The sequence below is a fragment of the Nannobrachium achirus genome (genome assembly GCF_963921795.1).
Source record: "Nannobrachium achirus genome assembly, chromosome: 18".
Classification (NCBI taxonomy): Eukaryota; Metazoa; Chordata; class Actinopteri; order Myctophiformes; family Myctophidae; genus Nannobrachium; species Nannobrachium achirus.
In genome coordinates, this window is record NC_137825.1 from 37385317 (window position 1) to 37529495 (window position 144179).

At 40.9% G+C, this 144179-nt stretch overlaps 9 protein-coding genes across 10 annotated transcripts; 6 read left to right on the forward strand and 3 right to left on the reverse strand.

The window, feature by feature from the left end:
* Nucleotides 1–5536: 5536 nt before the first annotated feature.
* On the forward strand, nt 5537–22644 carry LOC308303256 (DDB1- and CUL4-associated factor 7). The gene is made up of 7 exons (XM_080747585.1): nt 5537–5947; nt 15119–15277; nt 18135–18246; nt 18866–18984; nt 19639–19848; nt 20589–20706; nt 21838–22644. The coding sequence occupies exons 1-7, from the start codon at nt 5810–5812 to the stop codon at nt 22008–22010; spliced, it is 1029 nt and encodes a 342-aa protein (XP_080603711.1). The 5' UTR covers nt 5537–5809; the 3' UTR covers nt 22011–22644.
* A 1342-nt stretch (nt 22645–23986) lies between these two features.
* kcnh6b (potassium voltage-gated channel, subfamily H (eag-related), member 6b) lies at nt 23987–34882 on the reverse strand (the record flags this gene model as incomplete). Its single annotated transcript, XM_080747397.1, has 11 exons — nt 23987–24262; nt 24791–24995; nt 25544–25727; nt 26165–26425; nt 26888–26993; nt 27366–27559; nt 28464–28716; nt 28870–29069; nt 29457–29856; nt 30934–31365; nt 34736–34882. 11 exons carry the CDS (start codon nt 34880–34882, stop codon nt 23987–23989), a joined length of 2658 nt encoding a protein of 885 aa, XP_080603523.1.
* A 1873-nt stretch (nt 34883–36755) lies between these two features.
* taco1 (translational activator of mitochondrially encoded cytochrome c oxidase I) lies at nt 36756–40535 on the reverse strand. Its single transcript, XM_080747699.1, has 6 exons — nt 40472–40535; nt 39825–40162; nt 39585–39694; nt 38889–39022; nt 38001–38163; nt 36756–37289 (listed from the first exon to the last, which is right to left on the reverse strand). Exons 2-6 carry the CDS (start codon nt 40156–40158, stop codon nt 37080–37082), a joined length of 951 nt encoding a protein of 316 aa, XP_080603825.1. The 5' UTR covers nt 40159–40162; nt 40472–40535; the 3' UTR covers nt 36756–37079.
* Nucleotides 40536–42568: 2033 nt separating this feature from the next.
* Nucleotides 42569–54154, forward strand: pth3r (parathyroid hormone 3 receptor; the record flags this gene model as incomplete). The annotated part of the gene is made up of 13 exons (XM_080747398.1): nt 42569–42634; nt 46136–46241; nt 47659–47769; nt 48146–48270; nt 49017–49108; nt 50565–50700; nt 51137–51293; nt 51760–51820; nt 51950–52016; nt 52107–52201; nt 52984–53125; nt 53495–53536; nt 53654–54154. The coding sequence occupies 13 exons, from the start codon at nt 42569–42571 to the stop codon at nt 54152–54154; spliced, it is 1701 nt and encodes a 566-aa protein (XP_080603524.1).
* Nucleotides 54155–57743: 3589 nt separating this feature from the next.
* On the forward strand, nt 57744–66844 carry rundc3ab (RUN domain containing 3Ab; the record flags this gene model as incomplete). The annotated part of the gene is made up of 11 exons (XM_080747877.1): nt 57744–57850; nt 60695–60822; nt 61175–61302; nt 61542–61627; nt 62005–62094; nt 62383–62463; nt 63295–63460; nt 64535–64692; nt 65175–65294; nt 65612–65715; nt 66705–66844. The coding sequence occupies 11 exons, from the start codon at nt 57744–57746 to the stop codon at nt 66842–66844; spliced, it is 1308 nt and encodes a 435-aa protein (XP_080604003.1).
* Nucleotides 66845–71093: 4249 nt separating this feature from the next.
* LOC308303079 (protein FAM117A-like) lies at nt 71094–82527 on the forward strand (the record flags this gene model as incomplete). The annotated part of the gene is made up of 8 exons (XM_080747399.1): nt 71094–71220; nt 71982–72127; nt 74461–74556; nt 75226–75342; nt 77896–78024; nt 79950–80151; nt 81222–81393; nt 82266–82527. 8 exons carry the CDS (start codon nt 71094–71096, stop codon nt 82525–82527), a joined length of 1251 nt encoding a protein of 416 aa, XP_080603525.1.
* A 5434-nt stretch (nt 82528–87961) lies between these two features.
* LOC308302795 (cytochrome c oxidase subunit NDUFA4-like) lies at nt 87962–92849 on the forward strand. Its single transcript, XM_080747085.1, has 4 exons — nt 87962–88067; nt 90191–90279; nt 91824–91884; nt 92561–92849. The coding sequence occupies exons 1-4, from the start codon at nt 88020–88022 to the stop codon at nt 92615–92617; spliced, it is 255 nt and encodes an 84-aa protein (XP_080603211.1). The 5' UTR covers nt 87962–88019; the 3' UTR covers nt 92618–92849.
* Nucleotides 92850–96229: 3380 nt separating this feature from the next.
* Nucleotides 96230–120059, forward strand: LOC308303248 (speckle-type POZ protein). Of its 2 annotated transcripts, none has more exons than XM_080747575.1 (10): nt 96230–96345; nt 108109–108323; nt 108792–108913; nt 110562–110713; nt 113358–113485; nt 114379–114556; nt 115142–115197; nt 116145–116267; nt 117772–117914; nt 118300–120059. In XM_080747575.1, the coding sequence occupies exons 2-10, from the start codon at nt 108246–108248 to the stop codon at nt 118442–118444; spliced, it is 1125 nt and encodes a 374-aa protein (XP_080603701.1). In that variant the 5' UTR covers nt 96230–96345; nt 108109–108245; the 3' UTR covers nt 118445–120059. The 2 variants fall into 2 exon arrangements, with proteins under 2 accessions (XP_080603701.1, XP_080603702.1); XM_080747576.1 differs by having other exon boundaries at nt 96301–96339.
* Nucleotides 120060–123047: 2988 nt separating this feature from the next.
* LOC308303080 (neurexophilin-1-like) lies at nt 123048–124153 on the reverse strand (the record flags this gene model as incomplete). Its single annotated transcript, XM_080747400.1, has 2 exons — nt 123048–123791; nt 124094–124153. The coding sequence occupies 2 exons, from the start codon at nt 124151–124153 to the stop codon at nt 123048–123050; spliced, it is 804 nt and encodes a 267-aa protein (XP_080603526.1).
* Between the last annotated feature and the right edge of the window lie 20026 nt (nt 124154–144179).

Genomic DNA, 144179 nt, shown 5'->3' on the forward strand with positions numbered 1-144179 from the left:
CGACAGGATTTATTTTGGGGGGGAACTATCCCTTTAACGTGTTAATAGCCAGCCATAGGAGAATGAAAGCACATCAGTGGTGAGTTTTAACCTTTACCCTCACCTTGACTGAGTCTTTCCTCAAAGGCAGACACATTTAAGATACGTCGTGGTCTTTTTCTGCGCAGTCCCCTCACCGACTTGTCTGTGCCGGGCATAGGAACATAGGATAAATCCAGCTCCGACTGCCCAGAACTGAAACACAAGCAAATAAATGAACCGGTTAGAAAATGTGTTCCTTCTGAGAGCTGGGCAATCAAAACTAAATCAGAATATTTTTGACCAATTATCATGATATCAATATTGTCACAATATTTACACATGGAGAAATCTCCATAATCAGTAAAGCTTACAAAATAACTATGTTGTAGGTAAAAGCAATGACTAATGTAGCCTCCCAAATCCCAGAAAATATCTATCCCCATGTCAACAATTTGATGTACAGTATGTATAATTAATATTCCCAGTCAAATTCGCAATGAGTTTGAGCATGTTAATTGACAGTCTACCTAGGACTGATGCCACATATGATTGCACTAGCTGTAGGCATCGCTGGCTCCTTCCTTGCAGCTTCCCCCAGGGACACTGCAGACTCTGAATGACATAACCAGAGAGGCAAGGGTTAGGGAAACACTTAGTCAATGGTCAATGAAATTGCAAGAAATACAGGAAAAGACCAAGTTCACCCATCTGCAAAATGTTCCCGAGGCACACAACCTTGGACATTCAGGTCATAGCAGCAACAGCAGGGTGAACACAGGTCAAAGTAAACCTGTGGTTGTTTAGTGCAAAATGTGTGTAAACTGAGTGCCACGTGTTGGGGCAATCTTAAGTACATTTTGATGCCAATACTTTTGTACTTTAACTCAAGTACATTTTGAATTCCAGACTTTACCTGTGACAGAGTATTCTATATTGCAGTATTGATACTTAACTCATTCTCTGCCGGTCAACTGCCTGATCAACAATTTAACTAGGGGGTTCCCTGCCGATCAACTTTTATCAACTTTTTTATAAAAAGTAATTTTTTAGATATTTTTTGCGGAGGAAACGTGTGTTTCCCGTGAAACACTTGTTAAGAAAGAAATGTGAGTACCTTTCCACCACTGTCTATCATCATTACACTCCAAAGATATTTTGACTTGCCCGTTCTTTTTTGTGTGCGCACACACGGGATACTGCTGCTGATGTGCCTTGTGCACCGCATAACAAAAGATATATTGTACACAATTGTATTTTTTAGTTTATTTTTCATAGTTGACTATTATATTTTTTATATCGGGTGTGAACACTGCTGTCCACTTGACTTTGATACAATTTTAAACTATACTTTCAGTTATATAGTGCTCAGCTTCGCTACGAAGGGTGCGCCCCTTACAAACGCCTTCTTATAGCAGGTCTGCAGAAGCTCTGGAAGCTTTTGGGAAGGGGGTTTGCTCCATTTGTAAGGCGTGCCCTCACCCATCGTAGCAGCCATTTGTACACTCTCAACCCGTTTCTTGAAAGCCTTCGTAGCCTACAAAGGCTCTTGATTGACGGGAGCCTTTGTAAGCTACGAAGGCGTTCGGGAAACTTGTAAGCCACCTCTGGATAAAAGCATCCGTTAAATGCCTCGATTGTAACAAGTCTCCCATGTCTTAATAACCAGCCATGGGGGAATGAAAGCACACAATTCATTGGTTACGTTTTAACCTTATCACCTTGATTGAGACGTTTCTCAAATGCAGTTATATCTATGATACGAGGTGGTCTTTTTCTTTTCAGTGGCCTCTCCGACTGGTCTGCGGCAGGCAAAGTCACCCTGGAAAATTCCAAATCCGACAGCCTAGTACTGAAACACAAGCACAAATTAACCAAAGCAGGAATATCAAAGACATTCTGTTATTACTGCTGACAGAAATACAGTAATATAACATCATTTTAGAGAAACATGTACTTATTATCCTATCATTTCCCCAACAACATTTCAAGCATGTCATGGTTGACACACTGCCTACCTAGCACGGCTGCTTCCCCTGTCGGAGGTAGCTGCAGGCTGCACTGGCACATTTGCGGTGGTCTTTCTGTTGCTACCAGGCAGCGATGTCCTGGCCGTGCTCTAGAGAAATTGGAGCTTGATTAACATATTGGTTGAGTTTAGAGCTGCTGCAGTAGTACTTATTCTATCGATAGCCTTGTTCAATTAATTGATCAAGAAACACGTTCTTAAGTTTTTATTTTGTAATGTACATACATTTTTATACTAAACTAAATCAGTTAATTTGATTAAGCACTTAACACGGGCCCATTTTGTACAACCAACCAAAAAAGTCAATAGCCAATCTACAACCTCACAACTACTTTGCATCACGACTCCTTTTGAGCTTCTAGAGCTGCCATTAAAAAGAATGTCAATTTAAACCCCCAAAACCATACTGCACTGGTGTCCATACAATTCCTAGGGGGTTACATGTACAGTACGAGAGTGAGATAAGAGTATTTTAATAAACTATGCTCCATCCTGACCTCACAGAGCTTCTGTTTCAGGCTGCGTCTCAGGGCTTCCTGCGGGGTTAGGGTAGGGGCCCCAGCGCCACCTCTCAACCTGGCACTTTTCCGTGTACTTCTGCTGGTGCTCTGGGCACCAGAGTCACTCCTCAACCCAGCGCTAAGCCGCTCACTGTTGCGGGAGCGCTGTGCTTCAGCAGAAGTCCTACAGAAGAATTAGGTCATATTTGAATGTGTACAACAATTAACAGTAGGTCAAAAAGTGGTTTGGTACATCATGTGTGACAGAAGAAACCCACATTAAAGATGGTTTTATTAAAACAAAGTTGTTGTTTTTTTGTTTACCGTAAAGCCAAAGAATTGATATGAATTACTGAGACCAACTAAAACGATAACCACAAGAAAGCGTTTGGCTTCTTTAAATTCTGGTCCCTTTTTACAATTCATACAGGTTGTACGTAGCGACTAATTAAATTATTGTGTGCAGAGCCCACCCAAATGTGCATTCTGGGATGGCATGAATAGAACTTGTTGCAATGTTACAGTTCGTGTGATTCAGTAGCCTGATGGATGCTATGGCATTGGTCCGACATCCCATTGTTCCTACGTCCCATTAGTCCGACACTAGTGAATGTTAACCTGCCGACGCTGGTGAATGCCAACTTGGTGAAAGTTACTATGCCAGCCTAAACCTAACCTCAGTAAAACTATGCCTAAACCCAACCCTAACCCAAGTAGGTCTAATGAGTTCAAATTGGGTCCATGAATGAGTCTTTGTCTATCTGTGCTGGTTATGTTGTTAAAGTGATCCCTGACTAATACGACAAATATGCCTTAATACATTATAATTGTCCTCTATAACTACAATGTAAAATTAAAAACACCTTCAATATTTTATTTCTTCAAGAAATAGCTAATCTTTCACTCAATAGGGGAAATGCATGTCGCAAGTTGATGTCATAAATGTCATGTGTGATCTATCCCTATGGAATTTATGGAATGCATGTGCAAAAAACACATTTGAAATATTGAGTTGATGCTCATATTAACCATATGAAGTATTAAGTTTGTTTTTATTTGCACATGCATGCCATAAATTCCATAGGGATAGATCACACATGACATTTATGACATCATCAACTTGCGACGGGCATTTACCCTGTTGAGTGAAAGATTAGCTATTTCTAGAAGAAATAAAATAATTAAGGTGTTTTTAATTTACATTGTAGAGGACAATTATAATGTATTAAGGCATATTTGTCGTATTAGTCAGGGTCAGGGATCACTTTAAATTACAGTAAAATAACTACAAATGTAATATTTTACAAAAGGGTCACTTTAACAAGGTATTACAATTATATTCTCCACACTTGTAGTCTCCCCATCTTGACAAAATGGCATATTCCCAAGTTCCGTAGGTCAGCAGCACAGGTGCAATGCATTATTGTTAATTGTGGCACAATTAACATGCCAAGTTTAGCTGCACTTGAACCGATGCCACTGACTGAATGAGTTGTAGGACTTATGGGCTGTCCCCACACACAAGTCTTACGTAAGACATACATGTGGTTTATATTTGTGTTGTGTGTCATCAGACTTTTCTGTGCATTTTAGGCGCCGTACAAACATTTACGGGAGCTATCGTGTCCGTGTCGTCTGAGAATAAGGGGGGAGGGTGGGTCCAATTCATTCTCAATGAAGGTCACGTGGTTTTTTGTCTCTCGCAAATCTCTTGGCCAAAAGACAGCCTTCGGTTGAGCAAGAGACACGGCAACGACATGAAACCACGTGACTTACATAGAAAATGAATTGGACCCCCTCCAGCCCCTCATTCTCAAACGATATGGAGATGTCTCACGCATATGTGTGATTGCGGCCAGGGATTTTGACTCCAAGATCGCCCACCTTGTTTCTTGAAGTCCAGACGATCGGTAGCATAGCCATTTGAAAATACACATTTTATAGACATATGAAGGACAGTTTGGTGAGTTACCTTCGTGTGACTGGGGATCTGATGCTTAACAGATCATTGTTCAAGATTCCTCTTAATAGATATCGAGGAGTGAGGTCTTCCTCAGAGTCCATGTCGTGATGTTTCTGTAGGAGTAGACAGTAGGCCTACTATTTAGCTCAACTGAAGAATAGTAGTGAACGTTTACGGTTTATATATCCGCCCACCATCCGGCCTCGGCCTGTGATAGGCTGAGACGATAATTGACCCTTTGTCAGCCTTCTGATTGGTCCCTGACTGGCCAACCAGAAAAATCATTCTCTTTTGCTACCGGGGGCGGAGTTATGCAGTGGGACAAAGTCCACATTCTTCCATTAATATTAATGGCAAGAGTGTAGTTTTAAATTGATATTTATTTATATTTTTATTTTATTTTTTGCTTTGTCGTGATAAATAGGAACATTTTGATTAAGATTATTTTTTTCGGTCCCCAGCCCAGACCCAGTTCTTTTAAATATTATTTTGGGGGTCCACACTGACAGTCCAAATTATGTTGGGGGTTCCCCACTGCATTGCCAGTGCCACGCGACTGGGGAGAGAGAGAGAGGCGGACTGTTATGGTCAAAAGGACCAAAGAATCCTCAAAAGTGTACCTCATTTAACTATTGCACCAGGCAGGTCAGAGGAGGTTCAATGTCGTCGTGACCATACCAGAGCAGTATAATCAGAGAGTGGTGTCACCGCGGGGTCAGAAACAGCGCTGGTCACGTGGTTCATTGTCACTTTACACCTCATAGACTTCAATGCATTTTGTAAACTTCCGGTTGGCCGTTTGTCACTATACGCCAATAGATGTGTGCGTAGAAGACCTGGCCCCATGAAGTGAACGGGAGTGACGCAACTCTCCATACCATCTATTGTGCACTGTTCCATAAGCAGTGCCATACAGTCAATAGGGGGCGCTGTTTTGCTTGTTAGGCACACGACACGATGAGTGACCATAGCGAGTGACGCTTTTCCGTCGGATACTTGTGTTTTTGTGCGCCGCCGCCATTGCTCCAGTGTGTGGATGTCTGTTAGCAGCTGTCCGTGTACATGACTATTACCATGGATTATTTCAACATTTAGCAAAACCTCCCGACGGAATTTCTACAGGAATGAGCCTATACGTTTGTACAAATGATTTAAACTCGCATATAATCGGTTGCATTTGTGGTTTTTAGGTCATTGTTTAGGACGACCCGTCGCAGCAGGGTCTCATTGTTTACCCCTGCTGGTAAACCTTCGCAGTCAGCCACGCAGACATATTGATATATTTATAGGGGCTTGAAGATGTCGCTCCATGGTAAACGCAAAGAGATCTACAAATACGAGGCGCCATGGACGGTGTACGCCATGAACTGGAGTGTCCGACCGGACAAGCGATTCCGTCTGGCCCTCGGCAGCTTTGTGGAGGAGTACAACAACAAGGTAACGAGAAGAACGTTACGTTAGCTCTGGTCCATAGCTATGTCACTGATGATCCCTGCGCATCCTCTCGTCTGTAGTAAAATACAACAATACAGTTTCGCTACTCGCCAAAACAAAGACGGCTTTAGAGAGTTGAAAGCCTACTGTCCTAAGTGGGAACACTCTGAGCCCCCCACCTCACGTCCAAAATACACTTTTTAGCCAGACAAGAAAATAATTCACCGGAAGGCAAAATCTGGTCAATGGAATTTTCTATGGACAAGATCTGTAGAGGGCGGTGTGGAGTAGCTAAAACCTCCGGTGAAATGTTTTCTATTCTGACCAAAATGTGTATTTTAGACGTGAGGTGGGGGGCTCCGAGTGTTCCCACTGAGGAAAGTAGGCTTTAAACATCTTTGAACCGTCTTTTTTTTGGTGAGTACTGAGTAGTGAAAGTATTTATTTATTTTACTACAGACCTCAACACCGTCGCACTAATGTACAGAGTGTAAATGATGCTTGACCACTCAAGTAGCTGAGCTCTATTCTTAGTGAATCAGACCCGAGTTGCAACTGTATTTGGACCAGTTTTTCCATGTACACACACAATCTCTGCCCAAAATAGCTCGTGGTGAGCCTTTAGATTGTCTATTCTTGTATAATGTTCTCACCACTATGGGTGATGGGGTTCAAGTTGTTAATAAGTAATACTCAATCATTGATGATCCATACGTGCAGGAGGATATTCAAGTCATAGATATATCAATGATCTACCTTCACCACTTTTTGTGGTTTTCAAAAATCCCTCTGAGCGCTAGTCGAAAATTATTCTAAAAGTGAACGTTTTTTAAATGTCTATGCTTAGATTAGACGTTGATTAGATGTTATTTCAATGGCTATATAGATGGTCTATATATAGACGTCTAAATAATCAATATCTAAAAAACTTTAACTTTTAGACCAATTTTAGACTATTGGTCAGCGGGATTGCTCAAAACGGGCCAAGTACACACACACACACACACACACACACACACACACACACACACACACACACACACACACACACACATACTGGTAGATGTGGTTTAGCAGGACCCTTTAGCTCAAACCTGCGGTTTACAACATTAGCAGGACACCACTTTCCACTTGCTTTACTAATATGTGGAGCATGTCAAAAAATCTATTTTGAGCCATAGAACACATATTTCACTTCAAAAGTTGAATAAACTCAACACAACTCAAGTTTTAACAATCTGACAAAATCCTACATTAGGAGGACATTAGATAATTAGGTTCTAAGCTCCGCCCATGTGAATTAACAGGACTAACTACATTAACAGGACAGCTGCAATTAAACACATGAAAATATGTCACTGCAGGGTATTTAAGGGTCAAATGTGATTAAATGTGACATAGCTAAACACAAACAAGGCATTCTATTGATGTTTTTAAATCTCTTCCTAAGACACATTTGTTTTTTCGCTGGCTTTTAATGTTCCTTAATTTTCCTGCGCAAATCGCTACACAGTATGTCTACACTCATGTCATCAACATGGATCTGTCCCATATAGCGCCCCCATCAGGCCGATTTTTTCAAACACATTTTTGGACACTGCTCCTACAAATGTTGCCCTAAAATCACGAAAATCGGTACACCCCACATTCTCTGAGCCGACCAAAACTATACATTGTCCACACAACTAGGAACCAATGCCAGTTACATCCGTCTTTGTGTATACATGTGACCTGACGGTCGCTTATCTCCCGATTAGGGAGTCTTACTGGTAGGCCTGTTTGTAATTTATGCACCATGTACAGCACTTCGGTCAATGTCTCTTGCCTACAGTGGTGTGTTACTGTTTCAACACCTGACTTGCCCTCAGGATCAACCATACAAGTGGAATATAAGCCAGTAAACATGCAGGACTGGAATGACATCGATACAAAGCTCACTAACTAAGTGTTGTTGGTGCCACTGAGATGGTAAACTACAATTCAATGCAATATGACTACTGTGTGTGACTTAGCAGGCCTGAGAACAGGCTGAGAGATGTGATTTCAACATCTTCAATGTTGAGCTACTGTTAATAAAGTTCTGCAGTGAACAAACTAGCATTTTCATCCATCTTGGTCGAAGGGGGACATTGAAAATGTCATGACTGAGGGGTCAATAGACTTAAGCTTTGTGAAGTTAACTTTACAGCTCGTCTGTTATTCTTGACTTCTTTAGAGATTTTCATAAGAGATTTACTGGAAGGGTTATAAGACCAAAAACTATAGCTGAAAAACACACCAATCATGAACAAGGTTCAACATTTATTTTTTGTAGGACACAGGAATGTAGCCCTGCCCCGCTGTAATCAGACAAAATTCGGGGAAGACCGCCAAAGCACCTCAGACCGTAGGGATGGGACAATATACGATATTATCGTTTATCGTGATAAAAAACACTCACAATAATCATATTGTGGAGATTTAATTTATCGTGATATCATCCTCTGTCATACACTGGGATCAATTCACCTTTTATTTGCCGAGCTGCATATCCAGTACTATTTAAACCCTCTATAATTGGTAAAAGGTACATAATAAATTATGTACTTCTTTTCACTCTCTACCAAATCTCTTTGCCAAAAAATAGACGATCTACAAGCTCACAATGCTTCGTGCTGCGAGCTTGTAGATCTGCATGATTACTGCATGATTGATCTGTCGCAAAGCCCTCTCCCTAACTGTGAGGATTGGACGACAGCGTAGCAAAACACTTCCACCCAAAGTTGGCTCCCATAACCCGCTAAAAAGCCCGTACCTTGGCCCCCCATCGACCGGGAGAGACGGGGCCAGCACCCAGGGGGTACCCAGGGGCCCAGCCACCGCCAGGGCTCCCCACGGACCCCCTGGGAAAAAAATATGGGAAAATAGTCAAAAGTAGCCGATCATAAATGTGACCCGATTAGGGAGTCTTACTGGTATATAGGCAAATTAATATCAAAAACATTTATATTACATTATTACGGCCATGGTGAAACGTTGCTGCTGGGGGACCTGCTACAGTGATTATAGCTACCCAGAACATTTGAAGGGAGCATTTTTCAAATCATTTTCCGAAACCAAAATCTGCCTTAGACTGCAGCCTGTCGATTGTAGGTATAAATTATCGATACATTTGTTGTTTTTGGGTCAGTTTTAAGTGCACTGCAATTAAGCAATGACATTGTTTTTTCCAGCGGGTAAATGCACAGGAAGAAAAATTAAGTGAATCTTTAAAATATAGCAGATCCACAAGTCTAGGTATGCAGGTCGCCGGTTCGATTCCCGATCCGGACGACCTTTGCCACATGTCATTCCCCATCTCTCTCCCCATTTCCTGTCTACTATCCTAACAAATAAAGGCATAAAAAGCCCAAAAAACTGATCTTAAAAAAAAAGAAAGTCAGGTCTGAGATTTATCACCCAGCCCTACTTTAATGTTGAGTTACATGTTGTATGACATCATTTTTGTAGCTGCAAGGAATAATTATGGCAATTATAATTTGATAATTGATTTGCAGTATCTCATAAGCTACAGTGCGTTACTGCATCCCCATTATTCAGTTGCCTGCAAATGTATAAATAGGCTACTTTTTCCAGAATTATGTTTAATACCAGCGTTAGTCCAGAAACCCCCACATTTACATAAATCAAAACATCTATTTTCAATAAAGTAGTAAATGAGGATCTCCCTCAATTGATCTTTTCGAGAAATTAAATAAAGGTTGAATGAATGCAAATCTTTTGTATTGCTAAATGCTCATGATGTCCCCGAACATGCCATGACAAGGCAAATGTTTTCTTTGGATATTAATGTTATCACCACCGGCACCACCAAGATGGTTACTTTGTCAACTATCATTATTCTGATATTGCTACCATGCTGTTATGTAAAAATGTTCATATTCTGTTCACACAGTGGTTCTCAAAGTGAATTCCAGGTTGGAATCCACTTTGAGAACCACTGTTCAGGCCCAGGGACTCTGACACTGTTGTTTTTGACAACAAATTTTGATTTAGTTTTGAATAAAATGTCATTTAATTTTAGTCATAATTTAGTGACCTGAAGAGTTTTAGTTTTAGTCTAATTTTAGTCGACTAAATATCATACATTTTTAGGCGACTACATCTACAGTTCATTTAGTCAACTAAAATGTATTTTGGCAGGCCTTGATGGCATCGTAATGAGTGATTTTACACTTGGTTGTGTGCTGAAAATAGCAGATCTACAAGCTCACAACGCGTTGCGCGACACGTTGTGAGCTTGTAGATCTGCTATTTTCAGCACGCAACACTTGAGAACAACCAAACATAAAATGACTCTCTACTCCACTAGTCCCTCCCTAACGTTTTAGTCTAGTTTTGATTTTGTTGACGAAATTGTCAATATAATTAGTCTTAGTTTTAGTCATCACAGCTTAGTTTTTATTTAGTTTTTGTCAGTGAAAGAAATGCAATCGACAAATACTTTTCGTCATAGTTTTAGTCAACAACATCTACACTGCTCTGACAGTACAAATGGAACCAAATGAACACTAAGTCTCATGATGCAAGGTTAAATTAACATTATCTGTCTGTCTGTCTGTCTGTCTGTCTGTCTGTCTGTCTGTCTGTCTGTCTGTCTGTCTGTCTGTCTGTCTATCTGCCTGCCTGCCTGCCTGTTTGTCTGCCGATTGTTAACCAATTTGAGTTAAGCTCTCCTCCACTCTTTTCAAAGATTTCACCTTGTGCAGGGAAACCCTTTCACTCATTCTTTCCACTGTAGCCCACTTGCTGATTACTAGCTTGCAATGCAATCAGCCACTGATCAAATTCACCTGTGCTGCCTGCCCATCCCCCATCTCCCTCACTGCACTCACTCAAAACTGTGTGAGTGAGAAGCTGCCCCTCCCCCCACAGTCAGTTGGTTTGTTTGTATGCAGTCTGTACAAGGCAAGGCTTTAAATACTGTGAATATGTGTGAAAGTAAATCCTACGTGTTACTTTATGCTTAGGGTAGTCTTACTAGTGACTATATACAAATGGAACCAAATGGAACTCATAATCTGTGTAATCTATGCACATGGCTTATTTTTTTGTTCTGGTTAGTTAAAGCAGTGGTTCTCAACCTCTAGGTCAGGGAATTATTTTGGGGAGGGGGTCCCCAGATGATTATCTAAATGACTGTGCACCATTGCTTTCTCTCTGAACAGTAAACATACAGCATAAGGTTTAAGTGTAAGGGTATCTTCAGATTTCTAAAGTACCCTTCCGTAATCAATGGGGGCAATTTACCCCTTTTTGTGCAGATATATGACCGATTTGTTGCATGTCTGAGTCATCATGACATCACTGAGATGCCATAGACTCCTACCTACCCACTGTCTGACGTGACCTACCACTGCCGGATGCACCCACGCACACGCGCACACACGCACCTCATCCCGGATTGTATAACAGATTTCTTAAGCCCGGTTCACAATGCAACATGCTAGCCCAGATGATCCTTTTGCCGTCCTATAACCTAAAAGCCTAACATGGGTTGTGACAGCACTGAGAGTAGAGACGTGCTACAGCCAATCAGAGAACAGGACAGGTGGCTTGTTTGATTTAATTCACACATTATTTTCTTTTATATAATTAAAAGACTGTTTGTCTGTCTGGATCAATCCAGTGATATAACTTTAATAATTCTCGTGGGCGAATCCAGGTGTGACAGAACACTCTCAATGGAGCTATTGTAGTCCAGCCTGAGGATGCAGTAGCCTAGACTCCGAACCTCTTCAGGCGATAAAAGCAATATAGTTGCAAATTCTTTATCCTCACGTGCGTTGTGTCCCACTTGAGCTCCTCTTTATTGTGTACTTCAAGGAACTTGTGTACTTCAAGGAACTTTAAATCCCTGCTCCCTCAAGCAAGGAGATGAGGATTAGATTTGAGTCTGGAGGAATCAAGCAGGTTAGACTGATTGTAGTCCGAGCATTTCAGGCAAAAAAGTGCGCGATTCCATCAAAATACTGCACAAACTGGCCGGACTATAGTAACATTGTGTCACATATGAGGAAATGGCATATTCGGGACAACCTTGGTAGTAGGCTAATAAGGCTATGCTTTATTCAAGCCAAACGAGACACTCTATTTGGTGCTTTATGATCCCACAGGGAATGCTACAATTTGTCAATCAGTGTCATCACCGATAAACAAACTTTTACTGCACTGTTTTTACAGTACAGTAAAAGTACAGACAGTACAGTACAGACAGTACAGTTCAGTGATAAAAGGTCAAGGTCACAAGCTTATTTAGAATAATTTGACCTTAGAATTGTAGTAAGCTACGTTGGTGTCATATACTGTATCTGAAGGCTAGTGAAGTCACTGATCTACAAGATGTACACACAATTCGTAACACAAGAATTTTGCCTATACTGTGTAATACTGTGTAGAGGAATAATTCTAGAATCAGTATCGGGATTTAAAGGGATATTCCATTTAAAAAAACTCTGCCTTGCATGGGTCTGCCTCCCCAGGCTCAGGGCCTCTCCCCACACACACCCATTGTAACTTCAAACTCCATTATATTTTTTTCTGGTGACTCATACTACCCTCCTAATACATGAGCAGGCCATGTTTTTTTTCGATACAATTTTTCATTTATTTGTAATAATTTTAATTTTTCAAATTTTCCCAAAGAATTATTAAAAATAAATGAAAAGGGTTATTGAGAAAACACGGCCTGCTCACGTATTAGGAGGGTAGTGTGAGTCACCAGAAAAAAATAGTGTGTGTTTTTAATGAAGTTTGAAGTTACAATGGGTGTGTATGTGGAGAGGCCCTGAGCCTGGGGGGAAAGATAACATTTACATCAAATATATAAATATTAAAAACTGTTCAGGGTGTTCATAAAAGCCTGATTAGATGATAAAGTGACCAAAATGATCTGTAGGCTTGAACTTAATTAGCATTTTTACCCAAGGGTAAAAATGGTGCCTGGGTGCCTGCCTACTCCTGTATGTCGGAGTTAACTTAAACTCATATGTACTGTACATGATGTCATGGTCATGATGTGGTCATGTGATACTGTATATAGGAGCTACGCTGATCAGCATACATGACTGTGCAGAGCTGCTACCAGTGGTGCTTTGGGGTTTTCTTTTCAGGGCGGACGGTCATTTATTGACGTCACATGCACGAGCGCCTTTAGATGTGTGCGTGCTAACTAAAAGTTTGCTTTGAACAAATCTCATCTATCACAGTAATGGAGCCAGGTAGCCTGAGACACGCACAATGCACATACAGTCACCGCTGGAAACCTACAGTAGGTGTTAAAGTAGCCTATCCATATGAATAGGGGGGTATGTGCAAGCCCACCACTCACTGCCTGCCTGGTAAACCTGTTATGCGAATAGCCATTTGATTACCATGGTCATCACTTGTATAGCTACACATTTTTAAAGTGACAGTTTAAGTACTTTCTAATACCTCTAGAGTGACAGTTTAAATTAAACATTGGCCAAATTGACAAATATTATGCAGAAATTGTGAAAATAGCCAATCTACATCCTCGTGAGCATGTAGATCTGCTATTATTATTAATTTAGGGGGTTGTGTCCTGAAAAGGTTGAGAACCACTGCATTAATCCATTTAGGCCTGGGGCCGATTCTAAAAATGCCTTTTAAATCCGGCCAAGATTTTCATTAAGAAAACAAATGCAATTCATTAATAAAAAATAGAAACATGTAAGAACCACAAAATGTACAGTCAATTGGATGAGTGGTTTGTAAAATATGCATAGCCTCCTTGGAGTGAGCTAAAATGTTGGCAAACTTGGAAAATGGACATTAATATAAACGTGATTTTTTGGGACGTTTTGATTAATTATTACACAAAATAACAATACAACAATTGCAATATCTGGTTAAATTTGTATAATTAAGAAACATTGTCTGTATGTTATGCAAATCATGTTGCAGGCCCATGGTGTGGCAAACCACCAACATGGTAGACCCCTGAACAGTGTTTATGCCAAGTTTAGTGTGGATTGGAGCAACGGTGTGCCTGTGGTAGCCAGGGGCCCCTGGGAGCCACATTGGGCCCCTTGTGTTGCTATTATAATGGCCGACCCCTGAACGGTGTTTGTTCAATCAAGTTTAGTGTGGATCGGAGCAATGGTATGCCTGTGGCAGCCAGGGGCCCCTGGGGGCCACATTGGGCCCCTTGTGTTGCTATTATAATGGCCGACCCCTGAACGGTGTTTGTGCAATCAAGTTTAGTGCGGATCGGAGCAACGGTGTGCCTGTGTCAGCCAGGGGCACCCGGGGGCCACATTGGGCCCCTTGTGTTGCTATTATAATGGTAGACCCCTGAACGGTGTTTGTGCCAAGTTTAGTGTGGATCGGAGCAACGGTATGCCTGTGGCAGCCAGGGGCCCCTGGGGGCCACGTGGGGCCTGTGGTGTTGCTATTATAATGGCAGACCCCCAGAACGGTGTTTGTACAATCAAGTTTAGTGTGGATCAGAGCAACGGTGTGCCTGTGGCAGCCAGGGGCCCCTGGGGGCCACATGGGGCCCTTGGTGTTGCTATTATAATGGCAGACCCCTGAACGGTGTGTGTGCCAAGTTTAGTGTGGATCGGAGCAACGGTGTGCTTATGGCAGCCAGGGGCCCCTGGGGGCCACATGGGGCCTGTGGTGTTGCTATTATAATGGCAGACCCCTGAAGAGTGTTTATGACTAACGTTATTCACCCAAAATGCTATGTCATTGAAATGTTCATAAAAACATGTATGTGCATTAACAGGACTCTGACACCCAGCCAATCAGGTGCTTCAAAACATACACTGTGTGTGAATATTCATGAGCTTGTGTATGAACATGCAGTAGCATTACACAACCTATGGGGGCGCTGTTCAGACACAAAAAAGTCGGGTGTATGTGTATTAACAGGACATCAAAAAAAAAAGTGGATTTGGGCTCTCTAGACCAATAGAAACACTTCTGCTATTTCAGAATTGTCCATGAATTAGCAGGACACCAGTCCTGTCCTGCTAATCCAAAATGTCCTGTTAGTGTGGTGTGTATTCAGGCCAATTGTCCCGTTAAACCACATTTACCAACACACACACACACACACACACACACACACACACACATTCATTCATTATTGTTGTATTCTGTCCATAGGTTCAGATAGTTGGCCTGGAGGAGGAGAGCTCAGAGTTCCTCTGCCGGAACACATTTGACCACCCCTACCCGACCACAAAGATCATGTGGATTCCTGACACAAAAGGAGTTTATCCTGACCTGCTGGCCACCAGCGGAGACTACCTGCGTATCTGGAGGGTGAGCCTCGTTTTTGTACTTTATTGTTGACCATGTCACTCGCTGAATGAAAACATAAAACGTTTTCGGCAAGCGACATGGTCATATGACAAGGTGATTCATAAGTTGGGCTTAAGAGTCTGACTTCTGAAATCATGTTGAAAATGCATTATTTACAAGCATACAGTATCTCTCTCTCTTAACCCTTGGATGCATGACCAACCAATACCTACACTCTTCCATGAGTGGGGTCAAAAATGACCCCAATTAAAATCAATGTGTTTTTGCAATAAACGACTTGCTCTCACACGTAACTCTGCCATACTTTTGCCTAGCAAAGTGATTTCAACTTTAAAACACTCACACGACTTGGGCCTTTTTTCTGCCAATAGGGGCAAGCTGTAATTGTTGAAGCCCCGCCCCCTCTGTCTACTAAACGCATGCAGCAGCTGTCACACTTTGCTATCACACTTTTCTCTCACACGTAACTCTGGCATACTTTTGCGTAGCAACGTGATTTCAACTTTAAAACGCTCACACGACTTGGCACTTTTTCCGGCCAATAGGGACGAGCTGTAATTGTTGAAGCCCCGCCCCCCTGTCTTCCTATTGGCTGGGCTTTAAACAGCCATAACTCCAGTTCGCTGCATGGTACCGTCTTGAAACTTGGTGTCTGGACTTAGACCACCATAGGTATGAGCTGCAATTGTTGAAGACCCGCCCCCTCTTTCCTCCTATTGGCCGGGCTTTAAACATCCATAACTCCATTTTGCAGCATGGTACCGTCTCAAAACTTGGTGTCTGGACTTAGACAGCCAATATGGACGAGCTGTAATTGTTGAAGCCCAGCCCCCTCTTACAAGTCTGTTGTTTCCACCCGCCCTGACAGTCGCTTCTCGCCCTTAGGGCGTCTTACTGGTAATAGTAGTAGTAATATAGTAGTAATAGTAGTAGTAGTAGTAGTAATATTAGTAATAATAGTTGCGACCGTAGGTCGCAAGTTTAGTATGTGAACGTTCACAGCTTGTAGGTATGTATGTATGTATGTATGTATCTCTGTCACGCCTGACACTGTGGTTCTATGGGTTTGTCGCTCTGACATCATGCTCTGATGTCACTGTGTGGTATGTGGCCGATGTGGTCTCCATATATGGGTATTCCCATATGAAGTCCTGTTAGATATTGGCTTAATATTAATGACATCAGGGAACTCCATGTATGGGCATAAAAGGGATTCTGTTATGTGACATCATAGTGAAGCCAGAGCGTGAATCCAGAGCGGCAAACCCATTCTGTTAGTGGTTCCCCTGACATCACAGTGACATCAGAGCATGATGTCAGAGCGACAAACCCATAGACCCACAGTGTCAGGCGTGACAGAGATACATACATACATACAGACAAGCTGTGACCGTTCACATACAGTACTAAACTTGCGATCTACGGTCGCAACTATTATTACTACTATTACTACTACTATTACAATATTACTACTACTATTACACTATTACTACTACTATTACTACTTTTATTACTACTATTACTACTACTATTACCAGTAAGACGCCCTAAGGGCGAGAAGCGACCGTCAGGGCGGGTGGAAACAACAGACTTGTAAGAGGGGGGGCGGGGCTTCAACAATTACAGCTCGTCCATATTGGCCGTCTAAGTCCAGACACCAAGTTCCGAGACTGTACAATGCTGCAAACTGGAGTTATGGCTGTTTAAAGCCCAGCCAATAGGAGGGAAGAGGGGGCGTGGCTTCAACAATTGCAACTCATCCCTATGGCGGTCTAAGTCCAGACACCAAATTTCGAGACGGTACCATGCTGCAAACTGGAGTTATGGCTGTTTAAAGCCCAGCCAATAGGAAGACAGGGGGGCGGGGCTTCAACAATTACAGCTCGTCCCTATTGGCTGGAAAAAGTGCCAAGTCTTGTAAGCGTTTTAAAGTTGAAATCATTTTGCTACGGAAAAGTATGCCAGAGTTACATGTGAGAGCAATGTGTGACAGCAAAGTGTGACAGCTGCTGGACACGTTTAGTAGACAGAGGGGGCGGGGCTTCAACAATTACAGCTCCTCCCTTTTGACGGATAAAAGGCCCAAGTCGTCTGAGTGTTTTAAAGTTGAAATCACGTTGCTAGGCAAAAGTATGGCAGAGTTATGTGTGAGAGCAAAGTAGTTTATTGCAAAAATGCATTGATTTTAATTGGGGTCATTTTTGACCCCACTCATGGAAGAGTGGGGTAGTGATACAAAAACTGCAATTTCTTAAAATTAATGAAAGGAATGATAAGAATGCAAATGGCCTCATGTCACAAACATGTTTTATGAGGAATACCTGGAATATGAAAATATTTAAACTTTTAATTTTAAAGATATTGAAGAATAACAACCCCTGGGGTCGTTTTTGACCCCACTCATGCATCCTAGGGTTAAGGCATTATTGGTCATTGTTGGAACATTGCAAAATGCATATACATGAAAATAAATATTGTATTTATATAAACTAATTCTCAATTTATTTTATTAAAATCGATAGAATTCTTCAATAACGATAAAGAAGATAATAGATAGTTGCAGCTCTGCTTCTCAGCTTACTTAAGAAATGAAACCTCCCAATCAGTTCTCACCTTATGTTCTGCAAAAGGAGACCGATGATAAGCAGAGTAGGCCTGCAAGTTTGCAACTATTGATTATTTTACTTTTTTTGCCTCTAATGATATGCCCAAAATAGGGATTGATTATTAAAGCAGATCGTTTTTTCTTTTATTTTTTTCTCTGCGGGCCCTTGTGGATGTCTGATGGGCTCATTGGGATGATTCATATTACTGCCTGGAAATCTAAACGTGGTATATGATGTTTTTTATTGGGCAGGTGAGCGACTCAGAGACTCGTCTGGAGTGTCTACTGAACAACAACAAGAACTCTGACTTCTGTGCACCCCTGACGTCCTTTGACTGGAATGAGGTGGACCCAAATCTGTTAGGTGAGCGGTTACCACAAACATCTTGTGTTGTGTGTACGTGCACAGGCCTTAACCCTAAATGCCTAGTCCTAATCCTCATGACCCAACAATAATGTGGTTGCCCATTATAGGCATCCACAATATTATTATAATATGTACAATTATAGTATGAATAATTGTACATATTAAATCATGATTGTGTAATGTTCCAAAATAAACAAGCTCTTTTGATCTCAAACTTCAATATAATAGAAGGAACCATTAAAAGTAAAACGCACAAAGGTCCCTCTTTGCATCATCAGTTCAAACTTACAGCTGAACATATTTAATCTGCTTCTGGGTGTTTTGAATTGGCTGGTAAACCACCTCGGTTGTGGAATTTTAATGAAAATGAATTTGAATTCCGCAACCGGGGCGGTTTTCCTGGCTAGTATCGAATGGTTATTGTGTTTTGTTTGTTTTTGCTATGGACATTTGCATGGTTTCTTTGCAATTGACAAAACTGCCAGTGCCATCAGACAGGTCATGAATTTAACAGTTTTTGCACGTGGAGAATAGGCAACACTGCTTCGCCTAAAACTGGAAGAATTATAAGTATAATAACATTGAGCAAGGACATGTTTTTTTTCCTTCCCTCTAGGTACATCCAGCATTGACACCACCTGTACCATCTGGGGACTGGAGACAGGACAGGTGTTGGGCAGAGTCAACCTGGTGTCTGGTCACGTGAAAACCCAGCTCATTGCCCATGACAAAGAGGTAAATCTTGTGGGTGGATGAACTGCAGCTTCATCTGTTGTATTAACATATTCTTGATGGACACATTACCTATTTGCTTTTCCCCCCTGATTCAGTGTTCTTGGTTTGGTATCATTTTGCTGTATGTGTCATCATGGACAAAGAGAAAGGTTAATGCAACCAATTCAAAATCAAGAACAAACAAGGCTCGAGAAGCATTTCCCTGTAGTTCATGCAATTTTGGCCCATTTCTAATGAATAAAATGTTATTTTGTGTGGTAGCTTTAAATAACAGCAGCTCTATATAACGTTTAAAATGTTAAGTTATCTTCATACATCAAAAATAGAAAAAAAAAAAAAAAAAAGTTTACTTGGTATCAAGATATTATGGGTTGAATGTATTCTTTCATGTAATTCCTTCGATCTAATTAATACATGTTGGTTTAACAACTATTTTATACTTTTTCTTATAGCAATAGCAATGTCGCACAGCAAAGATTGCTTATCTACTAGCTCACAATGTGTCGCGTTGCAGTGCATTGTGAGCTTGTAAATGAGCTATTTCTGTATGGAGAAAATCATATATAAACATTTGCCTATAATGACATGCCCAAAATAGGGACGCCAGGTTGAATGTGATTAAAGGAACATACCACCTCTGTGTCCATGTCCCAGGTGTATGACATCGCTTTCAGTCGAGCTGGCGGGGGCAGGGATATGTTCGCTTCAGTGGGGGCTGATGGCTCGGTGCGCATGTTTGATCTCCGCCATCTTGAGCACAGCACCATCATCTATGAGGATCCGCAACATCACCCGTTGCTCCGACTGTGCTGGAACAAGCAGGACCCCAACTACCTGGCTACCATGGCTATGGATGGGATGGAGGTGAGCAATTTGGTACTTGTATTAGCTGTATACTTTGTTTGCAGGGGGTCCCCTCTAAACTTGGTCCCCTCCTTTTTTCCCCCATCTAACCAAATAGACCTATCTTTGCCCGAAAATAGTGGATCTACAAGTTCACAATGTGTCACAACTATTTTTTGAGGTGTGCCTGGTATCCAAGTTACTTTTTAGCACTTAATTGCATTTCTTCACTCTAATTTCTTGTCTTTTGTTGACTTTGGCCTAAATTATATTGCGTTTGTTTTTGTATTTTAATGCATCAGCCTGATCAGTTTCACTTGGACATTGAAACGTTTAATAATTGTAGCAAAGGCCACCAGATATATTATCAATCATAAATATAAACACTTATTGTCAAAATAATCAAACAATTGTTTAGCTATGGGGTTCTTTCATCAAAAGCTGTTGTCTTTGGATATAGATTTATTGTGATTTATTTATTTACTGATTTATTTTTAATCATTTTAATTACAGAACACTTCTGTGTTCCTTAACCACTTAAGTCCTATTTCAAAAATAGTCAAATGCCTGATCTGCAAGCTCACAATGCATAAGACAAATTGTGAGCATTTAGATCAGACCACTTTTGAACATTTCCACACATAATGACATGCCTAAAATAGGGACGCCAGGTTGAAAGTGGCTAATTTACAATTGAACGATAGTTTTGCGCGCCATAAGTGCAGCGTGAACATCCATGTGGTATTTTGTTGTCATCCCAGGTGGTGATCTTGGACGTGCGTGTTCCCTGCACCCCGGTGGCCAGACTGAACAACCACAGAGCCTGTGTCAATGGCATCGCCTGGGCTCCCCACTCCTCCTGTCACATCTGCACCGCAGGTAGGTTTTTGAACTTGGGTTTCGATGCTCTGTCTCAGCTCGATAAGATCTCGACATTATTTCTTGATGTTAGGGCTGTTATAATTATTACTTATTATTTTATGCAATTTGGCCATAGTACATTATTTATTTCAGTTGATTGGTACTGGTCATTGTCAGTCATTTCTTGTTCAGTTTAAGTTATTTTTAATTGAATACTTTATTAGTCAGAAATGTAAACGGCACGTGGTACAATAATACATTAAGGCTAAAAGGATGACACAAAACAATCCTGGGGACTTGTTTCCAACGTGGTCCTATGTAGGCCTATTCAATTCATGTACAAAAGAGAAAAAGGAAAAATGACAGCAGTGAATGAGTGAATGACACCGCCTTTCCATGGGAATTGTCCTTTACCTCCCCTTGTAGTAATTTATATTTATGTTCCAATGCTTTCGTGACATGTAGTGGCATGAGCTGTGATTGGTCTACGTTTAAGGACATACATAAAGAATGCACTGCATTAAAGTAGACCTGTTTGTTTAGCTGTGATGTATTGTTTGCTTTTTTGTTACTGTATGAATTACGGAAATCAACCCAAATGTGAGAGAAGAAACATGAGCGGTGTCTTTTATGGGTACATCAAAGGAGTAGTTTACCCCCAAAATGACTTAAATGTATTGTAATCAAATTATTGAACTCAAGTCTCCATGGCGTGAATAATAAAAAAATGTTCATTTTGGGGATGAATTACTCGTTTAACCCATTTAGGCCTGACCTAAGTTTTCTGAAAAACGTCAAATATTATTCAAAAATTACAAAAACATATCATGTACTGTACTACACAAAAATGTGTTCCCTAATGGGAGTTATTCATTGCATGTTCCCTACGCAAATGCCATGTGGTTATTGGTTACCTACTAAGTTTTAATAATTTCTTGGGTTAGAAACAGGGCTTATGTTTTTATTTTCACTGGTAAATTACTCTAATGATGACACAAGTCCTTTTACTGACACCAAACATCCACCTCAAGTGAGTTTTGTAACACTATAGTGATAACCAATTGATTTTCAAATGCTCCCAACGTAATGCATGCATTGATTTTAGGGCACTGAACACTAACGCATACCATCCCTCCCCTTTTCTCCTAGCGGATGACCATCAGGCTCTGATCTGGGATATCCAGCAGATGCCACGGGCCATCGAGGACCCTATTCTGGCTTACACAGCCGAGGGAGAGATCAATAACGTCCAGTGGGCTTCCACCCAGCCTGACTGGATCGCCATCTGTTACAACAACTGTCTGGAGATCCTCCGGGTCTGAGTTTGGGTTTTCATACTCAAAAAAAGGATTGTAAAGAAAGACAGAGGGACAGGACATTGTACAACTGACAACGTGTTTTCTTTTTCTTTTCCAAGTTGATTTGGAAGCAGCCAATGTGACTTTATGTCGGTGGAAACTCTGTTTACATTGAAGGACACAAAAGTGTTGAATCAGTGTGATGTATCAGCAGTGTCTGTATAATTCATGCTGGTATCTGCAATGTATGTAAGTGTTCTTAAAGCGCTTTTCAATTGTGTGAGAATTGAAGATAAAGATTTTTTTTCTTTCTGAGCGGGGTGGGGGGGAGGGGGATACCTCACTGCTTAACATTGTTTACTCCTCCTTGATACTATTATGTTCGGTACATTTCAGTACGTGTACACTCCTGTGAGCAAAATCCATTTTGTACAGGCAAGGTCAATGAAGCACCACATAAAAGTGGAATAGGAGTGTTATTATAGCCAAAAGAACTTTCATGTACAGACACCTAATAATGTTCAATAGAATGATCCCCCCCTAAGTGTTTAGCATGTTGTTTGATAGACAAATAGGTTTGCTAGCGAGATGGTTTTTTAATGTTCTATAGAATGCTTAGTTATTTATTTAACCTATACAATTCTCCCCTTCTATTACACTTTTTGACATTTTGAACATAAACAAAACTGGATTTAACAATTCTTGTCTTCAATTGTTTTATTTAATTGTTTTACCACCTTTTATTGAGGCTATGACACTGAATATCAATTGTGATATGAAAAAATACATTTTTTGCAATGTATTAATATTACCAGACTAAAGTCTACTATATACACACTTTAACTTTAACGTTTAATTTTCACTAACAATTCTATTCTTAGCAACAATTTTATACATAAACAACCATTTGTACTATACAGTGTATAGTGTACACCACACTATACAGAGGTGTCAAGACAATTTTACATGAAATAATTTTGTACACTGAAACCACTGGTACAATGAAAGGTTATTTTAGAACATCAGTGTCAGTCTCCAATATAGATAATTTAAAATGTGAATATGTAAACATTTTATCAACCAAAGATCTAGGTTAAGGTACAAATTACTTCATGATTTAAATTTTATTTTTTACAATCAGTAATTTTGTTTCTATGGATTTACTGCAATTGTTTCGGAAATGTGTCCTGTAACAAGGATCCTATAACCATGCCTCCTTGGTTTTCAAATTATTTGTTGGGTGAATGGCTACCAGATATTGTTGATGCTAGTTTTGTTATCCAGATGTATATTGGTTTCTTGTTAATGTTCACAGATGTTATGGATGTTATTTAGACATGCTAGGTTTGATCTACTTGCTATCCTAGTTACTTTGTAGTGCTTGTTTCCTTACTTGACCACTTTACCCTGTTGGTTCAGACTAGGTTTCATGCCATTGAATCCATCTTGTTGCTCTATAAAAATAAGATTTTCAGCTGAAAAACATGACATCGCGTCATGATTGCTTGTTGAAAACAAGTTTCAGCAAGTGCTCTGTACCAGGGACATGCAGAGAATGTTAGAGAGAAATTAGAGAGACATTTCTAAAAGGGCCTTTTGGTGAAAATATCGAAAATAGCAGACCTCCAAGCCCGTTGTGAGCTTGGAGGTCAGCTATTTTCAGTACCACACTAAACTAAGCATAATTAAGTGAGTACTGGAGAGGGTACAGAGAGGGCAATTCTTTCAACATAAGATGCTGCATTCAAGTTCAGGAGAGTTTGGACAAGGCAATTCTCTTGAATGCTGCCTTCGGGTATGGCATGGAAAGAGGGCATTTGCATTTCTTTCACCATAGTGAAAACTGCATTAATGCTCTGGAGAGGGCAGTTTTTACAGATGGGTAAAAGGGCAGGGGCTCAAGCCCCCTTTGGATGTCTATGTGTGCACGTGACTGCTCTGTACTACGACGAGGTTCAAACCCAAACAGGCCTTTCTAACACCCTTTGTCTGAAGGTTCCTCAGGTAACCGGCAGCACGGGGTCGGAGAGATGTTTCTGGATGTCAGCCAGTCCTGGGGAGGTGTCCAGGTTTCCAGGCAGTGATGGGGAGCGCAGACTGCCACATAGTCCAGGGGTCTCCATGAGGGAGGGCCCGGCTGACAGCCTGGGCTCCGGCGGTGCACGTGGCTCTGTGTCAGGGGTGAAGGGCAGGGACGTGTCTGTGGTCTCATGGATGCTGATCGACAGTGATTCCTGGGATCTCTTGGTGAATCTGACGTCAGGCTGGTTTGAGCTCTGGGAAGACATTATTTTACAAATGAATGGGCAGGTTTAGGTTGCAGGCAGTGTTGTAAAGTAACTACATTTACTACAAGTACTGGACTAGTTTTGAGGTACTTTTACTTTACTGGAGTATTTCCAATTTTCAGAACTTTTACTTCTACTCCACTACATCTCAGTGGCAATTACTCCACTGCAATTATTTTTAAACTTTAGTTATTTCGTAGATATTATTACAAAACATACATTAACCACTCCATACCCACTTCAGCCCTAGCCGTAGATCTGCTATTTTCGAAAGAGTTTTATACATTTGAAAACTGGGACATTCTGCATAATGAGTACTTTTGGTACTTAATTGCATTTTGACACCAATACTTTTGTACTTTTACTCAAGTAAACTTTGAATTCTGGACTTCTACTTGTATTAACTACATTGCAGTATTGATACCTTTCCTTAAAACATGTGAGTATTTTTTTCCACCACTGGTTGCAGGCCTTAATGAATTCTCCCTAGATTACGTTTCAAAATATGGCGCCTACCTGTGTTGTTGGGCGGCTGTCCAGTGGTAGGGGAGAGAGAGGGTACATGGGGTGTAACACAGGTGTCCCAGTCCCGTACAAGCCAGGTGAGTCAGTAGGAAGGGTGCTGGATGATACGGTGCTATAAGCTGGAGGGACGGGGGCAATCTGTCTCTGGAGGAGTTGGAGAATAACGTTGATGTCAGCCGTCATGCGGGTCTCCAGTCTGGGTAATTGACAGAGTGAGAAAGAGAAGGACGATGGAGGAATAGTTCGTTCATAAACCCAGGGTATAGTAGTGTCTTTACTGTATTAGTGTACCTTATTATATGCTCTGAAAAAGTAAAAGTAGTCGCTCCTGTCCTCAATGCTCATCATCTAGTGTAAAGTGAACTAATTAGTTTTTATCTAGTCTAATATCATATATAATATAATATTGTTATATTGTCATATTTATCAGCCAAAATGTTATCCCAATAACTTTGAGTTATTGATGAATACATTGTTGCCAAAGTATGAGGCTAAATCAGTTCATTTGTCAGTTTTCCAATTAATTTTCCTGAGGTGGTACCTTATTCATCAACCTTGTCAAAAAAGGGACATCAATATCATCACCTTATTATATGACTCAAATGACTCTCGTGATTTTATATTATTTCAAAGGTAAGTAAGGGTCAGCTGTACACAGTAAAATCCAAGGTGTTCATTTAACTTACGGGTCCATTGTTACTCTCTCAAGGTTAAAAAGAATTGAACACTACTGTGTGTACTCACCTGTTGAGCTGTGACTGTAGCACTTCTAGTCTAGACTCCAATTCCCCAGGTCTCTCCTCTGTGAATGGAGGTGGGTGAGAAGAGGCCCGAACAGAAGAGGAACGCCATGAGTGACTAGTCTTCGAAAACTGTGGTGAGCGGTCTGTCCAGCATCGGTATACGCCATGCACATTGTGTGATGATGCTGATGGAAATGTCCAGACCAGGAATCAAAACATTACCATTTAGATATTATTGATTGTGCTCTGACTGAAAGCTCATAATGCATACTACTTTACACTACAGCATGCCATGGATCAGTGGTTTTCAAACCAGTGAGTCAAGTCAAAACCTCAAGGAAAAGTTGTAGTCATAGCAAGAATAGCAGGATCTGAATCAATAATATTTTAGGTTTTTGTCCCATTCCTTCCCAAATGCATTCGGGTCCCCATCCGGAATCAATGGGGGTACATTTATTGTAATACATTTATTTTCTTAGGAATGCGACAAATACGAAAAGATATTATTTAACTCAAGTCTCCATGGCGTGAGTAATCAAGAGAAAAAAAGTCATTTTGGGGGTGAACTTCTCCTTTAAGTTAAAACATTTGAGTACTTTTCCCACCACAGACAGTATCTAACCTTTATGGCCCCGGTCTAGTGCTGGGTCCCTCCCCACTGAGGCGCCACCAGGGGGCAGCAGGCGCACCACAGAGGGAGAGTGGTCTCGCCTGTCCTCCTCTGGAGGGAGCTCCACTTTGGCCCCATGGGGGGCTTTACTCAGGTCTTCACTGGACTGGGAGGAGCCACAGCTGCACTGGTCATCGCAGCTGGCCTGGGGGGCCGAGTGACGATGATTAAGGAAGGACTGATGAGGGTACGAGTCATCTCGGTCCATTCCATCTTTACAAGGTGAAAAGAAAATGTTATGAATGAAAGGAATAATCAATCCTTTTGCTTTACCAAGCTGTATGATTAAGTGCTTCTTTGGATCTTCCAGTTTCCATTTTTTCTTCAAGGTTGATGCTAATGTTATTCATTCCTAATAGTTTGTTTTCCAAGTTATGTACAGTATATCAATATGCTCAAGTGCCAACTGACCTCAGTACAGTACAGTACAACCACGCCTCTCCTTGAAAATAACTGATTTTCAGCTGTTTTCCAGTTAAATTTGTAAAATTGTTTATTTTCAACGATACGTCAAGTAAAAAAGGATTAACGGTGCATGTCTGTCTATTTGCTCAGGAGTTTGAAAAACATACATTTTATGACTTCGTCACTATGATAAACACAATGAAAAAGTTATAAAATTGTTCTTTCTTTTTGTGTAATTGGCCATAATATCATACTGATTTTCAAATTTACCAGGTCTGATTCGACAGTCCAAGGAATGTCTTCTGTGTCTTGTCTTGCGGTGAAAACCACACTCGTCACCGGAATCATCAGGTATTCTTGGTGGAACTTTATCGCCCTGATGAAACAATAAGAATGACTCTGAATGATACCAGAACACAGTGCCATAATGTAATGGACTCTTCGACATTTAAAGGTTTAGGCGATTACATGCACATTTTCTGTATTGACACTTTTAGTTTACCAAAGAATTGAAATGTTTTAGCATCGTTAACGCCATTCATTGAAAGCCTTAGGGTCGATTCATACTCCACTTTTAGAGCCTAATTCATTTTGGTTCGGCTCTGGGGGGGGGGGGGGGGGGGGGGATAACATCATTAATTTGGCTCTGAATGACGCCATATCATAGTTTAGACAGATCCGAACCGAAATAATCACCACATTTTCTCAGAAATCAAATTCATATAGTAGCCCAATGCTGACACGTTACATCTCTAAGGTCATAGGTGATCTCCAGGTTCCTCCAGAAGTTGTCTGCAAAGCTGGGGTAGATATCCAGGACCTCCAGAAGGTCGTCCCTCAGGATGCGGTGAAGGTCGCAGTATGTAATGGCCTTGACATCCGAGTTGGACTTCCCTGGCTCCTCAAACAGGTGGATGGGCTCCCCTATGGTGTCATGCTTCTCTGCAACAGAATGACATGTTCTCTGGGGCTTGTCATTTGTATTGCGAGATTAGATTATTATTTGACAAGCGGTTCCTTTTCCATTTGTCTGTTAGCAAAATAACTCAGGGACAGATGGTAGGATTTGTATGTAAAATAAATATCGAAATGATCAGTAGGCTTCCCCCGAAGAGATGCTCAACTTTTGGGCTGGAAAGGTCAAATGTAAAAGTCACAAGCAAGGTCAAAGACAAACTTGTGAATGGATGGGTGGCTTTTTATTAAACTAGTTGGGGTTCAAAAAGGTCAAAGTTCAAGGTTACATCAAGGTCAAAATGACATGATCTGTCATATGACACGGCTTACTCCGATGGAGAACTTTGTACGTTTCTCTGCTTAATGCCTAAATTGAAATCTAAGGTGGAAATGGCATATCTTGACCCCCGCATAGCATTCTTATAGCATTTCTGTTATATTTGTAAGTACAGCAGAGAGGAAAGAGAGTTTAGATAAAGGGATGACGAGGTACACAGGTCACAAACAGATTACGATTTGAATTCAATATTGAGATGACAACTTAATATTGTTCACACTGGGACAGGGATCTCCATATATGGGCATAAAACAGACAAGGATGTAATTGATTAGCAAGTGTGATCTGGGAATGCCCATACATGGGCATGTTCTGACATCACATTGTCGACTATATATGGGCATAAAAGGGACATGAAGCCAGAGCGTGATGTTAAGAGTGGTTCCCCTGACATCACAGTGACATCAGAGCATGAAGAGAACCAATAGACTGTACAAATGTGTACTGACAGACTGACTGACACAGACAGACAGAGACAAGCTGCAACATTTCTCATGGTATACTGCGACCTTCGGTCGCAATGATAGCCTATGTGTTCATTAACTCCTTTACCCAATATGGCCACCACCACATCGTCCCTGATGATCTGGATGGTGCCCCGAGAAATGAATAAGAGAGAGTCCAGGATGTCCCCGTAGTGGATCAGGGTGTCTCCCGGTGGAGCATGGACAGTCTTGAACCTCATAGCCAAGGCACGCAGACACGCTTGACTGCCGCCGCGAAAGGCCTTGCAGTTCTGTAGCAGTGATCGGTTCAAGTGCAAGCAGATATCCGCCTGCAAACACTCTGGAAATCCCTTCAGAACCTACACATGAGAGCCATTGGTGACAACAATGGGTATTCATCAAATATGACGTACTGTAGTGATTTGGCAAAATGATATCATTGATATATTGGAGCATCATATAGGATCATATACAGTATGGAGTTGTATAATACTTACACAACTTATACTTACAGCATTCATGTCAATGCCATTAGTGTAGGACCATGCATGTTGGAAGTACTCTAACAGCCGTTGGCGAAGGCCAATTGGAATCTGGTGGAAGCGGATGAACTCCTTGACACGCAGCATCTGCGTGTGGTATCGGGTCGTCCCGGAGTACAGCCGCTGGATAATGGCTGACACGTTCCCAAATATGCTGGCATACATGAGAGCTGAGGTAAAACCAACAATGAGGATGTCAGTGATTAGGCCTACATGGACTGGACAGAGACCTATAGGGTAACACCTCACTTCCTCACAACACATCTACAAACTCACAACACACTGCATTTTAGGTTTGTAGATCAGCTATTTTCTTTAACTGTTTGAAAGCATAAAATAGGGCTTAAATGTGGTTTTAATGTGTACTCCATCGCATGACAGTGGCGTCACTTGCAGAAAATAACAGATTTTCAAGCTAATCTTTTCGACAAACAACCCTGTCATACTATGGCGTATCAATTACTGTAGGCTTGAAAATGAGGTAACAGTGAAATAATGATGCACATGGTCTGAGAATATTATGTTAAAAAAAAAGGAAAACAAGGGTGAAGACTCACAGCCAATGACCATGACACAGATGGAGAAGAGCTTCTCAGAGTTGGTGTTTGGAGAGACATTACCAAACCCCACACTGGTCAGACTGCTGAAGGTGAAGTACAGAGCTGTGACGTACTTGTCTTTGATCGACGGACCAGAGCTGGAGTCACTGTCGTTGTAGGCCTTGCCCAGTTGATCAGCCAGGTTATCGAGCCAGCCAGTACCAATCTCAGTGTATGGTCTCTCCACAAAACCAATGGCGTACCAGATGCAGGCCAGCCAATGGGCGATGAGCACAAATGTGCACATGAGCAGGAAGAGGACGGCAGCCCCATATTCAGAATAGCGGTCCAGCTTTCTCGCCACGCGGACCAGTCGCAGCAGTCGAGCTGTTTTCAGCAGGCCAATCAGGGTCGCCATCTTTGTCCATGAACAGAGAGAGGAAGATGAGATCAGAACAATTATTGTACTTTCTTTTTACCGAATGAAAGTAGACATAAACATTGTTTAATTTTCTGAATTCTGCAACTAGGGTCTATTGGAGCCAATTCATTTGTTCTGACAAAATATTAGAATGAAAGTTGATTTTCACTTGAAGATCTTGCAACATAGGATACAAATATAAAATCAAACAATTCACATATCTGTATATGTGGTGCACTTTGTATTTTATTATTACTAGTCCTTGCCTGTTCAAACATATGTGTTCCGAAATATGTGCAGTTTGGATTATGGGTGTGCACAGTGTATGAGGGATTGAATGTAGTCTCAGAAGTAATGTTGGAGAACCCAGACGTATCAGTGATGTCAGTCATCTCCATATTTGGGCACTGTTTCAGCATGAAATTTGGTTGTTTATTGCGACCATAGGTCGCAGTTTACTATCAGAACTGCCACAGCTTGTATGTCCATCCGTCCGTCTGGATGTGTACACTTTTTTAAGGTCTATGGGTTTGCCGCTCTGAAATTATGCTCTGACGTCACTGTGATGTCAGGGGAACCACTCTAACAGAATGGGTTTGCCGCTCTGACTTCACCGTGATGTCAGGGGAATAACACTAACAGAATCCCTTTTATGCCCATATATGGAGTTCTCTGATGTCATCAATATTAAGCCCATATCTACACATTATTGTTCTAGGTCCGAGAACTTTGAAAAATCCATATTTTGGACAATATAATGTCCAATCAGACAGGATTGGTCATGCTTCACTTGACATCACAATATATCATATAAATGGTCAGCATCAGAGCAACCACACTTGCAATTGCCCAGAATTGCACCTTTCTAGTTAGTGTGGTTTCCTGTCTATTTTTCCTCATCATCTGATGTAACCCTTCACCCAATCAGACATCACGATACCTTGATATTGTGATGTCATCCTTTTCCCCCTATCTGATTGGCTCCCTATTAGAGTCAACGGCAACCACACTTGCAATTTCCAATTATTTCCAATTATTTTACAGCTCAAGCAGAGAAGCAAGTAAGTCACTTACATCATCAGACCCAGATCTGAAAATGAACAGGTCAAAGGGGATTGTCGCCAAGAGATCAATTGGAAACCATCCTTTGATGTAGTGCTTGGCTATCCGGCTGGACTGTGTGACCACCTCATCGTTGTGGTTCACGTAGGTGGTGCGGAAGTTGATGACTATATCCACGATGAACAGCACGTCCACCAGCATGTCCAACATACTCAACGGGTCACAGGTGTGGCCGCAACTCTCCACTTTTTTACGCACATACAGGTGTTCGTCCAAATGGAACGCGGCCGAGTATGGCGTGAACACGGCCGTGTACAGCACCAGCAGCAGGATGATCCAATCCCAGAATGCCTTGAAGGGGCTGTAGTGAAGCAGGATGAACCATGTTGTCTCTGGAACCTGCAGTTTGTATTCTGGCAGCACATCAGACTCCAAGGAAAGGACCTGTGTAGCCACAAAGGTATAGTGATCCATGTGTTATTATTTAGGTTATGTATGATTAACTGGGATTCCAACTGAATTTAAATTAGAAAATATTGTTGTTTATACCAGTTATTTTCAAAGTGGGGCCTGGGGAGCCAGGGCTCCTTGAGAGGCTCCCCGGGGGCCCCTAGCCAAATTATTTTAAATTCAATTCACTTGCAATTATTACCACACAAAATGTACGAGTGACTATTCAAGCAATATGAGTCAATGTCATCTGCAATAGTACATTTATTTCTCATTGATTCATTCCATGTTTGTTTATTGTATGGTTATATTGGATGGGCTGATTGATGACACTCTGTGCCGAAACATCAACTCCTTGTTTTTTCACTATGCCACCTTGGAATAATGCTGGCCTCTCGCACCTAACTTTAACTTCGGTAAATTACAGTGCAATCGTTTATACCGTGCTGTTGTTTACAATATGACATTTTCACAATTTAGTTAAATAGTTTCATTTAATTTAAACCAAACCAAACTAGTTTTTCATAGGAACTAATGAAAGTCAACTTCGGGGGCTTGTGGCATGGAAAAAGTTCCCCAATATGAACCTATCAGATGCGTAGCTGATAAACAATTTGTCCCTCTATTTACATAGATAGATTTCTTCCATGGACTTATAGTTCTGTATACTATATCACAATTGTGCAAAATGCAGTCTCTTACAACACACAACTTTCAAAGAAAGCACTTTAGAAGAACAAGCAATAACCATTTCAAACCTCTAAACCAGCACAAAAACACCCTAACCCTCTCAGATGTTACGTCAACTCACAGACCTTTCTTGTAGACGCGCTCCTCTGAGCATTTTTATGGTGGAGGCTACATGGTCGGGCTTTGTGACATACATCAGTTCCATCAGTAGAATCCTTGGTCATCCTGTCTTTGGTCACTCTCAAAGGATGCAAGACTCGGGCGACCATTTCTTCTAACAACTTCATCCATCATATCCAGGTAGGTACCACATTATAATAAAGTATTAACAGCACCTCTGCTGCTATGGAGAGCGAGGGCGTTGACTGAATGCGATAGCCGGCTGGATTGTTCTAATGAATGAAAGCACTAATGAATCAGGGCATCCTGATCCTGATCACATAACAGAGTTCATTTCCTGCCTAAGTCCTCATGCTCTGGACCGTTCAATAGAACAATTGAAGCCCTCACTCCCTAGAGCCCTTGCACCTCACACCTCACACCTCACACGCCAAAAATGATAGATAGATAGATAGATAGATAGATAGATAGATAGATAGATACATTGATAGATACAGTAGATACTAGATAGCTAGATTGTTGTGTGTGTGTGTGTGTGTGTGTGTGTGTGTGTGTGTGTGTGTGTGTGTGTGTGTGTGTGTGTGTGTCTGTGTGTGTGTGTGTGTGTGTGTGTGTGTGTGTGTGTGTGTGTGTGTGTGTGTGTGTGCGTGTGTGTGTGGGTGTGGGGAGAGAGAGAGAGGAGTGAGAGGGACAGAAAGTCAGAGACAGTAGGCACAAAAGGAATCTTGAAGATCTTGGGCCATAAAGACCAGGGATCATCGCTTGGCCTCAAAAGTGACACCAAGGTCACTCCCACTGCCATTCCCTTGCGCTTAATGTCTCGTACTATCACACGTTGTCACACATTGTCACGCACAGTCAGCGATGCACAATGGCTTGCCCCAGGGCCCCAGTTATAACATCAGCGGGTTCAATGTGCACTGCGGCTCATAGCCATGCACTCTTCACACGCAAGAGGAACACAGTCCCCACACCAGACCACAGACTAATCTTTCCACTACAGTGGTTCAGCCACATTGTCTTCCACGTGCACGCTGTGGTTGTGAGGCCCTCCCCCCCCCCCCCCTTTTTTTTTTACAAAACGTTATCAGCTAAAATATCAGATCCTACAAGCTTACAACATGTCGCAATGTGATGTGTTGTGAGCCTGTAGGTTGTCTATTTTGACCACACAACACCATCATACGTTATTGAATCAATATAACGTGTGCAATAAGGCTGAGAGTGCTCTTGGCACAAGCATTTCATTGTTTGTCTGTACTTGTATGGATACGCATTTGACTAATAAACCGAACCTGAACCTGAACCTGAACCTGAATCAGATGCGACAAGTATTGAATAGGGCTTACGTGGTTATTCCTAGTAGACATCCGAGTATGATTACATCACAGTAATAGTTTGTGTATAGTGTGCTATTTCTTTGTTATTGTTAAACAGCTCTATAGTCCAATATTAATCATGGCTATTATAGCAATCAGGAAAGAGAACTCATAAAGGATTACAGAATAAACAAGTAAAATTGTAAGTGATGAAACTAAAATGTAAGCTGGTAAATGGATTCCCTCCTGATTGGATGATATTGGTGACCCACCTGAACATTTATTTTCTGTTTATTAAGAGACCTAGCAACCACTATCAGAATATAAAGCAGAATAATACTCCCCCCCCCCCCCCCATCAATATTTTTAACCCAAAATATCACTTACAGCAGAGAACCTCACAATGATCATTTATCAGAATGTGATCCAGTTCCAATTCTGCGTCTCACAGTGTTCTGCTGTAATTTCTTAAAAAATAAATAGTTTTGTTCTTGAATATGCAACAACGTGGCACATTACCCCTGGCAGCCAAAGTTTTAACATTAATGACAACTATCTAAAATTAAAATAAATAAATAAAGACGTTTTTGAAAATAGAAATAAAAATAACTAGCATGTTTTAAAACCAAAAAGTCTATATGTAACAATAATAAACTGTCATTGTCAATTGTTCTGCGACTGCAAAACTGTTGTTGCCTGCCTGTTTGTATGTATACATGTATGTACTGTAGGCTCAATATCTGACATATTATGGCACAATTTGGTCAAAGTCAAGAAGATTGATACTGATACACTATAATGTTAGCCTCGCAGGGCCAGACAGACTCATTCACCCCCTCCACACAGTGTGAATGAGTCTGAGCAACGTCAGGCTACTATACTGTAACTTCTGAACTACTCATACTGCACTAATACTGCATTTGAAAACTTGTCTAAAGTCATTTTACAAGCTAAAACAATGCACACCTGTATATTCTGTCCTCTGTTAAAACCCTAGTGTCCCAATTTTGGGCCAAACATTCAGCAGGAATATCATATCTACATTGTGAACTTGTAGAACGGCTATTTTCGAAGGTATAAAAAACGAAGAGCGAAAACAGGAGTGGACTGGGGAACTCCGGTCAACCGATTATACAGGGTTTTAATATTGGTCAATTCCACACCTCCAGTATACAAACCACTGAGACAGACAGTTAAGAGTAGAGACTGAGGCCAGGTGTTCTCGGGCTCCGTACCTGAGTGACTTTCTCGGTGACGTTGTGCGTGCGGTCCTTCACCTTGGAAGGGCTGAGCAGCTCCACCAGTGGGGTAGGTGTGGACAGGTGCTCAGTGCCCCTGCTGGGTGGTGGTCCCCCACTCGTCATGAGGTCTGAGTCAGACATGGAGCTATACTGGTCTACAAGTGCAGTGACAAGAGAGGTTAGACTTTCACAACCGAACAAATTCAAACTTACTAATAATGCCTGAGCTTTTTCTATTTTAGGTACCACAAATGTATTGGTCCTATATACCTATATATTTGTGATGTGTAACTTTTATCTGATTTATATCTGATGCATTTGTTTAAATAATATTTTTGGTTTCATAATTCACATTTTAATATTAATTTGCATAATACTACTGGGGGGGGGGGGGGGGGGGATGCGTCAGTAAAGACATGTTTGGAATTTTGAATCTGACATTTTCCATAGCAGCGTTATAATCTCACTTCCTGACTGAATTCAGCAGACGCTAGTCTACTGCCTAGTAATTTGTCATGCTGTGCACCTCCCCTCTGCAGGTGCCTCAGGCTGTCTGTGTCCCAGAGAGGTACAGAGCACTCATTAGCTGCACCCTTCCCCAAAAAATACCACACCCTCAGATTAAATGCTTATTTTACTTAAAAAAAATCTCTCTAGCACAAATTACCAAAAAAAGCCACTCTCACCAGCTGCTCAATTCTTCAACAAAATCCTATTTTCTGATAAGCAAGCCAACAAAACCATACCTGATTTATAAGCTCAGAAGTCAGAAAGTCAGATCCCACAACAGGCCTCCACTGCTAGGCGTTATCGGTCCAATTCTTCATTCTTCAGAGTACTTTGTGGAGGTGCTGGTTCGAAATTATTCGCCCATCTCTTTTGTAGCTCATGTTTAGGCAGAAATGTTCTACTCACTGTGTGTATGAATGCAGACCTCAGGGTCGTACCCTTCACACTGGCATAGGGGCAGTGGTCTGGGCTGGTCTGGGTTAGCATGTTCATTAGCAACACAACATTCACTAAAACTGGGAAATGATCAATGGCATGCTATGGCAGTGAGCCTCTAACAGGACAATCGATGGCAAATCATTGATAACCCCGAGGAAATGGGTTCAGCACCATCTCAGTTTTCCTATATCTCGTATGTTGAAACTATAGGTTCAAAATGTGTGGCGTCGTCATTAAATGAATCTTGCAGACAGTGTGATGACAAAAACGAGCTGGAAAATGGTATGTCAGTCACTCAATATTGGCATGTGTACTGTTAATGCGGGAACTATATTGACAGCAACGTTGACACTATGCTAATATGAAGGGTAATGACCTGTTTAGTGACATATGGCTCTAAACGTCCTTCAGTAACAACCTTCAGCTATATTTTTCATACATTACGTAGTCATGTGATGTGTGTATGCATTAGTTATAAATCAAAATGTAATTTCTTGAAGGGCAACTTCATCCATTTTCAACCAATTTTAATAATTGGTAAGGGCACAATTTCTGTCTACTCACTGTTTTCTACTTGGTCTGATTTCAATTAATAATATACATTAACAATAGCTTCTATTCCAGCATGCTAATTTTCCAGGAAGACAAAGGCTGTAGTTTCTATTAGTTTGGAATCCCCATTGATGATGTCATCATTAGTAGGCAGGTTTCCCAACTGCCCATAGGCCTACCCACCAATGACATGCAGAGTGAGTGCCATCTTATGAGTAAGGACCAATTATAGAAGATAAGGTTGTAAACAGCTAGTGCATGAACATACAGGGGCAGAGATAAACTGATGGCAAACAAGAGCTGTCTCTAGATAATCCAGGAGAAAATGTTTACACTTTATTGAGCCATGATCCTCATTGACAGTCGAATCACACACAAAAAAAATATATATATACAGAGTGATACTTTTCACTCTGGTAGAACATTCCAATTTTTACCTAGAATTTCTTTTACCTTCATTATGTTCAACATATATACAGTACAGTACATGTCACTTTAGAGACCCCCAGCGTATTTGGGTATTTCAGAAAACAGTTTTTCTGAGATTATAACTTTATTCTGTAGTGCATCCTGCACTTCTATAGGGATGTTTGCTTTAAAATTCACTCTAAATATGGAGCTCAGTTCACGCCCATTTTATTAGAGAGCAAATGTCTGAAACACTTGTTTCCATACGGGCAAAGTCCAATTTCATTCAATATCGATTCCACAAACCCATATAAAAACACAAACAGAAGTAGCAGGATCCCACGATACGGTCTATCTGCTACTGCTAGCAGGCTGCTTTCTTTCCTCATGAATTCATGGCTCAAAAAACCTGTGTGTCCATAGAGAGTGTTCAGCTCTGGGCCTGGATGTTGTCCCAGACTCGAACCACATCGTTACAGTTGTTAAGGGCTTCTATTAGGACTGAGGCTCCCTCCAGGTGGTCCTGACCCAGGCACGCAGGGTTGTGGGCAACAAACTCCAACCCTGCCGAGATGATCGGAATCCCGAGCTCCTCCAGCGAGGTCCGCACCTTCTTCAGGTCTGTCATGTCACAGATAAACTAAGACAAGAAAAGAACCGATTACCAAAACAGTCTTTATGTACAGTATAACATGAAATGAAAAATATCACCGGGTGAATCAATTGATGAAAATGCTGAGATGTAATTTCCCAATCAGCACAATCCTCAGTATCTTATCCATTATAAGAACGTAGTTGAGATATCATGAAACTGTACCTTTCCCTATGCAAACTTCTAATAAAGTCTTCAATCAATCAATCAATCATAATTTTGATTACCACTGCTGATGGAAAATCTTGTTTTTGACAAATTATGAGAAGAAAAGCAGGCTTCTATTCAAGTTAGCAGCGGTGTATTGTATTAGCAACATTTGAATGGATACCATGGCAACGCGCACACACACACACACACACACACACACACACACACACACACACACACACACACACACACACACACACACACACACACACACACACACACACACACACACACACACACACACACACACACACACAATTTAAAGAAATTAGCTCCTTTTTCATCCTACAGCAGTGACACCTTCTCTTAACATGAATCATAATATGGTTCTATTGCGAGGAGATGGAATTCAGATCATTCAGCTTCTCAATGTGTTCTGTGTGAGCTTCTGTATCCATTGTATCATTAATTTCCTCACAACATAATGACTATTTAGGTTTAAATATGTGCGCTCATTCTTCTGCTCCTTCTCCAGGTGTTCAGTCTGACCTGTAGGACGGGTTTGTCCTCCTCGTCCTCCATCTCCTGGACGTCCTCGGCTCCTGCTTCTATTGCCAGTTCCAGAGCTCTCTCTGATGTGATGTCTCCAGCCGGGGCCAATATCACTCCCTTTCTGTTGAAGTTATGGCGAGCACCTTCTGCTAGCGCCCCCCTGTGGACAAGCACAGAATTAGCCACAACATGAGATTAATCAGCACAGCAGAACCAGGAAATGTATACAGAGTTTGAGTTATCATCAGACCAAGATGAAACTGAACTGGCAAATGATTGTTTAGAATCTTTATACCACCAGGAAATGTAAATATCCTATAAAGAGAATTGTGAGGCACAGGCCATTACATAGAACACTGAAATATTATGTTAATGTCGATTTAATAATGCTTATCTTTGACTTAAGTTGTACGTAACCTACGGTCATGAACTCAACCCACCTGCTATTCCAAGGATATTTAATGTGAATAATTATGCACTAACTACGGTAATAAAGGCAGTGACAGTACAACCCCTATTAAAAATAAGAGTTTGTAAAATTGGCAGTCAAAAAGGCACTGAGGCACTCTGATGAAGATTTAAAAACATACTTTTGATTGTAGCAGAACTACAATAAATGAATAAATGAGTACCTCGGATGTACTTTTATGACTGCCACTAAGACTTTACACATCCTAAGTATTTGGGATGGCTGATGCTTTGCATCGTGACTATCAATGACCCTTCTAAAATTACAGTAAATCACGGCCTCTTGGGCCTTATTATCTTTGTAAGGTTACTGTTCTGTTAATAAATGAACGAGGTGGCAGGTGCTCTTCAAGGATGATGAAATATATAAACATAAAAAAGGCAATGACTTTCCAAAACATCTTAAACATTCCTGACCCATTCTTGTTGAGTGCGTGTTTGAGCTCCGAGACGCTCCGGTTGATGTTGTCTGTCAGGACGTCGATGAGCATTACACATCCACCAGGCCCTCGAGCTTCATAGGTGTGCTGGGTTCCTGATTTAACTTTCTCCTGTGAAGACGGGACAGACTGTTAATTAGGAATTCATCCGTTCACCTGTGTCCCACTTAAATTACAAGGTAATTTGCTAAATTAAGATCTGGGTCAATGCTAAATTAAGATCCAGGTTAAATTACAAGGTAATTTAAGTGCCAAAGTGCCAATATTTTATTGTAATTTAAGTGCCAAAGTGCCAATATTTTATTTTAGTACACAGATTGAGGAAACCAACGTTGCGGCAGACAAAGTCTGGCTTCTCCAGGGTTTCTTTGGGTCCATATATCATAAGCCTGTTAGCCCCTGATACACACAGGACATACAACAGGAGCGTTAATTTAGTGCACAAATAAAATTATACCTGCTGTATGAATGGAGGCACCATCAAAATAAACGTTTGATGTGAAATAACCGCAACACATTTTCATATTGTTTTCTTGTGTAGCTCCTGGTGTGTAATGATCTTAAGGCATCAAATGTGTAGTACAGTATAGAATTGAAAATACTTATACCTTTCACATATCTTCTTAGATAAGTGAAAGGATTTGATAGATTTAGATTTGATAGCATAACGTACCGCACTCTTGATGGCAGCCTCTACAGATGCTTTAGGCATGTTCTTGTTTCTGCATTGCTCTATTACGTGGGCCAATGCTACATTAAGATCCGGGTTAGATGATCCTCCTTCTGCAAAGACCACAGGGTTGGTTGAGAATAAAGTAATAATAACGTAATAATAAAGTAAAAAATAAATTATGTTATTCATTTTTGAGTATTTCTCATGCACACATTTAGTTTTTCCCCCCATAAAGTTTACCTTTAACAGCTATCTTTATCATCATGCCTAACTTTGTGAATATCCTAGCTCGTGCTTCATCTCTGGGTCCTTTTATATGTTTGACCTTAGACCATTTGTTGTGCCCGGCACACAGGTTGGCACACAGGCGCAGTGTTCTGACAGGTGAGATACTCCATGGCAAAAAGTGATGTGAACTTGAAGGTAATGTTTCGGTGTGAGTAGGCCATATCCTTGCGCCTGCTGAAGAGCTAGTCCAGGATGTCCTTCCGACTACTGAAGAGGTAGTCCAGGCAATTCGGCGTGAGCAGACGTTCAACACAGTCCTCCGCACCACTTCTCCTCCTGCCATCATTGCCCTTGAGATACAAAACCAAGGTTTAGAGACAGCGCTGGAAACAGCAGTTCAATAAGCAACAATACGGTTGCTAAATGCTAATGCAGCTATGCAGCACAGCAAACGCAGCTACAGAAACACACTGTGTGTTACTATTTATGTCTGTCTCTTGCAAGCAAGCTGTGACAGTGACTGTACTGCTCTAACATTTATCAACATGTTCAATGAGAAAGGACTGGAAGTCGTTTCAATATGCAATTTATTCATTCAACGGTATTACGGTAGGTGAAAGTTATTGAAATGAAAGTGTTTCTCTTATTTGAAAACTTACAGTTTGGCTGCAGACTAGTACGTTGTACAGTAAGAATTTCAACATGCAGCCTGCTGTCCTTGTGTTGTGAAACTGACACTTCCTGGTTGGTTGAGGTGACGTCAAAAGTGCAGCTTTCAAAATAAAAGCTCTGGTTCTATCAAGCAAGTGAGCAAATCTCACTTGTGGGCTAAAGCCACTTGTGGGATAAAGTGTAAAAGTGAGCATTATGACAATTGATAATTATACAGCCAGGACCACCTGCAAGATTAGCATACTGTAGGTGTTCTAAATAACTGTCATATTTTGTCTCAGTCTGTGTGTGTCATTTAAACAGATTAATAGTTACATTGTTTAGTTATTTTAAAGTTACTAGCCCTTACCCGTTCAAAGATATGAGCTCCAAAATGATGTGCAGTGTGTGGGTTATGGGATGTGCACTGTGCACACAGTATATGAGGGATGGAAAGTAACTTTAACTGGTGCTTGCATGATGTAGGAGCATCAATGTAAGAAACCCGTTTCGTTTAATGGCTACAGAGATACTGTCCCCCCCCCCCAGCCCGCCCGCCCACCCGCCTGCACACACACACACACACACACACACACACACACACACACACACACACACACACACACACACACACACAGAGCTGGTTAAACATTTTGCCTCATGCTAGATGCAGAATAGATGTGCCTCATGCTAGATGCAGAATAGATAGTAGATACACCATAAAAATGCTAATATACAGCATACGATTTGTGAAAGTGACAAACGGGCTTCACAGTTATGTCAGGTGTGTTCATATGCTAATGGTGATGCGATTTCAGATCAATTGCTCCAGCCACCGAGGAGAAACGCTGTTTCAGACAGACAGACAGACAGACAGACAGACAGACAGACAGACAGACAGACAGACAGACAGACAGACAGACAGACAGACAGACAGACAGACAGACAGACACTCACTCACTCACTCACTCACTCACTCAGACATTCGCAAAATTATAGTATAGATGGGATTCCAGTCCAAAAGACATGTTTTTGGAAATATAACTGAATAAAACCAGACTGCTTTTCATGCTAAGAAGGATCCTCAAATCCACCTATTGCCCATTTAGCATCTGAACACACCGTTTAAGAAGACACCAGCAATGAATGAATGAATGTAGGTCTGGGTGTAATTGTATGAAGAAAAACTATTTATCTTCTAGTGTAATTCATGAGAAACTGAACAGAGGGCATAAGACACAATATAAGACATAACATGGGTAATAGTTGGTGTGATAATGTGTTATGGCTGTGTGTTTTCCTGTTGCTTGTTCTCTCCAGTCTCCCCCCCCCCCCCCCCCTCTTTCCCCCCTAAAGGCTGATTGAACACAACACTTTAACATTTTGAACAGCCTCATCAAGAGCAGGCTACTGTGGGACTAGAAAAATGAAGTAAAAAGAGACAACCTGAAGGACATTGTCAACTTGGTCTGCTAATATAGGCACATATTTGAAGAGAACAAAGAGTTAATTGATGCAAGGGCCATCCTGCTGCTAACATTCAACAGTAGAAGGAATTGCACAGAGGGGGGGGGGGGGGGGGGGGGTCCTTAAATGCTCCCTCCTCTGCACAGAAGCCCACTCACACCACAGATTGCTACAAGGCAACATAAGCAGATCCTCCTACATGGTTCCTGGGACCTGACCAGTGGTGCCCATTGATCCTCTGAAAACGGAGCAAAAAGAGAAGAGAGGAGAGAAGGTTTCGAGGGATAATTTCTCTAAACAGAGGAACCACCAGGCACATCTTCAAAAGCGGTTTTATTGTTTGCAGATAATTTCTCATTCAGCCATGACATAGTTCTATGAGTTCATGTCCTTGAGTAGATGAGATATTTTAACTTCCTCAAACACGTTTCCATTCTGAACCTTCATAGCCTTCCAGTGGACTGCACACAACAACAGAGGCAAGAAGAGAAGAAAATATGGGACCAGAGGAGCACAAGTCTTTGTTTAGGAAGACAGATTCCTTCACCACACCCTGAGGAGAGCACAAGGTGTTGCATGCTGTAGAAGGTTGTGTCTCTATTAAAGGTCTTGATCAAGTTGAAGGTCGGACAGAAGTCATGTTGTCAGAAGGTGGAATGACTGCCCTGGTTCTCTTCCATGTCCTGGTGACAGTAACAGCTTTGGTAAGTACACCAACTTCATTCAGGGTATTAGATTAATGTATGTATTGATAGATTAAATGTGTTAATTATAATTGGATGGTGAATGTTGGGATATTTCTTCCTCATCTTGTATTACCCAAAGGGGTTTCTATATTTTTGTCTTTATTGGTTTGTTGACCACCTTTTGAGAAACAAATCATAGCATATGCATTTTAACTAACTTTAATTATCGTCTTTAATTTTTTTCTATTTTTTACAGCTTCACAAAATATATAATATTCAATATCATCGATATCTAATTATCTACATATTGAAGCAGGCATTCTCTATCACCTGTAAACAATTCGGAACATTATGTTTAATAGCCTGACAATGATCGTTTCTTATTCCATACAATTTGAGATTATTTGACATATGTGCTGATTGTCAAGTGATTTATTATGGGGAATTGAACCATTTATCAACTAAATAAAATTTAACCATGGAAAATATATTTTAAGCTGTTAAGCATGGTTTAGATTTTCTATTCGGTGCCATGTGCACAGTTTAGAATGCAATTTTGAATCTGTTCATGTTGAATTCAGACATTAAGTAGTGGAAGTGTACTTGGGCCAGACGCAATATTTCCATACCACTAAACGCCAGGCCGAATATAGAAAATCTCATGCATATGGGACTTTCTCTTTGACGGTTCACACTGTCGAGTGTGCAGACACATTTATCTTGTGTGTCAGGCAGCAAGCCAACAATGAACCCACAATGTTAACTCAAAAAGGATGCTGCAAGTTTATTTTTATCTCAGACAGATGATGTGAAGTTGATTCTGCTGTTCTGTTGAATCCGTCAACTAATGGCCATGCATACATACTGTAGCTCAGATTTAAATAAGATACTGTACATACATACAGTACACAACATAGATATATCGAGAGAAGCTTCAAATACGTAAATGCTCGTAGTAATAAATGGCTCAGTGAAATACATCCATTCATAACAGAGTGACAGGTTGTGATGCTGATAATTCTTTTCTTTTTTATAAAATCTCCTAAAGATTTCTGACTTCAATTAAACTACAATTCTTTCATGACCATGAGCTTATTCCGAAAAATGCATTCCTGTTGACCATTGGTTCCATTACCACAAAAAAGTTCTCCCTATATGTCCTGACTTGTCTTGACAGCTGTTGTACTGCCAACACGCCACAGTTTCCACAATTAGAAATCCCCCTGAGGTCTTGCTAACTTCAGAAAAATGGATTGGTTTGCACCTTTTAACCCCTTAAACTGCTCAGATGTGACCCCTCTGCAGTTAGCACTGGCCGCCGTCTAATCCTTGTGTTCAAACTCTCCAGTCTCCATCTCTCCAAAATCGATCCTCAGGGTTGACCTCGGGAAGAATTACAACCTGCTGCTCAGTCAACCTGAAAATCACCCTGCACCAAACAAACCTAATTAAAACGCAATGGCCAAGGAGATGTCCAACAGTAATTGTTTTGTTTGTGTCTGTCAGCAAAGCACATTTACAATGAAAATGGATGTCCATGGATGGTCCATATTCGTCACTCCCAGCTGACAATGCTGTATTTGGCATGCCAATTATGCTAATTGATAATATTATATTTATGTAACATACATGACCATTGACCACACATTAACTGCAGGAACTTTTATTTTTAGATGGGATCATATTTTGTAGGAATTTTGCTTGGTGCGCAAAAAGAGACACTGGGTTATACACGCAGGCATGCACACACACACAACAAAACACTTACAGAGCACTGCAAGTATGTGTCCACAGTCCACCACACAACAATAAACCCTCAAGCCTATTTCGTATGACACTCATCAATCACCATAAATCACTGACTTTCAGGGTTAATAACTGCCGTAAATAACAGATTTCCAGCCAAGCGACACAAATTGGCAGCTGAGGTGTCTTGATCGGTTTTGGCCGGAGGCCTCTTCCACCACACTAGGAGATGATGATAGCTGTGATAAATATGGCAGCTGACTTTGGGTGCTGCATTATCTGAAATGCTACTCATCCATTGCCAGTTTATAGTTTTGGGTAATGCAAAGAATGTGTTAATCACCTTAAAAAAAAAGAAAAACCCTATAACCTCAGTTGACCGGAGTCCCCCACGGCTCTCCTGTTGCCCCCTCCTGGTTTTCGCTCTACACTAAATATATTTAATTGCTAATCTACAAGCTCACAACGTGTAATAGGGCATCTTGTAGATCTGTTATTTTCGGCAAACGCTCACCCCAGAATAGGGACACGAGGGTTCACGTGGTGGTTAATTATCACATATCCAGATGTATGAGTTGTTCCATCAGGTTTATTCAGTGACACTGACTGGTTTCCTTTAGCAGAGGCGGGAGTGGGCTCCATGCAGGTGCCCTGTGAAATGTATGTACACAAACTTGTGGAAAAAAGGATATTATGCACACAAAATTCCCATCTGTGAAGTTGACGTAGTTACACTATCTAGACTGTCCTATATCTTCTCTCTATTTCCTGCTTTCATTTTACTGTATTCCTTTCTTCCTTTCACGCCCTGTGATCTTGCTCCCTCTTTTTCCTCTCTCTGGCCAGCCATCTTCGTGCGAGGTGGCTAGCTGAATCGCTGCTAGTTTTGTTGTGCGGTTGTGAAATGTACCCAGGAACACAAAGCTACTTGTGTGGGGCTCGCTCTCACCCACAAGCCTTGGGTCCCGAGAGACAAGGGCCCCGATGCGGCCAGCAGCAGCCCCGCCACTGGAAAACAGGGTTGGCGGGGCATCGCCACATACCGCACCCCCATACAACTATTTCACAACACCTGGAGGCAGCACATCAGATCGTTGGGAGTGAGTTGTGGTTGACAAATCACCCCTGTGGGAGAGGGAGTTTAGCTGCAATTAGATCACCCTTAATCTCTTAAATAACAATAGAGGGGCGATACAGTTTGTTTGAGTTTTCCAAAAATGGTTGTCTAATCTGAATTTTATATTGAATCAAGAGGGGAAAAAAAGCTATAGATGAAGCCTTTAAAATGCAAACATTTGGGGGCATTTTGTCCGAAAAAAAGTGGAATTCAATTGAAATGTAGATCTGAAAGATAAAAGATGAGTCCTCATTGCACCATGAACCATGCCACGCCTCTGAAACATTAAATTTCTCTGTCATATAGAGGGTATGCGCGTGACATCATCATCATACCCGGAAAATATGCGGAAACGCCTACTGAGTGGCAAAAAACTACTTTCTGGCCCTGACAGCCCATACATCCAAACAGAAACGTCCTATTTGATTGCATTAAACAACGTTAAACGACATTAAACTCACTTTGCCACTCGATTTGCCATTCACTTTATGTATGTGCATACTCTATATAGCACAGTTTAAAGAGTTCTCTGACTCTCACGACTGGACTTTTAGACAACATCATTAATTTATTCTTTATAAAACACTTATTTATTATGTTCTAAATCAGCATTTAATGTGATGTTGCCATTGAGTCTTGTCAATTGCCATCCACAGATAGATGCTGATGATGTCATCACAAGAGACGAACAGGAATACCTTCTGATCGGGGCTCGTGAAAAGTGTGTGAGGAGTATCCGGGCACAAATGGCCCAACTAAAAGGTTAGTATGTTCTGGTCTCTGTTCAATGGTAACAGCCTATGGCAATGTCATATAACAGTCAATATATCATGTCAATATATCATGTATTCTTTTAAATGAAGCTGTCAAGACACTGAACTCCAGCTGACTCTTGCTTAGTCATTGTAAGCCACTCTGGACGATACCATTATAAGCAAGCTACATCCTTACATAAAAATATATAACTTTTAATTTCATAATGGAAGCCAAAGGGGCTCTAATCGGGCTTTAGTTTGTTGTTGTGCATCATAGACAACTGATGTATCATGCTGTCTACATGTTGACTGGGATCCACATTAATGTTTTGGCCTCTGATACTAGTTATTATACTTAAACTATTACAGTAAGTTTGTAATAATTATTAAAACTGAAACTTTTTAAGATCCAAGTTATTGGGCTTACTTATTATTTATTTTGTGCAACTCCGGTGGCAGCACAAAAAAACTGACAGGTCATGACTACAAGTGTCTGTATAGATAGAATCAGAGAGAGCACAAATAGCTTTTTTCATCAGATTTATTATGGATCAGATAGCATATCTGCCCAATATCCTGTTGAGGAGTACCCCTGTTATCGCAAGGTGTTGAATTGAGGCATTCACAATGGCAGCGTGTTTATCATTGAGACTATGAAGCAATTGCTGATGACAGCCAGTCTTGATAGTGGCTGTCTCTGGGGCATTGGAGGAGGTGGAAGAAAACACTTTGTATTAAACACAATTAAGGCATAATGCAGCATACAAAAATAACCCAGACATGATATTTCCATGAATGTGTACATGCATGAATTACAACTTTCCCAGAAATGGAAACACAATTATGGAGGTAGCCATTGGAGACTGTGACCATCATACATGTTTTGACTTTACATCCGGTACACAAGTTACATTGATGCAATCAAATGCTCTGTGTCAATTTAACTCTGATTGTAGAAATTGTGTCCTTTTCAGTTGTTACACTCTCAGAGTTAACTGAGAGGATTTTACTATGTAGATACTTTAGACCTAAAGACAAGCTAAAATGATACAATGTGAGTATAATATGTATGTATAGTAGTTAAATTGGTATACCTGTATATACACACATTCTGTGCAGAATACACAGATGGATAATATTTAGAACGATGCAAGCACCAAGTATGCTATATGTACAATACATACCTTAATTTTGTCTTACTATAGTTGCAATTCTTTTTATTGTCTCTTTGTTATTGTTGTTATTGCTGCGACAACTAAGGAACCAAAACTAACGAAATTGTTTACACGTAAGATGTAACGAACAACATTTTGAAACAAGCTGCTTAGGTAAACTGCAATCAGGAATGTCAATTTAAATGTGAAAGATTTTGCTGTGTGAAATATGTACCGTAGCCAAAGCTAAACATTCTCTTGATTGGGCAGGAGGCGAGTGTGAACCAGAATGGGACGGGCTTATCTGCTGGCCACGGAGCAAAGCCAATCAGGTGGTCTCAGTGCTGTGTCCAGTGTACATCTATGACTTCAACCACAGAGGTAGTAGGCCTATAGCTGCGCTCATGGCTCTTTGTATAATCTCAAATTGTCCTCGCATGATACTTTCACTCAACAGTTGCTTTGTTCTGGAATATAATACAATCCCTGTTTTATTGTTAATACAGGCGTAGATGACAATCTGGGACTAACTCACTGATAATATTGAACTCTGCACTACCTGTGATGCCATATCATTACTGTTACTACCACATTCATTCTTTCCACATTTTCATGCCTTTTCTTTTTGTTGGGGTTGAGTTGAGCTTCAAGAATCCCTGTGCATGAAATGTGCAATGCAAATAAAGTTTGACTTGATTAAACGAAACAAAACTAAACGAACTAAACTAGCAACTATAATCATTCATGTGTGGACCAGGCCAGGCATACCGTCAGTGTGATGCATCAGGGAACTGGGAGAAGGTGGCCAGCATCAACCGCACCTGGGCTAACTATACAGAGTGTACCACCTACCTGACCTCAAACCACAGGACCCAAGAGGAGGTATGGTCGTCTGTCTTCATTGTGTGTGTTGTGTTGTGTGTGTGTGTGTGTGTGTGTGTGTGTGTGTGTGTGTGTGTGTGTGTGTGTGTGTGTGTGTGTGTGTGTGTGTGTGTGTGTGTGTGTGTGTGCGTGCGTGCGCATGCGTGCGCATGCGTGCGTGTGTGTTTTAGTGTTTGCCAGTGTCAGCAAACCCTTCAAGAATGGGAGAAATGGGAGCAAAATGCCTTCATAATGCACCAGGCTGCAGTTTTTTTTCTCAGATGCATGTTAGGAAATGGGTTATTTCCATACAATACTGAAGAGTGATGAGTGTAAAAATGGTCTCAAAAGGGTACAGGGCATTGCATGATGTATGTACAGCATAGTAATATAATGGCTGCTGTTGTGAAATATTACATGTATGAATGGGCCTGAAGCCTTTCATGTGCAGAAGAAAGCTTTCATCATTGAGATACGAAATAAATAATTGGAACATGAGTTGTGTTCAGGTAGCTGCAATGAACAACAAGAAACTGATGTGTCCTGACAAGTAGGAGGTTGAACCACTGTTGAACCTTTGTGTTTGTGTAGTTTTTAGTCTCATTACTTTGTGGAATTCATCAGTGCTCTTGAACAAACAGCTCAACACACACGCACACGCGCGCACGGACGCACGCACGCACGCACGCACGCACACACACACACACACACACACACACACACACACACACAGTCTCTCTAAGCACGTTTCTGTTTTGTTTCTGAAGGTGTTTGAGCGGCTCCATCTGATGTACACCATTGGCTACTCCATTTCTCTCGTGTCCCTATTGGTCGCAGTCTCCATCCTCTGCTATTTCAGGTAAGACATGTCCTATATAAAACATTTCCTTGTTAATAGATGTGTATCTAGGTCTTTAATTGCGGGTGAATTAAAAACATTTCTAAATAATACTGGTAATTCCAGTAGCTTAATGCAAACAATGAGAGTTTAGACTTTCAGAAAAATTGCCCAAAACCTTTCAGAAGTACAAACCAAACGTCCTTGAGTTGTATCTAAGTAGCAGACAGTCATGACTCCATAATCATAGACAATCTTTTACAACAAATGCATCTAAATTGTGCACCAGTATTAGCTTCTCAACAATTCCTAAAGAGCGTTGGTTGGGACTATTCCCAGAATAGGTCCTGTGCGAGTGTCTTGTGTACTGTACGTAGATCTCATAGCAGAGGCACTGACCTGCTCCCCTTGAGGCTGCACTGCACCTTGATGAGTATCGGTGCGCGCATGATGCACACGTGGACACGGTGAGCCTCTTGCGTAGCCTGAGGCTGGTCTGTCCATGGTTATCTCTGCTGGGATCAAGCTTGTCTGGTACTTTGTACACCGTGCTTGAGTCTGCTGCAGGGTCACAGTGTCAGGTACTGTGGTTCGTCATGTGTAGTTCAGACCTGTCTTTGTGGCTGGTGATGGTTTGCTGAGGATTGCTTGATTTAGGCTGCAGTGGTGAAAAATAACTAAGTCTACTGAGTAAAGTATAATTATATAATAGTATATAAGTGCTGTACTTAAGTACCATTCTGAGTATATCCATTAAATACTTTATACTTCTACTCCACTACGCCTTAGAGGCACGTAATTGTACTTTTTACTCCAATACAATTATTTGACCGCTTTATAGTCAATGGTTATCTTGCAGATTTAGATTATTAATACAAAACATACCGTACAATAAATGATTATGCATTATTAGGTTACGCTATCCAGTAGAGTACAGTAAGTAGTTAAAATCAGCCAACCGTTATGAGCTGCAATGTTAAGGTTATAAACATATTAATGTATTACTAATCCAATCCAATAATATGAAATTGGCTATTCAGCATAATGAGCAATTTTATGTTTGTATACTGTAATTTTAGTTTGATGCCAGTATATATTTTTTAAACCTTTACTCAAGTAACATATTGAATACAGGACTTTTAACTACAACAGAGTATTTCTACATGTAGATAGATACCTTTATTATCCCAAGGGGGAAATTGTATTGGTATTTCTTCTTAACTAAACTAGTCTGAGTACTTTTTCCACCACTGTTAGGTTGGTGGGATCAAAAGGACGATGTCTCCATGGCACTGAGGTTGACTGTGAATTCTTACCCTCTCTTCTCTCTGCACACTTCTGCAAACACATACAAACAAACACACACACACACACACACACACACACACACACACACACACACACACACACACACACACACACACACACACACACACACACACACACACACACACACACACACACACACATCTGGCAGACGTCTCCACTGCACACGTGTCTACATCCACATAAACCTCTTCATCTCCTTCATGTTTCGCGCGGTCAGCATCTTCGTGAAGGACGCCGTGCTCCACTCCATGAGTGATGACAGCAACAAGACCGAGCTGCACATGGTAAAGTACTGCAATCTGTTTATGCAAGGCTAGCTTTGGCGTTGTTGTTGTTTTTGTTTTACTTTAGGATAAGTGTTAGTATACAGTAGGCCGGTGAGTGATCCTCAAACATTTTTATGTCAAGGACCCCCAACTTTTGGACCCACATTTTTTTAAAAAGAGGAAAAATGCATCGCATCATGACACGTTGAGAGCTTTTAGATAGCCTTTTTTTGGAATAGCCGAAAAATAGAATAGGGCTTAAACTGTTCTTCATTTTGCTGAGGCCTAGACTCCACTTAAGAACAAGTGGTATAGACAAATGATAGAATTATATCCACATATAACTGTATATCAATGCATATTTTAGTGAAAACGTAAGTAAAAAATATATAAGAAATGTCCATAGCAGACTTGTTTTACAGTAACACTGTTATTTTTATTTTTTTATAATCAGGTTGGCTGTAAAGTAGCTGTTACTCTCTTCCTCTACTCACTCGCTACCAATCATTTCTGGATCCTGGTGGAAGGACTGTACCTTTACAGCTTAGTCTTCATGGCCTTTCTGTCTCACAAGAAGTCCCTCCTGTGGGTCCTCAGTATCATCGGCTGGGGTGAGAACCGCTGGTCTGAGCAATGCTGCCTGCATGTTCTCACCTTGTTGTCTGTATGCTCGCCTCATTGTATTGTATAACTGTGAGACATTTGGGACATCCAAAGGTTGTCCAGAGACTAAAATATCCCTCAAAGTTAAGTTTTCTCTTTGGCTTTTTGAGATAAAAAAGAAAAGAAAAGGGGAATCACATTTGTAGTATACTGACTCCACATCGATAACACATATTAATTTCTGTTGCACAGTGTGGTGTGAGGTTTGTAGTCTGAAACCATTTTAAGATTAAAATAGCCAATCTGCTATTTTTGCTGCGGAACACTGGACAGTATAGAGGCTTGGACTATTTTTGTGAATGACATCCCCAAAATAGGGAAGCCAGAGCTGGACGAGTGGACAAGTTGCAGCATAATCCATTTTCCTTTCATTTCTCAAACTAATGCAACCCCCATAATTCCTCTGGTCACCAGGCGTACCTGCTGTGTTTGTGTCCATCTGGGTCAGCGCACGAGCATCACTGGCTGACACACAGTGAGTCATGACATACAGTCATGTGTGCTCCGTTTTACACAGCAGTGGATAAGCTAACATTTACACAAAGACCGCTTAAATACACAAAATATCTGAGTCCTGCATTGTTCCTCTTTTCTCTATTTGCAGATGCTGGGACATCAGTGCAGGAAATCTTAAGTGGATCTATCAAGTTCCCATTTTGGCATCCATTGTTGTAAGGCGATGATTAAACTGTTGAAAGATATTAGAGATGCTCACATTTCATGTATTTTCTTCTAACATAATTATTTTCCCCCCACGGCAGGTGAATTTTTTCCTCTTCCTTAACATAATTCGTGCTTTGGCCTCCAAACTGTGGCGAACCAACAGTGGGGAACTGGACCCTCGACAGCAGTACAGGTGATTGCTCTTTGCCTCACTGTATTGTAAAAGCTTCACTCTAATAAGGGCTCTATTCTGATTGTCTTAAAGGAGCTATAGTCAACTTTTTCATTGTAGGGCCGACACTTTGTTTACATCCTAGTCTATAGACTAGAATGTAAACAAAGTGTCGGTCTGACAATGGCCAAAATTATTATTTTATCATTATTTTACGTTTTTTGTGGTCATTTTTTAATAAAAACACATATATGAAGCTTATTTTTTTATAAAATATTTTCGAAACTTTGTTTTTATTTTAGCATCCGTTTTTCAGGAAAAAGTTGACTATAGCTCCTTCAAGTACCAGCTCTTATGCTGTTTGGATGTTTTGAGTGGCCACAGAGCTCCACAGATCACGTTCAACCCAGATTTGTCTGTAAAAAGGTTCAAATTTGTTCTCCTGCTATACCACTAAAATGTGGAACGCCCTACCGAAAGCCTTAAAGGAGTGTGAATCCCTTACTTCCTTTCAAAACATTCTGGAAAAGTCACTTACAGACGGCTGCTACTCGAGACTTGTAATAGACTAAGCCCGCACTTACCTCTCCTTTTCCACTGTAAATATTGATTATTTCTTCTTTTCTTCTTTCTGACCTTTATTATTATTATTTTGCTATTGATGTTATCCTCTCATTGTACTGTGTTTATCTGTCTGTCATTCAATGTTATATGAGATACATAAAGGTTTCTTGTGTAAAAAAAAGTTTGGGAAACAATGCACAATGCTTTAAAGTGTATGTTCCACTGGGTTCATTATACAGGAAGCTGCTCAAATCCACGCTGGTTCTCATGCCGCTGTTTGGGGTCCACTACATGGTGTTCATGGCTCTGCCGTACACAGAGGTCACAGGGCTGCTGTGGCAGGTGCAGATGCACTGTGATATGTTCTTCAACTCCTCCCAGGTAAGACAAAACAAGCACACACCACTTCCCAAATCCTGAATGAGGGTTTCATTGGGTTCTCTATGGCTATCTGCGTTGATTATTCTGTTATTAAATTACTTTAAACTATAAACTACAATGCAAATTAGAACAAAAACTATTGCTTTCACAAGGTATTATATTCCTGACAACACTTGTATCCCCCCTAGCTTGACAAAATCATGCCTGTTGCATGATCATGCCTTCGCGCGCGTGCAGGACACCAGTCATGTTGCCAGACCTTAGCTTTTGCTGAACTGATGCCACTGATTTCATGGTCACTGCGAAAGCATATAAAGTACACAAAAGGATGTATTTGTTCGCTTTTAATTCTCTGCTTTACATTTCCAGGGTTTCGTTGTTGCATGTATCTACTGCTTCTTCAATGGAGAAGTATGTAGCCTACTTCTTAAATGTACTAATAACATGAGAAGATTTAGTTTTTCCTGCCTCTGGTGAGACAATGAATTAAGTTAACCCTCTACCTTCTTCTTCCATTCCTGTTCTCAGGTAAAGGCTGAAGTAAAGAAGTATTGGCTAAGGCGGAGCCTAGCACTGGACCTCAAACAAAAAGCCAGGATGACCAGCAGTGGGGGCGGAGGCAGTTGTTACTATGGGGGCATGATGTCACACACTACCACCCACAGCATCAGCCTCTCCGCCACCAATCCCAAAGGACTGTCCCTCAACGGAGGTGTGATGGGAGCAGGAAGCCCCAGCTGTGGCGGGTTAGGGGTCAGGCAGCCACGCCTCACCTCCCTCCATCCCCTCACCAACCTGCCAGGCTATGTGCCCAGTGATACAGAGACCCCTGCTCCTCAGCAGGAGCTGGCTCTGAGGAGACCTGCTAATGTTGTTGGCTCTGGGAATGGGGCTTTAGCCAGGGCCAATGAGGGAAGCCATGGAGTGGCCCCTGTGGGCCAAGGAGAGACAGGGTATCCAACACAAGCCCCAGGAACAGAAGATCCAGGCAGCGGTTTGTCTCTCAAGGAGGTGGAGACCGTCTTGTGACTGTTCTGGTGTGATCAGTTGAACAATCAAAGCCACGTGTTTCACCCATCCAGACCAAGACAAATGCATGGTCTATTACATGATGGCGCTGCAAGTCCTGCGAAATCTATACACACCCTATGAATGATCTTGACCACTTTCACCCTGGCATGCCTATTTTGGGCATGCCATTATAGGTGAGAAATGTCAAATATCCTCAAAAATGTTCACGATTGTTCAGTTGTTAAGTATAAAGTAGGGTGTAAGTGGTTTAACACCATACTATGGATGCTTTGCTACATGGATGGTTCAAGGATTCACCTCAAGGATTGTTGTTAGGGTATTTGTCACTGTACATTTGCACATATGTGAAATTCAACCTATATTCCTTATTGAATTAAGGAATGAACAGGGAATAGAAAGATATTTATTTAGCGATGTTATTGTAAAATACAATCACATTCAATGTTTTTTATTTGATGGTATTTTCTTAATAGGCTAGTTCTTCCAATTGGTCATGCCTCATGTTATCTCAAATTACTTTTGAAATGATCTGACTTTTATGAAATGATCTGATATGATATATGATGCACCTTTTTTCTTTTAGTTATATTGTGCATTGTGTGTCCATAAATTAAATTCATTTCTTCCATTTAGATTTTAACAAATAGAAAGTACAGTATACTATACTGTAACGTAGGTGTAAACTTAAAAAACTATTGTATAAGCTAACATTCATTATAACATGCACTAGAAAACACTTGTAATTTATCTTGTATAATATAAGAATTTACATGTGCTGAGAATAGGCTTAGTTATTTATGTTTTGCTATGGTAAAGCCATTTTTTTTTAAAACATGCTTCTTTGTAAAGCATTTAAAATAACTTTCTTGTGAAACAAGACTCATTTTCCTAAGAATATATGAAAGACCGGTAACTATATACATTCTTAGCTGTACAGTACAGAATCTGTGGAAAAAACAAACAAATGAAAAGGGTCACCAAGTCCTCTGAGAGGAAAGTGAAGCTTTCTTGTGATTTGCTCACCTCCTCATAACTTCTCTGTGTAGTGTTTTCCAGATGTGCATGTGTGAATGGAAACTAATTTATATGTTGCACCGCACAACCCAAAAAGTATGAATTAAGCAAAGGGATAGCATAGGTTTCAAGTGTGCACACAAACACACACGCACACACACATAGTAGTTTACCCCACTTGGGTTAAACTACAGAGGAGATATATTTTCCTGTTGCCAGGTCTACTTTAGAGATGCTCTCCTTTCTGCTTCTGGCAAATATTGACTTCCATAATTCAGTCTCCATTTCCCCATGATTGCTCTGCAAAAGTGATTGCTCATGCTTCACAGCATTTCTCCTTTCAATCATAATAAGAGAGAAAATCACACTTGTGTGAACTGAGCGGTGGTGTGTGTGTGTGTGTGTGTGTGTGTGTGTGTGTGTGTGTGTGTGTGTGTGTGTGTGTGTGTGTGTGTGTGTGTGTGTGTGTGTGTGTGTGTGTGTGCAACAGCGCCCCTCCCTTAACATGTGTGGTCAGAAAAGGTTACTGCAGGCTACAGACCCGGAGACAGACAGACAGACAGACAGACAGACAGACCCACACACACGGCCACGTATAGGAGCGTTGTGACCACCGCTCAAAAAGACATTGTTCCTAGCAGCTTTTTTTTTTTATGTATAGTAGTATTTGATAAAGCAATACCCAGGCTTAATGTCGCTTAGTATTTTTTTTATTTGGCCTGGTGCAGACAGACTCACAACTTTCGAGACCACAGTAAAATCCTGATTGTTATTTAATTCTGAGGATTTCACTTTATATTTACTGTCTGGTGTCCACTGCCTCATTCACCATTTATCTGTCTGAAAGGGTCCAGAGAGGTGATGTCTGCAACCTTTCACCCTTGAAAGGTCAACCCTCAAGCACTTTCTCCCAGCTACCACTGCCCCAAACGCCCTCGCAACAGCATCCAGAATTTCACACAATGCCCTTAGGCCAAGTCTTGAAGCAAGAGGTATTTGGGTTGTCTACAGTCCTTGAATCTGAGTGACAAAGCTGACTCACACAAGCCACCAGTCACTCTGACTGTCTGCAAGATAAACATCAGCCCAAAATGGTGGAGACATGGTTGCAAAAAAGAGCACTCAAATACAAGTCATGGCGGATCTATCCCAAAACAAGATGTACAGCTGGATGTTGTTGTAACCATTTGTTTAGTTACATTTGTACTCTCAGACTTGAGAGAATGCTATATTTTATGTCTACAGGTTCACGAGAAAATATTAATTTGTTGTTTATTGTATGTTTTTAGAACACTGAGGAATTAAAAACAATGTTGCATACCACTACAAATGAATATGAGGCCTGAACAGGCTTACTACAAAGTAAAAGCCTATAGGTTGGATATTTAAGGTAAAAAGAAGACATTTTCATTACAGAACATTCCAAAATGCTGTCATGTACATATACTGTACATAGTGAAATAAAAAGGAACAATTCTCAGCTAAAGTATTTTAAAAGATTACTACCATAATACCATTGCCATTAATAATGTGCTATGGTGTGAGGTGTATGCAGTGGAAAACAAATTGATGCTTTTCTGCCCCCTGTTGTACAAATTAAATCATTACAAGGTGGAGTATTATCCTCAATTCTGTGATTTTTTTCACGTTAACTGTATGTGAATGAGCATATCAAATTAAAGCCATAACCATAAGATAATCTTTTGGCTATTTGTGAATTCACTTTTGTTAGAACACAGTGGACCAACTTGCTCGTAACTTTGGTCATGGTGCAGGATTAATTAGATTACAAAATACATAATAGAAATTGCATCGTGCAACAATGCAATAATTCACCATGTAATGGTAGCTGCTATCTAGAAATATCCTTATTTCTTTATTGTTCGTTTTTGATAATTATAGATAATCAAAGTTAGACCTATCTGTGTTATCTGTAAGCAGGACTACTCCCTCCCAGCCTCTGATAAATCCTTTAGAGTAGACCCTAAAGAAGAACGAGAACGACCCTCTCCCCCAACTTAGGATGGCAGAAACCCATGGTTTGATGACTGTGTTGCCAATGGCTCAGGGCCAGGCAATGGGTTCAATTGATGATGATGATGATGATGATGATGATGATGATGATGATGATGATGACGACATCACACTAAAATGCCCAAGCAAATTGCTATCAAAACGGTGACCAATTTACTTTACTTTAGTCAAGTGACTCGTCATGTTTCTAGTCTGCAAGATGCGGGCTGCATGACATGAGGTCATGATGATGAAGTAGCCTAATAAAAAGGAGGCGGGCTGAAAGAAGGAGGAGAGAAAACGGAACAACGGATGGAAGGAGGAGGAGAGTCAGGAGACAGCAAGCCAGGGAAAGGCCCATGATGTGACCGTGAGGGCATCATGTGCCATGGTGAAGCGTCAACAATAACAGGCTGAGGGGAAGTTGCTTGCTACTTGCTAGACTAGCTTTGATGACAGCAGCAGCTGCTGCCTCCTTCATTGTTCCATCCGAGGGACGCATGAAGAACGTGGGCCGGTAGGAGGGAGGGACTGAGGGAGGGGTCCCGTGCTCTCCTGCATGGAGCCAGGTTGTGTGCAGGCAGCGATGGCCATGGGAGATGTCGCGAAAAAGGCATCCGCTCGCAATGTGTCAGTGGAGCGGAAAAACCTGCTCACCGTCTGCAGGTAAGCTGATCCGATTTGTGTTTTGTATAGGCCTATCATCAGGTCGGTAGAAAACGCCTACATGCATTTTGTATGCGTTATTGTTTTGAACAAGGGGCGATCTTTGCTATATCGCAACATCAATAGCTGTAGTGGTGTATCTACACCTGATCTACACTCAAGATTATTGCTTTCTGCGTTGCCTTATCTTGTCAAAGAAGCCACTTATTTACGAGATCCCTGCTTACGTCATTCTATAGCAAGTCCTTATTTAAACAAGGACAACGGGAAGCAAGGATGGGAGGCACACCAGGCCGTACGAAGACTACATCTTAAAATACGATGTATGGCTTGGCTTTATATTTTAGAGCGGCTTTTTGGAGAGTTGAGTGAGTGGTGGTGTGGTGACGGTGTCATCACGAGACGCGAGCTTTATTTCTTTCTTCCTGGTGATGATGTGGTTGCTATGACGACAACCTTCCGGGAGCAAGGACATACAGATGGTACCCCAGGGAGCCAGGACACAGAGGCCTCATTAGCAGTGGTGTGGACAGTAGGCCTACGCCATTATTAGTACATTTACTCTAGTAGGTCTACTGTACTTAGGTCGTTTTGAGGTATTTACTTTACTTGAGTTTAAAATGTCAGTACTTTATACTCCACTAGGCCTACATCTATGCAAATATTTTACTTTTTACATTAGGCTAATGATTTGAAAATGTAGTTTCAAGGTTCTTTGTAGATTACAAAACATACATGAACCAATTTAAGTGTTATTTTATACTATTCAAAAATAGCCAATCTACAAGCTCACGAGACACATCTTGTAGTTCAGTTATTTCCTAAAGATTTTGAAAGCTTTTTAAACACAAAACATAAACAGCAACGGTGAAATGGGACATTCTGCATACTGAGCAGCAGCCATTTTACTTTTGGTACTTTAAGTGTATTTTGATGCCAATTTTGAATACAGGACTTTTACTTATAAGTTGTAACATAGTGCGTATATTTGTACATTGTGGCATTGCTAATCTGAGTATTTCTTCCACCCCTGCTCATTAATGCTGTAGGCATTTAACATTATATTCAAAAGAAGTTTGAATAATATATACAACACGTCTCACAAATGTGCGTGCGCGTGCACAGTGTGCACACACACACACACACACACACACACACACACACACACACACACACACACACACACAAACACAAACACAATAATTGTGCAGGCGAGCAACATTGCACCTATTAGCAGGGCAGCTGGCGAGCCTAGAAGTGCTGTACTGTTAGCCCTGCTGTCTGTTTCCTGAGGGAGGTGTAAGCGAATCTGATCCAGGGTCAGATCCAGGACCTGACCAGGGTCAGACTAGCTGAAGGAGACATTGTTATCCATTGAACAATGGAGAGTGAAATCACTTGCCAAGCTGGCTTTGTTCCCGAGCCAGTGTTAAGATAAGCATTGTCTTAATGGAAAAATGCACACTGGCACACACACAAACGCACATGCCGCACATAAGCACGCACGCACACGCACGTGTGTGTGTGTGTGTGTGTGTGTGTGTGTGTGTGTGTGTGTGTGTGTGTGTGTGTGTGTGTGTGTGTGTGTGTGTGTGTCAATATGTCTAGCATGTTTGTATGTCTCTATTGTGCCATTAGTCTGTTTATGTGTACTGTACAAAGTATATTCAGTATACAGTATGTAGATTGAAACAAATTGAAAACAAATTGTCTAACAATTCAAAAAGAGTGATATTTCAATCAATCAATCAATAAATCAGTCAATCAATCAATCAATCAATCAATCAATCATATAACCGGCTGTGTGTGTGATATTAATAAAAATGTGTATCCATAAATATGTTGCTCTAGTCTGTATTGACTAATATAGAGCTTATCATTTGTACAATGAATCACTAAATGTCCAGTAGAGGTCAGCTGATCATCACAGAATGTCCATCTCATTGGACAAAGCGTATTTGACAGGCATGTTCTCTATGAATGGACTTCCTGAATTATTTAGTCTCTTAAGGACATAATTGTGCTCTCAAGCTACGTCTTTTTGGGTTACCACAGCACATGAGTCAGCTCAGTTCATTTCCTAAAGGAAGTAGGAATGTTATTTAATGTAGTTGTATCTTTGTTATGCTGGAGTTGAGAGTGATGATGTGCATAGTGAGTGACTCAGTGTGATCCTCACACTGAATGACTGACAGTTGGTGAATGATGTTTTTAAAATGGAAACATCACTGTGGTGTGTGGATATGGTCTGAGCCTTTCATCATGCTGGGGTATTGTCACACCCTCATTTTGCATGTAAAATAAAGATTTTATTTTAATAAAGTTTTATGCCCCAAAAGCCGGAGCTGGTTGTTTCTGCTTTATACTTGTGAAATTGACATGTCACATGTAATGAATGGCTTCTTGGAAAAACAGATAGCACTCTACAAAGCCTTCTCACAGTAAAAGGTTGACATCATGAGTGTAGAGGTAGCAGGCCATCACATGGAGGCATGGTAAAATGCATGTGAACCAAATGCTTATAGCCTATCCACACAGCCATAATGGCTTGGGAAGATATATACTTAAAAACATGCCTTTGCTATATGATGAGAGCCATCTTGTACATTTAATGACACTGAGCATTACTCATTCATTACAGACAGCTGGCAACATTACTGAATTACTTCATTTCCGGTATGGTTGCATGATGTCAGTCTAATCAGACCTTTGCTTAATCTGATGTGAAACAAGCTTGACTTTGTGAATTTCCCATGATGACTCGATTACCAGTAACCAAACTCTCTCTCTCTCTCTCTGTGTCTGTCTCTCTGTATCTGTGTCTCACACGCCCATCCTCTGCAGGTTCTCAGTGAAGACACTTTTAGAGAAGTACACGGCCGAGCCCATCGATGACTCATCAGAAGAATTCATCAACTTTGCAGCCATCCTGGAACACATCCTCAGCCACCGCTTTAAAGGCAATGACTATGATGAGGTTCAAAGGACAGACTAGAGAGGACGATTATATTCTTCTTAGCGATTAATCTATCAAATACTTTTTAGATTAATCAAATAATCGAGAACTGAAGCATGTTTTTTATGATAAAGAAACAACAACCTTTTGTACAATGGCGTTGCACAAAAATACTGGACACATCTACAAGCTCGTCGCGTGTTGCAATGTAATGCGTTGTGAGTTTGTAGATCTGCTATTTTAGTTATTTTGGGAAAATCTTATATGGTATTCAAATTGATTATTTATTTTTCTATTTCAAATCTTTACTGTCTTTAGTGCAATTAATATATATAAATGATATTCATACATACATTACTTTCTTGCAGGCTCAGGGAGCTGGTTTGATGTCCAGCGTAGTTACTGGGACTTCATCCGTCTGGCCTGTGCCAAAGTCCCAAATAGCTGCATCAGCAGCATTGAGAACATGGAGAACATCGGTACCTCCAGTGCCAAGGCAAGTCCTACATTCTGATCAGATTATTCATTTATTATGCAATAATACCTCTGACATTTTGTGTTATAAATAGTGTTCTTCAATATCAGAAGAACACAATAGGCCACTTTATTAAGGTCCTGATAAGTATAAAAACCAAGACTGACTAACCTTACGCGAGGGCCTGTTTGTGAGCTTCGAGGGTACGAGTGGACTGAGCATTAAGATCTTCTTTCTTGACTTTGTGCGTGAACCTTCAGGGTCGAGCCTGGATTAGAGTAGCTCTAATGGAGAAGAGACTGTCAGAGTACATTGCCACTGCCCTGAGAGACAGCAGGACCACCAGGTTAGAAGAACCAGCACACCTCACCATGTCACAAGCGTTCACAAGTGCTAATTGATTATATTCACACAGTGGCCCTTTTGCCTTAGTGTAAGAGCTGTGTGAATATGGTCTAGTAGTCATGTCATGTCAGAACCACGCTTTTCTGACGTTGATTGATTGACAAATTTACATATATTTACACATATACGTGAACACACACACACACACACACACACACACACACACACACACACACACACACACACACACACACACACACACACACACACACACACATATATATATATATATATATTTATTTTGTGTGTGTGTGTGTGTGTGTGTGTGTGTGTGTGTGTGTGTGTGTGTGTGTGTGTGTGTGTGTGTTCATGTTTTAGGAGGTTCTATGGAGAAGGAGCCATCGTGTTGAGAGAGGAGGCTACTGTCCTAACAGGGATGCTCATTGGCCTCGGAGCCATAGACTTTAGGTACGTAACTTCACATTTTTAATGTAAAATTAATCAGATCATTTATTTGAATATCACTTACTGATGTACCAAAATAATTGGTGAGCGCAATGCTTTTATGTGTGTCAACCTAATTGTTAGAAGAGTGTGCTGTATTGATCATATTAATTCACATTTTGCTCATACATCATATTCACCACTGGCGAGGTGCAGTTTCCCTTCCCCTGAATTTGACATAAGAGCAAAATGGGCACCAAATAATATGGACAGTGTTTTCTTGGTGGAATTCATGCTACTCTCTGTCTGCAGTTTCTGTCTGAAAGGGGAAGCCTTGGATGGCAAATCAACGTCTGTGATTGACTATACACCATACTTGAAATTCACACAGAGGTAAAACAAAGAATGACATGTGCTGATGCCACCATTTCACACATCATACAAATTGCCAATGCAAAACTTGAAGTGTCAGATAAATCACCTTTTGATCTTATCTATTACTAAAGATTCAAGACTAATAATTGTACAGCTATAGCAGTTTCTAGGAATTCGTCTCAGTGTGTTCAGTCCAATTACAGAATGGGACGCTAAGTTGAGATTTAATTTTCACCCACACAAAACCAAACATATTATATACATTTATAAAATAAATTATGCAATACTGATGTGATGCTACGTACAAAATGACTGGCCATAAAATAAACCATCCACAGTACATGGCTACTTAGATCATTAATTAGTTCGATTTTATTTTTGACATTATAAAGTCATTACAATAAATACTTCCTGGCCAGCAAGGCTACTTTGCTATGCCCTTAAGCTTCACAATATCAGAAGAGAAGTACTGTATGTATGTTGCTGTATAGACTAGAGTACATCTCATTATATACCGGTAGATTGTATTAGGCCAAAATAGCAGATCTACAAGATCACAACATATTGCTTCGTGCCGAGTTGTGAGCTTGTAGATCAACTATTTTCATGTATGGCGTAGAGAGAGAGAGAAAAAAGGAGGGGACCAAATAAGGAGCCCTGGGGGACCCCAGTCAATAAAGTAAATCCTAAACCACTATACTTTTTAAGACAAGGGTAGCATAGGTTGTGCTATTCAATCAAATATATTTTAGGGGCACCTACAGTGTTGCAGATAAACTGTCAGTTTGAAGTATGCTATTCAATTCTCAATGACATTTTGTAAATATCCTTTGGCCGCATCACCTTTAGCTATGACTACCTGAGTGACGATGAGGACAGACAGAGCGTGGACAGCAGTGCTAGTGACGACAGTGTTCCCGAGCACCCCTATGTCCCGTTGGTCCCGGACGAGGAGAGCTGGAGCACCAAATGCCGCAAAATGGAGCAGAGATACAAGATTGTCTACGCTCAGAAGGTGGGCAGCCATCTTTGTTTTCATAAAAAGATAGACATGTTATTTGTTTGTTTATTTCAGATAATTAAGATGCAACAGTTTGCGCTTGAAATGGGAAGGAAAATGCCTCCAGAGCCTTGAGAAGTGGCATTCACCAGGCAGCATGTTACAGTAGAATTACAGCAATGTGGAGTGGAGTGCACTATGGACACTCATCTGTTACACAAGATTAAAAAAATATTCATAATCATAGGACAGACACATACAGTAAAGAAACACTAGATGCGGCACTATCTTTATTGTAATTGAGATACCGTTACAATCACCTCCCTCCATTGGAAGAGGGAGACAGCTAGCAATAGTATACAGTCTAAAAGTGGACAAAATTAGTTTTCTTAGACGGGTGGCTGGTGTCTCCCCTAGCCAGGGGGTGACAGAAGTTCAGTCACCTGGGAGAGACTCGGGAGTAGAGACCCTGCCTCAACACTTGAGCGTCTCCTCTTGAGCGTCTCCCTGGGGAAGTCCCCTGGGCGGTAACAGGTCAGGTGGGCACTAGGGCATCTGGGCACCTCAATGTAAAATTGTCTATTTTGTCCAAAATGTTAGAAAATATATATATGATCATTACATGCTTAAACATTTGACAGTTAAGTTCTAATATTTCTACAATTGCTACAAATTGCTCCAAAACCTGAATATCCATCATTTATGGGCATAAACAAGAAGTTGAAGGATAACATAAAGTCTAATAATGATGTACCATGCATGTTCACATCATGTATACTTTCTTTTACTTAAGACTATTTTTAAAATATTTTATTTTTAAACATTTTGGACAAAATAGCCAGTTTTACATCGAGGTGCCCAGATGTCCCTAGTGCCCACTTGACCGGTATCCCTCTGGGCACGTCCCACTGGAAAGGAGGTCCCCAGGCAGACCAAGGACCAGATGGGGTGGATTGTATCTCCATGCTGGCTTTGGAGCGCCTAGGGATCCCCCAGGATGAAGTGGCTATATATGGCTGTCCGGGAAAGAGAAGACTGGAGCTCAGATGTATGTATGTACAGTATGTATGTATGTATGTTTGAGTGTAGGGCTATCTGGAGGAGCTTGTGCGTCTGCGCGAGTCCCAGGAGAAGAACATGGCGGCAGAGAACAAGAAACTGAAGGCCAGGTTGGAGGAGCTAGAGAGCCAGAGCCAAGAAGAGAAGAGGGAACTTGAAGCCATTGTCTTAGAGCTACAGGAGCAACTGTGAGGGCAATACACAAGTATTCATATAACTGCATGTGAATTGCATACCTAAAGATGGTGGCCCCTTGGCCATGCATCATTTCGTGAGAGGGGAGAATGCAGGCCAGCATCCGCATGCCTCTCGTTCATAACCAGCCCTTTCATTGCTTGTAACAACCTTAAAAGGCCATTGGCAATTCATGTTGTAAATAAACATTTTCCCTTTACTTTTTAGACATGGTGTTTGTTTATATTTTGCCCAAAATAACATAATTCCGTGTTTAGTAAGGATGTTTGAATTTCAGTCAAAGTGTAAAGAGTTTTCTTTACACTTTAAAATGTATTAAAACACAATGATAACATACCTTTGACAAAGAATAACCACCCAGTTATATTTTGCATATTGGTTGAGCCATCTCAACAAGCAGTTGTAAAGTATCTGTATCAAAACATTATTTTGATAAAACCTGACTTTGATTACATTTGAACCTTGTGTTTTTCAGGACAAGCCTGATTCCATGTGACTCTAACCATTTGGCCAAAAACCTTACAATCCCTTTGGTCAACCAATGGCCAACCCTCCAGCCATACAACAACCAAGTGGACAACAAGCTATTCCGCAGGTACAAAACCTTACTTCCCTGGTGAAAATAATGTGTGACAAAATAATGTACATTATTTTCCCCTTCCAGTTTTTTTCTGTGCTCGTTCATTACATTAATAAGGAATAAACACAGTGTGTGCATTCTGCATTGGGACAGACAACACTCATATTAAAAACATTATTTATATGTAGTCATATGATACTGTCGCACAGCAAAACCTGCTTTAAAAAAAGCCTATAATGACATGTCCAAAATAGGAACGCCAGGTTGAAAGTGGTTAAACCAGGTTGCAGCTACATTGTTGACCATAGTTGCTTTCCTTTGTGCACCTGTAGGAGGAGCTTCCCCAGCACTGAGCTTCTGTCAGTGGAAGTCAGCCTAGATTCCGACTCCCAGAGGATTGAGGGCAAACAGAACGGAGGAGCCTGGTGCAACGCAGGTACAGCAGACAACAGACATACTGTACACGGCACACCTTCTGATGCACTTATGAGGTGGTCGCATGATTTAGGTTCATGGAATGAAACATGAACAAACACACACAAGCAGGCTAGCATGTGTACGTAGTTGCGTTTTGTTCACAAAACACACGAGAGTTTGCACCCATGGATAATAGCGACGTTAAGCTTTGGACGGCTACGGCATCTCCATATATGGGCATAGACGCGTCGCCATGGGAACCAAAGAGTTCAGTAAAAGGGGTGGGACCCCGTCAACGATGGTTGTTTGCTTAAAGGAGGACTTTGCCACTTTTCAACCCATCTTCATATAATAGGTCCTCACTAATGTTCATAATAAAATAGCACTATTTTTTTCTACTCTGTCCAAGTCTCTTAGGAGAGCTGTGGGAAGTTCAGAAATCCATCGTCTTATGACATCATAATAAAAAAAAAATAATAATCAATATTTTTGAAAGAAATATTTCGATTTTTATTATCACGAGAACAATGGCTTCCACTTTAACATTGCAACTTTTCAGGAGTAGAAAGCCTGCATTTTCTATTAGCTTGGATTTCCAATCGATGATGTCACAAGACGATGGGTTTCTGACCTGCCCACAACCCTCCAATGAGTAAAAAAGAAAAGAAAAAAAAAGCTATTTTTTTGTGTGGACCAATTATATGAAGATAGGTTGAAAAGTGGTGAAGTACTCCTTTAACGATTTTGACCGCCACGGCGATTACGTCATAGAAGCCGTAGTCCCGCCTCACGTTGCGGTTGTAGAAACGGGCAGCTTAAACTGCCTAGTTATGCATTTGCAGACACAAGCAGGCACACCACACACACACACACACACACACACACACACACACACACACACACACACACACACACACACACACACACACACACACACACACACACACACACACACACACACATTGATCCTCCTCTCCTGTGTACTGTATATTCCTCCCTCCCATCCAGATAAGGACTACACTTCTATGATGGGGCTGTGTGGATCCTTGGCCTCCCTTCCAAGCTGCAAATCTCTGGCCAGCCTCAAGTCCAGTGAGTGCCTGGTCAACATCAGCACAGAGAACAGCCCTGCTCTCTCTCCCAGTTAGGGGGCGTCAGAGAAACACTGCCAACCACCCACAGACACTGAGACAATTCAACGTGAGAAAAACAAAACAAAAAAGACTGCCTTGGTGGAAGGACAGATCTCCCAGAGCCCAGTTACAAAACACTGTTCTGCAAGGACTCTCTAGGTTTACGATAGAGTACTAGCTTCTCTATCTGGGACTATAAAAAAGACAGGAATAGCTGCATTACTGCCCAACGACCCCCTTCACTTTCACTGTCTTTCATTGTTGTGACATGATTGCTGACCACAAACCAGTGGATGTTCGACCTCTCTTGCTTCATGCTGCTCATTCTTACAGTATATGATGTATTTGTCCCCACTGACCTGCGCATTTAGCATTCTCCCTCTACACAGTTGTAGTGTATGTCCATCCGTCTTATCAGTCTGCTAGTGGTATCTCATTCTGTGCACTGTATGCACTGGCAGAGCAGGACAGATGAACCGTTATAACCTTTTAGGAAATGTCCAACATAAGGAATGTTATAAACAGACTGTTTAATTGATGTAAGAGAAGTGAAGGGGTCATTTGTCTCATAAATTGTACTATTGGGTTTTCGATTGTGTGCATGAGTTGAGGTGGCTTTGTGTTCATAGGATCAATGAGGGGTTACGGCTTATCCAGTGAAAAGTTGGATTTAGAGTTCCAGGATGTGGCATGCAAGTCCTGCCGCGTAAAATGGTTTGCAGCAAAAACATCCAACTCAATTACATATAAATGCAAAGGTGCATTGCAGCTATGCAGAGTTTTATGTGACTTGTCCCACAAACCTGGCTTTATGGAGTCGTTTGTGCTGGACTGAAAATGAGAATTTTCAGTGTGTGTGTGTGTGTGTGTGTGTGTGTGTGTGTGTGCGTGCGTGCGTGCGTGAGTGTCTGTGTGTCTGTGTGTGCATGCGCGCAGCTGCGCACTTGTGTGAGTGAGTGAGTGAGTGAGTGTGTGTGTGTGTGTGTTAGTTATTTGCTCATTTTTGTTTTGTGTGCTATATTGTTTTTATACTATCATTTATATCATTACTTAATTGTTTTGTTGAACTTAATTTAAATTACTATCTCATGCAATGGAAGTTGGGATGGATCATGATATTTAAAACTGCAATAAACCTGCTTTTATTTTTTAAACATTATTATGCATGTGGGCTGTGGTTCTGCATTTGCTGTCGTTTCATCATGTAGAGTTGTAGAGTATTACACACACACTGCACATACAAAGTTTTCCAATGTATGTTTAAGAAACTCATCTCACAACCATCTAGATTTATGCTGAGCACAATCTCGTATCCAACCTTTGTATCTTAACTTTGTGAACCATCACATCCTTCATCAAATGGTCACCAAACAGTACAAAGCCTGTGCGAGGTCATAGGTTAATGGATTCATTAATTAGCACAGACAAATACACAGAGCTACACAAACAACAGCTGGAGGTCCCTTGTTAGTAGCTGGAAATAGATAATGCAGAAGACACATTCCACATCGACATACTGTCCAATTAACTCCCAGGCTGTAAATGAATGGGTGCCTATGGGTCAAACAAAGTTAGGTTGACTTTGTCTGTCTTTTGTTGTCTGCCATTTTGTTCCGGTGACATCAATTGTTTGTGGCAGCTAAACTAGACAGATGAGCAAGGTTGACTCATGCTTCAACGCGTTTCCCTTTGGTGATAACGCTCATTCACTCACTCCCATTTCAAAGAGGCTGACGCAAGAGCCTGTTATCTTAGTGTAGGTTGAGGTCCGACATTGGGCTTATGGGCAGTCCGGTTTTGTGCCTCTGATAGATGAAAAGGACATTTGGACCCTCAATATTTCTCTGAGGTCTGTCTTTACAAGTTAGCTGCAACTGCACGTGTTATCTCGCCTCTCTTCTCCTGTCTTGGCTTTGGCACTCCCTTAAACTCAGTCTTAAGGACAGTTATCTCTCACAAAGCACACCGTCAGATACATGCACACACAACACCCAGAAGCAGCCCATGTTGGAGATACAGTCCATCTCACAGTTAACCCTCAAATCCCACACACCCAGATAAGAGGATTTAATGTCCACCACAATGGCACAATGACGGAAATAATTATCCCATGGGTGAGCTGATGAAGGAACTATAAACAATGAATTTGTTCGTCACATTCATGGAATGTTGATGAAGGCATACTTTTTTATTGTACAGACTAAATTATAATAAGAATATAAACTGTTTCCATGTACGGCCATAGAATGTAGGGGCGGCATAGCTCAGGGGTAGAGAAACCGTTATTAGAGCACGAAGGGTTCCCAGTTCGAATCCGGGCTCCCCCTGAGTTAATGTCAAAGGGTCCTTGGGCAAGACTCTAAACCCCTAGTTGCTCCCGGTGAGTAGGTTGGTGCCTTGCATGGTTTCCTCCGCCACCGGTGTATGAATGTGTGTGTGAATGGGTGAATGTAAAGCGCTTTGGATAAAAGTGCTATATAAATGCACCATTTACCAATGTAGCCTACTACATCACATCTCAATAGTTGAAGTATGCCAGAGTCATTCATAATACCAAAAGCTGACATCTTATCTTTATTAGCCATTAAGATCTGGAACTGTGTGTGTCACATTAGATGTTAACCACTTTAACGGTTTCACCATTATATTATAATACTTTGGCTATTTAAAAAAAAAGCAGATATACAAGCTCATAGGAGAAGATGGGATCTGCTGCCAAATACATTTAATTATGGGGGTCCTTGATTTAAAAAAAAGTTTGAGTCAGACCCAGAACCACTAACATGGAAACATAGGGTGCGTTCGGAAACCCGCACCGGGTGTGTGCTCGGTGTAGTGAGTGCAGTGGGCGTGTCGTTGTATAGTGCGTTCAGTGTGGCTTATTTACGAACGACCAGTTTTAAGAGGCAGCTGTGTGCTTTTTCAGTAGCCTAAACTTTCTGAAAAGCAGCAGTTGCTAAGTATGCTAACGTAACGTTGCTATTGAAAGGAGATGTAATTCATAACATTGGCACACCTGCTGTTAGTTTACATCTTTATGCGTGTGAAACTATCAAGCCCAAACGACCAATTAAGCTGCAAGTGCTGTATTTTGCGGTCATTTCCTCCATTGTTCACAGCTGAGAAGCATTCGAGAGCCATGAAAACCAACCAATCAGAACACCGAACCACCGCACCACACCGCCTAACCCCATCTTCTGAGTAGGGTTGGCGAGTGCGTGCACTCAACACACCAGTGCGCCGCGCAATGGATTTCCGAACGACAACGCACCAAGTGCACCGAATAAACGAACGACAACATGGCACACCAGTGCGTTGAGTGCGCATTTCCGAACGCGCCCATAGTGGGGCTTGAAACACTTTCTCAAAGCACCCAAATAACACAGAGAACCAATCAATAAGACGTATGTATTAGGGGCGGAGACTGCAGAGTGCAGCTGGCCAGCTGCTTTCATTGTTCCAGGTTTGATGGATTGATGGTGAACTGCCCAATGGGCCGAGGGCAACTCAGTTCACCAGCCAACCAAAGCCGACATTCAAAGCTATAGCTTTGAATCTCGGCTTTGGTTGGCTGGTGAAATGTGTAGACCCACCCCACATAATTAAATCCACACGAGCGTGGTGGTGGAAGTGTTTGGACTGGAGCTTTTAGAGTAAATGAAGAAAAGCGCAGCAGAGAACTCCAGGCAGCGGCACACACACAGCACACTGTGTCAGACCAACACCTCTTAACTTTAGTGGGTGACCAAAAAACAATTAAATGTGAATTAATTCATAGTTGGTTGGAGAGGACTTGTAGGGCGTGAGTTCACACACTTTCTGGGGGTTCTGGAGCCGCTTCCTTGTTCGTCCACAAAGAGGTGAAATATCTCAGTATCGTCACAAAGAAAAGTTTGCCTGCTAGGCTGCTAACTCGCACGAGCCAGGGTGGTGGTGGTGGTAGTGGTGGTGGTTGGGGGGGAAGCAAAGCAAAGAAAAGATTGCTATATTAACGTCCAGACTATCACTGTTGACATACTGGTTTGCGGTAGTGTGTATTCACTCGGAACCGGGCTTTGTTGGACATTAAGACCGATACTTCTAACTATTTCGAACCGTCATCCTGGGTGAAAGAAGAGTTGCAGCTGGTAGCCACCACTCTCCTCCACCACCACCACCACCACCACTATAGTCTCCAAAGAGCACCCCTAGAAGGCTGCTTCTTGTTTTCAGCTCATCCACCGTTCAGTCTGGGCTGGCCCGAATCTTGATGTTTTCTGGGACGATGTCTGGCCGAAGTGGACATGGACAGACCCGGGATCGAGCAACTCTGGGTCCGCAGCCACTCAGAGCAACAGTTCCGTATCAGCTGCACAACAAAACACGACAACATTCAAGGGATGGCAAGTCAGGTACTGCAGCTGCAGTGTAACTTGTGTTGTACATTTATTATTAATGCAGTGTTTCTCAAACTTTCAAATGTCAAGGTCTGCCCTTAACTCTGGCAGTGTACAAATGGGTTAGGGTGTATTTGGTTCCATTTGTACACTGTGCCAGAGTTACAGACTTGTATGGGTCAATTTAGACCCCCCTCCCCCCAAAGGAACCCACTGTTATAAAGCTATAATTAGGGTGTCTGGAAAATGGAAGTTAATGAATGGAATCCTGTTTTATAATTTTCAATCACAACACAAAACTTAGACCATTTTACAAAGTCTGCAAAGGGAGTCATCATTAGCCCACCTTGATTAAGATATTTTGCATTGAACAGGAGCATACCCAGTAAATTACAGCTACATATTTGATGTAGTTAAGGGGACTAAGTCAGAAATCGCATTGTCCTACATCTCATTAGTCCGAATTTATTTAGGGTTAGGTTTAGGAATAGTTTTACTGAGGTTTGGGTTAGGTTTAGGCATAGTTTTACTGAGGTTAGGTTTAGGTTTAGGCATAGTATTTTTCACCAGGTTAACATCACCAGATTCTGACTAATGGGATGTAGGAACAATGAGATTTCGGACTAATACCATGGCACTAGTTAAACAAATTAGCATTCCGAGCTTAAAATAGCTGCCAATTTGCTGCCACCATGATGTTGCATTATTGTTGGAGACCTTTTAGAACCCAAATTGTCTTTTGCATGTTTAAAAGAAGGTCTGTTTCCTGTTGACAGCAGGGAAGAGCAAATCGCACCAGCTGAGCCCTGGCATAAGGAGGACGGTGTCTCTGGATGCCATTCTTGGGCCCTACCTGCAGGGCCACTGGCCTAAAGAACCAGAGGGTCAAGGCAGCCTTTCTCGGAAGGACAAGTCCACCCAGGTTAGCTCTAAAATGAGGGGAGTCAGTAGGCATTAAGTCTAATTTAAAGGAAATGCAATGCTTCACTACTGGTATTACCATAACCAGCCAGTGTAACACAAACACTTTCTTCTTTTTTTGGGGGTAGGGATTGTTGTGTCTGTGTTGCTAAACTAGGGTCTGTTTCAGGGCCTTTTGGCAGAGTATTAGGTTGCAGAGAAAAGCCTGCAGAGAGGGGAGGAAAGAAAAAAACCCGAGGGGAGATGGAGGGAGGGAGTATCTGGTGTTTGGGTTGCTCTTACAGAGTGAGAACCACAGCCATGTGAACAGGCCTTGAGTCAGCTGACAGGGCCATTTCAGCTGCACCCATGCTCTCTGCAGAGCAGGCCATTGCTTGCTGCAAGCCCACATCCTCCCATTCTGTCTGTTTTCCATTCTCTTTTGTCGTTCTTCTAAGACTGAAAATCTGAATCAACTTTATTGTCACAGGTGTATTAAAGTAGTAATTCTTTGTGTGCTCCATCATTTTGTAGTTGAGAAGGGGAAAAGGATATACTGTAGAGCAAAAAAACACAGGATAGAAACGTATTAATTAATCAAGATATATATTTCACATTTATACAGATGTGTACATAAACATATCGCCATGAGGCAAGATTAAAATTAAGCAGCAGGTGCAGTGTTCCAAAATCAAGCTGCAATGGCCTTTTTGCAACCTTCATAGTGAAGTTTTGGGTAATACAGAGGCTGGTTGTCTCAGCCCACCATCCCGTCGCCTCGGGCTATGGGATTACACAGCACTTGCAAACTGCGAGGGGGAGAGAGAGAGAGGGAGGCAGTGCCAAAGAATGTTTTATGTCAACGGCACTGCGTATTTCTCACCTCAAACGTTTTCAGATACGTAAAGTACTTTAGTGTGGGGAGTCGGGACGGGTCGCCATTTCGACACATCCCCATTCCGATCACCAGGTTATCATTCACCAGCGTCGGCAGGTTAGCTACTCACCAGGTTAGCATTCACCAGCGTCGGCAGATTAGCTACTCACCGGTTAGCATTCACCAGCGTTAGTTTTACTGAGGTTGGGGTTAAGGTTAGGTTTAGGTGGTCATAATAGAGATGTGTCGGAGTGCCGACGTGTAACCCTTTAGTGTACTGTTGATGTTTTAAACTGGGAGGTTTGTAATGTGCCGTCTGGCGCTCATCTTAAATTAGATTCACAACAGAGTAGCAGCCCTTTGTCTCCATAATAATCAACGAGAACACTGAGCTATGGGAATTACACAGGTGAATATAATAATGGTTCATGATTATTCATAGGCGCTTACTGATCACATGTTTGTTTTTTGTTTGACAGGAAGTAATTAAGATCAGACTTTTTAGGGCTTTTGACATAAATACACAAATTGATTATCCCCCCCTTGGCATCTATCACCATTATAACCACAGATATGATCTAAAAGTGTGCAAAACTAATTTCTCATTTCAGCTGGTCTTTTAAAGTGCAGTTCACAAAAGTGGTATATACTGTAGGCATTGACAGTGAAGTTAGTTGTACATCAATCTCAATACTGTGCAATGGTTTAGATGTCCCAATATGGGTTCTTCTGTCAAATGTGCTTATTGGCTGATACCGATTACGATTAACTGTGTTACAAATATATATTTTAGTTCTAACCCCCATGTAGATGTGATATAAGTGCTATCATTGTTGTATAGCTTGGCTAAGGTTAAACCCTTTGTAAAACATGGACAAATGCATACAGAAAACCAATGCCATTTTGCTAGCTCTGACATTAGTGTTGTCTGTGTAGCGTAAATGAGCCATCGTCACGTGATAAATTTCATGGTATCAGATTGGTGAATCAAGTTGTATACTACTCGCTGATACCTGATCCAGCATTTAGACTGTATCGTAGGCATTTTCAAGATATCAGAACTCTTCATTTTGTGTGCAGATGTGATGTAATCGACTTGCTCCACATGCCTTCCCCCCATCTTCTCGCTTCCTTCCTTACATCCACGTTTTAATTTTAGCAAGTTGATGTTGCCATGTCCAAAAACAAAAGCTCTGTAATGTAAGGCATCCATTGCCAGGATGACACATCAGTAGGAATTCTAGGAAAAGAGGAGGCAAGCTATGGAACCATTGCAAATATTGAATTAGACAATGTTTATTTTATAGATCTTGATAAGGAGGAACCATTTGTGGTATCTATTGGAGCAAATATTCATATTCATTCTAAGTGTGCAGGCCCTTTCCTTCATTTGTTGTTATTCATTTGTAAAATGTCACTGTCATCCTTGTTAGCGGCCGCTCGGCTGACCATGTTGTGTTCTCTCTTCAACTCTCCAGACCCCAGACTCTTGGTCGGACAAAACGCAGAGCAGGAAAAATGGACACGGGCACAAGCGCTCCGCATCATGGGGAAACGCAGAGCAGCTACGGGAGGTAAGTTGCCATCCAAATATTTGATTTGTTAAACAAACTTCTTGTAACTGGCAGTTTGGCCAAGACCTGGGTTGAGCTAAACTTGAGTGGAGGTGTAGTTGTATTGGGGAAGGGGTGGGGTTGCATGATGAACTTGGCAAAGATAACGTGTTAAGTATTTTGAAGGCATCGAGTAAATGGGGACCTAGTGATCTTAGAAAGAAGAGGAAGTCCGCACGCTGTTCCAATGCTCCAGCGACAATTTTATTTAGAGATGGAGATCTCCATCTCTAAATAAAAATTTCGCTGGAGCATTGGAACAGTGTGCGGGACTTCCTCTTCTTTCTATGGTGTGTATTTTTGGTTCAGCACCTGTACATTTTTGGAGATGTGCGTGCTTCCCTCTTTGCTCTGACCTAGTGATCTTACCTCAGAATAAACTTTTTCCCCCCTCGGTTTTCACTAAAGCTACAGTCCCATTTCATGTCTCTGTTATCCAAACCACATCATTGTATTACCTCCCCCACAAACAAATCGACCACAGATCCATTGACAGCACATGGTTGCAAAGTCGTGTGGCATGCTGCAGTTTTAGCCCGGCACTTCCTCTCTGTGAATGTGTGTGTGTGTGTGTGTGTGTGTGTACTGTGTGCGTGTGCTGATTGACTGACAATAACCCCTGCTCATCAGATTGCCAAGCTGAAACAGCAGCTGCAACAGCGTACCAAATCTGTCATCTCAGGGGGCCACGACAAAGACCGCCAGCAAGGCTCTCCTCCAGGGAGCTACAGTCCAGGGACTACACAGGTATATATCCTCTACAACATCTCTCAAAGGTATCACCAGTACGCTTTCCCTATACCTATAGTCTTAATAATCCCTCGCAATCATCACCTTTTGGTCAAAAACTGTGGTGGTGTCTGTCATCTGTAGAGACCCTTCCCACTGCCTGTGTTTTCTCATTTTACTTGGATTGGGATGTTTCTGGCTGTCAACCAACCCTTGGGCTGGTGTGGGCATTGGTGGTGTTGAGCTGGGGGGGAGAAGCCAGCTTTCGATTACAAACAAATCCTACTTGTTATACCTCAAGTACACACAATATAATAATATATATATATATATATATATTGATTGCATATTAAAAGCACATACTGTATATGTGTAACCAATTGGTTATGCGTTGACTTGATTGCTGTCTTTAAAGGATCCCTGGCTAATGGGCCTTATATGCCTTACTACATTATAATTGCCCTCTATTACACAAATTTTAAACGCCTTAAATATTTTCTTTTCTTTTTAGACAATGGTTAATCTTTTATTCAAGCCGGACAACGCCCATCATGTCATTTGTGGTCCAGCCCTATGGACTATGGAATGCACGTGCTAATAAAAACATTTAAAATATTGTCTCATATTAACCTTCGGAAGTATTACGTTGTTTTTTAATTATGTTTAGGCACAATTGTTTATTGGTGGACCACACATTGTCAAATGACATCAACTTGTGACAGGCGTTGTCCCCTTTGAGTAAAATATGAACTATTTCCTTTTAAGAGATTCTATCAAACTTAATGAAAGCTATTCAAAATTGTAAACAGCGGCAACATGTATTTTACAACTATGAATGTAACACGGTCAACAGACACATTCTGAAAGCCCACTCACTAGTGTTGGCCTCACAATCCTTCAACAGTTGGACACTGACATGATGATCTCACTGCATTCACTTACTATAGTACCCCATCACAGGAAGTGACTCTAAATGGGCCACTGAGGGAGCAGGAAATTTACCATATCTCGTGTTGCTTCTGCTTTACAGCACAGGCACATACTTCTGCTTTTGGGCCCAGCTGGTTACTTAATGTATTGTGTCACCCTTTACTGATTTAGTTCCCTTTCTAGATCAAAGTGCAAAAAGTTGACAAACAAGAGTTAATAAGCCCAACTTGAATTTAAGAGATAATTACCATACCAACAGCGCACATGCTGTTTTACTGTATACAGACTTAACATACCTAATCTTTGATAATATTTTGTTGCTACGTGAGTATCAGTGTCAGGCCAATGTGTTGACTCACTTGTGAAAAATGTGTGCATGTTAACCAGTTTCTGTTGGATTTGGTTCAGAATATAACTTTATCTTTTATTTTTATTTTTATACATGCATACATTTGCCTCAGTTTTATTTGGATATTAACTCATGTCCACACGTCAAACTCGTCTATGTCTCCCAGTGCCCACGACGCGTCTGATAGGGTTTTATATTAAACTGTAGCTTACTGTATGGGGCGCCTGAAGAGAAACACTCCAATTCCCAGAATGCAATGGGAGATAAAGTGATCAGGAATTCCGGTTCCCCTATACAGGCTGCTAATTTACGCATCTGTAGGGTGGAAACGGGATAGAGCGCTCATTTTCGGTGGAGATGACGGAGGCGCGCCGTCTTAGCATTCACCAGCGTCGGCAGGTTAGCATTTCACCAGGTTAGCATTCACCCGTGTTAGTTTTACTGAGGTTCGGGTTAATGTTAGGTTTAGGTGCACGTCTGCGCGGTCCAAGTTACCACAATGGAGCGCTCCCTACCTCCGGTTCATCCAATCACAAGCTTAAAAAATGGGTTCGGGGCGTGGTTATCCCGTTTCCACCCTACAGAACATAAACTTATATACAGGCCAGTGTTATGAGATTCACAAAATGTATCTTGTAATCTAACTCCAGATCACTTTCATGTTTAAAACGAGCCCTTCCCTACCGGCCGTTACAAAAGCACTGATTGCTGCGATTGTTCATTTTTCTGTTCTGAGTGAAAGCAAATACTATCGCACTGAAATTCCGGAAATAATCAGATTACATTTACTCATATTACTTTTACCCCGAGCCTTGGAAATAAGTAAAAACCAATAAAATATTGGGCACTGCATCACATAAGTACAGAGATTTCAATATACATTGTATTTTAGCCCTTCTGTTACATCATTTAGGGAAAGTAAAATGACACTAATATTCATGTTATGTTACCCTTGATGCAAGTTCTTACGCACAAAAATAATTCATAGGTCATTAGATTAAATGCTAGCACCAGGAAATTAAATTGGCTAAACATGTTTATTTCTTTGTTTGTATCCATGTACAGTATTGGCAGCTTGGTTTGAGTTGTGCTGAAATGATTTTGGACCATGTTTCACCATACTATGAGAGTGAATGGAATCACTACTTCTGGGTTATTTGATTACAGAAGCAATGGCTAAAGATGGACAGCATACCGACGTAACTATGATGTATCATGGCCAGCTACGACCAAAGGTCAACATCGTTTTAACCCCTCTCTCTCTCTCTCTCTGTGTGTTTGTGTGTTCTCAGACTCAGCCGGTTACCACCCCCCTTGCTCCACTGTACGGTCTGGCTCCTCGTCTGCGCCGTAGTGTGGAGGGTCTAAACCAGGAGCTAGAGGGCATGTTCATCTGTCAGCCACCAAACCATCAGCGTGGGGTAACTTTGCCGCCTGCTCCCCTCTCTGCAGCCTTCTGAAAGTGATAGGACTGGATTTTCTTTTCATTGCTTGCATAATAGCCTGACAGTCAAGCTTCTGAAATGGTTTGGCAGTGACTATGTGGAAAGGGAGATAACCTGTGGTTAACCCCTGTGTGGGCAAGGCCGTGGTTGATTGGTACAGCAAAACAGCCTGGGGTTTTATTGCTTGTCTTCTGTCTTGAGGTGATATTTCATTTGGGGGGCAGGGAGAAATGTCACTGTTGCCACACACACGTTATCCCCAACATTAGCTTTCTTGTGGTCTTGTATCATTTGGCACCCGCACCCCTTCAAAAACATAAGCCAAATTCGGGGTAGCTCAGTGTTTAGCATTGTTCCTTCCCTCACAGCAAGAAGGTCCTCGGTTCGCAGCCAACTAGGGCCTTTTTGCGTTGACATGGATTTTGCATACAGGTATTCTCCCATGTTCATGTGGGTTTCCTCCCACCAGGGACAGTACATTCCACCTTGACCAAAAAGCCCTTACCTTAAAGGACAACTTTTTTTTACAAGGGTTCATTTTTTAGATTGTAATTAGAGGGAAAAAAAGATGAGTGTTAAGTTTTCATTTAACTCTTTCTATTGTTTTAGCGATTTTAGTATTTTGATTTCAGTGGTTGGGGGCATGCGTACAAGTGGCTAAATATGTCTTTTTAGACACAATAAGCTGGCAATTTCTTTGTTACTATTTACACCAGCACCTATAAGTCACATCTGCCCATGAAAAAGTGTAGTTCATCTTGGGAATGGGCTTGTGTCTAAAAATACATATTTAGCCACTTGCATGCATGCCCCCAGGTGGGGGCACGCATGCAAATCAAAATGGTTAAAATCACTAAAACGATAGAAAGAAGTGAATGAAAGTATTTTAACACTTATCTTTCTCTAATGACTATCTAAAATATGAACCCATGTTGTAAAAAAACAAAGTTGTCCTTTAAAGCTGCAGCTGTTCCTTGGGACAGTGGCTGCCTCCTGTCCTAATGGTTAGGAAGCATTCCTAGTGCGAGAATGATATCGGGAATCTGATAATCTATTTCAGTGGTTCTCAACCTGTGGGTCGGGACCCCCAGGGGGGTCCCCAAATTATTTTGGGGGGTCCACAAATGATTCACTTAATGTGCAACATTGTTTTCTCACTCAACAGTAAACAAACCAACATACAGTTCAAGTGTATAGAGGGTATCTACACGTTTCTAAAGTGACAATTTAAGGACTTTTTAATACCTCTAAAATGGACAAATTAACATTGGCCAAATTGTCAAATATAAAAGGTAGAAATTGTGAAAATAGCCGATCTGCATGCCCACAACGCCTAGATCGGCTATTTTCACAATAGAACTGCGTTTGCGTTATACAAAATGTAATGCCTCAACTCTTAGTGCTCGTCAGGGTGGGGATAGGGCTGTCACAATTATTACAATCGTCTAATCGCAATTATTTGACATAATCGTCATAATCGTTTCCATGTTGAAAAATGTTCATATATTTTTTTTAAGTAAAAAAATAGTGGAAATAGCAGATCTACAAGCTCACAACGTGTCGCATCGCGACGCGTTGTGAGCTTGTAGATCGGCTATTTCCACTATCAATGTTATTTTTTGTCAAATATGTCAGTAATTTCTTTGTATATTTAGGTTATGTGTCATATCTACCATGTGCAACTTCAAAGCCTAAAAGCCAAACAGAAATGTAATTGTCAACAACAAAAACACAATTAAATCGTTAATCGCAATTATTTGAGAGAAAATTAATCGTCATGTAAAATGTCATAATCGTGACAGCCCTAGGTGGGGAGTTAAAATATGATATATTTTGGGGGTCGCGGCCTGAGAAGGTTGAGAGCCACTGGAGTAAAGGGTGTCTTCGTCTTGTGATTTCAGCTCCTAGAGGTTCCAGATGGCCATCGGGCTCCAGTGCCTCCCCAGAGCTGCAGCAGTGGGTCCCAGAGTGACCCCTGCACTACACCACCCTCTCACGTGTGCTCCTCTTCATCATCTGCCTCCTCTTCACCCTGCTTCTCTCCCTCCTTCCCATCCACAAATTCCACTGCTGTGGAAGAGGTACCCGTGGACCTGGACCACGGTCAGTGTACAATAATGCCCTCAAATCTAGAATGCAGCCTTTAACCCATTCAGTCCTAGAATTATTGAATGCTTTAACCAGTGAAAAATAGCAGATATACAAGCTCACAGTGAGCGTGTGAAAAGTCGTGAAAATGTGTGCAAATATTTTAATATGTACAATAATGCCCTCAAATCTAGAATGCAGCCTTTAACCCACTCAGTCCTAGAATTATTGAATGCTTTAACCAGTGACAAATAGCAGATATACAAGCTCACAGTGAGCGCGTGAAAAGTCGTGAAAATGTGTGCAAATATTTTAATATATTTAATATGTATTTTCAAAGCGAGGGGGGTCCCTGAAACTAAATATTTTGAGATGGGGGTCCGTGGCCAAATACATATTGGGGGTCCTTCACATGAAAACGTTTGAGAACCGCTGACATAGTAGTCTCTCAAGAACAGACTAACTGAGCTCCAGTTAAGTGAAAAGGACCTTTTCTTTGACGATGGCTGGCCAGATTGCTGACACAGAAACATAGGTTTTTCAAAAAACCTTAAAAGGATTCAAAAGACACTTATAGAATCGGGTCAAAATTCTAATTTTCACGATTTTTTGCAGCGCGGCACTCGGTGCCGTGCTGTGAGCTTGTATATCTGCTATTTTTCAATAGTTAAAGCATAAAATAATGATACACAATAATGTGTACCCGTTCTGAATGGGCACATATTGGAGACCATTGGGGTTTAACCACCTAAACACTCTTTTACACTTCGTCCTACGACGGTGTCATGCAGTGAAAAGAGCCGATGTACAATTTCACAAAGTGTCGTCGTGACGCCTTGTGAGCTTGTAAGTCAACAATGTTTGCTATTTGAAAAGTTAAATCTATTGTCTCCGGGCAGTGCCACATAAGTCTGAAGCTGTGTGCTTTTTTTTTTAACTTTCTGTAACATTGTATTAACAAATAAAAGTGACTCTAATCAAATCTTTTATGGACTTTTCATATGAAATGTTTTAATACATGCTTCCTATGAGTTGTATTTGGGTTGACAGTGGCTTAATATTTCCTCTCAATGTTTATTTCTCAGAGCTGATAGAGGGTGCGGAGATGTACCTCCTGTCTCCGTTGGCTTCCCATAATGATGTTGACACCTCCTTCCCCATGCTGCTGTCCTCTTCTCCACGACCCAACAAGAGTTACTGCTTCCAGAGAGAGCCCCCAGAGGGCTGTGAGAAAGTCCGCGTGTTTGAGGAGACCAGGTAGGTTTTTAGATTCAAGTATACACACGCACACAATAAGTGCAGAAGAATCAAAACAAGATTTAAAGCTTTTCTGTGTATGTATTCAGCTTATGTACTGAATGCATTCAAACAAGCAAGTGAAGGTGCTACTGAAAACACAAAATTAAAAAAAGGGAGCCAAAAGAAAATGGCTTTAGTGTTAAAAAAAATAATGTGATTGAACGTAAATTGGTGCATGTGTGACCTCTAGTGGTGCTGGTGGATATTCCCAATGTTTTTTTAGACCATTTTATACTTCAAAAATCTTTTTAAGGCCTGTTGTGCTGGATTGAGTGGGTAATCTTTCTAAACATTTTGCAAAGTTAACTTATTAACTTTTGAAAGCATCCAATAAACACTAGATCTTGGTTAAAAGGTGCTGGTCAGTGTGCCTTTCTTTCTTTTTTACATTTTTATTTTTTGGATTAGTGGATCTCTCAAAAGTTGATGTGGACCGCTTATCACAAAAAAGTTATCTGTCTTGATATTGTGCAGTTTTTTGTTGTTAGTCTGTATAATAACATTTGGTTTCTTATGTCAATTTAAATGTGCTCTCTATAAATACATTTTGAGATCACTGGCTCAACCCGCTGCAACAGGACACATTGCCCCTTGCTTAGTCAGAAGTAAGCTTTAAAATGAGTTTTGTCTAGACGGAGCTCCTGAGCGAGGGTGTGATATGCCCCGGTCCACTGTTGGCTGTCCTAGCTGATGGTACAAGGCAGACTGTAAGGAATGTGTAACTGCCTGATAACTAAAAGCACGCTCACACACTGTGGGCTCCAGTTGCAGAAATTATTTTCAACTAACAAATTACAACACCTGCCCCCGTCCACTTCATCTCTCTTCAGTGTTCCACATCAACCCAAGGCTGCCCTCATCTCCTCATGCCCAGACCCCAACAAGGTGAACTTTACCCCCCACGGCGGCTCTGCCTTCTGCCCTGTCAGTCTCCTCAAGCCTCTCTTGCCCTCCATGGACCTGCTGTTCCGCAGCTTGGCTGTCTCCCCAGCAAGTAGCAGCTCCAGCCTGGTTATGGTCTCCTACGAGTCGACACCCTCCACTGGTAATCTGGGTCTTCACCCAGATCCTCCTATCACCAGTGCTGTGTGACGAGGCCAAAGGCATTGGGGCGTTTTCATTCCGATTACTTCAAAAGCAGGGGGTAGACTATTTCATCATAAAGACTTCTTACCGTCTTCCCACCCAACTTCATTTGAAGGCTGAAATCAAAATTCGGAGACAAGGGAATAATTGCCGAACCGCGTTAATAAATAGCATTGTACCTGTTAATTTAGCCTGGCTAACCTGACTTGATATGACAGTGAGTGAGCTGTACCATGGTCAACATTAGCCAAAACTACCTATTACTGCCCTTTGGTTAACATTTTTGAAAAAACATGCATCGGTAGTTGCCAGTGGCTCTTACTGTAGCAAATTCTAGTTTTTAATTCCAGGTTATTTTTCTACAGACTTACTTGATTCCAGTTGATAATTATTTTGCAAGAGGTGGAATATCCTGTCACCTCAAAATGGTGTTTGTTCCACAGCTTTTGTTCCACAGCTTACTATATTTGAGAAAGAGACAGTCTGCAGACTGATCACTGATGGCTGTATGTTAGAAAGCTTTAACTAGTCTGATAAGATACGTTTAGTATTTTAGGAAAGTGACTACTCTTTTTTTTTTTTCTTTCCTGTATAATAAGGAAATACATTTGGTTTAAAAAATAGTAGCAGTGTAAGGGGAAATAATCTTGTCATCTGCAATTAGAAAAAAGTATCATTTTTATGATATAAAATCTTTGGGCAACTTAACTTGACTTTCTGAAGAGAGAGTCAAGTTTATATAAATTCTTGCACCAAAGAAGTATTGTTGGTCACACATGCTGGTTAAGAGTGTGCTGCATCTGAGTATTTTATTTATAATTGACATTATTCGAACCACAGTCGTATAGCGCGTTGAGGTGCTAGAGCAAATGGCGCCCTGTGTATATGGCCAATAGAACTTCTCTCCGGTCTTATTCTATAGGTGTAATGAAGATACACATTTGTTGGACACGTGTTTGTGAATCTTTCACTTGATTTGGTAATTCTGGAGAAGACTGGCTGAACCTGTCATTTCAATACAAAGTGTTTTGGGTTTGATTGAAGCTATCCAAAATGGAGGAAGAATGTGGTCGAATATAATGGCTTTTAGTATTTAAAGATATTTATCTACATTTCAACTGAAATTTTTGTTTTTAACCACTTTAGATATGCAGCAAACACATTATTTGAAACGCACAAACGCATGAGGTTTATGGTTTATTTTTATGCTTGCATCCTTGGTGGCATTGAAGAACAAAGCATGACAAATCAGTTTGGTACTTTTTAATGAATGGAACATGTTGCTCCGTGAAATAACTTTTTGGTTTCATTGAAAAGCTTTTTTTCTTTTTCTTTTTTTTGAAAATCTTCCTATTTTTGGACTTGCATTATCTTAAGGATGAAACTAATGCATTCCTTAAGCATGTAAAGCATTTTCTGTTATCTTGAGATGTATTTCCTATTTACTTGCGAAATGGAAACTTGTAAATATGTTAATCGGACAATGTTGATATTAGATTTTCTAGTTGGCGTGCTTGTGTGTATTTTCTTAGTTTTGTGAGGTCATACAGCCAAGTTGACTACCTAAATCAGTTTTCGAGGTGTAGACTTGTCATCCTATAATGATAACATTTCTCTGAAGGTGTTCCATTACTTTTTCTCCGCTAAGCTGACAAGATGTTAAAAAGAAAGGGTTTGTTGAGTAGAAATGTTTGCACAAATTGAACAGCTGCTTTTGAGTCACATTTTATTTTTCTATTCACTTTTTTGTATTTTTTTCCCGCTTTTGTAACAAGTGTTAATATGTATCATTTTCTACTCCCTTTTCAATTATCTGCAACATAAGCTAAAGGAAAAAAAAATCTGTTCTGATGTTACTTTAGTTTTCCCCCCTTCTGTAGAATATCAGTCTGGGTGGAACATGAACATTGTATTCAGTGTGGGTTTTTTATGCACTTCAAGAAGAGGATTTTATGTGGTGGAGGTTTTTCTCTCCTACATAGTCATTGAATCATTGTCCTGGGGTGGTTGTCTCTGAAAATAGTTTCAATGTGTGTGTGTGTGGGACTGTCAATGGTAGGATTGTCTAATCTTTGGAGTAATTCCTAGTGTATTAGTAATGATGAGACTTATAGCAAGCCACAGCTGTGGGTATTGTGGAAAAAGCTGTTAGCTCAGGTTCTTTTTTTTCCCCTGTCCTCATAAACATGATAAATTTGAGACAACTTTGTTTCTGTGATTATTATACATGAATCATGCTTCATAATTTGATAACATGCCCAATGCTAAGATCTACAAAAATATATAATTATAGGCCTAAGGCTAGGCTATTTGTAAATTAATTGAAAAGCTTTTATGCCTTGATAGAAGATCTACTTTTTGGGGGAGGAAAAAAAATATATATACATTTTTGAAAACTACTTTGAATTATATTTAAAGTATGTACACCAGACTGATGTACACTAGGGCTTAAAGGAGTAGTTCACCCCCCAAAATGGGGATTGTGATGGGGAACCAAATACATTCGGGTCCCCATGGGGGTACATTTACTATAATCAATGTTTTGTCTAAGGAATGCGACAAATACAAAACAATATTATTCAACTCAAGTCTCCATGGCGTGAGTAATCAATACAAAAAAAAAAGAAAATTGGTGGTGAACTACTCCTTTAAGCGGTTGACGTGTCTGTCTAAATGTATAGCCTACCAGTGGCATGTTCTGTACATGGGTGGGTGACGTGACGTAACGTTTTCGCTGTCCTCGGTGTCAAACATGTATAAATAAAAAATATATTTGTCAAAAACCTTCTGAATATTGTGCAGGACATTAAGCTTTATGTGAACTTACTCAAGATTAAAACATTTCATTCCTCATTTCTTCAGAATTTTCAACCAAACATGGCAAAACTCATATGGTGTGACTGTCCTGACCTTGTTTCTCAAAGTGGGAACTTGAATAAAACTAAGAAAAAGAATTGCTAAAAATCATTTGAAAATGAATTTAGGCTAAAAAAATGTCTATTTGTGAGCCTATATCTTTTCAAAGTCAAAGCATAATGTTTTCAGTCATTTCTGATCAAAAACATTTTGTCCCCCAAACCAAAATCATTTGGTGTGACACTAGTTTGGACAAATTAAACAGGCAATTATTTGGACACCTATTGGCTAGAGAGGTCCTTCTTCTGTAAGGCTATTCAGCACTCCCAGCACAACTGCAAGACAGGTGTCTGAGGTGAGTTATGATTTTAACATTTTCATGAAATGCCATCTTGTTGAAACTTTGACAAACTCACCACTTTGGATGTCTGTTGGTGTGACACCCTTTCATTAAAAAAAGCTTAAGTTCTTTGAAGTTTTGGTCATATTTCCATGTAGATCTAGGTTGCTTTGTTATAGCTAGCATGCTGTTAGCATGCTAATGTGTACATAGTAGCCTCAAGGTAAACCTAAATGCAGAAAACGTAATATGGTGTGACACTTAATCATAATGGTGTGACATGTCTGCTTGTCACGCCATATGACTTGATTGTCACACCATATGATTTATACTGTATTTAACTACAGATATAACAAATAACAAAGTTCCATGTTTCTTTTGTACATTTAAACATTTGTTTTAAACATTTTTACATACAATGTAATTTAGCTTCATTCAGTGATACTTCAAATTCATCAGACAGAGCAGAAACCCCTTCACAGAAACCTTAACATATTGTTTCAATCTAAAAAATATTTTCTCTTTGTCTTAAACTATACATTCCATTTTCTTTTGTCAGCTGGAAAATGACAAGTGCTGAGAGAACGAGAAAGTACAGGGAGAAACTAAACAATGACCCAGCAAGGAGAGAGGAGCCAAAGGGGCGAGACTGCATTTTCTACGAAGAGCAGGAGGTTGTCTGTGGCATAGCAGAACCGCAACAAGGCAGCCGGTTTGCTACCCTCACCAAATACGACTGGCTGATGTACAATACAGTCTAAATGTATAATCTAATCTGATCTAATACTTTTGTACTTTCACTCACTGGACTGGACAGTGGACAGTGTTAAGGTAGGACCCGAGACAAAACTAGCGAAAATAGCTGATCTACAAGCTCTCAACACGTTGTGCTGCGAGAGCTTGTAGATCAGCTATTTTCGGAGTTGCGCAACCCAGCACTCTTTAGCTAGTGGAGATGTGGTGTAATGTCATGATTCCTAATTACATTTGTTCAACACAAAATGCTGTGTTCAAGTTCAGGAGACTTCGGAAAAAAGCAATTTACCTGAATGCTGAGTTCTGTTTCCACTAATTGGTGTTAATAAAATGTTGCCTTGGCTCCAAGTGTGGCTATGCGCCTTATTGTCTCTTTAGGATCCTTCTGCCGTGGGCCGGCAGAAGACTTAGGTGTGCGTAGCATTCCTGTGCACATCCTCATCATCCATCTACTACTACAATTCTTTCTTATCCCATGTTAAAGCCCTACAATAATATCCTGTTCAGAAATATTAAGGCCATGTTATCCTGGGTAATTGTTTAATCAATCAGTAAAGTTCAGTACTCACTAATAGGTAGGTTAAAACACAGTTTGCTTTGACACATGAAGATATGATCATACGGTGTGACACTAAATCATTTGGTGTGACATTCCAAATAGTGAAAAATCATACCTTTATTAATGATTAAACCAAAAAAATGTTTATGGATTACATAGAGAATATTATCAGGAAGAGTCACAAATATTTGTGTAATTTTAGAGAAAGTTTTGACAGAATACATTTAAAATATGTTGTAAGATCATGAACATGGGCCTCACACAGAGTGTCGATTATGAAAAAAATATACAGATATAATTAATTTTCAAAAAACTATAGTGGATCACTGGTTAGTTATGATAAAGGACTTTGATAAAGTGAGTAACTTAAGAAAGATGTACTCCATTTTCATTTTATGAACAATTATTTTCATGTCACACCATATGACAACAAACTGCTGAATAAAGTCTGATTCCAATAAAATATCTAAAAACAAAATGTATTTCCATAAGGTTGAGAGTGAGTAGAACAAAAGTAAATAACTTTTATGCCTGCAATTTAAAGTTTTTTTAAAAACAAATTTTTTGGGGCGTCACGTCACTGACCCACATACAGTAGAGGTATTTTATTTTTATTTTTATTGAACAATATACAATTTACAAAATATTCAGGTATTCAAACAGCACAGGTAAATAGACAATAAAAACAACAAAAAAAATGGAAAACTCTTAACTTTGTATAATCTTAATTTTCCCGATTTCTCTGTTTAATGTTACCAGATATTATGGTTGTATTGTTGTTTTTTGTCTTTTTTCGTTCCCATACAGTAGAGGTATGGTTACTTATTTACAGCTGTCGTGACGTTGCATTGTGTGATTGGTTGACTGTAAAGGCAGGCAGTCTTTAGTCTATAGACTTGCTGGGAGGGACTGTCCTTTCAAACAGCGCATCTACTTGTTCGGGTGTATTTTATTTCAACACAAAATATTGTGAGCGGATTGTTGACCATGGACGTCTTAAGATCAGTCGGAAGACAGCTCAAGAGCCACCCAGCTGTAAGTGTTTTATGTGATATGAATGGGCTGACTGACATTGAGACGTGAGCGCCGTGAGCGCGCCACCAGTGACTTTACCGTACGCGCGCTTGATCTCTAAAATCTGTTTCTCTGTGTTTAAAATGTAATCCTATTATTTCGAGATCGGTTAACGACTTTCTTTAACAAGATCATGGTCCTTACGATTATAAAATACGTGGATGTCTTGTCTATCATCAGGTTCAGGTTTAAGGTTACTCTTATTTTATTCGTGGGTACAGTAAAGGATAGTGCACAGGTTAGTACACAATGTGCGCCTCTGCAACTCACGAGTTCCACGTGTATTTAAATAAATTTAAGACTAAGTTCAAGCCGTATCACCTGTTCGATAAAAACAAACAAACAAAAAAGAGCAGGAAATTAGCTAGATGTTTATAATCTATATTTTTCATATGGAATTTTGTAATCAAATAATTTTGTTAAAATTATTAAGACGTTTAATATTGATTGGAATATTAATTAAGCAAACATCTAAACGGTCAACATATTTTTCTGAACATTATGTTCAAGTACCAACCATTCATGTAATGTAAGCCTGGCACGTAGCCTGTATGTCTACAGTGCATGCGCAAAGCAAGGCAGGCCATTCTATAGCATGAACATCACATCACATGCACACATGTGAAGGGCGACGGGGTGAAATGGGTGAAACAACTTGCTTTACGGCAGCTTCCATACAAGTTATGCCTATGTAATGGTGGAAAGTACATTACTCAAGTATGTAGATCAATTTTAGCCCTACATTTCGAGCACTTTTACTTGAGTAGGCTAAGGCTATACATTTTTCAGTACTTTATTCTTATATTCAACTAACTACATCTCAGATAGGATAATATTGGACTTTTTTTACTCCACTACAATTAGGCTATTTGAAAACTTTAGTTACAAGTTACAAGTTTGTAGATCCATAAACTAACATTAAAAATTAGATCTATTTTAGAAATTTGTGTCTGGGGGCAGTTGTGAAATGGGACAATAGGCCTACTTTTACTTTTGGTACTTATATTTTACTATAGCCTAATTTTGTACTTAATAAAATCCTTAATGTTGGACCTTTACTTATGGTGGTACTGATACTTTTACTTAAGTACATTTTCACCACTGATTGCAACCGTCAGGTCGCAGTTACTATCAAAACCTCCAAAAGCTGTCAGTCAGTCTGTCAGTCAGTCACGTCACGTCACACTTTTCCCCTACTCATATCTCCGCCACTGTTGCCCCTATCCATGCCAAACTTTGCACACTCCTTGCCTCATTTCTCACATGGCCCTCTGCTAGCGCCACCATGAGGCCGATTCTTGCGAAGCACATTTTTGGACACTGCTCCTACAGATTTTGCCCTAAAATCACGCAAAGCGGTACACAGTATGTTTAGAATCTTGTCTTCAACATGGATCTGTCCCATTTAGCGCCACTGCCTGGCCGATTTTTTCAAACACATTTTTGGACACTGCTCCTACAGCTTTTGCCCTAAAATCACACAAAGCGGTACACAGTATGTCTACAGTGCTGTCATCAACATGGATCTGTCCCATTTAGCGCCACCATCAGGCCGATGTTTTCAAACACATTTTTGGAAACTGCCCCTACAGATTTTGTCCTAAAATCACGCAAAGCGGTACACAGTATGTCTAGACTCATGTCATCAACATGGATCTGTCCCATTTAGCGCCACCATCAGGCCAATTTTTTCAAACACATTTTTGGACACAGCTGACCTGACGGTCACTTATCTCCCGATTAGGGAGTCTTACTGGTTGTATAGATAAATGTTAGGACATTTTGGAAAGCTTTGTAAGTGTGTACAAAACATTACCTGTTAGCACCCCAAATGAATAGGCTAGCTACATTTTTCAAAGAAGCTAGAACAAGTGTAAAGTTTAACTTGAGTGATACAATTAAGATAATAGAATATTTCCTGTTTTTGTATGACGGAGTATGACAGGTCACCTAAATGTCATTGTCCAATGTCTGTTGCAAATTGTTACAAATAAGATACAAATAAGAAAATAAGTAAGACTTACAAATGGTGTCAGAACTTGTCTTTGACTTTTATTTACTGTATTTTGCTTTTTTCTCTCCAGCTGATACCTCTCTTCGTCTTCAGTGGTATTGCTGGTGGGATGTGTGCTGCATACGTAACACGGCTGGCCCTGAAAGCCCCAGAGTGCTCGTAAGTGTCTAATGTGTCTTTATCTGAGCAAGAAGGCTATATAAACCATAGTGGTTCCAAACCTTTTCTCGTTTGATAAGGGCCTTCTTGACAATCTTATAAGCAGGCCAGGGAGGTGCAGAGAATGTTAGAGAGGCAGGGGCTGACATTTTAAAAAGTGCCTTTTGGTGGAAATATCAAGCTCTCAACGCCTTCAAGTATGGCATGGAAAGAGGGCATTTGCATTTCTTTCACCATAGTAAAAACTGCATTCATGGTCTGGAGAGGGCACTTTTTACAGACAGCTTTGATGTATGTGTGCACGTGCCTGCTTATAAGCGTTTGCTGCACCCACCTGAACAATTAACAAAACTGGTCAGGTGGGTGTGGTGTAGTCATAAATTATCTCTTGTAGAGTTTTATTTTGAAGAAGTAGTCTACAAGAGTTATAATTTATGGCTATGTGTGGTGGATACAAGAAGAGTGGGCACTAAGCAGGGGTTGACACTAAGGTCTCAGAGGCACTTGCCCGTCAGGCAAGTACAGGTCATGTTCTACTTGCCCGAAGGTCATGCCCACTTGCCCGAAAAGTAAATTGTCCATTATAAAATGATAGGTAAGATTTTAATTACCGCTCAATTTAAGACTTATTTCTTTACTTTCTGGGGCTGTGTTATGACAAATGTCATACCTCAATGCCTCCAAATCCAAATACCTACATAGCTATGATTGAATATGTCTATGGTTTCACACTTTTTACATTCCACAGACCAGAAGACAGCACGCTGGCCACGTTCAGGTGTTTAGACAGATATCTCCTGTTGTGTTTATAGACGGTTGCGTCCCCTCTCAAATTAGCACTTGCCCGGTCGGGCAACCTGAAAGCAAACTTCACCTGCCCGAAGGTTTTATTTACCTTTTGTCCAAAATGTTAAAAAAATTAAATATTTGAAAAAAGTCTAAATGTAAAGTAGACATGATGTGAAAATGCACGGTACATCATTATCAGACTTAAATCTACCCTTCAACTTCTTTTTTTATGCCCAAAACGATTGGATATACAGGTTTTGTAGCAATTTGAAGCTATTGAAGAAATATTAGGCCTTAATTGTCAAATGTTCTAATCTGTTTCCCTAACAGTGGGTTAGGAGTGGACCCATTTTTATGGGTCCCTTGATTTTTTTGTTTACTACTTTTTGTTTTTAATTATTATTTCAAAACATTTTCAAAAACATTCCCAAAAAAGCTAATTTCTTAACGTTTTCAACCAAATAGCCAATTTTACATTGAGATGCCCACTCTTCCTTAGTGCCCACCTTTCATGTTACCGGTGTGGTACGACGCGGGCATGTCAGAGCATGTTTATTTTAAGGAGCAATCACTCGATTGTGTTCTAGTTGGATCAGTGGAACTAATTTATACTTTATGTTCCTATTTCTGTATCACTTTGATTTTTTTTCACAGTGTGTATGTATATATATATATATATATAGGCCTACCGGTAGGCCTATATAATTTATATATATAAAAAATATAATAGATGTCTCTTTTTGTCTTTTCCTCAGTTGGGATCGTAAGGGCAACCCCGAGCCCTGGAATAATATGGAACCCAATCAACAGTATAAAGTAAATACATCTATATACGCCTTACACACAAATCAACTCTGCAACTGTTAGTTAGTTTTGATATATTCTTTATAATACTGCCAACTTTTTCATGAAAAATATAGTAGATTCACATACTACTAAGTATTGGTCTATTCAGGATAAGACATTGATGTAAACAATTAGATGTGTGAGTCGCATCATTAGTTTCATCACGCTCTACTTTCAACCAATTGTCGCTCAACATGAATTACTGGATGTATTTTCAGTTGAAACAATGTAATTTTTGTCAAGAAAATGGTCATGCATGCAACAAAGTACAATTAGCGTTAACGTGAGTAACAGGCAGTTTTAAAGTTTAAGGGCCTGATGAGTCTTGTGACATCACTGATTATGTGTCTTTATTCTAGTCATATCTTTATAATTGTCTCAAAAGTCACATCTTTACCTTCTCATACTGACTGTGTGTGTGTGTGTGTGTGTGTGTGTGTGTGTGTGTGTGTGTGTGTGTGTGTGTGTGTGTGTGTGTGTGTGTGTGTGTGTGTGTGTGTGTGTGTGTGTGTGTGTGTGTGTGTGCGTGCGTGCGTGCGTGCGTGCGTGCGTGCGTGCGTGCGTGCGTGCGTGCGTGCGTGCGTGCGTGCGTGCGTGCGTGCGTGCGTGCGTGCGCTGACACGATCTGGCATTTGTGCATCTTCAGCTATTCAGAGTAAACATGGACTACTCCAAGCTGAAGAAGGATAGGCCTGACTTTTAAGCCAATGACGTACCTTCCACTTCTCTCCCACCGACATTATCTTCAATTTTTGCCTAATACTATAGCACTTAATACTGAAGGTTGAATCATCATCGCTTCAGTCATTGTTTCATTTCCACCTGACCGTTGGAAGGGATTATGTCAATTAAAACAGGCAACCACCTGTTTTAGTAAACGATTGATTTATTTTTGGATATCATCAAGTTGTAAATTATTTAATGAATGATGTCATTTAAAAACAAATTCAGTGTTTGTGTTTTTTTCTTTGCTGGTTGAGACGGTATTGTATTGCTTCACTATGAATCGAGAAACCTATTTATTAGCCTACAAGCAATAGTTTTGAGTTAATATAAAAAGTGTCCATTGTTACTTTTGTTTGCACAATTCAAATGGATGTCAATTAAGTTAATGGCTTAAGGGGACACTGATGATGAATTGAGTTCTGTGGACCACAATGGAAACAAGCTCTCAGAGCTTTTTGTGTTTTCCTTTTAGCATAGCTTGTTCAATTGTACTGTACTTGCCATACCGTTTTCAACGTGTTAATAAAGTATTCAATCAATCAATTAATCAATCAAAACACCATGGTTGTCACTGCTGCCTATCAACAAAGAGCACTTAGTACAGCACTTAGTACAGTTTCTCTGTTTATAATGTATGATCTTGTCATGTCGGTTTGCTCCAGTATTCTCCCATAATTGAAGACTGTTGTGCTGATCTGTTCAGTGTCTCCCTCTTCCACCCATAACTCCAGCCCAACGAGATCCAGAATGTAATCAAGAATACACTGGTGAGGGCCTGATGGCCGGAAATGTTTTGTTATTTATAAATCAAATTTAAGTGATTTAAAATAAGACAAGCACAAAATTAAATAAAGCAGACAGTGGATTGTGAAGGGTTTTTGTTGTTGTCATTCACCATTCAAGACGGCAACTAATCTACAATGTTTTCAATTAAAGTGATCCTAAAACAGTTTGTAGAAGGCAAGAAAAGTATAGCTCACTGTGGTCAAAACCTTCAACTATGCAGGTGCGCTGACAGTGCAGCCCTGAGGCCAAATGGCTGCGCACGTTGGCAAGCTCACTGTCCGAGTTGGCAAGCTGTGGTGAGATGGACAGACAGACAACTGACTGATCATCCAACCTACTGAAGAAATTCAGTTGTCAATAACAGCAGTAAAGGAGACACTATCTTCTTCTTCTGGAAGGAGCCTTGATCTTCCCCGTTTTCACATCTTCCACCACCTCCACACCGTCCAGTTTAGCACCGATGACAGAGCCAGCTTTCTTCACCGCCTTGTTCAGTCTGTTTGTGAAATTGTGTCCCTAACATTGATTACTGTAACCCCCTGCATGAAACTGCCAAGAAGAGGCCACAACAGATGAGTAGATCATCTGCACTTCAGCATCTGCACAGGTATCCCTAACAGCTGGGGCCCAACTCTTTGATAGTGAACAGAAAATGCCTTTTCAGGGCTGGGTATCAATATGAGAAAATTCATATTAAACCCTAATAGGTTGCCTGGTTCCAGAATCTAGACACGCTGAATTGCTAGCCACACCCCTTTAAATTTTTGTTTTGAGTGAAACGAAATGTCAATTGGGGCTCTTAAGTCTGACATAATTTTGTAGGCGGAGGTGAACTTTTGGTGCCAAAAGGCACCAGCGCCCGTAAATCTTTTTACTATAAGCTAATTTTTCTTCTCTTTCTTGTTGACAGGAAAGTGGTAGAATTATACTTTAGTCGTTATTTTTGTCTCTGATCTGTTGAAATAGTGAGGGACACAGCACTGCCCATATTGACAATAAATGATCTGCTTGGGGGTCTGACTACAAAATGATGTCACGGCTTAAGAGCCCCAAAGTGGAATCGGAAGTGATGGGGAGGGTTAGGGAAAGAAAAGTCCACACTATTAAATTGAAGCTGTGATCAGTGATAATGGCTTATGGGTTCTCTCTGATTGTTTTAAATTGGTATCCCACCTAAAATGTATTTTCTAAAAGAGCTGGTGAGACAGGAAGGTCCCTGTTACAGAAAAAGCACTTATTAGAATAGAGCACCTTTTTAGCAAAAAGGTTTTCAATAATTGCACTACCTTTAATGCTTTAACATTTTGACAAACAATAGTTAATGCAGAGATACAATTCTGGGTATTCTATATTACACTAGTGCCTGCATGGTCCCATAGAATCCACCAGATGGCATTAACTCATCATTTTAAACTTCCGACTGAGGGATACTTGGCAACTTTAGCCGCTATTATTGTTTCCGTAGTTAATGCCTTGTTTTTGCTACTCGTTACCCGTAGCTTACTGCCCGTGTTTGGTTAATAACAGTTCTTGAATGCAACATTTTGCAAACATGCATTGCAACAACAACCATTTAGAGGTTGCTGATAATCTCCTGACTCCTGTGAGAATCAGTGAGGCTACAATTAAAAAATCACACTCGTGTGAACTGAGCGGTGGTGTGTGTGTGTGTGTGTGTGTGTGTGTGTGTGTGTGTGTGTGTGTGTGTGTGTGTGTGTGTGTGTGTGTGTGCCCCCTGTGTGTGTGTGTGTGTGTGTGTGTGTGTGTGTGTGTGTGTGTGTGTGTGTGTGTGTGTGTGCCCCCTGTGTGTGTTTGTGTGCGAGTGTGCCTGGCCTATGCCTGGCCTATCCTGAACAACAGCGCCCCTCCCTTAACATGTGTGGTCAGAAAAGGTTACTGCAGGCTACATACCCGGAGACAGACAGACAGACAGACAGACAGACAGACAGACAGACAGACAGACAGACAGACCCACACACACGGCCACGTATAGGAGCGTTGTGACCACCGCTCAAAAAAGGGAGAGAAGAACACCCTAGGATGATAGTGGAATTGAACTTGAAGCCTGAGTTAATTGATGAGTCCATAGATTAATTCCGTCTAGAGCCAAATTAAACATACCCTTATCCGTTATCAGTCTTTGCGCTTTGATCTTGGCACGTGGTAATTAAATCGCAGCTATTACTCTCATCCATTCTGGTGATTAAATTAAGATACATCATAGCAATTAAATTAAGCTGCTTAAACCACGAACCATGTTGTTGTTGTTGTAGGCTATAACCTGAAGGTCGTCATTCGCAGATGTGTGTCATTGTGTGGCAAGTAGGGCAGGACTATCTTATATTGGTCATGTATATTAGGATATAATTATGATTACAAAATATACATTAACCACTTCACCCCATAGGCCTAGATACATTTCGGCCATTTAATTTTAAATAGCCGATCTACAAGCTCGAGCTATGCCTATGATCGCTCGTAGTTGTAGATGATCTGCTATTTAAATTTGAAAACTGGGACATTCTGCATAAAGAGTACTTTTAGATCTACTTTAAGTACATTTTGATGTACCTTTTGTACTTCTACTCAAGTAAATGTAGAATTCTGGACTTTTACTTGAGTATTTTTTAGAGTGTAGTATTGATACTTTTACTTATAGGTAAAACATTTGAGTAGCCTATACTTTTTACACCACTGCATAATATCTTTTGAAGAATTGCTGTCACATAACAAGCAAGGCGTGAGGCGTCACGTCCCTCCCGCGCGGCAGGGGGCGCTCCCAACCCAACAACATGGTTGACACTTGCCAGCTCTCCACACAGCTCCACTCCAGCAGCAGCAGCCAGCTTAGCTTAGCTTCGGAGCTAACAACAACAGAAGAGCCCCTACACACAACTAACGACATATTTAAATGTAAAGGTGAGTTGGATGATAAACACAACAGCGTGTCGTGTCGTGCTGGCTGTACGGCCAAAACTACAACTGTAATGAGTGCTGTGTGGTTTCTAACGTTCAGTGTGTTGCTGCCATTTCACGTTCTGTTGTTTTTCTTGTTGTTTGCTTCAGCTTCAACCTCACGACAGGGCTAAGTAGCACCAACAGGGGTTAGCTAACCCACTGGTTCTCTCAAACTTTTTCATGTCGAGGACCCCCAAATTTACACTTATTAGCCCGCGGGCCCCCATTTAAAAAAGATGCCCCAGGGGCCCCCATAAGAGATGATTTTTACTGCAATAGCAGTGAACCATTTTAATTTCAAGGACCCCCAGTTTGACATGCATATTTGTCTAAGTAAGGACCCCCATTTATTGGCATTTCTATCTCTGCGACCCTACTTTATATTGTAAAAGCAATGTTAATTTAACTATGAGTTAATAGCTTACAGACCCATAAGGGTCCATTTGGTTCCTATCTATGATTTAGCTGGGGACCCCCTCAAGGACCCCTGGGGGTCCCCGGCCGGACCCCACTTTGAGAACCACTGAGTTTACACACCCCAGTGCTACAGATTGATTGATTGATTGATTGAAGACTTTATTAGAAGTTTGCATAGGAAAAGGTACAGTTTCATGACGGTACAGTTCACTGGTACAAGGTCTACTAAAAGGAGATCCATGAAAAGACTAAGCTTATTTCCACTGGAAACCATTGAAGTATCTCATATAGATTACGCCTACTGTTGCTTCCTGTGTGCATGGTTAATAATAGTCCCATAATTGTCTGATTAAATAGAAAGCCCATGGTTAATAGACTCATAGTTGTCAAATAAAATAAAAAGATTGAATTATGTTGGAAAGAGCTATACATTATACCTGTTTCTTTGTGGTTCAGAAGTTCTACTAATACCATAGATCGATGTAGTACTAGTCGCGTGGAATGTATTCTGTATAAGCAGTTTAGATACAACACCGTAGCTTAGAATGTCTTGGGTATAAGCAGTTTAAACACTGCACTAGTAGCTTATATTGTATTGCATATAAGCAGTGTAAATATAGTAGTGGTTTATTATATTGTAGCACTAGCAGCAAAAGCTTACTGCCGTAGTTTAGAATGTATTCGGTGAAGAAAAATAAATACATTTCAGGCCTAGAATGTATTGTGTGTGTGTGTGTGTGTGTGTGTGTGTGGGGGGGGGGGGGGGGGGGGGGTATTCATGATGTATGTGTCAAAGTTTGGTTATGTTTGTGAACCAATAGTCCACACGATTCAATTATAATGTAAAGACTTTGGAAAATAAGTTTTGGGTTGTTTATTGATTGATACAATGAGTGGATAGTACTGTCAAGTGTCAACATGTCCCCAGTGCAGTGCTACAGTATGATTTGAGAACTTGGACTGAAAAAGATCAGACCATCAGATCCAGATGTATATAAAATGTCCCTTGTAATTTTAGTCATTGTACAATTCAGGGACATTGGTTGATTATATGGTTTTGGACATTTTTCTGATCTTATATTACAAGTTTTGACAGAGAGGACGTGGAATGGTTGTTAAAAATAAAGGTAATAGTAGTTTGCATAGATTTACATGGGTAAGTGTGGTGCACAGGCCCAAGAAATGGACTGAAAGCACAGCAGATTGAGCAGAACACTCTGCATCCATTTGACCTGGATTAGAAATAACAGACTATCTAATACATTTTTGGCATAACTGGGTAATATGGTTCAGTAATTATTAATTCATAATCTAATAGATCTATGGTATAACTAGATATGAGTTCTCTCTCATACAAGACGTTAGACAACATTCATATATATTACAATGGGAAGTTGTTGACTGTAATCAATACCAGAGCTTCAATTGTATTTCATGTGCAGTAAGCGTTTTAGTGGTTTGGATTAACACCAGTAACTGGGATAAAAACGCTTTCCCTTAACCAATATGAACCCTACCATCCCTATGCTGGCCTGGGGCAAACATTTGTCCAAAATTTCTGATCTACAAGCTCACATTGCGATGTGTTGTAAACTTGTAGATTTGCTATTTTCTGCAAAGATGTTTAGTGTAGGGGGGCGCAGTCGGTAGCGCTGTCGCTTAACAGCTAGAAGGTCCTGGCGTCGATCCCCACTGGAATAATGTGTTGCTCTCCCCAGGTTGGCAGTGGGAGTGTAGCACCTAGGATTACATTAGATAATTGGCAATGGGTGAAAAATGGGTTGCAAAATCGTGGGATACATTTTTTGAAAAGAAAAAAATGTTTACTGTAGGGTGAAAACAGGAGGGGGCCATGTATTGAGACCTGAGTGACTGGTCAACTAATTATATAGGGTTTTTACTATGGCTGACCGCTTTTTGCTAAACGTTTTGGTTTGTTCACATGATTTATTCAGATTTTAGATGTTATGATGGGTGTATGCAATGTAATACTTTAGCATCCGTATTCCTCAATCCTCACTTCTCTTGTACAGGTAATTTATGTCAGATTGGACACTTTTAGTGCACACTGCACACTGATGATAATTTTAATTTGAGGACATTATTTTTTAAGAGAATATTATCAGCATCTCGGCTTTATTATGATGGACATAAAAGTTGGGGGAGAGAGAGAGAGGGAGACATGCAGGAAAGCACCTTGGGTCGGATTCGAACCCGGGCCAGCTGCTGGAAGGACTTTAGCCCTGTTTATGTGGTATGTGCTGTTGGAGCCGCCTGGCCTGGCCACCCCTGTGAAGACATTGGTTGCTTTGTTTGCACAGTCTATACTACTGGAGTTAGCATGTCTGTAAATACATTAATTGCGACCGAAGGTCGCAGTATACCATGAGAAATGTTGCAGCTTGTCTCCGTCTGTGTCAGTACAGGAAGTGATGTCACGTGACATCCAAGCCCCCAGAACCCTGGGCTCGCCCTGAAACCAAATGGACATGGTGGCCGTTTTGAGGTACTGCAGTTGGGTCTACTAACCACATGTATTGACGCGCGTTCATACCGGAAGAGCTCGTTCATGAATTTGAGCCCCAGCACGTCCATGAACACAAACTATGACGAAAAATGCGTCACAGTGGCCCCACTACGTCACGGTTTTACTACGCGGTAGCCTGTGATGTCACTGACATCACAGGCTACACTGCCTAGGTGCCACTTTAGCCACAGCCCTCTGTCTTTTTATGGACCCTTATGAATCTGACCTGCATGTATCCAATTACTCTTGATTCTTGACTGCTATAATGATTGAATTCTCACTGCTCGATCAATAAGGTCCCCATCTTAATTTCTTATCTTATTAGGATGATGAAGACATTGAAGAGGTGGTAGTGTTATTATTACATACTAGTAATAATGATTACCTGTACCTGGCCACCTGTGGTACGTTACACATTCATTGTGCATAAGTATTGCCTTCCCATTGACCTCAAGTAAAACCTGTTCTGTCCACTGAGGATTTTTGCTGGCAGATATGGTGCAATTTCTTTTCTATGACTGGTCCACCCCAACTCTTGAGTGTAAGGAAAATGTAAAGCCATTCTTGTTAAAGAAGGGAGAACAACTTGCACACCTACACATAACCAAAAATAGAAATTGCAAGCACTGTCAGTGAAGTGGTATTTCTACCTCTCCCCACGTAGTAGGCCTAAAGATTCTTTTGCAGCTTTATTTTGATAACTACACTAGTGGCAGACAGTGAGGGTCTGCCCATGGAGGTCAATGCGGAGGTCAAATATAGCATCTTGGTGAAAGTTGGCCTGGTAATAGTATCATACAGAAGGTGACTGGAGACATTAGATATGCATTGAACTCCCTCCTCCCTTCCCTGTCCTGCCCTTACCCTGCCTCACACGTGTGAGGTGAAGGGGATTTAGCAAGGAAGTACAGGCAAGAGGTCAAGCCTGGGTGCTAATGCTTTTTTGCCCCCCCTCAAATCCCCTTCAATGGAATTGTGGGGCTGCACAAAGTCGGGGATGTGGAGGAGGCACACTGATCACGGTAGCAAAATCAATAGTTCATACCGCTCTGAGATTGAGTTTTTAGGAAGGGAGGAGGACAACAAGCAAAGGCAGAATATGAAATCGCTCCCGTAGAGGCCCAAGCCACGCCGTGCAATCGATCCCTGGTCCCTGTACCAATTATAGTTTTAAGGTTTTGTCCGTGGCTTACCTCAGTCCTGGAAGACCAAAGCCTTGGAGATAGACATTGTGTTCGCTGACACTTAGACAGGGGTTGCAATTTTTTCGTTCCCCCTGGAAATTGCCACCTGCAATTCCTCTATATTTTCCACTATTTAATCTTGAGCAGAGATTGATTTTTGAAATGGCAATTTGTCCCCAATTTACTGCAATCCCCCCAAATTGATGCAGCGCCACTAGGTATTTTGTCTAGATATGGGATAATATGCATTGTAATTACTGATTAATTTAAAAGATGTAGTGAATCAGATAGCCAACATTTTTCATTGGTCGCAGTTACTATCAAAACCTCCACCGGCTGTCAGTCAGTCTGTCTGTCTGTCAGTCACACGTCACACTTTTGCCCTGCTCATATCTCCGCAATCAATTCTCACATGGCCCTCTTCTAGCCCCACCATGAGGCCGATTCTTGCAAAACACATTTTTGGACACTGCTCCTATAAAATCTTCCCTAAAATCACGCAAATCGGTACACACTTGCTCTACACTCATGTCATCAACATGGATCTGTCCCATTTAGCGCCACCCTCAGGCCGATTTTTTAAAACACATTTTTGGACACTACTCCTACAGATTTTGCCCTAAAATCACGCAAATCGCTACACAGTATGTCTACACTCATCTCATCAACATGGATCTGTCCCATATAGCGCCACCATAAGGCAGAATATTTCAAACACATTTTTGGACACTGCTCCTACACAATTTGCCCTAAAATCACGCTGCCACCTGACAGTCGCCTATCTCCCGATTAGGGAGTCTTACTGGTATACATTTTTATGCACAGCTCCAGTTCTTTTTTTGATGATTGTAGTCTTGCTTTTCTTCCCATTTGTTAATCCCTGTTTAACTCACTTACTGCCAATTAAAAATGCCCTCGAGTGGCATTAGTGCCAGCCCTCTCCATAGACTTCCATGTAATTTGTAGTGCACAGATCATGCACACCCATGCACAGATCATGCACCATGTTTGTGCAGGCTGTTCACAGCTTTCAAACAAAAAAAAATCAAACCTCGGTTCGAAGTGGAGCGGTGAATTTGAGCAGCTGTACCCTATGTGAGTGAGTGAGTGAGTGTAAACTGTGCCTGTGAGTGAGTGGTGAGTGTGCCTGGCCTGCACAAAACAGCGCCCCTCCTTTAACTAGTGTTTTGTGTGTGGCCACTCAAGGTATTGCCAGACTACGGACACGGCCAGCCAGCCACCCAGCCACCCAGCCACCCAGCCACCCACAGACATACCTGTTCATTGGGAGCGCTTTCACCGCTCCAAAAAGATTGGAAATCCGTTCAGGCATTCTTGAGATAATAGCCATTATGTTTTACATGTTATGTAAACAAAGATGGCTGCCCTGTATAAAGATGGGGTTGTATGGGGGTGGAACATGCAAAATCGCGATTGAAATCATGTTTACTAGATTTAATGGGGTCCAAAAAGATTAAAAAAAATAAAATAAAAAAAAACTTTTTTTTTTCTAAGTAAAAGTCGCCCAAAGTCGCTTGGCAGGGAAGCCCATAGTGAGAAAGTTGCTCTAAAAGTCGCCTGGCACTGTATGAGTTAAGTGTGTTTCTTCAGATTAGATTCTGAAGTCTGCTCAACACCTGGTACGGGCTCCCGTCCTTCTCTCCCCATTTTCTGTCTACTGACTGTCAGGGATGGAGCTCGTTATTTTTTATTGATAATGAGCACCTTATCGATCCTGCTTATTGATCCGGGCTTTTATCGAGCCCACTATTGAGTGTTTTCTAATATTTTGTGGACATGAGACGACAAATTGAGAACATAACTAATATCTTTTTTTATTAGCCAGTTTTTGCGACTGGGAGTTTGTTGCTGACCATTATCTATGAAGATGATAATTGACTAAAGTAACAAATATCATTAAATATCATTAAGACAATCATTCATTAGTGTGCAATAAGTGTTAAATGGCTTTACAGTTTATTATGAATAGTACTGTAATAATGTCTTGATGGCCTCTTGTCTTGATTGTTTAAACACGACATCATGGGCCGCTAAGGTATATGCTCAAATAATAAGCTTGATAAGCCCAAAGCTTATTGATACCGGGTACTCAATAAATCTGTTATCGGGTTATCGAGCTACCCTTGTTTAGGGCTCCATCCCTACTGACTGTACTATCAATACAGGCATAAAATAAATCTTTAAAAAAAAGAGCCCAGTCTCACTCTTGCAAGAAAGTCTTCTTGATATCACAATGTGACATGTAGGTAGATTGAATTTGTAACGTGGCAAACCTGCTCACACACTAAAACTAAATCTGCAACTACATAATTGGTCGATTTCTGTGCCCGCAAAAAAGACCTAGCATGTATTGATCTGAAGTAGCTGATGTTGCTGTCGGGGTTCCATCTGCTGATTCTCCTAACACAATCAATACGGTATGTTCAAACTGAACTGTCTGAACTCTGAAGCATCCCCATGTTTACGTCTAAGCATGGTCCGTGTTGTTATTTTCATAGTTGGTCTTCCTGGAATTTGTAATTAAAAGATTTAATTCAAAGAGGATTTATTTGTCACTCACTAATACAATTATGTGCAGCGAAATGTTGGTGTGATATGCTCTGCAGACTGTGCTAATGGTGATATATAAAATTACTTTTTAAAGATGTTGTCAAGGGGCACTAAAGACTGTTTTACTCATTACTGATTTGTGGTCTGAAAACTGACCACCCTGTACTCCTACAGTATATAACCTATAGAGGATCTTAATAGCTAAATACAGCAGTTGGTTGGTTATGTTAGTATACAGTAGACTCTTCACAGACAGTTTGATAGATAAACACAGCTGAAGCTAATAGCAGGAACTTTGTTTAGATGTTACAGTGTGCCAGCATGGAAAGCTTGTGCACAGCAACTTCATATCGATATGGCACGCAGAGAGACCTAAATAACACGTATCCACGTTATTTCCTTCCAACTGGATTTACCTGTCAAAATGTCTGTGTGAATGCTTGCGTAACATTATTATTTTTGTTATTGCCACAAAATTAAAGTACACAGGCATGTTTTCTGAACTGGATATGGTCATATTTTCCAATATGCTCAAATCTGCTTATTGCACAAATGCACAACTTGAGAAAAGAGGTGGAAAATTGTTTAAAGAGTAATCCCATCGTTTTCCATCCTGCAAGCCTTTTTTTGCGCCAATGTAAGATATTACTCCAGCACCCCTGCTGTTCTCAAATCAGTCTTTGATTTCCCCCTTATACATTTTCCATCTTTCCTCTTCTTGTTGCAATGATTTCTCCCTCATACCTTTTCTAACTTTCCTCCTGTGGTTGCAATTATTGCTCCATCTCTTTCAATTTCTCCGCCGACCAGTGGGCCATCTTTCATTCCCCATCTGGTCTCCCATTTGTGGTGTCTCTTACCGTACGTTTAATTTTCTTCCTCTGTCGCTCGCTGCCTCTTTTTGCCATCACTTCACTCTGTCTTGCCAGTTGGCGATGGGTCAAGGATCAGGAAGAGCCACCCCCTTCCACCACTTTCTTATGAAGCTAGTTGTTGTGCAGCTATTTTATGTGAGAACAAGGTATGAAATTGAATCCACTATCCTAGTTCAACTAATTGAATAACTTCCACTGGTCAAGTTGGATGAGCCTAAATGTCCGGACATAAATTAGGGTGAGAAGTTGGACACACTACACACACAGCTGGGCTGCTGTAATGCAGCTCACCTCTGTGTGTCTGTCTGGCCTTGATGTCAATGCGGCGCTGTAATACAACTCACCTCTGACTGTCTGTTGGCCTTGCTGTCAGTGTGGTGCTGGCCCTGCAATGCAATCATCAGCAGGAGAAAGCCCCAGCTCACCGCTACCAGAATTTATCACCCTGCCTTTTGACCTAAATTGAATTTATGGATGAAGAATTTATGGATGAAGAAGTAAAGGGGTGTGTGTGTGTGTGTGTGTGTGTGTGTGTGTGTGTGTGTGTGTGTGTGTGTGTGTGTGTGTGTGTGTGTGTGTGTGTGTGTGTGTGTGTGTGTGTGTGTGTGTGTGTGTGTGTGTGTGTGTGTGTGTGTGTGTGTGTGTGTGTGTGTGTGTGTGTGAGAAATGGAGCTGTGCACTGTAGGATGGTGGAAAAGATTGGCCACAGATTGAGTGTATGAGAGGACAGAAAGAGACGGACTGGTGTTATATAGAGTTGATATTTTTTTCTTTTTCGTTAAGTGTGTGGGGGTGGGGTGGGGTGGGGGGGGGGACACAATCCAGTCCATCACTTAGATACCGACCTTGCTGCAAAATGAAAAGTGCTCATAAATCTGGCATTGAATTGAGACCATGTGCTGGAACAGGTCATTTGTCCTTGTCCAGTTAGAACAGTGCAGAATCAGGGCTATATAGCTGTATACCTTTGTTGCCAGATGAGTTAACAATGACTCTGAATTATGTGTCTGGTAACCCTGGGAATGGCACTTACTTTGGCCGGCATTCAAATATTGTAACCTTTCCAGTAACTGAAAGTCTGCGGTAGTGGAGGCAACCATTTAGCAAGAGACTGCCTTTTTGGCCCCAATATTTAATGCTTAGTTAAAATGATTTAAATGAACCCCTTGCTTAATGTCTTTGTTACTCTTTGTGTTTTTCAATGTCAGATATCTTTGGTCAATTGGCTTCTGTGATTGGATTGTGCGCCTGAGGTGTTTTTGAACCCTTTTGTAACCTTAGATCCCATGCTTACTTTCTCGAAAGAAAGCCTGGACTCCCCTGGAGAATGTTGAAGTCAAAAGTAGAAGTGGATGGATGGAATGGATAGGGGGCCGAGGGGCCACTGATGGTATGGGCAGGAGACTTTCCATAGCGAGGTAGGCGCTTGCCCAGGTGCTCACATCAATTATGTCCATACTACCACTCAGTGAAACAAACATGACTACCAGAGCAAGTAACGTTATCGCAAAAGGCTTGTTAATTTCTGTCATTTTAGTTTATTTTGTGAAATGCACATAACTCAGGCAATACATTTGTCTTTCACTCTTGCTGATGGATATACATTGTTTTATTTTGGTTCACAATACATTCTGAAAAACACAGGACTCTGTTCCTGTCACCACTCAATCACAGTTTAGCCACACCCTGTGAATGAGATGTTCATGTTTGCTAATTCTATCCACCAATTCCAATAGCCAAATTCTAATTTCCAATTTCTCATCAGAGTTAAAGTTGACACTTCTTGATTAAATTGGAATGTAGGCTACTGCAATTGACGATGTCTCTGAATAACAGTGATCCAAGCTTCTGAAGTATTTCTAAACCATTACAGGTTTATAGTTTGTTGTACACCGTTCATGTCTTTATTTTATGAAAAAAAATAACATAGCTTACCCTCCATATACATATATGTCTCACTCCACCCTAGCAAGACATATACTTCATTGCGCAACAGTATTTCACTTAGAGAGTAGCTGATATACAAGCTCGCGTCGTGGATGCAACCGGTGTGGGCTTGGTGGTCTGCTTGATCATGAGTAGCGCTCCCTCCATTCTGATGACGGCGAATGGAGGTGGGGTTTGAAGGGCAACTGTTTGAATCGCTATTATTGTTTACAATCAACAGAAACCAAGGATTACATATTTACATATTTGAGAGATCACAGTAAAATCCTGAGCATTCTTCCTCCACAATGGGAGAAAAACAGCATCTGAAAGTTTGATAGAATGCATTTTTACAAGTGCAGTGACCACTTATACATTGCATCCTATGAGTGGTGTTGTTCATTTGGTGCAGAGGCACTGTTAAGACAGAGAAAACACTACAAGCTTAAAACCAATTCATTTATGTCCACACATACTGCGTTTTAGGAGCGGGAGGGCGTTTTGCATATGCGTGTGTCTAATACAGGTTGTGTTATTATAGCTTCGCCCAAACAGTTTGAACATGCGTGCGTGCGTGTATGTTGGAAGTGGAACTGCTACAGGTACCAAGTACAAAGTCACTTTCAGTTCCATTCCTGTCTGATATACTGTGCAGTGCATAACCCAAACTCTGCACATACTTTGGGTGCTCATATCCACGGACGGGTATGGACTAGTTCATCTAAAAAGACTTGTTTTGTTTCACTTTTGCCTTTGGGAGTCGGACAGGGTCAGGGATCATTTGTCTAGCTACAGACTTGGATGTTTGTTTTGTGATGAGAGGCTTTTACTGTCATTGACTTTGTCACTCAAAGGACTTGGGTTTATCTTACAGGGAGCATGAATGCACACAGTGAGTTTCATAGGAATCTGCCAATTATATTTTAAGATATATTGTGTGTTCAAATTGTAGCCTAAGGGTGGTGCTTGAGGAAAAGCCATGAGGTCAACAAAACAGTAGGCATGAAGTGCACAGCAAGTTCCAAGGCAGTCGAACCTCTAGTCTAGTTTGATGTAATTTCTTTTCCCGTTGTCATTTGGCTTTATCCATTTGATACTCACTACTGCTTAGGACCTAAGCTGTAGTGGCTATGAATATCAAATAGCCTTAGGCGCCCCAATTTAATGGCATTTCTATCTCTGGGACCCTAATTTACATAGTAAAAATCAATGTTAAAATGTAACTGAGAGTGTACAAAACATTTATACACTCTGAGTTACATACCCTTAAGGGTTCTTAACTTTCATTTAGCTGAGGACCCCTCTCCCTCAAGGACCCCACTTTGAGAACCAATGATCTAGCATGCACACAAGCATGTGGAGGACACATTTGGGAAAAGGAAATGTGTTCCTATTACTTAGATTTCCCCAACAATTAGTTAAACTGGAAAAGTGTAATTCTGGGAAATTGCAAGTATGGTTGCACTGACGCAAGGAATCTTGTCTTTCCGTCTTACCATTTATATTCTATATTGTGATGTCATGTGATTCTGTGAAGCATATTAACAACGGTGACAACAGTGATTGATGCATGACCAAAAGCTTCGCTTTTCTGCTGTGCAAAAGCTTACAAAAAGCATGTCCACTTTGCTGGCAAAAAAGTCTCAGATCAAGAGCAATAGTATGTTGCCTTTAGCAACCACACTAATTACAAAAACTATGTGTAGTAGACCTGTGTGAATGCATAACATTGTTTCCATAGGCACAGAGTTGCACGCACAGTCGCACACACACATGCACGCACGCGCGCGCGCGCAAGGAAGGAGCCAGTTCTCCGCCTTGTTTATTTACAGTTAATTTGGGGACTTAATTGCCATCGCGGCGGCTATTGATCCTGGAACGGTTACGGGCCATTGATTGCCTGCTGTCCCCCAGTGGGTCAGGGACAATTCATCTAGCCCGAGCCCAAAAGCCGCTCAGTAGCAGGCAGAGGCCACACACTTTGTCTCATTCACTGTTTGCCAAGATGAATTGAAATGATATTGAGTCTGAACTAGATTAATGAGATACACAGTGCCTGCGTCCTGAATCACAATGAGTTTTGTATTTTCAAGAAAAGTTCAAGGAACTCGTTTGAGGCACTGGGCAAAGTCGGGCCACAGGCACAGCCCTCAATTTGTGACGTGTTTTCAAGTCCTAGTGTGGCGGGTTACTCAAAATGTCGTGACTTGTCGTCCATTTCCAGGGTGAATCCATCTGGCGTGACTGTGACGCAGGTGGGTGGGTGGAGGAGTGGACGTTGGTGCCTGGAAGCGAAGGATTCTCCTCCTAGCCCTCTAACTACCCCCACCCCATTTACACACACCTGCTGTCACCCTGGCGATGTCAAGAGTCCCGAGTCCCCCTCCCCCGGCGGAAATGTCCAGCGGGCCCGTGGCCGAGAGCTGGTGCTACACTCAGGTGAGAGAAATGCGCGTGTGACTGCTGTACCCCGATCAGAAATGTAATACTATTAACAGCACTATTTCAAAAATGGTGAAAACAGACGGTCTTCAAGCTCACAGTGTGTCCTGATGCGAAGCTTGTGGATCTGCTATTCTCGCAATTTTAGGTTTTCTTTTCATTACATATTTTCTTTTAATTTCTGCGTATAATGAATGACATGCCCATGTAGAATTTATTAGAGCATCACTGAAATGTAGGAGTAATTATATTCACACATTTTATTGTCACTATTCAAATTCGCTAGAATTGATATCCTCAAATGTCTGATATTGTACTGATATACTCAACTGTATATGGGACTTTGATTTTTTGCTCATCAGCTGTTAGCTTATCAGTGCTGTTGTCATCAACTAAGAATCCTTAATTCAATTTACACTTTCTCTAAAATGGAATGTTGTGCTTGCTATGTGTTCACCCCCCTAGATAAAAGTGGTTAAGTTTTCCTACATGTGGACCATCAACAACTTCAGTTTCTGTCGTGAGGAGATGGGAGAAGTCATCAAGAGCTCCACCTTCTCCTCTGGGGCCAATGACAAGCTTAAATGGTGAGTGACAGGATATTGCCTTTCATTATCTGATGGAACCTTCTTTGGTTTAGTCTTGCAGCTTTGAACATGATATTCCATCACATAGAACATTGGTTTTCAAAATGGGTTCTGGTGACACCAGGGGTCCTTGTGTGAGTTCCAGGGGATCCCCAGCAAGTTTAATTTCACTACTATTGACTCTTTTACTGCTAAACGAGCACTCGTTCTTTGTTTCACGTGTCCACCACGCCATAACGAGCGTTCGTCCTTTTACCTGTCTGAGCACTGTAAGCAGATGAGGGGTGGCGCGGGTGTGTACAGAAGCAGCAGCTCCCGTAACGTTAGTCTCAAATCTGGAGCGCACCCTAACAATAATGGTGGCGGGATCACTTCTTTGGTGTTTTTCTCAGCCTGGATGTACTTTCCTTATTTCTATGTCTGAAAACTGACACAAACAGAGGGGGAGGAGGAGCCTCTCACTCCGTAATGGCGGCCCCCATAATTTTTTTTTCCACTGCTCCGTCAGCAATGCAGCTTTATTTTACACAAGACTGCGATAGGAAATAATGGATGGCTATTTTTCTATAAATTCGCAAAGGTAAGCTACTTTGATGGCTGTGAGCAGACTGTAAACAACCTAAATGGCGGCAAAAGAGTTAGTTAGTTGGCTAGTTAGCCCAAAATATAAGAATGAGATCAGCTTGAAGTTCCTTCCACGTGCTACTTGCGAACCCCCCCCCCCCCCCCCCCCCCCCAGCACCAAAATTACATTAGACATTTGACACCGGGGGTGAAAGAAATGGGTTACAAAAATCGTGGCATGGTTCCCTTTCAACTCTGTTTTCATCACTCCTACAGTATGATAGTAATATAATTCTGTACAAAATCTTCTAACGGCTGGCCTTGCCACAAAAACGTTTCAAATGTGGTCTGGCCTAATAATTAAATGTATTTGAATCAGGTGCACCCAAGTGGTTTTATACACTTGGGGTCCTTGACATGAACGTATTTATCGAATAATTGGCATAGAACAAATTGGCAGACTTCTTAATCCTTCTCATCAAATGAAAAAAATATCTTCTGATTCTCATGCTAACAAAGAGCCTATGGCTGTGATGTAGTGGATTACAGGCAGACAGTCGAAATCAGCTTACAGAATGTGCAAGGCTCTTAGCTTGAGTTAATTAAAGTGAGAGGCAGAGGTGAACCTTCAGCCAAAACAAACTCCAGAAAACCCCATCGGAGCACTCCAAAAATGTCACTATTTTGGTTAATACCCCAATTTTATTGAGTAAGCAAATGATGTCTCGGTACAGTATCTCACTGGCCAAGCAAACTGGTTGGATTTCATGGTTGAAGCACCACTAAATGTTTTTCTATGAAATTGTAAAACACGGTTTAAGATGTAATCTGGATGTTCATGTTCAGCTGTTAATCATAACCCATTACTGCCATTCTGCTAAAGTCTGATATATACGTCTATAATATGATAATGCTGGTGTCACAGACTGAAAATGGCAGATCTACAAGCTCTCAATGCGCCACGCTCTGATGCGTTGTGAGCTTGTGGATCTGCTATTTTCAGTGTACAATTAAACTTGGTTGCACAATGCGCAACCAAGTGTAACTCGGGCTTAACTGTCTTACTCTATACACCCCACCCCAGGTGTTTGCGTGTTAATCCCAAAGGTCTGGATGAAGAGAGCAAAGACTACCTGTCTCTTTACCTGCTGCTGGTCAGCTGCCCCAAGGCTGAGGTGCGCGCCAAGTTCAAGTTCTCCATCCTCAACGCCAAGGGAGAGGAGACCAAAGCCATGGGTGAGTGAGTCATTGTGGGTTGGTACTAGTTTCTTTATTTTGTCAGGGTCTCAGTAAATTAATAATACAATAATAAAACTTTTTTTGTATAGCACCTTTCATGACATGAAATGCAGCTCAAAGCGCTTTACAGAGCAGAAGATGAAGCACAAGTGCTTAACAGAGAAAAAAATAAAATGAGAATAAAAAATAAATAATTAATTACAATGATTACAATAAAGCAGAAAAATAAAAACATAAAACATTGAAGAACAATTTCAGAACAGTGCGGACGTCAATTAAACTGCACAGGGATTTACACATTCAGCTAAAAGCAAGAGTAAAGAAATAGGTCTTGAGCTGTGCTTTAAAGCTATCCACAGAGGCTGCCTGTCTTAGGTGTAGTGGGAGTTTATTCCAAGCTGTCGGTCCGTAGAAGCCAAAAGCTGCTTCACCATATTTTTTATATGTCATTGTTGGTGCCTCAAGTAGGTCTGCACTAGAGGACCTGAGTGGGCGGTTTGGAACATATCTATGCAGGCAGTCATAGAGGTATGAAGGTGCCAGACCATTTAGAGCTTTATAAACAAGTAAAATAATTTTAAAATCAATCCTAAAAACAACCGAGAGCCAGTTTAGCGACGCTAAGACTGGAGTAATATGTTCTCTTATCTTAGTTTTAGTTAAAACTCTGGCTGCTGCATTTTGAACAAGTTGAAGTCTGTCAGTTGTTTTCTTTGGCAGACCAGAGAGAAGTGCGTTACAGTAATCAAGCCGAGAGAAAACAAAAGCGTGAGCGATAAGCTCTAATTCGCACAATATTTCGATAACGGTGATTATTTGGGTCCAAATTGAGAACACTATCATATGAACGATTTTTGGTTCGATTTCAGTACAGTTTCGTCATATAAACAAATAAATAAAACTAATGAAAATAATAATTTCAGTATGACACAATATTATTGTCAATGCAATAAAACTGGTTGTTATTAATCTCTTAATAAGGATTTAAAATGTTAATGCTTAGAAAGCTTGGCCTGTAAGTGTTGTGCCTCTGGTGCCATGGATTAGAGCTCTTCACGGGGCCCCTGATTCTGAAATTACCCGAATACCCGTACAGGTTTCGGACACTGTTTTATCATAATCACACAGGGTCGGAATCGGATGCATTTCCTCAGAACACGGGGCTGTCAATCAATATGTGTATTACCTGAGTGGGTCCGAGAAGACCCGTAGCCTACTGTGTGTGTACTTTGTGCTTTTTTTGCAAACTGTTAATAAAGCAATCAATCAGTGTGTGTGTGTGCACTGGCGTGTGCAGCTGCAGCTGCAGCTGCACGCACTGATGAGGAGACGGAGAGAAACGCAATGAATGAACAAAAAAGTGCTGTTATAATGCTTTAGGCTGACAGCTGACAGTGACATGAATGGCTCTGTAACTGGTGTGATGATTATGCTGGTCTAGGATCAGATTTACAGCGCAAACAAATTAAGAATTACGGTGCGTAATGCATGCGGGATGCGTACCATAGGCTACTCCAAGGCAAGCCAGGCTGATGAGAAAGCACCAGCATATAATCATGACAAAAAAACGAAAATGACTAACCTCTGGACTTGATAGAAAAGAAACCATAGAGCATTCCTTTCTCCCTGGCTTTTGTTTTGATGTTAATGTTATAGCCTAGATTCCATGTCAACCAGCAGCATTGGACAATAATAAGCCTACAATACACAATATAAAGTTTGCACCTCTGCTCTGACTTCTGACAGTGCCCTGTCAATCAGTGAGAGAGTGCAGCGCACAGCTGCAGTGAGTGAGTAGTGGACCTCGCAGTCTCGCACATGAAAGGAAAAGGCACGCACTTTAATATAATAATCATAAAATGGTCGGGTCTGTCGGAATCTAGAAAATGATCGGATTTCGTGACAAATGTCACGGGGTACAGTACGGAAACTGATCTGTAAAAAAAGAAAGTCGGAAAGTCGAAAACGGGATCGGACGAGACCGTTACAGGGGCACTCGGGTTTGGTTTTGTCATTTGATTGTTATTTCGGAACAGGTTGGAATCGGTAGAAATTTGACAGTCCATTTTGATTTCGGTTAAAAAAAAATTACCCGCGAAGAGCTCTACCGTGGAGTACATTGTTCCAGCTGTTGTGCTGGAAATAAACTTTTGAACAAGGCAGCGAGCTCAGTCTACAGCGAGTGGAGATGACCGTCAAGTAATTTATAAATCCTGTGTTGTTGCTCATCAAAGGTGGATGATCTACAGGATCACAATGTGTTCGATGCTAGTGGATCAACTTTTTTTGGTGATTGCTTTGATCAAAATGGGATTAATCAGCTGTCAAGTGATCGTTGAGAATGGGTCTTGTTTTATAACTACAGTCCATACGTTTTGTGACATTTGTCTCTTCTGCATGAAAATAAGTCCCATATTTGAGCTTTGTTGTTAAATGGTATTGTTCATTTAGTTTGTTGTTAAATGGTATTGTTTAGTTGTTCTCCCCTCAGTTTCAGCTGACTCAAATCGCATGTACAATTATTTTTGATATATACTATATTGTATACAAAATGCATTTCAAGAGATGTATTTGAATGCTCCTTGATTATTTTGTGTGTGTGTGTTTCTCATACTTGCTGTGTGTGTGTCTTTGTGCACAGAGAGCCAGAGAGCGTATCGCTTTGTTCAGGGGAAAGACTGGGGCTTCAAGAAGTTCATTCGCAGAGACTTCCTGTTGGACGAAGCCAATGGTCTTCTACCGGACGACAAGCTCACTCTCTTCTGTGAGGTAAACGCCGCCCACCTTTGCGAAGATTGAAACATTTTAATTTTGACTCTTAGCAAGCTATTCAGAAATGCAGAGAAAGTGTGTACTCTTTGTTCTGTGCTGGTGTTTGCTCAGCCTAATTCAGGCGGGTATCATATCAATAGTTAAATATGCAATTTAGTTCCCCTTTCTTTAGAATACATTTTGCTACCGACTATGCCAGCGCACTAAAGCTTTCAAACATCTAGCTGCCAGAAGTTTGACGGATTGAATAGTCAGTCGAGAGACCCCCTTTTTTCCCCCTGTTGAAGATTTTATGTCAATTATTTCAAAGCGAACAATCATGGCTGGAAATAAGCTTTTTTCACTACTCTCCCAAAACCATCCTCAAACGTATTTTAAGAACAAATGCAAATGACTACTTTTTTCTTTTCTTGTCAATGAATAGTTTCTTCCCAATATCGTCAAGTTAAAAATGTAACTGGGCTTCGAGTTGGTTAGACTTAAAAATAAAACCTACTTACATTTTTACTATATGAAAACCATGCTTGTGACCCACATAATGTATACACTCTGGGCATTCATTCTCTTTCGACCTCCGTAGCTGTAGATGAGTCATTTTATAAACTGTACAGAACCACACAATCTGCATGTAGTCTATTGTGTCTGTGCATTAGACTGTCATATAACTTCAAACTTGGGTTCAAATCCGACTCCTGGCATCTCGTCTGCCCTTGGTTTGTTGTCTCTCTACACTCTCCTATCTAATAAAGAATTACTAAAATGTGTTAATTTTAAACTAAATTATGAACTAATTGTTTGTTTATAGCTATTAAAAATGAGTAAATTAATTTAAAGTCACCATGTAATGACTCAATGAAACTGTTGCCAACTTTATATTGAATTCTCCCAAGGTGAGCGTCGTGCAGGACTCGGTCAATATATCTGGCCAGAACACAATGAACATGGTGAAAGTACCTGACTGTCGGCTAGCTGATGAGCTGGGGGGCCTTTGGGAGAACTCCCGCTTCACAGACTGCTCGCTGTGCGTGGCCGGCCAGGAGTTCCAGGCGCACAAAGCCATTCTGGCAGGTATGGACCACGTACAACACTGGTTCCCAAACACTGGGTCGGGACCTGACCCATTTGTATGTGTCCCTTAATTTGTAATTTGTTTTTTATTATTATTTCAAACTTTTCAAAAATGGATGGATTACCAAAAAAGCAAGATTCTTTATCATTTAAAAAAAATGCAATGTTTTTGCTAAGTAATTGCATTATTAAATAAAAGACAAATCTAAGAAAATCCATAAATTAGAAAACAAATGTTTTAGAAGTAGTGAAAATAGCCGATCTACAATCTCACAATGCAGCGCGAAGCGACACATTGTGGGCTTGTAGATCTGCTGTTTTCACTAGTTTGGGTCCAGAGTAAACGTCTAATTTCTCTTTTGGGTCTTGAGCTAAAATGTTTGGGAACCACTGATGTAAAGAACCATGTTTTTCAATGTGTCTCTTTGAAAACCAGAAAGACGGCTTACAAGATATGTGGTTTATGTATTCACCACAGTGGAAACTACTTTTCTGTTTTTCTTTCCCACTGACACACAAACAAACACGCTCGCGTGTGCACACACGTTTTGGCATGCCGTCTCATCTTTCCCTGTTCTTTTTCAGCACGATCTCCTGTTTTCAGCGCCATGTTTGAGCACGAGATGGAAGAGAGCAAAAAGGTGAGTCACCAATCTCCTTCCCTTCTCTTACAGATTAATTCTCTGTTTGCTCCTCGATGGTTCTATTACAAAAGTTTCACTGTGTTGTTGAGGTTGTATTGAAGTGAGTTATGGGTTGTGTCTGCGGAGGTAGAAAGGTATTTGGTGGAAGCGAATGGAAACGCTTGGCGAAATGAAATCATCCCGTCATACAGCGAGGATGGGATTCATCCTTTTGCTGTCAAACCTGCCGAAGCACCGAATTGCTTTTTTCGTTTGTGCACTCCTAACTGTGAGAAATGAAATTTCAGGAGATGTTACAGAAATGTTCGCCAAAATCCAAGGGCAAGTGTGTGTGTCCCCCATCCTTGCAAAGTTCATGTTTTAGAACTAAAGAACAATGAGAAATAGACTTGTAACGCCATTCAGATGGGGTTCAGGTTTGGGCTGGAATAAAATCTTGATCTTACGTACGAGCAAAACGGCCACCATGTGAATATGGTATTAGTTGATTGCTTATTGCGGCTGTAGGCCCCATTTACTATAAAAACCTCCTGATCCTGTGCGTGGTCACAGTGCGTGACACCTCATCTCAGCTCAGCAGAAGGATATAACTGGCCTGTTCTGACATCAGAATATCCCTGATGTCATCAATATCATCCATTATCCTTCTGCTGAGCTGGGAGTCAGTCTCATGTGGTCTATGACATCGTCAGACATCTATGATGTCAGACGTCAGTCATATCCATTTTTGGGAAAATATTTTGTCCAACTTAAACAACCAACTGCAACGCGAGTCACACTTGCAAATTAATTCCGTCCTTGTCCTTTTTATGCCCATAAATGGAGATCCCTGATTTCATCAATATTAACTCTTTTCCTGCATCATTAGTCGCTTTAACCAAAACCATAGAAATGTTTAGGCTACAATGCCACTAACTCTTTCTTTCTACTCTGATCGCTCTCAGAACCGTGTGGAAATTAACGATGTGGAGCCCGAAGTTTTCAAAGAGATGATGTGCTTCATTTACACTGACAAGGCTCCCAACCTAGACAAGATGGCCGACGACTTGCTGGCAGCAGCTGACAAGGTAAGATGAACTGTAAACTAGAGAGCATACAGAGACGGCACATGTTTAAACGAGTCATGAACACTATCAAATGTGCACATTGCAGTCCGCACCTGGCTGCAGAGGTTTTGTGTTGATGACCGACAAAAAGATGCCTGAGAATCTAGATTTTAAAATTGTTATAATGTCATGTGGGCCTCACGCCTCCATTGACTATGCACAGGAGAGTGATTTGATATGGATTCACGTTTCTATTGATGTAAATCCGATTTTTGTTTTGCGATCGTGGTGTCATTTTTTGCCAGAGGCGTAGAAATCAACTCTTAAGTTGTGTTTCTGCACAGGTGTAAAAGTACCTGTCCCACCTAGTAGTAGGCGTGTAACGATACATTTTAACAACGATACGATACGCATCACGATACATGGTTGACGATTCGATACATGGACGATATTGGTTCATTCATGGCGATACGATTCGATTCAATGGTTTAAAATCGATATACCGGTAGTAACTATTTAGCAAAGAAATGAAATCTGTTGTAAAACATGTAAAAAATCTGTTATTATGGAAGTAAAGACTGTGATTATCTTGCAAATACATGGACATTATATTTCAACACATATGGACAACCCCACCTTGACATGAACACCGAGATTACAGATTTATCAATAGATCATTTTCCCTCTTAAAATTGCCAAATTCAAGGCACAAATACTTAGTTTCCATACAATCAATTATTTGCATTGCAAAACGATTCGATACGGATTACCTTATTTTAAAACGATACGATACAAAGCCAAAACGGTACGATATTTTGCTTTTGCAAACGATATAGTAGATCATTGCAAATTAAAATCGATTTTTCGATTCAGTTACTATATCGTTACACCCCTACCTAGTAGCGTCGAATCCACTGCAGTGCGTTGGCTTGCCGAGAGTCTAAACGAAATTGGCCATGTTCAGGGTAGGAAAGCCAGGCGGGGACGGTGATATTTGTCATTGCACGTACTCCAATGGGCTGGGGATATTGAACATTCCCCGCTTGGAGTAGCATCGAGGCTTCCCGGTGGGGGCTTCTCATTGGCAGCTGAGCCTGTACGGTACAACTGCAGTGACAAGCAGTGAGAGGATTTCATTGGCATAACGACTGCATTAGGAGAAAAAGGGGTACATTTAATTGCCTAATCTAAATAAGTAAAAAGTTGGTTTGCGAGGGCCCGAGTTCACATATAACTCCCGAAACCCGAGGGAACCACCCTTTCCATCTTCTCTTTAATTTTGATTCATAAAACCACATATTGGTGTGACATTTGAATGTGTTTTTTCATCTGATACCCACGGGAGTTCATTTTTTGAGAAATTCTGCATATCATTACTGGTATCCTCATTAGGATCCTAAATTCTTTTTCTCTATTTTCTTCTCCGTTTAAGATGATAAGTGTTATTTGTACGTCGCCATAGAAGCTAGCTAATTACGTTTAGGAAATGGTTTAAGAAGTGTTTCCCCTGCTACTCTGGGCCCAGTATGCTCTGGAGAGACTGAAGGTCATGTGCGAGGACGCCCTGTGTACCAGTCTGTCCGTGGAGAACGCTGCCGAGATCCTCATCCTGGCCGACCTGCACAGTGCCGACCAGCTCAAAACACAGGCCGTCGACTTCATCAACTAGTGAGTTCTACCAAGCAAGCATGAGTCACCGGCACTTAATAGATCCTCACAGACTGTACCCATCTGTCTCACATGCCCTCTTTTGTGTGCTTCAATCTCTCGCTCTCTCTCTTTTTCTCCCTCCCCTCATTGCTCCTTCACTTACTTTCTCTTTCTCACACCCAAAATCATTTAATCTCTCTGTTCCTTTGTGGGATGGTCTTTCTGTTCTAATTAAATCCTGTGCTGCCTTTTTGGAGGGACTAGGACAACCTGACGTTGTTGGGTCTAGTTGTACTTCTTTTGCTAACATAGGATGAGTGAGTGATCATTTCTTTTGCCCTTTCACCATTTTTCTTGATATTTATCTCTCTCTCTCTCCCTCTCTCCCAACTCCACCAAACAGCCACGCTGCAGAGGTGATGGAGACGGCAGGTTGGAAGTCCATGGTGGCGTCCCACCCGCACTTGGTTGCCGAGGCCTACCGCTCCCTGGCCTCCGCGCAGTGCCCCTTCCTGGGACCCCCACGCAAACGTCTTAAACAGTCCTAACAAGACACGCAAGCATCTCCTCTCGTACACATGCATATACACTCACACCAGTTTTCCCTCCCCTCCTCCCCTCGCACACGCAGGGACAAACTCTCCCCAAAGCTGTTACCTACCCAACCACCCTGCTCCTCCCTCTCTATCCCGTCTGAAACCTGATGTTTTTTAGTCTATTCTAAAGATGGAGGGAAGAGGAGGAGTAGACGGAGACGCAGGAGAGGGACAGGTGGGACCGTTAAGTGGATGTTTTGTCGTTTTTTTACGAGGACTGAGACCCTTCCTTTTTGTCCTTGGCTGTGGCTTAGCGAGGTCTGATGCTGTGTGTATGTGTGTGTGACAACGTGACCTACATTCTTTAGACATCCCACCAAGCTCTTGCCTAGGAAGTGGTAACTGTCTGCAGAGGTTTGGAGGAAGAACTGGACATCCCCACCCCGACAGGAACAAATCGTTTGGAAGTTCTGAGAACTCTGAGAACATTAAAGTAGCTTAATGAAGCACGGTCTCTAAATGTCTAGTTTAGCATATTGCCTCTGTTTTTTCGGCTCGATTCCCCGTTTTTGAAACTGAGGTCGATGCGGCCCCCCAAACTAAAGGGCAAAATGGGGCCTAGGAGGGACTGAAGACACAGGCCCATTAGCTCTGTCCTAAAATCCCAAAAGAAAGATGGCCCCAGAGGGCTAGTCAAAATGTAGACAGGATGACATCATAGAAGAAAGCAAAGGAAAAAAGTTTTCCCAATGAAAGTTGGGAAACATTGCACTAACGTCAGAGGTCACCCATTGTCAAACCTTACCAGCAGTGAGTTAGAAGTACTGTGTAGGCAAGCACACATTGAAGCAAGCTTTGTGGACTGTAAAAAGAAAAGAAACCCAGTTGGACCACCAAGAACAAGTACCCTTTAAGATGATTTACCTGCAAGTGACAAAAAGCCCGACAACAAATGCTCACTCATTTAGTCATTTACTTGATCTGCGTCTGTTTCTCTTTTATTTTTTAAATAGCTGAAAAATAAAATGCAGACAGAGGTTAGAAAAAGAAGGAAAAAAAGAATACAGTGCACAACAGAATGTCATTCTTCAGGAGATGTATTTTATGTGTGGATCTTGTCTTTGTAACAACACAACGTCTTGTGGACAAACAAACTTGGAGATGACACCGAACGAAACAAAGTGTCACGCATCGGTTACAAATGACATTCAGATTCAAACAGGCATATTGTTGAGGTTCTTTTATGACAGCTTTCCTATTTTTTTCCTCAGATCTGTCCTTGTTGTTATTTTTCATAGGAATTTGTACAGACACCAGTGTTTTTGAAGCTATGTAAACAAAACATTTTAAAATATGGATTTGAAAGGCATACAGACAGATGTTTTCTTTGCAGGCTTGAAGACTGAGTGAAGGAAAAAAAATCGAATGAACACGTTTTAATGTTCAGAAAAGACAGAATGTAAAACCAGACACAAAGGCAAACCGTATCAGCTACATTTGGACTTTTTGTTTTAACATGGCGGAAAATGGACATTGATTATAAGAGCTATTGCTGTTTTTCTTTCCTGTAGATATTGCTGGTTATGAGAAGTGACACTTAGTTGTTGCCATTTTTGTTCCCAAAGGAATAAACCACATCTATTTTGTATTGATTGCAATGCAAACTCTGGTTCATTGTGTGATTATTTTCACATGCATTTTGTATTCCACATATTCTATTTTAGCCTTTTTAGTTGTTTCTTTTCTCTTGGGTTTTCAGATATGATATGCACAGGCATTTTTAGAAGATGATGGAGGGCCTTGAAAGAAGCTGAGAATGTTGTAGAAAATAATGATGTAGAAATGTGTAGCATTTCAACTTGGGAAAATGGCATGAATTTGGAAGGAACGCTAATGTAACAGCCAGGATTCAAACTGTTCTCCCGAGTGGGAAACCAGGCATCTACCGTTCAAACAAAGGGGAATTGTACCTTGGATCATGAGCAAGATATTAGGCTTTGATCTGGCAGGGATATTCCGTTACTTTCAGCCTCCTCAGGCAAGGTTACTGTTACACTTAAGATGTTATCTGTTATTGTTCAGTGCTGACAGCCCAGTGTCTACCTGGTGACTCATAAAGGTTTCCTGAAGGATTGCAGCATCATAATGTCTTATTTAGTTAAGGACTGGTTATTTGGCATCACATATTGCATGCATTTTAATAACTACATCCTCAGGTTATGCATATGAATAGAAACGGTTATATGACAGACAGACGTTTTTGATCAGTAAGTGGTATCAACAGATGTACAGTAACAGATCACAGGCGGAATGATTTGTGTACATTGTGAATATTTACGTAACCTTCAAGGTCAATGAAAAATACAGGTCCAATTCCGAAATCCAATTATTGAGAACCAGTGCTTTTAAGTACATGTCAAAAAATATAAGGAAAACAACTTGTCGAATTAATGTGTCCCCTTTGAAGAACAAAGAGAGTGAAACACCTTTCTGCACATATTAGAGAATACTTAAAGGATAGAAGGAAGGAGCATTGTCTTTTGATGTGCTTGTGTTTTGGACCCCTTTTCATTCAGGCATTAATTATTTTTCAATAGTCATGTTGCTTTCTTACCATTAAAGTCTGTTATCAAAGAATAATTTATGCTTCTGTGAAAAGTGTCAACATAAGCCATTTTTATCGAGTGACATGTTACATGACACTGTCACCCAAGCATAAATTAGGCATAAGGATTTGCAGTGTCTTACATTTAACTGTACCAAATGAGTGCATCTCTTCCTCTGCCCTGTAAACATAGGCTATGCATGCATAGGCATTTTTTTTAATGGGAAGTAAAATCCCACGGGACACATTTTGTGGCCTTGACAGATTGTTTATGAATCTGTGGGTTTCATGGTCTCTTTGTGCTGCTGCAATGACACTTTCTGAGGAACTCTCCAAGGAAGCGTCACCACTTAAACCCTGTAATTAGTTGACCGGAGTCCCCCAGGGCTCTATACTTGGTCCGCTCCTTTTTCCCTCTAAACCGAATCTCGTAGGCGTAAATGGCTGATCTGTAAGCGCACAGCACGTTGCAATGTGAAGTGTGTATCTTTGCTGAATGTTTGTCTTCTCTCCGCTGGGTCACAGGGGTTTTACAAAGCCTTTGAGGGCGACCTCAGACAAGTACTGAATCCCTGCTCTTGTGTCAGAATATAATTCAGATTTAAACATAGTCAAAGTGGCCATTTTCACCGATTGTGTCCCAATTTCTTTTTTACTGTTAATACTGCTTTATGTTATAGCATCCTGAGCTATTCAAGGACACCTGATTACTCATACATTCTCTCTTTCTTTGTCATGATACTTCTTGGCAGCCCAAACTTTTGTTCTTTTTATCATGGAGTAAACTAAAAGCATACTTTGTCACTTTTAGTTAGAACTAGGTGGCACCATCCATCATTTTAATGAGCACCAGAAAGCCATGTAATTGAGACGCTCCGTGATTTTACGATGAGCCTGCAGGGCTTCACTTGAATTCAGCCCTTTGCCTAATTGAAGAACGTCACTGCATCAACATATTTCATTTTAAATGCTAAACTCGAAAAGGATCCTGCAATTACCCATTATATTTTCAGACTTGCAGATTTCAGATGTGGTATTTAAGATTGAGTCTGTGCACTATAAACGTTACCGTTACGAAATAATGAATTGCAAAATGTGCTTGCTGCATTTCCACTTCATAGTCTCAAGCAGTTCAATTAGTCACATTTTGTGACATTTGAGATTCACTTTCCCAAGTTCTGTGCTCTTTCATCTTGTCCCCATTTTCTCTGCACTTTAAATTTGTGGGTAAGGAACATGGGAGCAATACAGTGCTGAATTTAAAGGTGCTTCAAGTTATGTCTTTTGGCTAGAACAAAGGGATTTTTTTCAAAAAAGTTAAAGCTTTATATTTTCATAGTAATCATTGCTATAGAGTTTTTATTCTATGGCAGGGGCCTCCCCAGACCATCTATCCTGCTCTTAACTGAAATACATAGGTGGATGACCAATTTCATCCAGTCAAGAGAGGCCCATTTACCAGCTTCAAATTTGTAGTGTTTTTGTCAGCTCATTGTATTGCTTGTTTGGATGAAATTGGTATCCTGACCTGAATATGATTTTATTTATTTAAAAAGCTGGAAAGACAGGGAGACCCCTGTTAGTACTTTTATATGAAGAGTAACTATCTTAGCTAGCTATATTTGTAAAGTAGGTTGCCCAACACTGGATATACAGTATTAGCCCTTCTTTACCTTTTGGCTAATTCCCATCGGATCACCACAGCGGGTCATCTGTTTCTAAGGATATATCAGCGCATAACAATCCATAACCTCATTCAAACATCAGTGGGTCAGGGGGACAGTTGTCAGTGAAAATGCCTATATATTGTAGAATTTAGTATACTACAAGCAAGACTTTGCCAAACAAAGAGGCAGATATAGTCTATTATAAAGAATGTATGCAGTATAACCTACTGTATTTTGTTACGCAATATTCTTTGAAATACCCTGCAAACTCTTGGAGCTTCAACATTGCTTGAGCACTATGCAGTATCTTGTGGGCGTAAAGCTTAATTCTTTGAACGTGCAATTAACCTGAGGCTAAGTAGGGTCCTTGACTATGGTAGTTGTAATCTGGACACACTTTCTGGACCAGCCTGTAATCCGTACTGTAGAAAGATACATAGATACAGATGACCTGGAAGGGCTTGGAGCACATCCAGTTGACGTGGCTCTGGGTCTGCTCCTGGGCACATGTCTTGGATGGGTCATAGTTGCATGGTGTCACCTTTTTGCTCCGTTCCACCTTCTCATAGTCTACTCTGCAGTTGAACGTCTTCGAGTCTTTAGGGTGGACCACACTCTGGCGTTCCAAGTCAAACTCCACCTCTTTCATGGGTGGGACAAGGCTCACGGACACATTGCCCTCCCCCGTGGAGTTGTGGCGGAAGTACACACCAAGGGAGCCATTTCCATGATCAACGATTTTGCCCATGATCAGCAAATTCAGTTTGACCGTCTTGATGTTGGAATAAAAGTCACCCCAACTGAACATCTTGGAGAACTTTGACGTTCCGTGAACTTTCATGATAGGACGAAGGTTTATCTGTAAAGAGGGGTCAGAATTGGTGTGGACTCCAAGCATTTCCCAAAATTCCTGCTTTGAGAAAGGGATGGATGAGTGGACAGAAAGTTTGCTGTTCTGCTTCTGACTCTTGGTGTGGAGCGCCCAGTGCTTCAGAGTTGGAGGTTCTTGCTTTCTCTTGAGTTCAGTCAATGTTCCTTTACCAATGGTGTAATTGCCATGGGTCTGGTCTTGGCTAAGGACCAACTGCTGAGAGGGGGGAGAGGGGGGGGAGACAAGCTATACAGTTATAGAAAAAATAAATCTTGACCAAATCAAAAGAAAACAAAAGGTAACATGTTGAGTAAGACATTTGATATGATGCCCTCCTAAACACAATTACGTCATTGATAATAAATATGCATTATAATTTGTGTACATCCTAATTACATTGTTGTCATACTGCCTTGCATCCAGAGTTGGGTGGGTATGTGTACTCTAAAGTGTTAAGTGTACATTTCTACCCTCAATAGTTAACACTGGATTTACTGTGTAGATGTAGATTAACTTACCAAATACACTGTCCCTTTCAGGAGTATCCAAATGAAGCACAGCCTGGCGTGTATCTCCATAGTGCATGAGTACCTGTCATAAAATCCATCCACTCTCACCTATGGTCGACACTGGCAAAGTAAGTTACGGAAAGATTTAGTAACTCTGTCGAGGATCCATGTTGGGTAGATATATCCATAAAATGACTTGTATTGCTGAAGTACTCCCCCAAAGATGGACAGGACACTATACTGTGGTTCAGCATCACCTCACAGCCTGACTGAGAATTCAGTGTACTGTATGTGAAACAGTCAGGGCTGTAGATTTTAAACAACCACTCTTGCACTATAACTGCCTCCTCCTCCCCCCTCTCTCTCTCTCTCTCTCTCTCTCTCTCTCTCTCTCTCTCTCTCTCTCTCTCTCTCTCTCTCACACACACAGACACATACGTCACTGCCTTGCAGTGGTGTAGTCAACACATAGTTATTGAAAAGCACCCCTACCTTTCCTTTAGATACAGTGAATGCACACCTTCAAGCTAAAGTATAATTAGCTATACTGTACAATACACTTTTATTGTATTATTTTTTAATCACCGCACAGGTATTCACAGCCATTGGCAACCCTTTATATGACAATTGTCATACCACTTGACCATGGACCACAATAGTTTATTTTCATGGAGAGTGCATGTGACATACTGTATCTGTGTCTGAGCTGTGATATCAGCAAGAACATAGTCATGCTCTTGCTGCCATCTTGTGACCAGAAAGCCAATTACAGTCTGAGAGAAAAAAGTCAAATACTGTAGCAGCCTTTTCATGCAGCTTAGACACTGAGTCGATTGGTCCAAAGGTCCAAAAGTGCCATCTGGTTGCAGTTTACAATTAATTGTGTGTGCTTTCTATATAGGCTATAGCTCCAAATCACGTTTACAGTCACTACAGGCTTTGTAAAGGGAACTAATTTGAGTGTACCTTAACCACTTTGTTTTTTGTGTTAAAAGGGGTTATTACATTTAGAATATTCAAGTTACTTTTTACTGTGGAATTCAACAGATCCTCTCTTTCTTTTTGTCTCCATCAGGCCTTTGGCTGAGACATTTGCACCCGGTCCGTCCGTCCATCCGTCCGTCCGTCCGTCCATTCGCCCGTTCGTCTGTGAACAGCTAATCTCTGGCACTGTTGTTGACCTGATCAACATGAAACTTGGTACACACTCACTTTTCAGATATGGCCTGGTGCCACTAGGAGGCAGACTTTTGCAAAACATTATTATTATTATTTTTTTTAAATATTAGCTTACTCCTTCAGATTCTGTCCAAAACATCACGCAAATTGGTACATGGTATCTTTAAAGTCATGTGATCAAGACGGATCTTTGCACACACGTTCCTGGTGGGAATTTCACTCTCATTCCCACCAGGCCGAGGAAGAAATGCCACTGTTTTCACATTGGCCTGCCTCCAGGAGGCCACAACCTTTTTTAGTTGTTGTGACTAAGTTATTGCCCCCGTGTTGTAGCTTTAATACCAGCACACTATTACTGACAATGACAAACACCAGTGGGTAGTCAATAATAACTACTGTAATAAGTACAGAAATTATTTGAAATGATTCTATTATCTTTTGGTTAATTTCAAACTCTCCTTGTTGGAGCATACATAAACACATACAACATATGAAATGACTATGATGATGAAGGCAAAAGTCATGATAATTCTGTAACTATTACAGAACTAGCCCTTACCCGTTCAAAGATATGAGCTCCGAAATGATGTGCAGTGTGTGGGTTATGGGATGTGCACTGTGCACACAGTATATGAGGGATGGAAAGTAACTTTAACTGGTGTTTGCATGATAATATGTAGGCGCATCAATGTAAGAAATACCCGTTTCGTTTAATGGCTACAGAGATACTGTGTTCCACCCCCCCCCCTCCCCCCACACCCCCCCCGCCCACCCACCCGCCTGCACACACACACACACACACACACACACACACACACACACACAGAGCTGGTTAAACATGTTGCCTCATGCTAGATGCAGAATAGATTAGCCTCAAGCTAGATGCAGAATAGATAGTAGATACACCATAAAAATGCTAATATACAGCATACGATTTGTGAAAGTGACAAACGGGCTTCACAGTTATGTCAGGTGTGTTCATATGCTTATGGTGATGCGATTTCAGATCAATTGCTCCAGCCACTGAGGAGAAACGCTGTGACAGACAGACACTCAGACACTCACTCAGACATTCGCAAAATTATAGTATAGATGTAAACTGCTACAATATGATATATCATGTACCTACAGTATCATGTTCCTGTAGGAAAGCAACAGTAGGGGGCAGCACAAGATAAACCACAGAAGACAGCATTGCTCTTGTTATGTCTTCATACTATGATAGGGGCGGCATAGCTCAGGGGTAGAGAAACCGTCAAAGGGTTCCCAAAGGGTTCCCAGTTTGAATCCGGGCTCTCTTGAGCAAGACTCTGAACCCCTTGTTGCTCCCGGTGAGATGGTTGGTGCCTTGCATGGTTTCCTGATTCCTCCATCATCGGTGTATGAATTTGTGTGAATTGGTGAATGTAATGCACAATTTATGTAAAGCGCCTTGGATAAAAGCGCTATGTGCATGGTGGCGCAGTGGTTAGCGCTTCGCCTCACAGCTAGAAGGTCCTGGGTTCGATTCCCGCCGGGGGACGCTGTGGGCGCTGGCGACGTGTTCCTCCCTCCGCGTCATAAGCGCCCACACCGTAGGAGGGGTTGGCGATAGGGCCTTTCTGTGTGGAGTTTGCATGTTCTCCCCGTGTCTCCTAGGGTTGATACCCTCACAAAAACATGCACGTAATCCTGGTCTCAATAATGCCTCCCCCTGGCCAGCCGGGGCGCCTGATGGAGGGGAAAGGAACTGGTTGGAATAACGTGTTCCTTCCACGCGCTACGTCCAAACCAGGGAAATCTCCACTGTCAGGTGAAAAGAAGCAACTTGGACTCCTCATGTATAGAAGGAAGCATGAGGTCAGTCCGTTGTCTCCCCAGGCGCGGCAGAGGGAGAGCAGAGCCCAGGATTACATAGGCAATTGGCACTGGGTGAAAAAATGGGTTACAAAATTGTGGGATAAAAATTTAGATTAAAAAAAGATATTTCTGAACACTTTCAAATAACAAATTAACGAATTCTTGAGTGAAGAAGAAACCAGCCTGTGTTAATGATAGTTATTCATTACACCGTAAGTTTTGGAGCGCTCAACAGATGAGTATGGAAAAACTCAAAATACAGACTTTCAAACAGTACTCAAGTGACAAAGTAAGCTTTGAAGAATATGTTCTGGTTGAAATGGTTAAGCAAGTGCATTCACAGATTGACCATATTCACACAAGGGCCATTTTGCTGTTTCATCATACTCAACCACCATCCCTGAAAATCCATTGTTTTTGGCAAACAATGTCACTGTTGCTAAGAATAATTGCTTTAGCGGTCTATGATGGAAGCTGAATGGCGTGTTTAAGCGGAAGAACACAGGACAATAGGAAAGGCAATATTCAGGGCCTAAAAGTTTTACTTCTACATTAACAGCAGGCACTTGCACACATTAGAGTCATCCTGTGCTGGAGCACCTGCCTTTATTGTAATGTATGTCTTGCTAAACCACAGTTGCCCTCTGCCCTGCTCACATTCAATACAGAACTTGGCTAAGTAATATGTTTTCCCCCCTCCTGAATGTCCTGATAAGTCTTGTTTTATCTTTTAAACAAGTACTCAACTCAAAAAGTCTTCGGAGTGTGATGATTGCCGACCCAAAGGAAAGAAACTAACCAAAAAACAAAGCAGCAGACCCGCCTCAGCCCTAGGCCTTCCTCATCATTTCTTAGACATGGAGTGTGAAGTCTGGTTTTAGGACATGGCTCGCACATCCATTTCCTGCATGTCACACCCAAACAATTTAATTAGGCCTTTTAACATGTTAATCTGTAATAACCCTTACAGTTAATCTACAATATTAATCATTTCCATTCATATGTTAGTGTTACTAATAAGTAGGCCTATGTGCACTTTTGCTTGATTGTTAAGCTTCTCTGGTTACAAAAAATGCTATTGTCCTATGTTAATGAATATGCCATTTTGTTTATTAAGTTTGCTTATTATGCCTTTATTATTTTGGTTGTGTGTCGGGAAGGGTCAGTCAGATATCTTGGAAGTATCAAATATTCAGATGATGTAGAAATGGATAGCATTTGTTTTGCAGCCTGGCAAAATGGAATCTTAATCTTCATGTAATGCTAATTGCTAAGATGTTTAGTGCTTATAACCCAGTGTCTACCTGGTGACTCATAGTCTAGCTTTGTTACCCATATTGAACACAAGTCTTAAGGGCCCTGTCTGCATCAGGGCATTCTTACAGGATGAGAGCTATGTGAAGAAGAAGATAATATATCAGTAATGAAGTAGGTAATAAATACATCTGTTTTTATTCCATCTCCGCTCATTGCTTGTCTAAGGTAGCCTAACAGCGTGTTGCGTGTCTTTCCCCACCACCCTCTCCCTCTTTCATGTCCACCTTCACTGAAAACTATCAATTAAGGCATAAAAAGCTGGCCCAGATCATTAATCATAATTCAGAGTCCTACAGAAATATATCTTTTTTATAACAACTGATCTACAATCTCACAATACGATGCATCTTGTATACAGGGTTAAAGTGGTTAATAGGGGCTGTTAAGTATGACATCATTTTGTAGGCGCAGGAGAATTTCTGCCCCCAGTTTCCGTGAATCTTTTTACTATTTACACATTTTTCTTCTCTTTGTTGTTGAAAGGAAAGTGTTAGAATTATACTTTAGTCGTTATTTTTGTCTCAGATCTGTTGAAATAGCGAGGGACAGAAAATGCTCTGGGGGCAGAGTTCTCCTCTGCCTACAAAATGATGTCACGGCTTAAAAGCCCCTATGTCATGTGATCCCACTTTGAGAACCACTGGACTAAATAGTGAGAACGTCAATCACTCCACTGGCTGATAAGACCAACTAAAAGCTGCACAAGCGCTTCTCTCTGTGCGTAAGATAGCGGTGCACCCTGTTTGCTCCAGACCACTATTATTTTAATACCGACTAGAAGTTCGCGGCCCTTCGGGCTGCTTACGTCTATGTTGCAGCAGTGATCCAACTGATATGGCCATATATGGAGTTCTGTATCTGTCAGTACTTGCACACTTACCAACACGTCCCTAGTACCCAGTTGTACAGGTGTCCACCTCTCCAAGTCCCCACGTCCCTAGTGCCCAGTTGTCCAGTTGCCCACCTCTCCAAGTGTCCCTAGTGCCCAGTTGTCCAGGTGCAAAACACGGCCCTGACTGTGTGAGGCCCCACGCAGCCACCTAGGCCCGGCCCTGCACCGCCTACATGCCAAAAGGGCCCTGACTGTGTAGGGCCCCAGGAAGCCTACAGGCCAATATTTGGGGCAGAAGCATTATTGATTTTTGTATTATGTTTTTAGACAATTTAACAACTGTTGGGTGCAGAGTTGGTAGAATTGCGATAAGACCCAGACGGACGGACACTATTTGGCTATTCATAGACCATAGGTAGAATATATATGGAGATATTCTGCTTGACTTGTCAGTACTAGACACAGAACACTCAGAGCACATCACCATACAGTACAGCATTGCAGCAAGGCAGCCATACTGGCTTCCTTTCTTCCTTCACAGGTGTTACCAACCATAGCCTACTATTTAAGGCTCTGTTCCATTTTGTGTACCTTCCAGCGAGCCAACATGCACAATGCTCTAGGCGATAATTGTATCCTAATATGACGACTGACGCGCAGCTTTTGATTGGTGCATTGGAACGAGGGTAAGGGAGTGCTCAGCCTTGCTAGATTGCGCAAGTCAGTGTTTACTGTGCCTGACCTTAATCCTATCCATCCTAACCATAACCTCCCAAAACCTATGCCTTACTCACTGTCCTACATATTAGGATGGGGTGGACACTGGGAACATAATAACCTTGGAACATACACTCCCAATTTAGCTTAAAGACAATTTTATGTTGCACTGCTAAAGTCAAGGTTTCAGTCTTTTGGTATTCCTCCCAGATGAGACTTGAATTCTAGTTTCATTAATTGTATTTTATTGCTAAATGATGATTGCAATATTCCTTTTACTTGAAGCAAACACACTTTCTGCCCAGACTGCTATTTTTGGTTACACCTGTGGTGCATACTTTGTATTTAAACAAAGCTAATGAGGCATGGCTGAGAGGAATGTGGATTGGCTGGGTCTAATTGGCTGAAATGTAGAACAGTAGTTAATAATACAAGGAAATGAGGGCATGGGTGTTACCATATTGCCAACAGAATATATCTAAACTAGTTATAAACCTGTTTGCACGAATGGAGTGTCTTAAACCAGGTCCTTGAACATTGGAAAAATACAAAAGTGATCAGAAATCATTACCCCTAAAGAGTGCACTTTGGGGTTATATCAAACCAGCTCAAGGGTGTAATCTGCACCATTTTGGGGGCCCTAAACCAATAGTCACATAGTTATCTAATTGTTTATATATCAAGACATTGAGAAGGCTAAAATAATGTATTGGTGCTGTTTGGTTTAAAAAAAGAATTACAGTTAGTTTGAGAATCCAGTTAGATTGGGAAAGGAGCGCTTGTTTTTGTTCACCTGGATGTGGAAGAAGTTCACCTGGACTTTGACTAGCAAACCATATATAATAATATTATTACCATAGAGCCTATCGGACACTGCCAAACACGTTTGGGGTTATTTTAAGGCTTTTGTGAGCACCCAGACAGTTGTTAATGACCCATTTTCAACATTGAACTATGTCATATACCTTTGAGTTGTTATGTGAAAGTACACCGTGATGATGTCATCACAGGTTTTTTTTTCCACATAACAACTCAAAGGTATATTAATGACATAGTTCAATGTTGAAAATGTGTGGTTCTCCCCTTTAAGTTGTTTCATAAAGTATTTAGATCTATATTTGATATGAATTGTATCAGACACACCCCTTTTTTTTACAAACCCATTGTAACTTCAAACTCTGTGCCCGTATCTAACCTTGCGAGAAAAAAAAAACTGTCATAATGTGTCAGACATCCCTCCACCCCCAGGCTAAACTTGCCTGCAAACATTAAGTACACATAATTACATACCTCAATACTGTATTGACAGCATACTTGTACAATGAGTGCAATTATGTATACGTTCTAATGCTGGAAGGCAACAGACTTAGATTTGAACATTATCCAGTGTGATTTTCCTTTGAATCTAAGTTAAGTTATACGTCATTGATCCCCGTGGGAAAATGTGTCCACTTAATTTAAACCACTTCGTAAGAGTTGCTAATTGTATATTTATGAATGTTGTTGTCTGATGTTATCTCTCCAGAAGACGGCTAAGCCCAAAATCGGAAGAACCAGTTGAGTCACTCTCTGTATTCAGGTATGTAGACTGGTTTTCCCATGCTCAATAAGATCATCGGCACCAGCAATGGACATTGGACAGGATTACTGTACAGGCTTTCATAATAAAATAATAATGATATAATGTACTTAAGCATCTGAGTATCAAGTTAGTTTTATTTATTATTATTATTAACAACATTACTTCAGCTGTTAACCCCTAGACCTGTGCTTGGGAGGTGCCAATTGACAAATGACAAGGTGACAAAACGGAACTTTGAACAATCTGACATAGAAGGGGATGAGTAACAAAATAAGTACCGTACATTCCCTTCAAATACCAACTGCTCTTTCCATCTTTAAAATTATGTAAATGATGTGGAGTGCAATCCAGCATCACTCCCAAGGAGTAGTATTTCAACTTTTTACTTAAAATAAAGCAATAGGCTTGTAGATAAAGTGGTTTCAAATGTTAAGGACAAATTATGCATAATTTTTAGGTCCCTTGTGAGGGGAACATTAGCCAAAATCAACAAGCTCCTAAGATACCACAATGTGACCACGTAGCTTGTAGATCTGCTACTTTTGACTATCCGGAGTATAAAATTACATGGCTAATGTATGTTTTATATTAATAATCTACATTTGAAAAGTACATTTTGTAACTAAAACTCTCAAATAATTGTACACAAGTAGAAAAGTACAAGCTGCTGAGATGTAGTGCATGGAGTCGAAGTATAATCAAACAATTGAGTAAAACATCCTCTCAATTGTACTTAGTAGTAATGTTGAGTGAGTAATGTTACTTTCCACCACTGGTTTCAGACACTGTGTTGATCCACCCTGTGGAGTCTCTGCTGTACTGGAAAGGCGGTCTCATACACTAGCTGTGATCTGCAGGACAGAGAACTCTGCATCCACTTTAAAGCAAAAATAATTAATACCATGGACCATGAACACAGGTGTCTTCAACAGCGGGATTGGTCCCAACTGTGAGGAACATACTTTACTACAGTACAGATGGTGATCTGGCCTAGTTCTGAATGTCACCGGAGTTATCATAACGTCATCATGACGTCATTTGGCTTGCAGGTGTGTGTGTGTGTGTGTGTGTGTGTGTGTGTGTGTGTGTGTGTGTGTGTGTGTGTGTGTGTGTGTGTGTGTGTGTGTGTGTGTGTGTGTGTGTGTGTGTGTGTGTGTGTGTGTGTGTGTGTGTGTGTGTGTGTGTGTGTGTGTGTGTGTGTGTGTGTTATGCCTTGCTAAGCTGAATGGTCTAATACTGCTCATTATGTACATGCATGATCTAAATTCCAACATCCAAGACACTCTTAACACATGACAATATTGTTTTTTGTAAATCATGATCAAAGAGAATAGCTGGTATACAAGCTAACCTAGAACCTTCCCTTAGGCATATACAGTATTACAGGCTTTGGTTAGGACTGTTGTGTAATAGTGATCATAACCAGTTCTGGAAGATGTACTCTGATTTTTTACTTACGGTAAGTAAAAGAAATACCACAATATAAAAAACAAACACAAAATAAGTTACAGTATAAGTCAAAAAACTGTTGAGGAGGGACAAAGGGCAATATTCGCTTCTGAGATGTAGCGGAGTTGTATAAAAAAGTATCAAAACGATTGAAATGCTCAAGTACAGTAAAAGTGGATAGGGTAAGTGATATTTTTGTTTTTAAAAAGTTCTATATTCTGATAGTACTCATTGCTATAGCAGACCTGCCAACCCGTACGCATTTTGCGTACTAAGCACGCATTTTAAGGCTCTGTACGCAGGTACGATATTTCCCCTCATTGCTACGCAATTTCGGGGAATGGGCGCGGCCCGCGGCGTGGTATAACAACACATTCTGCAGCAGCAAACGAGGCAAAGATTTTTGCAACCTGCCGTGTAGTTCCTCCCAGGCACCACTTGAAAGGTGTGTGAATGGGGCGCATGGCACTGGGGAGCACTAGAACAGAAGATATGCTCGTTTTTTTCGGCAGAAGAAGAATTGAACCGGATGCCATGCGTGTGTTTTGGTTTTCAGCGCGGTGCAGCATGTACACTTAAGGTCTTTGCACACTGCTGCGTTTTTCGGGCCGAATATCGGAGTGAATTTCGGATTGCGTGAATAAAAAAATCAACCTCACGTTATGTCAATCACGTTTGCACACTGCCGCCGGTTTCGTATTTATTTTCGGACCAGGGTTGATTTTTTCCGATTTTCGCAGCTGTTGCACTGAGTCCCTTGCTCTCTCTCCCTTTCCTCTCTCTCTCCCTGGCCTATGGCTTTCGGATTTCCAAAACGCAACGAAAACACGCAGTGCAGTGTGCAACCAGCTTTACGCTACAGTACTCATCATAGAGTTATAATAAGAAGCTACTCATCTCATCTCATAGCTATCGCCGCCCGGTTTGTACAACGGCGATATTAATACGATTAATTTATAAAGAAGATAAACGGAGAATGGCCGTGTTGTGCCATTCATCGGTGTCGCCCCTACAATGCTGCCGTGCAACGAGTAGTCTGACTAACAGGTAATATATTAAGATAACACTCAGCTAAGGTGAATTCACATGTCAGCAGCCACGATGGTGAGAATGAAATGGTTGTTATGGTGTTGTCGCTCCTCTCCGCGACGCGGTTAGGGTTTTAATCAAGTGAATCAATAATATTATACTATTAAACTGCGGTCGCCCCCGCGACAGCTTGTTGTGTATGAAGCCTGTGTTATACTTCGTCATACGACGGTGTTGCACGTGAGCGAAGTCGGGAAATGTCAAAACTTGTGACCAGGTACAATGAACTGTAGCATACATTGACCATGATTAGGCTTTAGAGTAAAGATCCAAACGAATGAAAATAAAATACTGGGCTCCCTGTTCCACTATCTCTAAATGAGTATGAATGGAGGAATTTAATAGGGGGACTATGTGTATTGTCAAAAACATTAAAGGTGAACAAGTTATTTATCACCTGTGAATATATGAAGACATTAATGGTTTGTTAACAATGAGTAGCCTGTATCCTCTATGAATGAATATACAGACTAGACGGTATTTGATCTATACACAATGTAGGCCTATATATCAATTAATGAATGCACTAGAAACCTACATGAGTTGAATACTTTCAACTTCATGCAAATCATGCACAGAAAGGTGGTTTTATTTAGGCTGCTCAATTAACAATGTTTAACAAAGACAGGTAAATATTTAAAGGTAAATAGCCTACCTGACAATGTAAAGCTATTTTGCTATTTGAATAACATGATTATGTTGATTTATGTTCATTCATTAAGTCACTGGTGAGACTGTTTTGCTAGTCTATTGGGCTAATTGTTAACTAACTCTGAGCAAGTGCAGTTAGTATATTTTATTAAAGATTTGTCAACAATATTGCCAAAGCAACATTACTGTATTGCCTGGTAATACTAGCCTACCTTTTCTCCAGACCAAATGGCATTTTTATTTAAAAGGTTGTTCTAACATCTTGCCTCCTCCTATTAGTGTAAGTCAAGACATGCAATGTGCTACATTTCTGGTGTGAAATTTTGTTAACATAACTGTAAAGGTCCCACCCAAAAAGGTGCATGGAACCCCCCAAAATATACGCTGTTTTGTGCGGGAAAACAACAAAAATTCGTGCCCGCGCATGAGTACTCAAAAAAAATTCCCAGGGTTGGCAGGTCTGCTATAGAGTGTTTGTTCGGTAGCAGGAGTCACTCCTGCATGCTCTTTAGTAAACAGAAAATACTTTTTTTAGGTCGGGATACCAATTTGATTCAATCAGGGGAGAGAACTCACACAGGATACAGATTGAATATGTGAACCAAATGTAGCCCCCACAGTTAGTGCAGCCATGAAGCAGCGACAACAGCCCTGCTAATCGGGCTCAGCCCTATTAGCACGACCGGTTGTGCATTTTGTCTGGCGAGCGGGAGTCCCGGGTTCAATCCCCGCTTTTGTGCATTTAAGACTGTAAGATTTTATTGAAGATGCAGCATCTCATTTTCAAGAGGGACCCATAAAAACATGACATACAAAAGAACATGAACAACAGACATACGTATGTACATACAAGACAGGGATACAGATACATTCTTACCCTTACCCTAAACTTAACCCCTATGGAAGTGTCACCACTCCGACAATAAGAAGTCAATTTCGGAGTGGCGACATGTCGGAATGGAGAGCGACACCCCATTCTTACACAGATGGCTTGCTCACCCTCACCCACCCACCCCGTCACCCACCACATCATCAGCTGATAAGCAATAGCACAGTACAAATACATAAGCAATGAGTGTACATATAGGTACAGTCAAATTAGAAACACATACAAGTTGATTCAAGATGAGAATATAGGGAAGTCTTGAAGTGACCAAATGATGAAATAGTTCTAAGAGATAGAAGAAGATCATTCCAATGGAGCTTTATGGCTGAAAGACTTTTGTCCAACCTCCTTAGATATTTTTGGTACATCAAAGTAAGGATATTGCAGGTACCTAAGTGGATATGATGAAGTAGATTGAACCAAATACTCTTTCAGGATAGAGGGGCAATTAGCATCACTACACAAACAAACAAATTTGGAACTGGAACACTATCAAATGTAAGTTAATGAAGCTGATTGGCTGAAATCGACAGTTGGAAATTGGCATCTCAAGATGTATTTTAGTTTATTAAAGTGCTGGAGAGATTCTCGAGTTAAAGTACAGGAGAGACTCCTATTACTGAAATAAATAAAATAAATAAACACTCTATATACTGTACAGTGTACACAATATGCTTTATTTGTTTTAACCAAAACATAACTTACCCTACCTACACTAGGTACTTGAGTACCTAGTTACTTTCCACAACTGTTCATAACAGTTAGCAAGATACTACTTTGGATAATAACATATTACTTGAGCCACTTTCATTTGAGTGCAATTTTGGTGACTATCGTTCACTTACAGCACTGCAACAAGGGCTGAGAAGTGCAAGCTGTCTTCAGTCACGGACACAGTGTTGGAGAACTGGTTAATTAATTGAACCATGTGTTGATATAGCACATAAAGTTGACACATATACCGAACATATCTTTTATCTTTGAGGCTGCATACCAGGAACAGATACATCAGGACAGAGTTAATTGTTGGGTATGGCAGCTAGTCATACACTGTAAATGTTAATTACCTATGCTACCTAGAGTAGCAAAGGCCAAAGGGCGTCGGGTAAGACTTTTAATTGAGTTTTGTTAACTGGTGCAGCAACATGTTTGTGGATCTGTAGCATTCCATCTCCTAATATAAATGCCCTGAGAGCTCAGTTGCCCTGACACACTGACACAGTCAAAGATTCATCCATCCTGGAGACAGAGACAGAGACACAGGTTATCAGAAACAGGTGACTACTCTATTCATTATCTATTAACTTGAGAAAAGCTAATTAATGAATTATTATTTGTATTTGGTGGTCGTGTTGGTAGTGTTAATATTATTATTAACAATGTCTTATTTATGCAATATTTGAGGCCTGATTAAGGTCTGAGTGACCGAAATGTTGTATCCCTATACATTTTTGTACGTGAGGACGGTGTGCTGGACTCACATTATTACCAATACTACAATAACTACTATTTGCTAACAAAAAATATATTCCAATAATTTGGATTTAAATGGTTCCTTTCTACAAAAGTCTTCGAAATCGGTAGTTCTCCCAATTTTTCATTTTTGAAGAATGTTCGATAATAGCAGATGTACAAGCTTGCTGTGAGCTTCTAGATCTTTAATTTTTGAATAGCAAATGCAAAAAAGTAAAATGACTTCCTGGTTTTAATGGGTTTGGATAAAAAATATGTTCATTATGTCTCAAATCACTTAAATGTAAAACAAGTGATGAACAGTTGTATTTCAATATTCAGTGGTGGAAGTACTCTTACTTGAAGTAAAAGTAGCATTATTACCACAATGTTTATACTTTGTTACTGTTACTATATGTTACATACTGTAAGTAAAAGTAAAAAAGTATTGGCATCAAATTATACTTTACCAAAGTAAAAGCAATCATCATGCAGAACGGACATTTCACAATCATAATTGGATTGTAATTAGTAATGCAACATTTGTTCATCACTTTAATATTGCAAATGATTAAGGTGGGGCCATACATTTGCCTCTGAGATGTTATATCAAGAAAGTAAAAGTATAGTTAAGTACTTCAGTAAATGTACATGGGTTTTTACTTAAAAATCAAGGCTTGTAGTGTTCCTACTTTAAAAACACCATATCATAGGCCTACTGTGGGCAGCTATCAACCTACATAAACAGATTACTCAATATTCTCATTCATTGTAGTAATGGATTGGATTGGATATTACAATATATCTGATATTACAAAAGTATATCTCATCATCTCCTGTTCTGACTTGAACTGAATTTGTGACACATGCTTTGAGCTATGGCGCCCCATTCTCTTGGAGTCTACTACAAAACAATTTGAATCTAGACTTGCTTGTGGGAAATGATGAACAAACAAAATTGGACACCTGCACAGCACACCTGTTTTTAGATTCTCTACTACTTTGATATCTTGCATTACCTGGATTTTTTGTTTGTTTTAATACAGTATGTAAAACTATATGCTTGCCTTCTTGAACAGAGCCCTGTTTGAAAAAGAGATGACAATCTCAATGTACGTTTAGCAGCCTATTTAAACACAGGATAAACTAGAAAGGTGTGCTCCTAAGAGCACAGGTGTCCGACAGGTCGTGTTGCCTATCCAGGGCCCACAAAATGTGGAAGTCAGTCATAGCCAATTGGAATGGAATCTGAATGATCTGACACATGACCACATGACCCCAGAGAAATGTGTAGCAAAACAAGGTGTGTTTGACAAAACCTAAAATGGTGGAAAATGTAGTATGGCAAAAATAACTGGGGCCATTTGCAATAATACATTTTCTACCAACTCAACTCAATGCAACTCTCCATATTATGGAGATGATTATGCTTCATGATCCAAGAAATCCAGGGAAAAATGATTTTATAGGCCAGAGTTATAGGCCAAAACACGAAGTGGGCTGTTGTATGAGGCCGATTTGAAACATTTGGGGTGGAGGTTAGTCCTTGGCCTACCTTGAGTGCGTATGCAAAGTTTCACGGCCATCGGGCCGCATTCATGATTTGTGGCATGATTTGAGAATAGATCATGTACAGATTTGCGTGAGGTTTGGACAAAATCTGTAGGAGCAATATAAATGTTGTGCATATTGGCCTCCTGGTGGCGCTATGGGGCAGATGTGAAAAGAGCTTCCTTCCTTTGCCTCCCAGAAGTGTGCCTGCAAAGTTCCACGCCTATTGGTCCAACGGTACCAGAGATTAGCTGCTCACATAAACTCACAGATGGATGGACATGAGTGAAAACATAGTCTCAAGAAATGTTCAAATAAATAAAAATTGCAATTCTGTTCTGAGCAGGCTGGTGAGGAGACAGGTGGAATCCTGCCAACATGTTGCCTGTGTTGCTTTTAGCGATAGGTAAGTTGATTATTGTTCTTTCTGTGTTTGGCCATTTTTTTTTTTTTTTTCCTCTTTCTTATATTATTTTACAATTTGGCGAATGCAGTAATGGTCTTTTTTTTCTTTTCTTTCTTGAGGTATTAAAAAGGTTTACAAGTTTAAAAGTCCTAAAATTGTGACTTCGCAGTCAAATTTCAAAGGGAACACCAAAGCATCTCAAAGTGCACACCAAAGGTCTGCGGCACAGTGGTTGAGAAACACTGTTCTAGATAAACTTTATTTTGCCACGCTACTCCTCCCACAGTTTTGGTGGCACACACTTGGGCCATCCTACTAATAAATGACCGAATGTCTGTCTGTCCGATGTCTGTCTGCTATACCTCACTGATAGTAAACAGTGCCCAAATTTGGAGATAACTGACATCACTGATACCACCGCCTGTACTGCGCATGCATCGCCGCCATGCAACAGCCGCATGCTGAAACAGTGCCCAAATTTAGAAATGACTGGTCAAGTACTAGTATGTCTAATCGACCATCTTCATCGGCTATCGATTCCTTGCATTTTTCTAAGAGATACGTTACATAGTTTTTTATAGTAAGATATTATGTTGTCATGTGAACCTTGACCAATCATGAAGACCTGGAGATCGCCTGTCTATAATGTGGTTGGCCGAAATGTCAGTTGAAGCTCACCAATCCTCAAGATATATCGGACATATGCCCGTTTATCCCGGTCTGATTGGCTACGGCATAGACAGCCCCTCCCTCTGATTGGCTACTGGCGTAAAAAGACTCACACTCACTCCATTGACTTTAATTAAAAATTTGACTTTTACCAAATATGGAGATGACTGACATCATAGATGTCTGACCATCATAGAACACATGGGACTGACGTAGTATGTCGATATATGGACATTCCCAGGCATGGGCTTAATATTTATGACATTGGGGATCTCCATATTGAAACTGACACAATATGTTCAGTATGTCCATATATGGGCATTCCAAGATACAGTATGGGCTTAATATTGATGACATCAGGGATCTCCACATATGGGCATAAAAGGGACACAAGGACTGACATAAAGATCTCCATATATGGCCATTAATGCCATTAATGTATTAATTAGTGAGTTTCCCCATTGACTTGAATGAGGAAAATTAAAATGTTAAGACAGAATTAATTTGCATGTGTGACTCACATCAGGGCAACAACACTTGCAATTTCCAATTGCATCTTTCTAGTTTTCAATCTGTATTTGTATGCATTTATTAATTTACGTATTTATTTACCTTGCAGGTATGGTGGCCTCTGGTAAGTTGAACTCTATACCAGCAACACATTTCACGTAATTTGTCAAACAATACAATTTCAAAAAGTTGAATTATGGACTGGTCTTTTAATAAAGGTGTCTGCATTTTAAGAAGTGATTTAAAAGAAGAATGATTTAGCCAGCTTGAGCTCCTCGGGCAAATAATTCCAGAGTTGAACCTGACAGCAGAGGCAATTTAGTCCTCAGCCTCTACAGGGTTCCCCAATAGGCTTCTGTCTGGCCCACACCAACCCCAGTAATAATGGTGGTATAAGAGCAGCAACAACACTAGTATATCGTTGTTGTCGGGTGGAAACCTTGTATCTCCAAATTTGTACGTTCTTTCGCAAATCATACAAGGCCGTCGCACAAAAAGTTTAAATCATTTTTAAAATGATAAATTCATACACAATTTTCACCCGACAACGACGAAAATTGTCGCTGGACTAGTGGGAACGCCACCGTCCCCCCCTACAATGTTGTGGCCCTCGGCTTGGTACCCTAGACATAATTCGGCCCTTGGGGAAAACTAATTGGGGAACCCTGCTCTACAGGAACAATCAGCAGGTTCCTGCCTGAGGACCTCCGGCTGCACTCAACATGCATGTCATAAATAAGCCAATGAGCCAGCCAATGAAGTGCATTCTATCTGTGTGTTCAGGTTCTGCTACTAGCACAACCATAGCCACGCCTACAAGCACACAGGGTCCAGTGACATATTCTTCAACCGCAGGTTCTACTGGTCCTGGTTCTACAACAGCAAGTACGACAGCAAGAGTTTATTTGTACTATTTTTAAAGGAGCAGTTCGCCTGAAAAATACTTATTTGATTATATAAAATAAGTATCCTATACCGTCATCAAATTACTGGCTTAGGAATGTGATAGAAAATACATAATTCTTGGGGTGAACTACTCCTTTAAGCGCTTCTAGACAGGTCCAAATCTCCAACCTGTAAATTGGACGGATTGAGTATAATTTTTATCAGTTGACAACTGCAATTTGCGATTACAATGATCAATTTACTTTGAAGCCCTTGTGACAGGGAGACTGTTGACTGTATTCAATAACGTTTTTCATTTATTTTTAATAATTCTTTGGGAAAATGGAACAAATTAAATACAATAAAAATAAAAAAAAATGTTAAACCTTATCGAAAACACACGGCCAGCTCACGTATTAGGAGGGTATTGTGAGTCATCAGAAAAAATAATGGGTGTTTTTAATGAATCTATCATGGTTGAAATGGAGTTTGAAGTTACAATGGGTGTGTATGGGGAGGGGCCCTGGACGGGGAGGGCCTGATAACATTTACATCAAATATCTAAATAAGGTTTATGCCTGATGAAGGTCTGAACGACCGAAACGTTGTAATACATTTATTGTGAGTGGGACTTTTTCTCAAATTCTCAACACCACTGTTCCAACACACCGGCCCTTGTAGGTATGCAAAAGGCCTTCTTCTCTATTGTTGCTGAGATTAAAACAGAGGACAAAACAACATACTTAGATAATCCACTTAACTTCTTACCATGGAGTAGGCCTAAGTCAAAATAGTTTCACGATAGCGCTAGTCACTTAAATGTTAAACCCGGCCAATGTTAAACCCGGCTAGTGAAACAGGCTAAAGGTGAACATGTTGATCTGCTTGTTCAAACGACTTTGGTGTGTCTTGTAAGAAGAAGTACACATTCTTATTGCGACCGTCAGGGAGCAGTTTACTATGAAAACCTCCACCGGCCGTCCGTCCGTCCGTCCGTCGGTCGGTCGGTCGGTCGGTCACACGTCACACCTTTGCCCTGCTCATATCTCCGCATCAGTATATAGGGCTTGTTTGTTTATTGTATGACATCACGCCACATCATCAGCTGTGGACTCTGTGATGTCATCGTATTGCATCAGTATATAGGGCTTGTTTGTTTATTGTATGACATCACGCCACATCATCAGCTGTGGACTCTGTGATGTCATCGTATCTCCATATATGGCCATCTCCGTATATGGAGATATAAGTCGTCCATGCCCAAGTATGGGCTGGTGAGGTCAGACTTTGTGTGATGCGTAGGTTATCTCCATATATGGAGATTCAACATTCCAGGCAATGCTCTCTTCCCTGGTGAGAATTGCCCCTTTATATAGGGCTTGTTTGTGTATTGTATGACATCACGCCACATCATCAGCTGTGGACTCTGTGATGTCATCGTATCTCCATATATGGCCATCTCCGTATATGGAGATATAAGTCGTCCATGCCTAAGTATGGGCTGGTGAGGTCAGACTTTGTGTGGTGCGTAGGTTATCTCCATATATGGAGATTCAACATTCCAGGTGTAACTATGGCTACCCGTATGACGTGAGAGGTGGAGGTTGTGATATTTGTGGAGCCGATTAGGGAGTCTTACTGGTTCTTTTATCTCTGCAGTGTATGTGTATGTACATGAACAAAGTAGGAAAGCCAAAATTGCTTGATTAGAATTCTAGAGCAGGGGTCTTCAACATTTTCAGACCAAGGACCCCTTAGTTGAGAGAGAGATGAAGCAGGGACCCCCACAACTTGTTCATAGAGTCCATATAGTTTCATTGTTTGACAGCACAATCATCAGTGTATTTTGGATTCATGTCAATTTGTATTTTCAGATACACGTATATTTATCCACTTGAACCGTCAATACTTAATAAACTTGACATTCTTTTCCCCCTCTGCACCAAGTCTCTTTTCCACGCAGCGTAGGCGTTGTGAGCTTGTAGATCGGCTATTTTTGGCTAAAGTTCTCAGAATATGGACGCTAGGATTCAAATGGTTAATATAAAAAAAAGGAGAAAAGGGTTTCTATAATACAAAGATTTGGAGGCCCCCCTGCAGTAACTCTGACGATCCCCTAGGGGTCCCGGACCCCCTGTTGAAGACCCTTGTTCTAGAGGCATTTTCATATTGTACATGTGTGTCCAGGTATTGCAGCCACCACAGAAACAGGAGGCAGCCCTACAACCACACCAAGTTCAGAGACAAATTCTACAACTGCAGTTCCTTCTGGTCACACAACAGCAAGTAAGGCAGTAACACGTTAGTTTAAATGTACAACCAACATGTTTTGATCAGACAATTACAGTAGCATTTTAATCTCTGTGTGTCCAGGTATTGCAACTGAATCCCACGATAACAAGTACGACAGCAAACGTTCTCTCAACTTTTATTTTAAGTGCTGGTTTAAAGACAAGAAAGTCCACATCTACAGCCTGTGCATGTGTCACACACATGCACATGCAGAGACCTTTAGAGGGTCAGGGCAGGTGTTCAAAGTAAAAGGAAAACAGCGTAACCTGCATAACCTGTTAAAATAATGCTCACTTTGGCTGTGGACGGTTACATTTCCTGGTCTGGTTTTGTGCAAGGAGTGCAAGGACTTCTGACAATAGTAGGGGTCCTCAAAATGGCAATAGCTGAGAGAGAGAGATGAAGCAGGGACCCCCGCTAATGTTCCTGTTCCACTCAGAATAGGGATGCTACAGGGTTGAAGTGGTTAATGTAAACTCTCACAAAGATTTGGCGGCCCTCCTGTAGCTTTGAGGACCCCCTAGGGGTCCCGTCCCGTGTGTTAATGTCACCCGTTTTTCTGTAATAGTATCACTGTCATCTACTTCTATCTATCTGAATTACATCAATTCTTGTATAAAGTATCTATCTGTGGAGTCTGTCCCTGAAACAAAATAGGATATATATGTAACGGAGGTGATCCGAACCTCCCCACCCGCCTTTGAACCCGGGTCTCCCGCGTGAAAGTCCAATATCTTAACCATCCCTCCAAAGGGATAACCCTATGGAACGAGAGCAGATACTAGACTT

Coding starts and splice junctions, on each gene's coding strand:
- LOC308303256 (XM_080747585.1), top strand. CDS start 5,810: ATGTCGCTCCATGGTAAACGCAAAGAGATCTACAAATACGAGGCGCCA. Junction 15,278..18,134: donor ACTACCTGCGTATCTGGAGG/GTGAGCCTCGTT, acceptor TTTATTGGGCAG/GTGAGCGACTCAGAGACTCG. Junction 19,849..20,588: donor TGGCTATGGATGGGATGGAG/GTGAGCAATTTG, acceptor TTGTCATCCCAG/GTGGTGATCTTGGACGTGCG.
- taco1 (XM_080747699.1), bottom strand. CDS start 40,158: ATGATGGCAGGAGGAGAAGTGGTGCGGAGGACTGTGTTGAACGTCTGC. Junction 38,164..38,888: donor CACGCACTCAACAAGAATGG/GTCAGGAATGTT, acceptor GCTTGTCCACAG/GGGGGCGCTAGCAGAAGGTG. Junction 37,290..38,000: donor AGGACAAACCCGTCCTACAG/GTCAGACTGAAC, acceptor TTCTTGTCTTAG/TTTATCTGTGACATGACAGA.
- LOC308302795 (XM_080747085.1), top strand. CDS start 88,020: ATGGACGTCTTAAGATCAGTCGGAAGACAGCTCAAGAGCCACCCAGCT. Junction 88,068..90,190: donor AGCTCAAGAGCCACCCAGCT/GTAAGTGTTTTA, acceptor TTTTCTCTCCAG/CTGATACCTCTCTTCGTCTT. Junction 90,280..91,823: donor CTGAAAGCCCCAGAGTGCTC/GTAAGTGTCTAA, acceptor TCTTTTCCTCAG/TTGGGATCGTAAGGGCAACC.
- LOC308303248 (XM_080747575.1), top strand. CDS start 108,246: ATGTCAAGAGTCCCGAGTCCCCCTCCCCCGGCGGAAATGTCCAGCGGG. Junction 108,324..108,791: donor AGAGCTGGTGCTACACTCAG/GTGAGAGAAATG, acceptor TCACCCCCCTAG/ATAAAAGTGGTTAAGTTTTC. Junction 114,557..115,141: donor GCACAAAGCCATTCTGGCAG/GTATGGACCACG, acceptor GTTCTTTTTCAG/CACGATCTCCTGTTTTCAGC.